The 101,757-nt window shown below is 38.7% G+C and overlaps 1 protein-coding gene across 3 annotated transcripts; it reads right to left on the reverse strand.

The window, feature by feature from the left end:
* Positions 1-711: 711 nt before the first annotated feature.
* LOC124154482 (solute carrier organic anion transporter family member 5A1) lies at positions 712-100,071 on the reverse strand. 3 transcript variants are annotated; one of them, XM_046528249.1, is made up of 15 exons: positions 99,682-100,071; positions 38,560-38,782; positions 35,089-35,257; positions 31,682-31,898; positions 30,748-30,918; positions 25,065-25,271; positions 20,218-20,325; positions 19,189-19,617; positions 18,510-18,674; positions 16,822-17,020; positions 14,513-14,691; positions 7,530-7,794; positions 6,875-7,063; positions 6,300-6,448; positions 712-4,857 (listed from the first exon to the last, which is right to left on the reverse strand). In XM_046528249.1, the coding sequence occupies exons 2-15, from the start codon at positions 38,751-38,753 to the stop codon at positions 4,691-4,693; spliced, it is 2,808 nt and encodes a 935-aa protein (XP_046384205.1). In that variant the 5' UTR covers positions 38,754-38,782; positions 99,682-100,071; the 3' UTR covers positions 712-4,690. The 3 variants fall into 3 exon arrangements, with proteins under 3 accessions (XP_046384205.1, XP_046384206.1, XP_046384207.1); XM_046528250.1 differs by lacking the exons at positions 38,560-38,782; positions 99,682-100,071 and adding an exon at positions 35,356-35,581; XM_046528251.1 differs by lacking the exons at positions 38,560-38,782; positions 99,682-100,071 and adding an exon at positions 35,336-35,581.
* Positions 100,072-101,757: the final 1,686 nt, after the last annotated feature.

Here is a 101,757-nt window from a genome sequence, read left to right on the forward strand (position 1 = left end):
ATATATCATTTAGCAATGAAATCCTACTTTGTTTGAAAAATAAAAGAGTTGCAACAAATGTAAATGATGTAAAATGCATATTAATTTTTTTATTACGCTCAATTGGAGCTCCTTAAACCTAAGAAATCATAAAAAATCATTGTTCCAAACACAGCATTCTACATTACAGATGACAAAGAGGGTCACTGCACCCTCAACGAACGGTTCTTTCCTCCAAAGAATTTTCACACAAAGTGGGCTAGGATAAGGGTGCTGGTAGCTACAGAGGAATTTTCGTCCTCAAGACATAAAATGAACTCTTTTTCCATCGAGGAAATGATTTTTGAAATAACAGCACCACTAAGTAGTAAACTGGAAAAGTTCAACGGGCGAAATATTACGGCTTCAGGCAAACAAAGTCAATAAAATTGAAATACGTGATATTACATCCATGGCATTCTTCAGAAAGATTAACAGGGTGTAATATTTCATCCATGGCACCCAAAGTGTTAATATTTAGCATTTTATTGTGTCACTTTCAGTAGCATTCACTTCCATTGTCATTTAATGTTTCACAATTGACCTTCATTGGTCAGCAAAGGACATTTCTCATCATCTATGTCCCATGGTGTCTCTGCAGTGTCAGAAACTTCTCATCTGTAACTCAACTTCACATTCACTACCATAATGTTAATTTTAAGAAAAAAAAAATGTAAATATAAAAGCGACCACTATTTTAGGAAAAGTCTTTTTTATTGATATCATGTCAAGTAACAATCCTAATGCATTTTACAAATATTCTGTGCATTGCAATTCATATCACTTAAAACTTTGCATTTGTACATGCCAACAATATTTTGTACAAATATTGATAAGAAGGAATTCATAAAGGCATATTAAATTTTACACAAGCATGAATTTCATTTATACATAAAATACAACTAAGAATTCTTCACGAATGACTAACTAACAATAATTTCAGTGATGTAACTAGCATTCTTAGGCAGGAGGGCAAATGTGGAAAACGGAGCTCGCAATGTCATATGGCCACGGGTGAAAAGCCATGGGAACCACGTCACCATGACATTGTAGCACTTACAGTGATGTAGTGAGGCTGCTTGGAATTCTGTACTGGAGGTATTTCCTACACCTTCCTCAGAGAATTTTGCATTGCTGCAACTTTAAAATAGACGTTAACTCACCCCTCTGAAGCATGCACTATGGGGCTATAACTCTCTGATTATGTTTACATCCTCACTACAATCCTGTTTCAAGGTGTACTTTGCACCGACAGTTACAACACTGACTATGGTACATGAGATCATTTAATTTTTAATCAGCAGATCAGAAGCACTTAAAATAAAGCTAGAATGACAGTTTCAATTATTTTCAAATCATGTGTATTGTAGCCAATGTAGTTACAAAGAGGGCTGATAGTGCCAGTTTTAACAGTGTTGAGTAATATCCACAAATGTTGTAAAATAATTTCAATTTATACATTAACTGTCCTAAGTAGATATGTCAACTATGTTAGTTCTATTAATTCAATTTTTATTCCTGGGCTTGATCAGTCTTTCCTTTGTCAAAATTGACTAGAAGAGGATTCAGTTTTACCTGGATTTTACATTTACCTCAAAATTAAGTCAAGGGCCAATTGTTTAAGGCAGCTTATTTTTATTTAATGGCTGGAACTTGTCATTTCATTGCATCAAATTGTAAAATTAAAAAAAACCAGTTAATAGGTCCAAATGTTTAAGTTGTCCACGTTTTCTCTTGAAAAAATATTCATGCCTTCAACGAATATCAATGTCAATTCTGATACATGGGGATTACTGCTCGTACATTTAGGTTGCCTATTTAGAACAATAGAAGTTACGGAAACTAATCCAAGATATTTTACTTCTTCAAATATGAGAACTCTAGAAAATTTTGAGTACACTTTATTCTAATACAAGAGTACAGAAATTTCTTTTTTCTTAAAATATATATCTATTGTATGAATAATTAATGTCATCTGATTATTATTGCATAATTCATTTAACTGTCAGGTGCTGCATTCTATTGCATCATTTTACCTTAATTAACATCGACACTCTACAAAATAACGTATGTGCAAAAGATATGACTAATATATGCATCTTCGAAAAATCACAATTTATGATATTGACTAAACCACACGTAGTCCTTTAGCCTTGTCGTTCCACTCAACTCATTCCTTTCATATGTTCCATTAAATAATTAAAAATGAAGAAACAACCATAACTCGAAAAGGAGCACAATTGCTTCTGTAGCTAGTGAACGAACTCCACAATTTTCTAATTTCTGAATTGATCTTTATTGCATAAATTTTTGATGGTATAGTCTCTTAACAAAGCTCACAGAGGTCATCTGTGGTACTATGGAGTCACTCAACCCTATTGTGCTCTAGTGTAAATTTTAATTTCTACTCAATGACCGAATACTCATATATGTACTAATAAGGGGATTATGAATTGTGTAAAATTTAGCATTGGAAAAACCAAATAAAAATTAATTATTCATCTATAGAAAACGTAAACTAAAATTACTTGGAATAAAAATTATTTGAATGTCTCAATAAAAAATAATGGCTCAAGGAAAGTATATTTTAAAAAAACTGAAAATTATTTGCCTACATATTCCATGGTTGAGAAAATTAAAGTTATCTTAATACTGCACTTGGTCCCTCTATCATCAATGTAGATCAATACACACTACCCAAGAATTACATCTCTTTCACCATCAATTATTTTACATTAACATCCAACTGCTTAAACTTCAACGGAATATCATAATGATTGTTTTTTCTCAATGCTTGATATAAAACTCTTGAAAACTAATCAAAAATTTAAATAAAATTAATTGGTTGTAAGTTCTCTGGTTATCAATTAATTAGTATTTTTTCTCTGAAGAGTTTATCCATTCATTGGAATATATAGAATTCTCAAATATTTTACAATTTTTTGTGTGTTTATTCATTTACGAGGAAAAATAAAAGTAATTCTTTGCTGTATAACAACAGGCTAATAAGTTAGCCAATAATTCTTCAGTAACGTATTAAAAATATATCCTTAATTTTATGATCACTTCCCCATCTTATCACTTCTGGAGTTTGAAAATGCTTGTGTTGTTGTGCTGCCATCAAAGCATTTGTGACAAGCAACCATATAAAGTGAGCTGACTGGTTGCCACAAAATACATAATTGCAATCTGTGGACTCCCTTCAACACTTGTGTGTGCAAGTACAGCATGTGCTTTCTGATTATAATGCATACTTAAATTTTAGGAATTCATGACACAAAATCAGATTTCATACAAGTATAATACTGTGATTCATGAAGTTATCTTTCCGCAATAACTCCATCTCGTACGTACAAATCAAATATTAAATCAAAATCATTCCTTGACAAAATTATAACAAATAAAAGGTAGCTAATGGGCACATTTACCTCATTTATCACTTCACTTGGTAACTTCTGATTAAAAAGAGAACAATATTCTCTAGCATTATTAAAAATATGTATGTTATGAAAGACAAATGGTGTACGCAAGTGCATCAGTGTGTAGAAACACACAAGGTTCTTATGCACATCATCAGGACAGCTTTGCCAAGTGTCCTTATTACAATGGTTGAGAAAATGAGACTGGGCAATCGCCAAGTTAAGCTTTGACTTTCAGGCTTTTTGAATGACAATTTGAATATGAAATTATACAGTGTGAATTATTATTCTTAGGCCAGGTCTCAAGTTATTCTAAGGGGCAAGAAAAATCCAGAGGGTTGCAAAAGTGAGATCAGCTGCTATTTAAGCCAATTGTACAAATTTTATAAATACAAAGACAGGTTCTAAATTTTACACTTAAGTCAGTCTAATGATCATTACTACAAATTTCTTCTATTATTCAGCCACTATAGTCATCTGTCCATTAAATTTCAACTGAAAAAGGAGGGAGAATCATCCTTTCAAAACCAATTTTAATAATGCAGCTATAAATATTTACAAAATCAATCTGGAAAGTACATCTTGCTAGTAATGACTTCCCCTAGATTTCAAGATATGCATCCTCAACAAAAACCGGTCAGCACCAATCTTTTCCAGCACCAGTTATAATGCACTAAGAATAGTGTTTTGTGTGATAACGATCAGTAAATTAACAAATACCGGGCAAACATACAAAAAATTTACCCTTTTCCTTCACTGTAGATTATCTAGTAAATTCTACATGATAAATTCTGAATAATTGTATTTACCACAGGCAAGGATGGAGTGGTAATTAACACTTCCTGAGTTCGTTCATGATTAGGAGGAACAGTAACACCATGGGAAATGGACCAACCATAGTTCATCATTACTGCTAGATTTCAATTCCAGCAGGGCACTATTCAATCACACTGTTTCACCAAATAATCCTTGAATTTGGCAACTAAAAACTATTTCACAGCTTTTAATGCAATACATTTTTCCCGACAATGCAATTGCAAGGGTGTAAACCTAAAACCAAATTATATTTGGTCATTTACAAACCCAAATATGAAATCGTCTGTGTTGTGCAGGGACTGCATTGAAGGCATTTGATCCAATCACAAAATTGGAAAGTAGGATTTATCCATGGAAGCAACTTTGATCGTGGACGTGTTTGGAAGGGCACAGGCTGAGTGGTAGTCTCCTGAGAGAGAGCCAAATCTGCCCGCAACTCAAGCGTTAGCATCCAGTGGCTCCAATTCGGCACCATCCTCCCTGCCCTCATTCCCTTCTTGTATCTCGGCAATATTTTCAGGAGGAGAAGTCAGTGATGAGGCAGGGAGACAAGGATCCAAGCTTCCAATGCGTAGAGGCAGTGTTGGCACATGTTCTTCAAATACTGAAAATTGATATAGAGAGTAGTGACATTTTACTACGTACTTGGCAAGTTTCTTTGGCTGGGCTTATGCATCTCTCTTGTATGACTTTGATTTGTTTCAAATGAGTTCTGTGAGATGAAAAGAGTAATTCTTCAGATGCCTTTGTCAACCCTTGCTTACTCTCATGCAAGCACGGGCAAGTAGTGGCATGACTAAAACCTGTTGAATACTACCGATTTTAACGTTACAACAAGTGGAACAATGCACAAACATAAAAATGCTCACTGGTCAAGCTGAAGCTCATAAGAGGGCAGTCTGAGCAATATTTTGTTTTTGGCTATTCCTCACTCACTGGTTTTGCTCCCATTAATAACGCATATTGTTATGACAAGTTTCACAATACCTATCTTCTATCACCCCCATCAATGCTGACTGCATGACTCATGTGATCTTATTGTAGAGTGAGAGCATATGACAGCGGTCGGTCATGGTTGTGGAAATGCCTGCTCTAAGTGAGGATGAGATATTAGTGGAATAAGAAAGGTGGATGGAACTGTTTACCATGAAAATTTTGGCGTATATGTTGCCATTTTTTATTAATTGTGGTTTGAAGCTGAAGTTTTAATTCCTAATGTATATAAGGCCACAATAGTATTGATTGTTGGAATTCAGTCATGGATATATTTGTAATACTTCCAACTCTCTAAATGATCCATGTGTAATCATTCCTCCAAATTGAGTAAACTGAAAGAAAACACTGAAGTGAGTTACATGCACCTGTGCGCTCAATTCAGTTCTGAAAAGCAGCTTAGAAAAGCCCAGAGCATTGCTGCACTCAACAATTGAAGATACACCAATCTCATCTTAAACCTATGTATTTATTAGCTAATTGAAAGAATTCAAAGATTCAATCAACTTTATTACTGATTGGGTGTACATATTTGAACCACCATTACTATTAGTAGAAATATTGAAGGTTTGATTATAAATAATACTGATTGACCTATCACCAGTTTTCTTGGTACCACTTGAATTGTGCATGAAAGAGGATGAACATATCAATAATTTTTGGAAGCTAGAACTTAAACTACATGCAGTTTTACAACCTTTAACCTTTCACTACCTACTAGCCATTCCAAATTTCTGGATTGATTTACTTTTTTTCAATTCAGATGAAAATATATACCAGGAGATCATGTTAACAAAGGTACTCTATTCATAATTATTGCGCTCAATTTAAATCATTCACAGACCATCGGCACTTACAAAACTCAATAGTTTTTCAATTATAATAAATGATTTCATTATGGAGATGAGTGGCAGGTAAATAGTTTTATCATCTTCAGGCATTCTTCATTGAACTTGAAAACTAATTTTCCGTACTTTTAGAAGGCTTCCTGGCCTTAAAAGATATTATTTTACTAATCAAGCAATGGGCCATGAAAGCCAAATGTAGACTTACTTTTATCCAGACTTATTATTGATCCCACCAATTCTCCAACAGTGATAACTCCAGTTTCCTCCAAGTGCCTGCGCCTTCGTACCAACCACCAATCAATAAGGAACAAAGCCAAAGCCAATAGTTTTATGCCGGCACATATCCCAACGTATCTGGAGAGGAAAAGAACCATTATACTTATGGATGGATGATAGTGGTAATTCTTTTGGGGGTTCACCACTTTTTTGTGGGACTTAGAAGGCATACAAGTCTTCCTTATCAAAAGGGGATTTGGAATCCCAGAGAAAAATAAATAAATATGAAACTAGGGTTTACATAATCCTCACTTTTGTGGATTTTGTCATTATGTGGATTGGTAATGTAAGTTTTACATGACCTTTTGCATGCACACATTTCAATAAATGATACTAAATTTAAGTATGGAGGATTGTACATGATAAATATCATCAGGAAAAAATGACAAATACTTTTTTCAACAAAGCAACCAAATTTTCAGATTTAAGAAAAACTTCCACTTTATGTGTTTCTCATTACTAGCATATTTATAGACAAAATGGAAACAGATTTCATAAAATTACCTGAATCGGAACTGCTCAATGTCATAGAGGAGACATCGCCCTCCTTTCTCACCACATGTACTCTTCCATAGAATGCATGTGGAATCAATCAAATTGCCAAAGAGAATGGGGGCAGGGATGTATCCAAAAAGACGAAAGATTACAAACTGCATCCCCAAAGCAAAAGATCTTTCTTCTTCACTCACAGATCTGGAATGGCAGGAGAATGAATTATGTAGTTTAACTGAAAGATGATTTAGTATTTTTTTAAAGTGTCAAAGGCTGCAACACAGACGGTGCATATTTATCCCCAAGTCTCAACCTATGAAAACATTTACGTATTCTCGACAATGTCCACTTAATTACTGCAGCAGGACAGATTGGTTAAACTGTTGAAAATAGAAAATGGATGCCAATACAACTACAAAGACACCTCAACTTTACATCTTTGTAGACACCAGAGATTGATTACATTGGTTTCCACTCTCTTTTAAAGTCAATCGGTTGGAATAAGTGATCAGATAATTTTTCGTGAGTTGTTTACTTAAGTTCAACAGAGTGAGCTATACTTGTAGCCACGATGCAGCATGAAATTAATTAGTTTAATCCTTTTTTATGTGTGGATGTATTTTAATATTTGATCGATGTCAAGAGGAAAACGGGTAGAAGTATTTACCTCAGTACAATCATGAGAAGAGGCATCTGTGTGATGGCAACGATGAATGTCATGAAAAAAAGAAGGATGAGGAATGGGAATATGGTCCGACAGGGTGAGTTGCATGGCCCTGCTGTGGCAACAGGAACAACTGTAACCTCCGCAAATTCACCCGCGGTGGCTCTTGCACTGCCAACATTCAAAGGATTCCCAATTTCTCCAACCATACCAATTCCTGCTGCAGTGGATGCACTAGCAACAATGCTAGAGAAATTACCATGGATACCTGCGAATGTAATTAGCATTGAATTATCGAAGATTAAAGTGACAAAAGATTGTATGCCATTCTAGCAAAAGTAGATTGCTGTATAGACTTAAGTACTAAGAAATCTAATATTTCTTGACGACTCCCACATGAATCAAACATTAATTCATGCAGGTTATGCAAGAAAGAATTGAAAGTTTTACAGAGAAAGGAAACTTATTATAGTATGCTTTATTATGCATATCACTGTTGTTATGATAATCATGTTCCTTCCTGGGTATCTATTATGGAACGTTTTTGATAGTGGTATCATACAGTATCGGCTAATAGCCCTGATCCAACCAAATAAAACATCTTTTGTTGTATGATAGCTCTTGTTGAAAAAGTTTCTTAATAGACACCCAAGTTTGTATCTCAATGCCTAGGGTATGGAAGGCTCAAGATATTCTCCCAAGGTTAATTCTGTCTCTGAAGAATACAGTTTTCATTTAGCACCGTTCCTTGTTTCCTGCATTATCCATTTGCTCATCAAATGCTACGTTGCAATATTTCTTTTAAGTTTTAAATGCACCTCCTGTGTTCACTTTCCACCTAATTTTATATCCACCGTGGCGTGTCAAACTAGAGCTTTATAACAAGATAGGATTCATGCGATACTTCCATCTTAGCTTTTGGATGACCTCTCTCCCTCTTGAACTGATATTTTTGGCACCTTCCATTGCTTACTTCATTCACCAAGTGGTGCAATGGAGAGTTGATCTTATATCACCTTTTATCGATTCACTTAGGTATTTTGCTAATTTGATTGGTGCTTGGAGGAGGCAACTGAGAACTCAGGCACCACAGAGGAGGATGTTAGGAGAGGTAGGGTGGAGAGAAAGAAGCTGTTAGCATTAGTCTGCTCTTAGCGATTGGCATGCCATAGGTACTGACAGGTTTTGAACCCAGACCCACAGTGTGGGAAGCCAACACTCAACATAGTATGACCCAACAGTGGGTCACACCCAACTTCCTCTCGGCTCAACAGCAAATTCACTATTCTTCTTCATTTTTATACCATTGCAATTTTGCAAAATGAGAAGTTAGACCCATAAAACTTGGAATTTATAAGGTAGGCAACCTATGAGGTGGGACTGGAAGTTAAGTGTGGCCCACTGGTGGGTCACAGTCTTGCCTGACTGGATGTCACCACATGAAATGGTAAACCATCTACAATCTACCCCACCACTAATTAGAGAATACCCATTGGCCTGCTATTTTGTGTGAAACGCATGCGCTCAGTGTGTTGCACTACTTCACTCAGTGGGGTCACTGCAGAATCGTGTTTGACAACTAAAGTTAAAAAAAATAGGATTGAGCCACTTGGGTTGCACCACTTGGTGGTTCCATCGGAGATTGGCTTAGGTCCAATGTCCAGGTTGTGAAAGCCCATGTATAAGCAGTACCAAGTCTTGGCAGTGGGCCTCTGCCACACTCTTGAGGCACCGTTCTGGGAGGGCCTCACAATGAGGGGTCTCTAGCATAGTCTTTAGCAGCAGTGGGCCCAAATAGAGGCTGCCCCATGTCCCTTCTTGTCCGTTCTGCCCGCTCCCCTAGGCAGAAGTGCAGTGCCACCTCTAGGCCAGAGGATTAACCTAGGAATTACCCACAGGTGATTCACACTGCAGCCTGAACTCAAGAAGAGAGATTCAGCTCTACAGCAAACATTTTAAGCCCCTGAAACCAGCTCAATCCCCATTTACCCCAAAGGAGTCTATCCTTACAAGCTGAACGTGAGCATAAATGCTGGGGTGCATTGATTCATGATGGGATAGATTGATAATGTTGGGATGGGAAGACTCACATTAAAGTGGATTGGATAATCTAGGGAGTAGTTACTGTAGGAAGAAATAAGAATCATGTTGGGGTTTGTTGGTTATTTTACAGACTTCTATGATGTTTTGCCCTTCAATAACTCCTTTTCTCTTAGCCACAAAATACATATTCAGTTTTAGTATTGTGCACCAACTCTGCCTTACAAAAATCCTTACACCAGTCATAAAAATCCTAATTTTGGGACTGCATACGATCCTATGGCAGCACTTTTGGAAAAGTGTGATGACAAATAGTCATATCCTAGAAAATTATTCCACTTGTTCCCATTTTTTTACTTATTTAACTGTAAATTTATTTAATCCCTTAAGTGTCAATCTGCCACTCCTTAATTCTTCAACATTGGTCTTTCTCCAGGTCAAGAAATGAATTGTATACTAAGAACTGCTGAGCTGGAGAAAATTTTTCAAAAATGAAAAATTTTCACAACACTGTTACACGTTTACTTAGCGATAAAATTTACACCATGAACAATATGTATGACAGAATGGACCATTGTCACAAAAATTCTATTTATACCCGACAATCCCCCTACAACCAAAATGGGGGAGGTGTCTACGAGGGGTTTGACATCAAACAATGAGCATAGGACTCCTTTGCTTCAACTACCCACGGTCCTCACCATGAGTTCATCCAGCAGTGGGTCTATTTCACATACATCAGGATTTAATATTTAAAATTCATCTTATAAAATAAAACAAGAATAAAAACTTGGTTCACTCAGCGAATGCACACGACACCAGGTATCACTCCTTTCTCTTATACTATTATTTCCACAAGTTGAGGAGAGGATAATAGTTTCTATCATCTATGAAAATAGGAACTTGTTTCATGCATCCGGGTTACTTCGATAAATACCATGAAGCAGACTGATATTATATATATCCCAGACACATTGTCAGACTACCATTATGGATTGCATTAAGGAATTGCGATGCTTAGACTAAAATCACTTTGTTAATTTCCACAGATATTTCTTTTCACAACCCCCTAGGTTTTGATGGCAAGTCAGTAGTATAAAGAAGTACCTGTGGAACTCAGCAAAGTGATTTTATTCTCAGGCTTTACTATGTTGGCCTACATAGTAAAGCCTGAGAATGTGATACAAATGCATTAAGGTAGCTCAAAGTTAATTACAAGTACGACAAATATTGGGTGCACATGAATGATGCAAGTTGCATTTCAACCTGGTCATAGATGTTCAACCAAACAGTACGGGTAGTTACACACACCACCCCACTTCTGAAAGTGGGCCTCCTACGGTTGAGAATTATCCTCTTGCGAGAATCTAATAATGACAAGTCGAATGAGAGGATGGTTGGTGTTGCTACAGAGGGTATTGAGCGCAGTCAGGCTGCCCTTGCTGCCCTGCATTATCCCAGCCATCGATTCTCGGGAACTTCCTCATGCCTGCTGCATGCGGTGCCATTCACGTTCCCCTTAAACTCAGAAAGAGAGAGAGACCCCGCAGGAGATTTGGTAAATACACTTTCAAGAAACTGCTAGATACCAAACCAACTTAGCAAGAACCCCTCAGTGAGTGTTAAGTGACGTGAAATAAAAAGGTGAGAATTTTCATAAAAGGTTTGACAGCCTCTGTATCATAATTCTGCCAAAATGAATTTTTTTATGAATAGCAATTTATTCTAGAAAACATTTTTTTCATCGTATATGGTGAATTAGGAGGAGATGTCACAAATATTTAAAAAACTAGTTATTATAAAGTCACGGGTATATTAGGCACATAAGTATATTCCTAACATGCATAGAAAAAACAATTTTGCACATCAATCTTTGAATTTACAGAAATGATTTTTTGAAAGAATTACCCACATCACTGACCCTTTGGAGTATTGGTATCAATTACTCATTTAGGCGGAGCATAGTACCAATAGTTAACAAGGTCAATAAAGCTAGGTTATGCTTCTGAATAATCATTAGTGTAATCTTAATTAATGATAATAATAATAAATGTTTTGCCCAAGCCAGATACAGAACTATAAGGCAAAACATTATGTATCCAGCTTTCCAGTGACTTGATAATGCATAACTATTTTTTAAATGTGCAACATCTGTCCAGAATGTGCAAGATGAAGAAAAATTGTGTCATGAAACTTTAAGCCACGATTGCTAATGCTGACAGAAACCAAAATTGCTTGTTCAAAAATGGTGCATTTACTACCTAAATATCATAGTTTACCTAATTTATAATTTTTTTGGTTCCTAATGACATCAGCTATCTAGGGTTAAAATTTTATTACACAATTTTCCTCCACCCTGTATATAGTCAGTCATAAAGGATGAAAAATTATTTTTTATCAATGTAGGCTAGGTCAATTTTTTTCATTTTGGCAAAAAGATAATATGAAAGCAATGTCCTTTTCTTAGTATGAGAATTCAATGAACTAGCACCTTTTATTCAAGGCCACTTTAACACTAGAAGCACGGGCTTGTTCGTGTAGAGTTTAGTGTGGCAGGAATAATTTTGCTCCTCATCATTATTCCAATTTTTTTCGCTCTTTCGCAGATTATTTTGGCTGCTCTATTCATGAATTACTAGATTTAGGCTTTAAGGCTACAATTATTTCAATTTTATGCATATGGTAAGTTATGAGATACCGAAGAGTACTGACATTTTAACTTGTTTCCTTATGTGACTTTTATTCTTTGTGTTGATTAAAATCAAGTTTTTCTTTGGTAAAAAATGGTAGAATAGATAGTAAAACATGTTAATTTTACACAAATAAATAAAGCAGCCCTTATGCTGAGGAAATAAGTTATCTATCAATATTTCCTCTCAATTTTATTAAAGGCAAGAAAAAACTTAGCTTTTCCTAACAAAATACCTAAATTAAGTATTCGCTGGGATATGCTTATCAAAGAATGGAATAATTTAATTTATTTTCAGTAACAAAGTTGCCATACAAAAACTTATCACAAACAGAAACAGGCGTGACCCCTTCAGAGGCTATGGCCCATCTGTCTATCTTCTTGCACTCATGAACACTCTCAACATAGTAATTAAATCAAGCTATAATGGAAATGGGAACCCCATCTAGCTCATTTTCGATGTGAGAGGGGCTGAATTCCTGAGACCCTACGCTATGCCAGAGATTAGAGCCGCAAACCCTAGCTCTGCTGATACCAGCTGATAGCGTGAGATAGAGCATGGCATAATATGAAGGTACAGTTGCAGTCATGACTATCTTTGGCTAAGTTATTAGAATGTGTTATGTGTACCTGATATTGTGCCTTACGAAATGCCCAGCAAAATGCAGGCCTCCGGTTACATCCAGGCCTATATCCACACTCCACTTTGATACAGCATTTTATCATGACTTTTTTTTTCAAACTTTTGGGTGACCCTTGGTTAAACATCCTGCAGATGAAAAGAGCCAGTCTCAAGAGGGGCTCAAAAATGGATATTTCTTTTCACTGGATAACTTTAATTCTGAACCATGCCATTTTGTCCACCTGAGAGGGGTGGATACGGGGATATAATTCCTTATCACAGTGGAGTGGAGTGTGGATATAGGCCTGAATATAACCGGAGGCCTGTCCTAGTTCAAAACTCTCCATTAATAAAGGATACATCAGTGCGTGAGCAGAGGCACCGACTCCATGGGGTCTGAGGGGGCCCGAGCCCCCCCAAAAATTCGTTACAGATGTGAGGAAAAAATGTCTAAGGCTTGTCGATTTTCCTCGGAGTGTCCAGATATCAAGATTCGAGTGATCAGGGTTCTAATGTTGATCATATGACTCTTCTAAAATGCTTAAAAACTTAAATTTATACACTACTTATAAAATTTACCGGGGCAAGGTCCCCGGTTTGGGTCCCCCCAATATTTTTTGTAAGTCGGCACTCTTGTGCGTGAGTTTTCCCTTGCATTTTGCTGAAATGTCACCAAGATGTTAATGGCTCCTTCTCAACAGAATGAAGATCACCATACCACTATTGGTAAAATTGAACTATTATTGCTGCCTGGGAAATCTACCAAGCAGTTTTCTATACCTAATGGCACATTTTCCCTTCTTAATTGATGCACATCTTTTGCTCAACCCTGATGTGATGGATGCTTTTTGCTTCATTGTATGTTTATTTGATTTGAAGATGTCCGTAAAATTATGGTGCGGAGTTCCCTGAAAGGTCTAAATGGTACGTCTATCACAAATGGTACATCATCACAGATAAGAAGAAATAGTAGCTAAACGAGGAGGAAAATTGTTCGTCTATTATCATGAAAATTTAAAAAATGCCACTGCAGATTTAACAGATCAGGGTAAAATATTGAGTAAAAATAGAAAGGGTTCATTTTGACCCCAGCCGCGCTTCTAATGTTAAACCCACCATGCTCCAAGTAAAATTCAAGGCTCATGCTTCACTACTCTTGCATATAATCGTGAAAGCTGACAAAAGATGAGCATGCTCCGTAAAACATAAAATGGATTATTCAATGTGATGAAATTACAGCCTTTTCATTACAAGAATTCTCTACATTGGAGACCACCAGGCTGATAGAGAAAAAGTATTGTGTAAATACTAACTATTATTCAGACTACGAAATAATAATGACAAAGGCGTAACATTTAAATACGACATCACAAATCACTGATGAGGCGGCTAGGCTATTATTTTATCATCCTTATCATGCGGCACCTATGGTAAATTAAACTCGATGACATATTTGCTTTGGTATCACAACTCATTTGAGCAATTATATACATACCACATTTACATATTCTCTTACCTAAAAAATGATGAAACAAGGTTGTCTACTTTTCTCGTCGTTCAGCACAAAGTATAGGAAAGAGTTAAACACCAATTATTCCGAGAGCTATACATTATAACTAGCTATACGTTACTTACAGGCACAGTTGGTGTAATTCGAGCGAGAAGAGAGAGCAGTACAGCCAGCATGGCATGGCGAGAAATAGGTGAGGCCATTGTTGCCACAGACAGGCTCCACATCAGTCATTCGACATTCACATCCAAAGTTGCAAGCTGCAGTTAAGTTGACTTGAAAGGGTTCCAAAGATTTCCCTGAACTACAGAAGAGAAAGCCATGAAGAAATGAGCCACAAGAAAATTTATGCACATTGAAAATTCAAAACAAAAAGAGTAGTTTCAAGAAGTAAGTCATGAACTAGAAATTCCTGTGATTTCAACACAAGTTTAAAACAATGTACAGCAGCAGGAAAAAATTAACACAAAGCTCATTGGTATCTGAAAGCGGGCAGTTCAGCAACTACTTGAAGACGTCCGTCTTCCAAAATTTTGCCCTTGCAATGCTCTCGTACAACCGGGAATTTTAAAATCTATATTCCCCTTATATCAGGGAAATAATCATATCAGTCTCATTATGACAATGCGCAAATGATCCAGCTACAAATTCTTTCCCGTATTCTCCTAAGTATGCTTCGCCCACGACTCATCTAGAATGGACTTAATCTCATTGATCTATGAGCACAGCCAACATATTGGGCATTTAGACTGCCACAGAGCTCAATAGTTCTGGTGGTGTAGTGGGTAAAGTATCATGCAACAAATCAGAGGTTCCACGCATCAAGTCTCTGGGACGGATGATTTGATGCTACGCACACACTGTGGACCGTTTTCTGATCCTAAAACATTTTTAAAAATACCACAAGGTCCAGAGGATGTTGCATTTCTATTGAATTCTAATGCACTTATTTATTGAAAATCAACTCCTATACTGCAAAACCATTTGGGCAGTTGACTGAGGAGTGAATTTCGACCACCTTTTCCATGACTTTCAGATGTCAATGAGCTTTGGGTTTTACTTTTTCAACCACAATTCCCAAAACATTCTAAAAAAGTCCCCAATGTTTTCTTATTTTTACGACAATGGTTATTTATAAGTTTAAGGCACTAGAACTTGATGGTAAAGATATCTGTATAATTTTTCCGATAAAATATTCATATTCAGTGGCCTAACTATGAAGGGGGGATGAGGGGATATATCCTCCCCTAAAGCCTCAGAGACATAAAAAAATTATTCAAAACTATTGTCTAGTTATGACATTAAAGTTAAATTTTATGCGCCTAAATGATATCTAATGTATTTCCAGGCATATCATTTTTCAAAAATTTTCCCACAACTCCTGTTGCCTGGGTGGGGGGGTCCACACCCCAGGCCCCTTCAACCACCCCCTCCCCCCCCCAGAGCATATTCCTAGTTTCGCCACTGTTCAAGTTACATATTATATTTAAAAGGATACAAATATTGGTGAGTACTATATTTCTCTCATAAATGATAGCAGCACAATTATTACTACAGTACACTCCCGATTATCCGGGCTAATGACGGAGAGGGATGGCACGAATAATCGAAAAACACTGATAATCCAAACTTTCACTTAAATGTCTTGTAATGCTCATAATTTACATAAAACAAAAAATATATTATTATTTATACAGTTATTCTGTTATTTAAGAGTACTTCCCAGACTCGTTGAGAGCTTTCTTCGTCAGTTCACGATCTTTTTAGCTGCAATAACATGGTTGTACTTGTATTATTAATGCTCCATGTAAGGCCTGGTTTCGAAAACCACACATCCGTGGCTGCGTGATCACGGATAGAGAAGAGTGGTTTGCACGAATGCTTCAAAACCACTGCTCAACATCGGAAACTACACTGTCAGGCACCACGCGCTATGTACATAGTCGTGTCTCGCACAAGTTTTCCAGGTTGCAACTGCTGCGCAACATGTATCCATGATCAAGGAGCATAGTTGCGCCCTGTGAGGCTTGGAAAACAGGAACACGGTGCTCCCGTGAATGCAGCTAGAGCGTGATTGCTTCCGTTTTTAGAAGGGGATTCTGACGGAAATAATAAGCCCAGTGTATCCTAGTTTTAATGCTGTAAATCTGATGATTTTGCATCCAATTTCTTTTTACAAAGATCGCAGAAAAATTGAGCGAGAGTGAAAATCATGCACAGATAATCCGCAACACCGATATACCGCAGCCAGATAATCGGGAGTCTGCTGTAATATGTAGTAAGGAAACTATTTCTCCATTTATGTACATGTGTGGGATTACGTTAACCAAGGAGCAAAACAACTTTTATGCATTTTATATGAAACATGTCATAGTGAGAAACACTAATAAATATTATACATGTAAAATTGAAAGAGCAAAACCATATGTCGTACCTGTTGAAATAAGGAATGGTGGTTCCTGCCATCTTCACATTGTCACAGCCAAGAAAAAAGAGTAGTGTGTAACACGCAAGGCAAATGGAGTTCGACACCAAAACAAATTGGACAGCACCTTTTGGCCTCAATTCCAGCCTTTTTAGTAAACATCCACCCATGAAAATTCCAATGCAAGCTCCAGGAATCGCAATACTACCTGTGGCATGAAAAAAATACAAAAACATAATAATTTTATAGCTAAAACTCATGGAGCACAGATTTTATTTTTCATACAACAATGAGAAAAAGAAATTTCACATTCCCAGCTATAGGAATGTATGCATCAGTCAAGTTATTTGATTACATTGATTGTATAAATAATTCCTTCGTTGAATGAATTCTTCTAGAGATTACTGTAGGACATATGGATAATCCAATGACAGTGCATTAAGTATCTAATTACAGTCAGTTTTTATCGATAAAGACTCATTGGCCAACTTTAATTCTTCCATATACAAACACTTTTTTGCACTGCACAGTAAACAATGGGGTTCAACTATGGTAGTCACTAATGACACTGCGCACAAGTGCTATTGGCCACTGGTGACTTCCCCAGCTTGTGGCCCAAACTTGGCCGCTCCAGCAGCTAAATGTGCTGGGCCTCAACAAAAATCACGTGAAACGTCTGCAACAGTTTGTGGTTGCAACTAGTGGCCTAGTATGCACACAGCCTCAACTCTTTCTCAGGAATGATTCAGTCAAGCTATTGGAAACACAGACTGCTTCCATCAAAAGACCCTAAGACGAGCATAACATTCTTCGACCCATTTTAACCAGTGTGTAATTTGGGTACAGAGCCAGGGATCAGATGATATCACCAATTTTCCTGGGCACTGCAACTTAGATGATTTTTTTCAGCTTCAATTTTCAGTGAACAACTGGAATGGCAATTATTTGCTTTTGGTGTAACCAATTATTCCATCGATCGTCACTTACTGATTCAAACAGAAGTTTGGAGAGGAGAGGGTAAAGCTCATTCCAGATTTGCCACAGGCATGTGAAATTCACACATCCAGGGTAGGGGGGCAGCTCTTTTGCCTGGGCCACCTCACACTTAGAGGATTAATGTTTGTTGGTGTCCGACCCGGGATCTGTATCTGGTCCCTTTGATCAGCATGATCTAATGAGGCAATGAATTTAACATTCCAGGACACAGGATATCCCTATTGTTGACTCCAAAATTTTATCGGTGCATGGATACATTTTCTCCTAATGTATAATGCTTGCTTTTAGAAAATGTGTCTTAACCAATATTCTTTTCACTGTTTCAAGAAAACAACAATATTTGAAGAGGATTTGGACCAAACTAGGCCCCTACAGAGTCTGGGCCTTCGGAAAATAAAACACAGTTTAAACTACACGTTTGTAAACTAGATTTTTAAATGAAGTTTTTTTCTGGATAAGCCCTCTGGATATGCCTGCATCCACTACTGATCGCAACATCAATTTCTGTAATTCTGAACCAGCTTTAATCTTGACAATAATTCATTTGCTCTCTCATTACTACTGAAAAGCATTTACTAGGAAGAATTTTTGATCCATTATGCAACAAAATCAGTTAAGAAAAATTAAGAAGATACTTCTGCCATACGGCAAAACATGCTAAGAAGATCGTAAAATCTTAAATATTTGATTTGTTCTCTTACCTGTGAAAACACTAGCCTGACTTTTTCCAAGACTGAATTGTGTTTCAAGGTATTTTGGAAGGAAGACAACAAATCCTGAAACAATTATTAATTCCATGCACGCTCCAAGGCATGTAACAACATACACAGGATTGCACACTAAGCGCCACATGGAGCGAGGAATATCTGTAAAAAGAAAATAACATCAGTGGATTTCACGCAATGAAGACAATGAATTAAGCTAGTTCCCTTTCACAATCATTATTTGCATCTTCTCATAAATTAAAACGAGATGAAAAAGCCAATCAGTAAAGTAAGATATTCAGAAATGTGAACCTTTCATCTATGCTCTGCAATTATTGCCTTGTAAAAATGTGAAATTTGGAGTGTTACAACTAGAAATAAATTTGTTTAGAACTTCTTGAAAATATTATTGAGAAAAATTTTCCTTGCTGCATGTATTTCATTTTTATAAGCAGAATTCGGAAATGATTTCTGAAGTGCTAAATTTGCACTTGAAGTCATTAATCAAGAGACAATGGTCATAGTAATCACTCCAGATCAATGCAATTACGTATTACTATTAATGAGGTAATTTCTCCAAAACTTTGATATTGAATACCTCTAGCAAAGGCTTTTATTCTGCAGCAAACGGATGAAAGACACGAAGACACTTCTTCCGAGTTCTCGTCCTTCTCACCTTTAATATCCTTCCCATAACCACTGTCTCCTTTATGAGCAGCAACAACCGGCTCCCTCACTATTGGTCGTGGGGTTCCCATTGAGGGTGCAGCTGATGTCAGGGAGGAAGCCCTGTGTGAGGCCGAGAGGGGTGGAGGGGGTGGAGGAGGGGGGTTGGGGGAGAGTGGGGGAGGGGAGGCAGCCAGGGAGGGGGGCGACGAGGCGTACGTGGCGGGAAACCGATGCGAAGACTGCTGCTGGCTCACGGAGGCCGTGGGGGGAGGGGGCAGGGGTGGTCTTCGTGCCTTCTCCATCAAGCGAATGCGCTCCTTCTCGCGGTGCAGTGTCTTTGGGAAGGCAAAGAATGGCACAGACACAAGCACCAGCAACAAGCCACAAAGGAGAAATCCTCCCCACCACATCCCAACCCACCGGCGATCTCCAGGATCTGTAACAAAGATATTAGGAAAGATGAGGGAGTTGAATAAAAAAAAAAATTATTTTGTGAATCCAACTTCCAAAAGATTACATGAATGCTGATTTTGCACGAAATTGAATTATTTTTAAACAAATTATGTAAAACACATTATTATGGTAAGCCTATTTTAATATAACGAAGATTTCAGAAGAGTCACTTAGGGCTACACTGGCCGTTAAACACAAAATTTCCATAGTTGTTGTGAGCACTGTTGCTCTTAAGGGTTAAACATACTACATACGAAGATTTTCTAAGAATACTATGGTCACAATGGTTATTTCTAAATAAAGAAGGAAAAGCTGTTTCAACTCCCCCAGAAATTGCCGTGACTTTTAACACATTCCATGCGGACCTGATTTTCATTTAAGTCATCATATTCGGCCATTAAAATAAGATAGAAAAATAGAGGGAGGTTTTCACTCCATAACTTCCGTTCAAATACTGCTTATCACAAACGGTGCACACAGTTCGAAAGAGGGAAGCTTGCTCCAATGTCTATAAAACATGCTGAACTATGTTAAACAAAGTGATCAGACTCTTTAATGATTTCTACTGCACCACAAATCTCACCTATTGTGATGGGCTCACTGGAGAAGGAGTCCATATGGAAAGATAGCAAGTATGCACCAAGGAGGAATCCACAAACAGGCCCAAAAGCTGCCATGCTGTACATACAACCTGCCAAATCAAAGAAATAGACAACATTAATTGAATAGATGTGTACATGTCATCATGAAAATTCATTCCGAAATGAAAATAGTATTGGTGTAAGGGAAAGATAAAAGTGAAAAGACACTCCCATTTTAAGCGTTTGATTTTGCGTTCCAGAAAAGGTTGCACCCAGGATCAAAACTAGGGAGGGGGGGGGGGGGAGAAATCCATGGTTGTTCAAGTCATAGGTAAGATTTAAGCATGGAAAAGGTGAATGAAACCAACATTTTAAGGAAACTGTAACAGCTCTTTATTGGTTTTTAAAACTATTTGCTTGAAAAAATATTATATTCCTTAAAGACATTTGCAATTTTTGCTTCTAGGGGGGGGGGTGGGAGGGGGGGCAGCTGCCCCTCGCTGGGTACGCCCATGGTTCCACAATGAACAAAGGTACCTTTTAAGTAACTTCACAGCAGAGAAGGAAAAGGATAACTGATATTTTATTTAAAATTAATATATGCAGTGATACTGCCCTCTATTTAGAGGATTTACAATATTTTCTTATACCCTATGATGAATTTTAGCATTAATACCTCAATATACATGGGCTCATTTTAATCCAGTAGATGACTTGATATTGTATTGTACTAGTTCACCATTTTAGCAAATATGTAACCTAAATAACTACTACAAAAATCATGAACACAATGAATACATAAGTACCGAAGATTGCCTACTTTTCTAGCATTTTGAGGCACTCAATTTAGTCAATTAATCAATGAAAAAATGGGCAAATAACTTGCATATCGAGTATTTGATGCTAATAAAGATTCATCATAACTGACATCTCTTTCCCAAGAAATATGGCCATTCTTGAAAAAATGATAACACTGTAAAAGTGGCAAAATAAGGCCATCAAGTGGCTTAATCTTTTGCCTCTCATGGTAATACACAAAACGCCATTGGCTAGTAATGTTGACACACAGCTTTTAAACCTCTGTGTGCTCAAACTTACTTCTAGGAAAACTGTTCCACAGGGTAATTCTTTAAATTTCCACCATTAGAGAACACAATGAATCTAAGTAAGAATTAGCAAAGATGCATCCACATTCACCTGGCAAGAAAACAATGTACATTAGGGTGGTCACAAAAAATCAAAGTTTGATTTTTTTCACTGTACACAAAGGCAGTTCCTTATATCTTTGGGATGGAGCAAATGGGGGTGAGCAGAGGGTAAGTTCCTAAGCACACACTAAGTTTTTTTAGCACAATGGCAAAGATTTTCACACAACCAAGCACGTGACAAAAGGTATAATATACATCTACATACTACCCCACAAGCAGCCCCAATATGAGTGTCAGGACACCAGCTGTTAACAAGTAAAAAGGAAATGATCAAGCAAAGTTTTGTTTAGCATTTATTGTCCTTTATTGTTTGAGGGAAAAATTAATTCCTATAACTATCTCTTCGGCAATATCTCTCTCTTAATTTTCCATTTCTGCCAGACCTGGAAATAGAGTGGGGTTCTTATATGATGCTCTCCAAGTCACTCTGAAAGATATCTGTTTTTAATTGCTCAAGCATTCTAAACCTAATGCGTAACCTCCTGCATAGCCTCAGAAATTCAGCCCCTCACAGACCTCCCTCCCTCAGATCTTATACGGTCACTCTCATGGATGCAAATTTACACCTAAGTTAAAATTTGCCATGAAAAAAATCATTTGCCTTAACTGGAATTCGAACCTAAATCTCTCAATTGCTGGTCAAATATACTAGCATCATCAACAAACATCAATGCTAAGATTGTTTTGACTCAGCTCTCCACTCAGTTCTCCTATCGGCTAGTATTTGAACACCTAAGTAATACTTCTGCTTTACATCCTTCATCACCTGCTTTATGTACCTTTTTCTTTGCATTGATTTTCAGCCTATCTCTGCCATTCTTTCTTTCCATCCATCCTTCAATGGCATTTTCCTTTATAGCCTCATATCTCATGTTTTGTAAATTTTCAGATTTTTATTGGACATGACAAGTTTTCATGCCAAGGAGTCATTTTCTAGGCTAGGAAATTATGTCTTCAAAACGTGTCGTAAAAAAATCTATGAAAATTTACAAAGTTTGTACACATATGTATCTTCATTCAAATTGTTCTGTCTTCTATCCAAAATTTCAAAAGACTTCTCATCCCTCCTGCTCTTCTAAGAACTTCTGCATTACTCACACAATCAATGCATTTGACCTTCATCGATGATCGACGTTTCAGATTCTTCCAACCCTGATTTCTCTGCTGCTGTCATCGTCCATGCCTCACTACCATGAAGAAGCATGCTCCAAATGTAAGTCCTCATAAATTACTTCCCAATTCAACGCTGCTATTTTCAGCTGTAAGAAGACTCTTTATTTTTGAGGAAGGCCTTCTTCATTTGGCCTATTCTACTGAGTGTTTCCTTCTTGCTTCATCCATTGCTGGTCACTCTGCTACACTAGTAGCAGAACTCCTTCACCTCCTCTAGTTTTTGGTTTCCTAATTTCAACTTGGTCCTTGCCTCTTCTCTTCCACTGCAGACCAATACTTTTTCTTTGCATTGATTTTCAGCTTATGTCTGGTCATTCGGTTTTATGTAGGAAAATTAATGGAGACGGAGCAAACCCTTGTGTAACTCCTTTTCTTATTCTTGGTTCTTTGCAGCTGGATATAGATAGAATCACAGTTCCTTGGTTTTTACATAATTGTGAATAATGCTCCAGTCATTATAAATCACTCCAATTTCTTTGCGGATTGCTAGCATTGAAATTCAATGTATGATATCAAAGGCCTTTTTTTAGTCCACTAAGGTGATGAATGTAGGCTTGTTCTCTTCTCTACAAGCAGCCAAATGCCCTATATGGCTTCCCTTGTGCCCTTGTTTTTCTTAATCCAAATTGGTCTTCATCCCAGAACTTCATTGCTTTCCGTTCCATTATCCGGTAGATGATTAAGCCATTTTCTTTCAAGGAGAATATTAGACTTGGTTTACTATATGTACCTACTTATGGCAAACCTAGATTAAAAAATGCCTTGAAATAGAATGACTAGGCAGTTTAACTGGAAGTATACCTGACCAGCAATCAGGAGATCCAGGTTCTAACCCTTGAGAAGCCAAATGATTCTTTCATGGCATATTTCATCCTAGGTGTAAATCTCCATTGTGTTAACTTCATTGGTCTACCTCTTGTGTTTTCATATCTAAATATTTCCAATTTGTGCCATTATCTTTGATTTATTTTTGCGTGGGATTGAACAAAATCCATGAGGTAGGAATGAATTCCTTTCGCCCCCTCAGGAACGGGCAGGGGGGCCGACCCTCTCTCGTGCCACTGGTGTGGATTTTCCTCACTTGTCTCCAAATGAGAACCCTCATACATTGATTGTTATTGGACCCAAGATAACCCTGATTGACCTTTTTCCTTAGCAAATAATGCACATTTAGCAGTGCCAAGTTTGCTCCAAGTCTCACTCTCGCCCTCCCCATCAGCAGGGCCCACAGACATTGGTGTGTGAGATTGAACAAAAGGTACCCTTCCCCACATGCTTTAAGACTTTTTGCCTCACCAGCAAATATATTTGGAACTGAATATAAAACCTGTGCATGTCATTTATGGACAATTTCAAGAATGTATGCATATTATTTCAAAGAAATCACACAAAGATCTTTGAAAAGTCAAAGAATAGAATTTTTAATATGCTATGTGACTGACAAACTGAATAGGGTAGTTTCCTTCGTCAAAGAAAACGAAAGGCATTTATTGCGATTCGTTACCAACCATTAGTGTATTCATAATATACAAATTATTTGGTTTTATAAATCCCACTTTAGACGAATGGCAATGGTCAATTTTAGCCTCATTTGAAAAAGGCCAGATTGGCACCCATGCGACTCCACTCCATGTGACGTCACAGGGACCTAGTTTCTGTATGAGTAGATAGGAGTTTTACATTGTCTGAGATTAATAATGCATGCATGAGGCACAGAGCTCAGGGAAACATCTCTTAATAATCACCTATTAAAACTGCCTAAGGTCGGAAAGTTTCCTACGCTTGATAAGGTATTAATAATCCTTATTTAAGCCAAGTGCTACCTGCTAGCAGGGTACTCTACTACCAGCTAGCAGCCTCAATCATATCGGCGCTCATAGCCTCGCACCAAGGTGGCCTCACACGGCGGCAGCCAGAACCAGAATGATGTCACACAGGGCTTTTCCCACCATTCATACTTAGCCGTCGTGTTTTCGCGCGCTTGAAAGTTTTTACTTTTCATTTAGTCGCAAAAAATAGATATCGTCATTTAAAAATCTAAAATTGTGAAATACGTACTCCAGGAGTAATAATCTTTCGATTTAGGCAATAAAAAAATAATAGGAAACCACCCTATTACATATACAAAATCCCAGCCACTTCCAGAAGAGATGGGGAGCTAAACATTAACAGGAGCATGGGGGACTGAAAATCATCCAGAGGAAAATTGCAAAAACCCAGCTTTGCTGCCTCCTTCTACCAAAAAAAAAATTCAAATTGGCCAAAATACCAGTGTTTCCATGCATACCCATGGTTGATGGTCTTAGATGTCACTATTGTTAGTTCCTCACCATTGTTGCTTTCCCCACTGAAGGAAGGATCAACGTTTCATTCGGTACACCTCTTATTTCTGATTATCTCCACAATCCCAAGTTTACTACATATACACAGATATGTATTCATAATAAAATATGTATGTGATGACTTACCAATATAAAGAGAGGCTGATTCAGGTCGGACATGATCATCAATGTAAGTAGTTCCCAAGGTAAAAAGTGGTGAGCCTCCACAGCCAAGCAGGAGCTGTGCAACAAGGAAGAGTATCACAGGACCAGCTGTAGATGGAGATCCTTGAATGCAATTATCTCCTCTGGAATGGAGATTGTTGGGTGGTGCTAATGGAGGAGATGAAAGCCCTGGAAAAAAATCACAGTCAAAGTTTAAAACTCCAAAAGAATGCTTGATTCAAATTCTTCACATGTTTGAAAGGACATTTTAAAAACAATGAAAGGAATTGAAATTGATAGTGCCAGGTGAAACTTGATTGAAAATGCTTAAACCTGCTTCAAATGATAATTTTTTCTGTTCATCAGAGAGATAGCCCCAGGGATGGCTTTTCATGGGATCAAAAGAAGTGATCACTCAACTCATCATTATCTGAATCACACGGTCATTCCACCAACCCTTTTTCCATCACTCAGTCTGTTGCTTTCCTTACTTACGGCAGTTGTTCAATTAAATGGAAAACGTGACGTCACAATCACTGATAGTGGCCATGCCCAGTGAGAAATGGGTGGTGGAACCCACGTGGAGATGTAACGTGGATACCACATGTTTTTGGTCGTGGAATCAACGTGGAACCCACGTGGAAATTTGGTGGAAAAATTAAAACAGCAGTAGGTGCTGTCCTAAAACCATTAAAACCTCAACCACTCTATATCTAAACCTTCTATATATGTGTCTACGATTTTTCATGTGCTCTCATGGCTGCCTTTCCACGAATTATATAAAAATAGAATGTGCGATACATTTTCACATAACTAGCGTGGTTTCAGGATGATAAATGACGCATTGTCACCAGAGAGTTAAGTTCCACAAATTAGAAATTCTGTTTAACATTTAATGCTAATCACCACAAATCCACTTGAAATCAACGTGGATTCCACGTGGGTCCAACCACTCAATATCCACCACCACCAAATATCCACCACTCAACGTGGATTCCACCACCCATTTCTCACTGGGTGCATTCTGATTGGCTGATAGACAGTTTCCAGCGATGGTTTCAGATCATCATCATCATCATCACTGGTCAACAATCCTAGGATTGGTTTGACGCAGCTCTCCACTCAGTTCTCCTATCAGCAAATCTCTCCACACCTACGCATGTCTTAGATTTTACATCCCTCTTCACCTGTTCCATATATTTTGTTCGAGGTCTTCCTTTTCCATTCTTGCCTTCCACTTGTCCCTCGACGATTGTCTTCATCAGGCCATCATGTCTCAAGATGTGGCCTATAAGGTTGTTCTGTCTTCTTATTAAGCAGCGGAAAAATGGATGTGCCGAGGGATAAAAAAGGGATGAGACTTCCATTCCTCGAGCCATTGCCGAAAATGATCGATCGTATTGTTGGGTTGTAAGTGAAAGGGGTAAGGAAGTAAGTAGATTGTGTGATTATTTTTCCCTTAGAAAATTTTTCAATGTCATTATTTCTTGGAAATTAAATTAAGCATTATTTCTAATGACATTTTTGTATACTACAAGGGGTTACAGGCACTGCGTGAAGCATGACTAACATTATTTCAATTTCTTAATTTTTTCTGGGGGTGAGGGGCAAGAGCATTCTGGGGGGTGGCACGGCCCCCCTCGAACATCCTTATCCACGCCCATGCGAACTGCCTATAGACCAGAGGAAAGAGAATTTAAACTCTCCACCCTGTTGATCTGCAGTGTGCCCATTTTAAGCAGCCATCTTGGCACTGATGTAAAGTGGGTGGCATATATTCAGGATACAACTGATCCTTACCATTTTTACTTTCAAACAGTGAAATCTCTCGTTGAAACTTCATAGCCTTTGTTGTCCATACTCTAGTCATAATACACCATTTCCTTATAATTCTGCATTAGTGAGTAGGGGTCTATCGCTGAAATGCTGTCATTGCCAGGGCCGGCCCTAGTAGGTGCCGGGCTAGGGGCGAACCTTCAGTGCAGGGCCCTTCACTTAGCCTGGAGTCACTAACTCCCCTTGCCACACTACGCCTTCAACTACCTAGCCGCGCCCGCTCTCACTCATGTCAAGTTCTCTCACTCGTTGTTATCACTCACACGACACAGTACTGTACTGACAAACGCAATTGCACAATAAAAATTACTGCATTATTATTCCTTTTTCATAATATTATTTTTTGTCTAGTACCTACGGACTTAACAATACAGTAATAGTTGAAATTGCGTTTTCAAAAGTATCGTATATTTTAATTTTTTTTCACGAACGCGGGGCGGTTGCCCCGCCCTAAGGCCGACCCTGGTCATTGTGCAGGGTATTCTGACTTGCCCCCATCATCGCTTGCACTTGTAATTTGTATGACCCATTTTTTGCCGAGATGGTATCACAAAATGGGTATAAATTGAGGGTGAGATCAATCCTCTGTGTTCTTGAGGGAATGCAACGATATAGATGGAGATCAAAGAAAGTGAAGTTGGATGAAACGACAAGGAAAAGCCACTGTTCACAGCCAAGCTACGTGGACAGCATTCAAGGTAATGATGAACTTGACTGCACACTGAAAAGGGCAAAAAATTGTTTTCTGCTGCTGACACATTGGTTGCTGAATACCTTTTATAGCAGATGCATTTAAGAACATTTGTATTGTACAAAATTCATTATGCATCAGATAAATACTTGCTACTTAACCCCTCAAGCGCGGCAGGCATTTAATTAAATCCCATCTCAGCGGCCGGATGAGATTTAAAAATCTTCGCCTTTTTGGTATACTATCATTCAATAATTTATATCTTTCATAATATACGATCAGTATCGTTGAAAATTTTTGTAAACTTGCGTATTATAATGCGCTACTATATAATAATTTTTCGAGCGATTGGAAAAAATATTTATTGTTTTATGTATCCCTTTTTATGAACTAATGAATAAATTTTCAATTTTGAAAGATTTTTATTTGGTTTCGAATAAGCTACGAGATCTCTAACATTCCATTCATTTAATAAATACAATTACATGATGTAATTTAGTTATTTGGGGTTGAAAATTTCATAACAGATTGGATACTTTCGATAGGATTACCCGTTTCGCCTACTTGAAAATTTACCACTCCGCCCACTTCTCCGACTTTGTTCCACTATTACCGTATCATTTCATATAGGTAATCACATGCTAATGTTTCAAACGTCAATATCCAAATATTCAAATGATTTACCTTAGAAAATCTGCTCTGACATGATTTGAAGCAATCCAAACATAATCCCACTGCACATTTTTCACAACAGTACACGCGAACTCTTCATTTCCCATGTTACGCACAAACTGCACACCTCCTTTGAGACTTTGATTTCTTCCCAGCTGCAGGAATTGTCTTTAGGAAATCAATACTTGTGAGTCTTGGTACTAAATTGTGTAATGAGTGACGGCCAAGTCCAAACAGTTCGTATGACGTTGGATATTTCAAAAATATTATCTCGCCCAATGGCACGCGAAATGATAAGTCAAATTTTTATACGTGTTTTTCCTGTGAACAACATATGAATTTAGGACTGCCTCATTCAATAGTCTCCTAAATGACTTCATACATCACTTGTAATGGCGTTTTCTTTCCATTACGTACGAATGCAATAACAGGTCCTTGAAATTCACCCCACCAATGATTTTACTATAGCCTAACACACAAACAGACTTCCGAGTCTCTTTTTTGCCTTACAATACTATTCCCATTTCGTAGGATCCCCAATTATAAAATAATACCACACACAGGAAGTACACCCGATGAGAATTTCAGCACACTGCCTGAACGAACACCACACAGCATGAATGACTATGGTGGACTGAAGCTCGTGGTTTAGAAGCTCCCTCAAGAGACGAGAAAATATCTCGAAGGAGCCCTGGTATACGCTGACTGTTTAGATGGAATCTTATCTTCGTTGATTACTGTCCAGAAAAAAAATAAAAAAAATAAATGCAGAGCGAAGCACATGGCCCCTTCGCTTAGGACACTTAGGACTAACGAGGCGGACCAAACACATTTGGGCCTCGAGGTGACGACAAACAAGGAGAAGACGGAGAGATGGCATTGAGCTTAGAAGATACCGTATCTCAAGCTAAAGTAGCTGACCCTTCTAGACATCTCTCAAGCAGAATGGGCGGAAGTTTTCATGATAGAACAGATGAAAGAAGGCGATGAGTTTTTGGACCGAAGTCGTCAAGGCGCTGGTTTAAAACGGAATTTTATCGAAGCATTTTTAAAAAATCTTGAAGGCATAAAACCGCTATGAATATTTTATTGGAAAGGAAAAACATTTCTTCAAAAGATAGAGTGATTAGTTTTAATTTAACATACAATATCTGGCGGAGAAAAAATATTATAAACAGTAGGTCAGGAAGCGTACAGGGTACGCATGACGGCGGCATACGAAATTTAAAGGGCGCGTACTGGGTACGCATGACGGCGTTGAGGGGTTAAATATCTTCCTCTCATCTTCTTTGAAAATATCTCTATCTTTGGATCTTTAACTTTTAGACTAAGATGGAGCTGTTTTGGTGCCTATCTTCCCTGGTAGCCTACATACATGAATGATTCAAAAAGACTACCAGACACTGACTTTGCACAGTAAATGTGAACATTCTAAGGTGAAAAAAACTTTTTCTCACAATATCTCTAAGTATACAAAAACAAAAGTTCTAAGACAGCAGGTAGTAATTTAAATGTTGAGAATGTCCATTAGAATCTTTTTGGACAACTTCCCCTTTTTCTTAGCTGTTTTTGGTTTTACTAGGGATACATTACATGGATTTTATGTACTGGCCAAAGCTTTGGTCACCTACAAATAAGGTACTCTAAGCATTAGATGGCCCTGAGAGATGATCTGGCCCTCTTACCCTCAGTGAGTGAAACTGACATACCTGTGGCTTATTTTGAGGTGAGCTCTACCCTCATGTATCCAAAACAAACCTTAGGGCTGAAACACTGAGTGAGTGAGGGACTTGGTGCAGTGGACATGTAGGCTATATGTAAACAAGGCAATATAAGGTCATCTAAAATGACCACCAACTTTGGAAAATGATAATGGTATAAAAAGTATTTGCACTTAAAGAGTCATGGGCATACCTAGCGAGCGGCAGAGGGGGGTCAGCTTCCCCCCCTAGAGGCAAAAATCGCATATGTATTGAAGCAAAAGCAGTACTGAATTGAAACGAAAGAATTCAACAAATTTTCTTTAAACCCACAAAAAATGATATGTATTATGTAGTATAAGATATGTAACTAATATATAACTATTTTTTCAAGAAATAATCTCATGATTCTCATGGCTTGCCCACCCCCCAGACAATGGCTTGCCCCCCACCCTAGACCATGACTTGCCCCCCCAAGTCATGATCCTGGGTACGCCCTTGCTTTGAGTATTCTTACTATGATAACGAATCTAAATAATTATCCAAAATGCTACTTCCAGAAGCAATACCCAGGTTTAGAGAGGCCAACACATGGGTCACTTATCCATTATTCACCTGAGGAACAAAGGGCCATGATTTCACCATTCATTGGAGAGTACAGAGGTGAAGGTAATTGTGGTCCATCTTATGGGCTAATCAATTTGAATGTGTGACATGACTGAATGAAAATGCCAATGATTTAGAAGAAAATAGGTATTGTTCTAACCTGAACCCAGACGTCCAAGACCCATGTCTTGCTCTCTAACAGAGGCAACTATCCTGCAGATGTTGTCGGACGTGGCGTTGGCACCCAAAGCAGGGTCATCACCTGAGTGAGGCTCCGCTACAAAATGGGGCACCATGAAGACCATGGACCCAATTCCCATTATCACAGAACCTGTAAAGCATTGAGTTGACAGGGTTATTAAATTAAAAAAAAATTTAATCCTTGCGGGGATGAAAGAAAATTGTCCACAAATTCCCTTTATAGTGTTAGCACTCAAAAATACAATATTGATAGGAAAAAGTCCATTACAAGCCAAAAATGTGAATTTAACCATCTATAACAAACATTATGGACATACACAGCCCACCTGAATTCATTAGTCTTAGGAAAGTAACTATGTCAATTTGTGTGCATAGATGAAACGAATTACTGATTAATAAAGAACACAATACACAAGCCAGAACTGTTATGTTGCGTGACACCTGATAAATAATTGCATTGAAAAATACATAATTTAAGAGATGACTGTAGTTAATTCATTAAGCTGCGTAAGAATAGCAAACAAAATCTGCAATATATGATTCACTGATGATATAATCAACTCTTTTCAGCACATTAAGAATTTTTAGTTGGAACTATACAATCTCAAATCATTATGATATATGTACGTGAAAAAATATCGTATTCTGGTTGCTATATTAATTCAGCAGAATTCAAGCACAATTGACTGAAAATATACTAAATAAAAATGCTCAAATCAAGGATTCGGTCTGGCATTTACATGGACCCAAAGGTGGAGCCAAAGGGTAGGCCATTGGAAGTTAAAGCCTCACATTATACACAAAGAAATGGCTTTAGAAAAATTTACTCTCTTGATGGTTTCAAACCACTCCCCAAACAGTTTCTGAAATTACCCTTGTATGAGTCAACTTACCCACTGCAATCCAAACGGGGATATGCCGGCGAGATCCGAGGTAGGATACAAATATGACAGTAATGACATTCCCAATTTCATAAGAAGAAGCAACCAAGCCAGAGAGTGAGGATGGGATCTCAAATCTTTTCTCAATGGTAGTAATTACAGAATTTATGTAGCCAGAAGATAGGGCTTGCTGAAGAGTAACTAGGAAAGAGAGCAATAGCACAAAGACCTGAAAGAGTAAAAAGGGAAAAAAATTAATGTACTTGCTTTAAATAGGTAATTTCTTTAACTCTATTGTCAATAAGTTATTCAGAAGGTGAGTGTGAATGAGTAAATATGTAGAATATAAATTTAACAGACCAAGTATTAATATATTCACACAAACAATACAGTAATTACATGATATTGGTATATTTGCAGTTTAATCATTCAGTGCTTGATCTTATTTTCATTTATACTTCTCCCAAATACCGATCAAGCATTTTGGTAACAATTAAAATAATTTTCACTATAATTTTATTGATAAATTAACACAATAGGGTAGTTTCCTTCATCGAAATGAAAGTCATTGATTGCGATTCGTTACCCACCATTACTGTATTCATAATACACCAATTATTTCGTTTTAGAAATACCGGTTTAGACAAATGGCAATGGTCCATTTTTATCCCCATTTGAAAAGGGCCAGATTGGCGCCCATGCGATGCCACTCCACGTGATAACACAGGGACCTAGTTTCTATACGAGAAGATAGGAGTTATACGTCGTCTGAGGTTACCAATGCATGCATGAGGTGCAGAGCTCAGGGAAACATGCCTTAATAATCACTTATTAAAACTGGCTAATGTCGGAAAGTTTTCTTCATTTGATAAGGTATTAATAATCCTTATTTAAGCCAAGCGCTACCAGCCAGCAGGGTACTCAGCTACCCGCTAGCAGCCTGCGTCGTATCAGCGCTCAACTCGCCTCAAGGTCACCTCACAAGGCGGCAGCGGGAACCAGAAATACGTCACACGGAGAGATTTCCCGACATTCATACTTATGCGTCGCGTTTTTGCACGCTAGAAAATTTTCACTTTTCATTTAATCGCGAAAAATAGATATCGTCATTTAAAAATCTAAAAGCGTGAAATACGTACTCCAGGAGTAATAATCTTTCGATTTAGGCAATAAAAAAATTAAAGGAAACCACCCTATAATCAAATTCTTATGATCTATAATCCCACATTTTTCTTTCCTGAGTCAAATAGCATAGAAGCAGACATCGCTACATTGAAAGTAACACAGAGCAAAAGAAACTCTCAAGAAACTCTCTCATCATCGGCATAAAATAATTCTCAATTCCTCACATTATTAAGAGTTATACCTCAAAACTTCATTCAATTCTCAAACTCTCTACACTCGCCACAGATTCTTCTGCTATGAGTTAATAAAAGAGGGCATAAAGCACTAAGTACTCTGCTAAGGACCAGAGATTTCCAGGTTGAAGTAAATATACGAAAATGCTTAAGTCATCTATGACCAAATTCCTTACAGTGAGATTTCCAACACACCAGAATTTTATGACAAATTGCAGGTGGCCCAGGGAATGGACACCTCTTGCGTGGAAAATTTTGTCCCTGGTTATATCAATTAACATCAACTTTTCATCAGCAAAAGCCAAAAGGTATCAGCCATAGTTGCCTGAAGTCATGCTACAGTCAGTTTTACACAGATGCACTCAAGATGTTATCAACTGATGTCAGAATGAATTCAGGTAGCCATTGGTTGACATCAATAGCAAACTGCAGACGTCAGCCTGAATCATGCTGACTTGAAAAATTTCCCTACAGGGCAGAATGTGCAATATTCTCTCACTAATAGCTCACTATCAGTTGAAATCCAAACTCACACATGCACGGGCATTGCCGCCATAGGGGACGCGTCCCCCCCAATATTTGAAAAGTCAGTTTTGTCCCCCCCCTGAATTGTATAAAAAATTTAATATTACCCCATTTGTACCGCCCAAAGTGTTGATGCTGACGACGGCAATGCACACATGAAACCTCACAAAAGATCCCTTCCTAGGACAGAGGTTCCCCAGGGCTGGGTGGTTTTCTGATTAACTGGCACAACAGTTCGATTTTATTTGAAAACCAGCAGGATTGAGTTATAAAAGCCAGTGCCACAGGGAAGCTGATTTTTAACATCAATGATTGTTTGCTGGGTGAATGCAATGAGTGGTGATAGCAAAATAAATATCTGTAGTAATTTTTTGATGTCGTCTGTCATTAGCAATGTGAAATTAAACAATGACCATGTGGCAGTTTAGGATTCTGCATATCAACTCAATGATTTCAATTTTTTGACACTTAAAAAAATTCAATTTACAGGCACAAACATAATATACAGTACATAAAAACCACAATTAAAACATAAACTGATCTTGCAAACATTCTCCATCTATCTCAGTTTTTAAAAAACTTTATAAAGTATTCCCTTTATGGAAAAGGACATGATACAAGATGAGTAAAATTTTTGGTTGAAAAATCAAAGGTTAAAAAATATTTCAAAATAACAGATAAAAAAGGGTAAAAATCGCTTTAGTTCAAAATGCTGGTTAAGTAGAAAAAAGGCGATTCAATCCACTGCCATCGCTAACAGTTTTTTATAACCAAGAACCAGCTCAGATTTACCTGCACCACCCAGCCCTAATGTCCCTTCAGTTTGCCTTTCCGCTAGCTATCCTCATAATTCAGGTAACCCTTAATCTCCCACCTTTTTCCAATCTCAAAAAATTCCAGCTCGAATCCATGTTCAAGAGCTTGTGCTTCCCCAAAAGAAAAATATTTCCATTAATATTTGCATGAATGAGAACTTGACACATAATTGGGACACATTGCTACAGATGTGCACAATTTAACTATGACTTGTAGCTATAAATTTTTGCAACAGTCCTTACTGATAGTATACAGTGTTTATTTTTTGATAAATAACACCACCTGAGGAAATAGCTTTCAATAAAAACTAGGGAATCTTCTGATTGAACTGGTGGCATAATATATAAATACAATAGTATATCATAATTCCCTAATATCTGAGAAAATCTTATGCAATATTTGCCATGAAATTTTCTCACATAAATGGATTTGGATTGTGTTTTTTTTTAAGAAGACATACATGACATAACATATTTCCCCGGTATTTCCCACAAAAAATCAATTATCCAGGTGACCAAAAAAAATACAAACAGAAAATAATCAAATTCAATAAATAATTTTAAAAAAACTTCATTTGAACCCTTAGAAATGGATCTAAGTCGCCATGCAGAAAATGTTCAAATTGAAGGTCGTAAGGTCACTATTTTATGTATATTACCTTCAAGAAATGCTCACAATATTTTTCATTTATGTTTTTTTATTATAAAAAGAGTAGTTTACCTTAATTCCAGCAAACCTTTGAAGGCAAGGGGGTCTGCACCTGAGAATTCCACAGTCACCAGGCAAGTTATCATCCCGGACTACAACTACCATGAGAGCAGCAGATGGAGGAGTGTGAGATGGGGGCGGTAACGGAGGCATTGAGGCTGCCAAAGATGCCTTTTCACTCCTGTAGGGAAGAAATAAACCAATTGATCACCCAAACACGTTGAACAGATTAAGCAAAAACCGTAATTACTACGCCTACCAGCATAAAGATTTAAATACCCGCTTATGCGATCATGGTCTCCCGTTAATAACACCAATTCCGATACGAATAAAGTTGATCTCACCGATAAGGTCAACTAGTGAGGAATCGGTCGTCAGTGGTAAATTTTTCATTTTTAGAAAGGATAAATGCTTCAAATAGTGAATTATTCACCTAAAATTTATCGAGAGAAAATATTAAGCAATTAAAATAAATAGACGCGGGAAAGTTCAAAAACACAATTAAAAACATTATTTTAGCCGTGAGAGAAAACAAAACAAACGTTGTCATTGACAACTGAAATGAGATGCAAACACGGGGAAGCTGAATGAAGAGTAGGCACAGGATGCAGGATCCCATGCCACTCACAGCAAAGCACGCTTATTCGTAGTAACATGTCCGAACTACGCTTTCGATTCAACGCGTTGGGTCCGCAACAATTTCGGTCCTCCGGCTTTGGCCTCGATTTCATGAATTCGTGAGCCCCCCCTTAATTTGCAAACCCACACGCATTAATAATAATGCAGAAAAGTCGTCGAAAAAAAGTTGGAAAGGCTTCCACTATGCCGCGTAATCCGCTGCTCACGGTGTTTGATGGAATGGATTATAAGGCATAAATTGACACGCGAAAATAAAAAAGTTCTTACGAAAGAACATGAAGTGACTGAAGAGGACCTAGAGAGATATTCTCCGGTGTGGTACTCATAAGTCAGGTCTCAATAAAATGGATGCGATGGCGTTTAAACGACTTTAGGTACACTTCGAAAAGACAGAAATCGATGCACTTACTCCGAGGGTAACTACATGAAATATCAACAGAATTCACATTAAATGTGATGTTAATTAATAGTAATGAGGACAAGATTCGCCGCCAACATACACTGGGAAAGCATTAGATGTTAATTTCATGAATGATAACATTTTGGAAACGCCCCTGTAGCCCTCTTCAAATCGGAGGTGCCTTCTTCCCGAATTCGTCGTCGTACAAGAAAAATAATGCGGGAGAGAACCCGAAAGAGCATCATCTTGCAATGGGGAGAACTGATTCACCCGAGTGGAGATTTGAAGGGAGAAGCATAATTGCTATACGAGAGAGAGGGGATTATCCCCAAGAGTCATACATGGAGAAATGCCTTCTGCTTTTCGCGAAGGTTGGACGTTATTTTTTATAAATAATTATACATGTACTTAACTTTCATTGATTTAGAAAATTTGTCTGTTTTTTATGAAAACCTTCACCAGGAAAGGGACAAAAGCCATTAAAATGCATAATTATGAAAGAAAAGTTATTACAGCAATTTCATTAACAGGAGGAGAGAAAAAAATTGTGAAGCCCTGATGATAGCTGTAATAAAAACTAAAAAGTGGATAAAGATATGCAGTTTGTTTATTAATTTATGTAAAAAATTAAAGAAAATAAACCTAGAGAAATATAGCACACTGAAAATACCAGTCATTTCAAAATAATAAAAATAATAATATTAATAATGAGAGCAACTTTGTTTTTCCGCGTAGAATAATCACAAAACTTCGTTTGTATTACAATAACCATTAGGACAGGGGAAAAAATCGGGACTGTGAAGCGTTAGTAATGTATCTATATGGAAAAACAAAGTTATCAATTAATGATCGTTCGACGGCCGTGTAGCAGTTGAGTGAAATAATTCTCTAAGGCCGTACTCTTCAGTGGGCAAGGAAAGTTATTAGGTAGGGAAAGGCAAAGATGCGACTGAAATGCGTAGAGAAAAACGATCTAATAAATGTGGAAAGAAAAAGAAATTTGATGAAAGAGGACAAAATCATGCACTCACTCATCATTAAGATTTGCTCTGAAGAACATATTTCCTCGGAGGTCTGCGATACACACGCGATCAGGTTTTCGAAGATTTCTCTTACGCCAAGGACCACACTCTCAAATTAATATACAAGAAATGAACGAGAAAATTCACACACTCCTCGCGGATTTGCTCGGAAGAACAAGTTTCCGCGGAAATCTCAGGCACCCACGCACACAGGTATGCGAAGATTTCTCTTACGCCAGTGACCACATTCAACGAAGAATTTTAAAGTGATAAGTAAATTCCAACTGGAAGAGGTGAATGAATTTTGTCAATTGAGAAGCAGAATAACTAGCGACGGAAGAAGCAATAAAGAAATTATTGTTGGAATATCCCAAGCGAAGATAGCAATCCACCAAAAGAAAGATCTACTTACGGCGGGAAACCTAAGCATAGAAGTAGAGAAAAAAATTATCAGAACTTGAATTTGGCGTATGCTTATTTACAGGAAGGAGGCATGAAATATGACAGCAGCAGATAAATAACAGGATGAGATTTTCAACATTGTTGCAGCAGAGGAATAATGAGGATCAAATGGATCGACCGAGTAAGTGATGAGGCAGTCCTAAGAAGAGTAGGGGGAAGAGAAGCCTGAAAAAAACCTTGATGAAAGGGCGAAAAACTTAATCGTCTACATCTAAGGACACGAAAGCCTGATGAAGACAATCTTCGAGGGACAAATAGATGGCAATAACGGAAAAGGAAGATCTCGGATGAAATATATGGAACAGGTACAGAAGGATGCGGAGGAGAAGAAATACGTATGTTTGCAAAGATTACCTGACAGTAGAATTGAGTAGAGGGCTGTATCAATTCCAATCTTAGGATTGTTGCGGTTAACCAGTGATGATGGTGACGAAGTAAATTCCAGAAAGTTACGCTCGAGACCATTTGCGGATATAGTCAAAGGAAAAGATATTTTTTCTTTCTCATTACCTCAATTTTTGACGTTGATTAATGCCTTGGAATGTAGGTCTTAAAGAAATAAGCAGAGATAATGATTTCTACATGCATAATTAATAACGAGGATCAAATTGATCGATCGAGTAAGTGATAAGGAAGTCCTAAGACGAGTAGGAGAAAAGAGAAGCCTCGTGAAAATCTCGATGAGAAGGCGGAAAAATTTCATCGGCCATATCTTGAATCATGATGTCGGGGGACACATGAATGGCGAGAAATTAATTTGCAATTGAATTCTTTTTCTTCTTTTTATTACTGCTAAAAAAATTACAATAACCTTTCTTACCTTTACGTACAGAACAAACCGAATAAATGAAAAATAAACCGAAACGTTAGCCATAAGTTTTTAATTTGATTCTCAAAGGCCTGCACTCCAAGACAGCGTCTAATCAGCGTAAGTAATAATGAGCAGGGGGATGGACTGACCTGTCGGATGGATTGCGGCTGTGTCCGGGGCGTCCGATCTCTCCGCAGGAGGATGAATGCGCCATCGCGGCCGCAGCCTCCGCGGCCTCGCCCTCGCCGTAGAGCCCAGTCATGGCGTACATGGACTCCTGCCGCCGGTGTCCCTTGGACACGGCCGTCGACGACCCCCCGCCCCCCGCCATTGAGAGCGACATGCTGGCCACCCACCAATCACATCACTCACCTGAAAAAGATAAAGACGGAGCCATTTAGACATACTCAGAGGAGGGGCATGAGGAACGCAAACACCGATCTAACCCTTTCACACAGTGGCGTAACCATGGGAGGGGAGGGGAGGGGTGAGGCGATGGATCCCCCCCCCTTAAACCCTCAGACAAATAAAAAAATTATTTAAAAGTATTGCCTAGTTTTCACGTGTAATGACAGCATCTGCTTATAGTTAAATTTGAAGCGCCGAAATGAAATAAAATGTATTTCCAGGCATATCGTTTTTAAAAAATTTACGGAACCCCTGCTGCCTAAGGGGGGGGGGGGTCGCCACCCCAGGCCATCCCATCCCCCCCCTAAAGCACATGCCTAGTTACACCACTGCTTTCACATATAGATAAGTAAACTTTGACTGAACCATACAGTTAGGGGAGGATAGGAAGAAACTAGATAATTAAACAGAATCGAGAAGACTAAATAAGAGTGTGAAGATAAATCACCACAGGCACAGAATAAAAAAAATATTCTCGTGTGTCAAAGAATGATTGAATAAAAGGAAGATATCGGATATCGGAAAAGGAGCGATTGTTGCGAAAAATCCAATTTCCTGAACTTTCTAGCGATAAAACACTCCACTACAAGTTAGGGATAATGAATCAAGGATGACATTTCTAGCATAAACATGCTGACGGAATAGAAGCTAGAAGTCAATGCCATAATTAAGCCTTGATCCCGAGAGTCCTTAAGTCGTTATCTGCGCGACAAAAAGTTGATTGAGATTCCCGCTGCGCTCCGATGGATTTCAACAGCGGCCGAATCCCTCAAAAGTGTTTCTCCGTGTTTTCCGTCATTCCCAGGGGCATAATCGCCTCAAATAATAGTACGACGAAGCGCGTGAAAATGGCCTCAGCAACTTGGCAACTTCAACGCCAAAACTTCGAAAAAAATGAAACTTCTTTAGAATACATTTTTTTTCAAAGAATTGAGACACTGAGGGCAATGAATTTATGATAAATTTTTATTACTAGGATCTTTATTTCTCCTGGTAGAAACGGGTGGTTTTCACAGCAGAAAAAATCTACAATTTTACGACACTGTTTGTAAAACTACGCTTCGGGGGAGCCTTTCCCCAGGTGGCGGTTGCCTCCAAGATAGGGGTGATGTGAGGTAAAGAAAACCTCGAAAAAGATAACCAGGCTCACCAGATTGGGGTAAAAAAAATTCTAAAAGACCAAAATAAAAGTCTCGGTAGGGTGAGATTTATGATAAGCGACACAGGAAAGGCAAAAGCGTGTGCTTTGAAAACACTGAGTAGTCATATATACCACATTTACATGTGAGCCGCGTTCCATTGTTTCAAAAAGGTAATTTGAAAACAGAATGAAACACGAACTGCGCTAATATTTAGGAAGTTCATCATCTTGTAACCACATCCTAGCGGAATCGAATCAAACAAATTACTAGGTTAGTGGTAGTTTTCTGGGGCCAAGAAATGGTCAGGTATACTGGACGGAAGGGCGAACCTTTTTCGAACCCTTTCTCGGGCTCTCAGCTATAATCCGGGTCCTCGCGGTCCTCGCCGTCACAGTATGAGGTAACCGCTGCCGATATGACCTTTCGTAGTACATTTTTTACTTTACTAATGCCAGTACTTGGAGGTAAACAATTACACCTATCATACTCATTGCCGTTGAGCGATTAAATGCGTCTTTTGATCGAGGTTCTACGATGAGAAATAAGGATTTTACGAAAAGTGATCAAATTGACGCCCATTGCCTCCCCTGACTTGGCAACGCCGAAATTTTGTGAGTGGAGGGGGGAACGCGAAAAGCTCCTTTTTCTCCCCCACCCCAATTTTTAGCTTGTCCACGTGTTTCAAGAATTCTGTTGACGAGGTTCCTCAAAGGTGTTTGGCAGGGTGTGAGCTTTCGCTGACCTTCACTTCTTCATTTAATCTTCTGTATCTACATAACTCCATGCGAGTCAAGGGTGTCTGGCACGGGGTGTCCAATCACCAAGATCACCACAAGCGCATGGAAAAAGAAAAGCCTGTAATCGCCATCTACATAATACCTCTAGGGTGTTTGGCAGAAGGTGACAAATCACCAACATGCAGCATGCAACAGGACCGCCACATGCACACCGCACGGTCATAGAAATATTAGTGTTTGGCAGGGTGTGAGTTTTCACCGACCTGCACTACTTTATTTATTCTTCTACATCTGCATAACTCCATGCGAGCAGCCTCTCGGGTCTTTGGCAGGGGGTGTCCAACCACCAGCATGCAGCAAGTAAAAGAATCCCCACCAGCGCGCTCCCCAATGGAGCAATGGATAAATGAAAGCATATAATCTACATCATTTTTATACGTGCACATTCATTCGTAGTTAAAGTAGATTTATATCATTGAAGCTATTATCGAGGCTCTTCTATGGCCTAGGGAGACAACAGAATGAAGCCAATATCTACCGCTACATATTACTCTGCAGGCCTCCTACAGAGGTGTTTGGCAGGGGATGATCAATCACCAGCATCCAGTAAGCAAGAGTCTACCTTCTGGCTACCTTCGTCGGAAAATAAACTGCCCTTGGATTAACATATCAGGTTTAATCTAGTTGCCAGTCAACGGTCAGACAAAGATTCCTTTCGAGTTGTTCTAAGAGGTTAGTTACACTAAGGACCTGGCAGCTCCTCTCTCTACGCGTTCTAACTTCTATGCTTAAAGCCTATTTCATGAGGATGACAACATTGGTCGTTATTGATCACCCCCTGCCAAACAGCCTAGTGGTGACTCGCGGGGTATCAAATACATGAAGATGTATTCCGAATGGGGTCTAACTAAAGTATAAACTAACTAAAAATGGGGGACTACGATTAGTTACGATTATCTTGATCTGTCATTTCCCGAATATGTTTACTCCACCATACATCATTATTGAGTCTAACTCCTTCATCTTTTGGAGTCTACAGTCTCAAATTTTGTACCTTGAATGAAATATCTTCGTTGCGGGTACGTTATTTTCAAGAATTCACCATTGCGCAATTTTTCAATTTTAACTTTAACTAGCACGCATCGTAACATGCTTGGACTGCTGTCAGTTTGTTCGTTAATTCACCCCTATCTTCAGTGCAACGGATTTCCGTGACTTTTACTCGACAGATTGATTTTATACTTTGCTTTTATATGAAAAACTAAATTAAAATTCATAAAAAGTGAACTGTTGCCATCTATTCTCCTGCGAAAAAATGAAATTTGTGGAAACTTCCCGTTTTTTCCGGACAGACCTTTAATATTTACTCCACTCCTCCAGAATTATGGATGCCATCTGGATCATTTCTCTTACTTATGAAGTACGGTTTTAGTTATGACTTACGGTCATAGAAATATTAGTGTGGCAGGGTGTGAGTTTTCACCGACATGCACTACTTTATTTACTTACGTAATATTTATCTTGCGGACGCCAACATACTACGGAAGATCAGTTCATATAAATAAAATAAGAGAGATAGATTGTAGAACAGACAGATTCCGAATGTCATATTTTCCACGATCAATTAGAGATTATAACGGCAGCAATAGAACTCGTAGATAGATTGCATGACTTGTAGTGTAGCCTACTAACCTATGTAAAACTTAATGCATGTTTCTTAATTCAATTATTTTTTCTAGCAGCATATAGTAGTAGGTTAGTAGTTACATAGGTTAGTAGGCTACACTACAAGTCATGCAATCTATCTACGAGTTCTATTGCTGCCGTTATAATCTCTAATTGATCGTGGAAAATATGACATTCGGAATCTGTCTGTTCTACAATCTATCTCTCTTATTTTATTTATATGAACTGATCTTCCGTAGTATGTTGGCGTCCGCAAGATAAATATTACGTAAGTAAATAAAGTAGTGCATGTCGGTGAAAACTCACACCCTGCCACACTAATATTTCTATGACCGTAAGTCATAACTAAAACCGTACTTCATAAGTAAGAGAAATGATCCAGATGGCATCCATAATTCTGGAGGAGTGGAGTAAATATTAAAGGTCTGTCCGGAAAAAAACGGGAAGTTTCCACAAATTTCATTTTTTCGCAGGAGAATAGATGGCAACAGTTCACTTTTTATGAATTTTAATTTAGTTTTTCATATAAAAGCAAAGTATAAAATCAATCTGTCGAGTAAAAGTCACGGAAATCCGTTGCACTGAAGATAGGGGTGAATTAACGAACAAACTGACAGCAGTCCAAGCATGTTACGATGCGTGCTAGTTAAAGTTAAAATTGAAAAATTGCGCAATGGTGAATTCTTGAAAATAACGTACCCGCAACGAAGATATTTCATTCAAGGTACAAAATTTGAGACTGTAGACTCCAAAAGATGAAGGAGTTAGACTCAATAATGATGTATGGTGGAGTAAACATATTCGGGAAATGACAGATCAAGATAATCGTAACTAATCGTAGTCCCCCATTTTTAGTTAGTTTATACTTTAGTTAGACCCCATTCGGAATACATCTTCATGTATTTGATACCCCGCGAGTCACCACTAGGCTGTTTGGCAGGGGGTGATCAATAACGACCAATGTTGTCATCCTCATGAAATAGGCTTTAAGCATAGAAGTTAGAACGCGTAGAGAGAGGAGCTGCCAGGTCCTTAGTGTAACTAACCTCTTAGAACAACTCGAAAGGAATCTTTGTCTGACCGTTGACTGGCAACTAGATTAAACCTGATATGTTAATCCAAGGGCAGTTTATTTTCCGACGAAGGTAGCCAGAAGGTAGACTCTTGCTTACTGGATGCTGGTGATTGATCATCCCCTGCCAAACACCTCTGTAGGAGGCCTGCAGAGTAATATGTAGCGGTAGATATTGGCTTCATTCTGTTGTCTCCCTAGGCCATAGAAGAGCCTCGATAATAGCTTCAATGATATAAATCTACTTTAACTACGAATGAATGTGCACGTATAAAAATGATGTAGATTATATGCTTTCATTTATCCATTGCTCCATTGGGGAGCGCGCTGGTGGGGATTCTTTTACTTGCTGCATGCTGGTGGTTGGACACCCCCTGCCAAAGACCCGAGAGGCTGCTCGCATGGAGTTATGCAGATGTAGAAGAATAAATAAAGTAGTGCAGGTCGGTGAAAACTCACACCCTGCCAAACACTAATATTTCTATGACCGTGCGGTGTGCATGTGGCGGTCCTGTTGCATGCTGCATGTTGGTGATTTGTCACCTTCTGCCAAACACCCTAGAGGTATTATGTAGATGGCGATTACAGGCTTTTCTTTTTCCATGCGCTTGTGGTGATCTTGGTGATTGGACACCCCGTGCCAGACACCCTTGACTCGCATGGAGTTATGTAGATACAGAAGATTAAATGAAGAAGTGAAGGTCAGCGAAAGCTCACACCCTGCCAAACACCTTTGAGGAACCTCGTCAACAGAATTCTTGAAACACGTGGACAAGCTAAAAATTGGGGTGGGGGAGAAAAAGGAGCTTTTCGCGTTCCCCCCTCCACTCACAAAATTTCGGCGTTGCCAAGTCAGGGGAGGCAATGGGCGTCAATTTGATCACTTTTCGTAAAATCCTTATTTCTCATCGTAGAACCTCGATCAAAAGACGCATTTAATCGCTCAACGGCAATGAGTATGATAGGTGTAATTGTTTACCTCCAAGTACTGGCATTAGTAAAGTAAAAAATGTACTACGAAAGGTCATATCGGCAGCGGTTACCTCATACTGTGACGGCGAGGACCGCGAGGACCCGGATTATAGCTGAGAGCCCGAGAAAGGGTTCGAAAAAGGTTCGCCCTTCCGTCCAGTATACCTGACCATTTCTTGGCCCCAGAAAACTACCACTAACCAATTACTATTTTGTGGGAGTATAAGGCATGTTCAAAAACTTACAGTTGATGAGTATAAAGGAAAAATTGTGAATAGATGGGTGTAAAGGATAAATTTTTCGAAGCTTACTCGAGTAAATACGATTAGATTTTTCTACCAGTGGCGTAACTATGGGGGAATGAGGGGATAGATCCCCCCCAAATGCCTCGGAAAAATAAAAAAAAACATTTAAAACTATTGCCTAGTTTTGACATATAATAACTGCACCTGCTTAAAGTTCAATTTTAAACGCCAAAATGATGTAAAATGTATTTCCAGGCATATCGTTTTTCAAAAAATTTCCCGGAACCCCTATTGCCTGGGGGGTCGCCACTCCAGATCATCCCATCCCTCCAAACCATATACCTAGTTACGCCACTGCTTGCTACGGTGGAATTACTCGCGGTTTTAACCTCTTTTTATAAAAAAGAATGAAGACATGAACTCGAAGATTCTGCATATGATAGTTAATAAATTTGAGGACTTGATCCACGGAACTATTACTTCCGTTAGTTCTCTTCACTCGGAATACGAGGGTTGTCCGCTTAATAAGGATCCCAAGAAGGTGCCTCCGCGTCGAACGCTGTTGCGCGAGATCAGACGACACTGGCACGCATATTGGTCCTCCCTCTCCCAATAATCCTTGTCCTCTCGCGAATTGACTGTGGCTTGCCAGCCGCCGTTAAGGCCGCTATACACGGTGAATGATCATGCTGAATGATCACCTGATCATTCACAGGATCAGGCGAGCAAAATAGAACATGTTCTAATTTTCACTGAATGATCATGCGCAAGAAGGTTCATTCGCGAATTGTTCCGTCATACACGGTGAATGATCATGCGCATGATCATGCTGAATGATCATGCGCATGAAATCATTCGCCGAGTATAGCGGCCTTTAAGGCCGTTTACACGGGGCACGGAATTGCGCAGGTTAGAGCTGCATCAATTTCTAAAATGGCGTGGAATTGCGCGAATGCATGAACGAAATTAGAACAGGGGCTATTTTGCCGTCTCGCATCCACGCATTCTCGCATGCGTTCTAGCAATTCACCACTTTGCACGACGCAATTTTGATTGCGCCTTCGCGCGTACGTCAGAGTGCGCAATTCCGTGTACCGTATAAAACGGCCTTTAAAGATATAGCTACCTCTTACTTCCCCCGCCAGGTGCGAATAACGCGCTGAGGTTCGTTTTAAGCAGGTATGCATACGTTCCCAACTGTGTGAAGTATTCGGAGCTAAATGTAAGGGCGTACCTACTCCTCGTACGCAAATCGTCCGAATAATCTAAAGACGGACATGGAGAATTTAAAGATGGACGAGGAGTAGTTGGCATGTCTTCTTGCCTTTGCATGAATGTCGACGTATAATTTGTTGGTATGCGTGACATTTTTATGACCGTGTTGTGTTAATGTGGGAATCCTCTGGCATGGTGCAAGTTGGTGATTGATCACCCCATGCCAAACACCGCAAAGGAGGTTCACAGGGTATTACGTAGATTTTCATGATGATCAGCTTTCTGAATGGCCGACTATTTCGGACGAAACATTTGCGAAATTAGAATAAAAAATGCCGGAAGAAGGAAGCCTGACCATGGCGGAAGATTTCCACGATGCAAAAAACACGGCACACAGAATGCAAAAATGCATTATTATCAACGACGATTACGTAGAAAATTAGGAAAAAGTCCCAGATTTCCCATATATATTATTAAATGCCCATGAACTTGTTTTGCGTACTGAAAAAAACATTGGTTAAGTAATTTCAAGGACAACCCTTGCATTAAACTATAATATCGTTTGACTCAATAGAATTTTTTCCCAGCAGTAGCTTGGTTCTTGGCGCCACAATTTTCTCCGCTCGTTCCTTCTTTGTAAGGTCAAGGAGCGCCTTGATCTCGTCTGATACGAGAGCCTCGTCGCTTGCGTCATCATCCAACCCGCTCCCTTTTCCCATGGTAACTTCAACGCGAGCATTTCAGGACGACCGTCGAAATCGTTAGTGCTTGTAGTGTCGTTGAACTTTGCATAATTTTTTTCGCCTCTTTTTGTTGTCGACGATTATAACACCATCAAATTTCAAAGCATATCTCCAGAAAATTAATTGATTGTGCTGCGAAAACACTCAGTGGTCAAACATTCACATTTACAAGTTATTCGCGTAGGTAATTAGCAATAACTTCTTTGATACAATTCCAATAGGATGTGTTTACATTACGAACTTCCGAAATATAGATGTAGTTCGTACTTACATCTGTTTTTACACTATCTTTTTCAAATAAAGGAACGCAACTCACCAGTAAATACAGTGTACTTGACAACTCAGCGTTTTCGAAGCACAAGCAATGAAATTTCTGGAGATATGGTTTTTAACAGACGAGGTAGTGATTGGGATGGTCAGGGAAGTAAACTGTGAGGTAGCAAACGAGAGAAGAGCTCATGAAGAGAACAGAAAAAGGGTAAGAGTTTGTGGCATCAAAATTTCATATTTTATTTCTGATTACACAAACTAAACCATCACATTAAACATTCTTTGCTTATAAGAATAATCTCTGTACGAAAATAAACTACCGAACGAGGTTAAACTCAACTACGCATTAAAAAAGTCTTTAAAAATACGAAATTTTCATAACGAAATCATCTATTCCATGGCCGCTGGCGAGGAATTTACGTATCATTTTGAAATATATGGATAACTTTGTTTCTCCTCATATATTTATTAAAAAACTATTTAGGTTTCCACGAGGATCGTCAGCATCAGCTTTGTTAAGGATCATTATTTTTAAATTAATTATACATTACATACCTTACCGTCAGAATCTTTCTACCGGCTTTCACTTACAAATACATCGTAAAATACAACAGACATAAAACCCAAATAATGATTTAATAGAGATTTTTTAAAACAAGGACCTGCTGATATTTCGATGAATCGATTAGAAAAAAATGAACACATTTATGTGCACTCACAGTCATCGAAGTCTAATTACAGCTGCGCCAGTCTTCATTGATGGAAGGAGATATTTTCGCGTCAAATTATGCGAAGGTAAATAAAGATACGGATTTACTTTCGGAACTACTTCTATAACAGTGGCAATATTTGTTTTTGCGTGAATGTGCACGTACTTTTTTGTTATTATGCATAACTTTCTTTATGACCGAGTGGTATGCATGTGGGGATACTCTTGCACGTTCTTCCTGTTTTATTGCATTCTGGTGATTGGTCCCCCCCTGCCACTTACCACTGATGTGGCTCTCAGTGAATTATTTTGGATCTAGACGTGATTCTACCCCAGTGCACCATTTGGTTGAGGAGAGGGCAAAAAGAGGCAGTTCTTTTCAAGATTGCTCGAAAATTTTAGTTGCAGCGCGGTTAAATCATCCAGAGAGTCACTCACCGGGATGAGTTACTATCTCCATATCTCTGAACCGGAGAAGATAAGGAGAGAACATATGGGAAAGGCAGAGCGAGCGCACTAAGGCACTGATAGGAGGCCGTGAGTCATGAGAAAAGCACCTTCAGGCGCTGAGACCTCATCCGAGACAAGGTGCGCCCAGGATTTTCGGGAGGGGAGACGCAATCGGGGAAATTGTCCCGTTAATATGCCCACACGGCAGTGAGTCAACAATGTGTTGTCTAAACGGGAGAGGTCTTCGGGATGAGGCTTGAGAGTGGTAAACAATACATATCCACAATATCACGCAATAGGCGTGTGGCGGAGGGTGTAAGAACACCAGCCGTTTACAAATAAAAAGGAAATGCACGTATTAAGTTCCGCCAAACATTTATTAGTCTTTACTTAATTGTTCGGGGGAAAATCGAATTCCCATACCTATCCGTCCGACAAAATTTCTCTCATATTTTATCGTTTCTGTCGGAACTGGAAATAAAGGGGGGTTCTAATATGATCTTCTCCGTGTCCCTATGAAATATGTCTACTCCCAACCTCTCAATCATTTTAAGCCAAGAGCGTAGTATTCGAGTCTCTGGCGGCTCCCAGCCTAATTCGTTTATAATATTTTCAACGATTTCGTACGCCCGCAGCAGTTTTTAACGAATCGCGCAAATTACCTTGGTATTTTATTAAGTTCAAGGATTAAGTCTTTCAGATCGGAATCTGAACCGGATCCCATACGCTCGCTGTATATTCAAGGTGTGGCCGAATGTGTGTGAAATAGCATTCTTTTACTCTTTAAATCTCTTTTAGTTTTTCATCCAAAATCTTTTCGCTATAATACATGCGCATAATATCCTGCAAGACACCTCTAGGGCGTTTGGCAGTGGGTGACCAATCACCTGAACCAGTGGAAACGTAGCTTTAAGCTGCAATCCTGAATTTTGCAGAGAACAAACAGAGAGCGATGATGGGCAATGATTTACCGTGTTATTTACTAAATGGAAAGCATACTTATTCATTTTTAAAGATATTCTCTTATGTGTACAAGTTAACCTTCTTAAAAGCGTCTTGTTTCGCGAAAATAGCGTCAACGATACGTCGATTAATTTTGATATTAAGATATTTTATTTTTTTATCACCGATTTATTGACACAGCAACCAGAGTATTGGAGAGAGTGAGAGAGAAAACACCATTGTAGGACTGATTGAAAAAGAGAGAAATATGAATATATGTCATAGTGAGAGTAAGTAAAAAAATATTCAAATATGATGCACATAGGTTTTATATCTGTTACGTCGGTCCTTGGGCCAAGGGAGGGTGTTTTTCTTCCCTTTAGTTCGAATGAAAACGTTTTTAAAAATTAATTTGTTAATTTATTGCGATGTTCTCGTATCATTTACGACTATTCATAGCTATTTCTTTGGGGATCGTTGAAATTGCTCGTTGAATATCGTCCTCTCCACTGAGATTTAAAAAAAAACGATTACGCAAAATAGGGAATAGCCGAAATGGCGTCAATTTGACTCCTATGTGAATTTCAACGAACGCTACGGCGGAGTGACGTTGAAATTCCACGCCCACGTTCCGCGAAAAATTCGCTCTGGTCCTCTTCCGTCCTCCCAACCACGCACGCGACGCACAGTGGTCCGGATCGCGAAAAAGTTGGACAAAAATCAGATTTTCGTTGGATGTCTTTAAAAATAGCTCCCTACATGTTTTTTGGTGAGCTATTTTCATTCCTGCAGTTATTTTTACGAAAAAACTATTATTTTATGCGATATCGTGGAACTTTAACTTATTAACTGGCTAATTGTAACACTGACTGCATAGATATGATAAAATATGAAAATAAATGATAATTAGTTGTAAAGAATGATTTAATGATCTTTCAAATTAGTCAATAAACAAAAAAAACGGCGAAAAGTAGGGTTTTTGGTGCATTGACTTACGTGAAAGAGGTGCGATTTTCAGATTTCGTGAGATTCTTCTGTATGGACTAAAAAGTATTTACTAAAGGAGTGTCAAAATAGTATTTAAGTGACTCTTTTATTCTCATAAAAGCATGGTTAATTCCTCATAAATTCACAATTATGTATTATAATTGTTCAGCATCAGATTCTTCTGAATCCCACCCATCCTTCTTTTCTCATTCACTCGAAGAATTTTGAGACTCTTGCAAGACCAAGAGATCACGAACCTCCTGCGGAAGATCTTTAAGGCCCCGGCATTTGTTTAGTTCAGTTCCTAATGTGCTAATAAAAGGATCCGATATTAGTATCAGTCTCCGGAAAATATCCTCATTAGTGTGAAGCCGAGATATTTTTCTCGCGTGATGCTCGCGATATTTTCTAATGTCTTTATTGCGAGATTCCTGGGCCTCCTCCGACAGTTCTCCAATAGGAAGAAGAGCCGACTCGATGGCATCTGCACCATGTATTAACACTTTGTACTGTGGATGGCATGTAAAACCAACCATAATGTCTCACAAAATTTTCCGCTGTATCCATACAGAACTTTTTAAATTTTACTGAATCAATCAAACATCCGCAAGACAAAGACCTTAAGATTGTTGAGAATTGAAAGATTAACTCTTCCTCTACTCCTGAAAATTAATTAACCATGTTATTTCACGTGAAAAGTGCTGCATAAAGCAATAATAAAAAGAAGTTATATTGCAACAATGAAAAGAAAGCATTAAAAAATATTGACCCTCACCAGTAATTTCAGCCGATAGGCGAGAATTTTTGAAAAAGCGCATAGCTGAGTTTCCATCACTGGATGTACCATATTTTGGCTTCGGCACATCAACTAAAAGGCCCATTCTCTTTTTAAATTCGTAGTTACCTATTAAAAAATAAGGCTACTAGAACAATATCCCACGGGACCCCATATCACCATTAGAATACAATGAAAATACGAACCTGAAGTGCTTTGAAGGTTGCGAAATACAACATCAGAGAAATCAACAATTTTGTCCAACCAAGTGCAATTCCTCTTCAAAAAAGAAGAGTTAGATCGCGAACTAGCTCGCCATCGTCTCTCGTTGGAATAAAAAAATTTCATGTTTAAAAAAGTATTAAGCTCTAGTTTTGCCTCCTCGTCTCCGTGTAATCTGAAACAACTCTCTAGATATGCATTCAAATTCCTTTTTCGACCATCCATGGTTTTCTCTTTTTTCTCCAGCATTTTTTCGTGCAGTTTACGCCGCGTGAATGCCCATGACATTGTTGACAGTCAAACAATAAAAAACACAGGTTTGCAAAAAGCTACACAACAGTCTTCTTTCTAAAAAGTTTAAATATCAAATAGAAGGGAAAATATGAAAAATTAGAGCGGTGCCTCGAATCAGACCAATTAAAAAAAAAACGGTACATATATGCTCCATAATCCTTATTTATGTGGTTGTCAGGAAATAATAAATCACTTAATCACAATTTTTTTAGTTATCACAGCACTATAACTTGTTTGCGAGATCACTGTAAATCACAAAACTGTAGCCAAAATAGGACTTCGCAATTAGTGATGGGTATGTGTTCACATCGACAGAAAAGTTGAAACTGAAGGGTACCAAAATGTTTCGACCGAAATTTGGATGGGGTTAAAAAGAGGAGTAATCTTTACCAATGGAAATGTGGGTATTCCCCTGGATAACTTGTTGGGGTAGGGTTGGACCCTGTAAAGAAAATGTGAAATGTTTGGATTTTGAGCGAAAATGCTTACTAGCGGCGGACCTGCAATAAAATCCGTCCAAAAGGAAGCGGGTGGAGGGTAAAGACCTCATCTATTAACACGTGCAGCTTCACTTGCAAGCTAGACTGCCCCTAGAAAGCAATAAACTCAAGTTGGGTGGTGCGCCAAGTGGCAAAATAGCAAAATGACAAAAGATGGCAAAATGTCCCGACTAAAGACCCCTTCCCACTTCCCTGAGGTCCGACACGTGTTCGGGTAACGGGTCTCTTGCCCGTTCGGATTGAAAGAAAGGGAAGGCGGTTGTGAGTTTTCCCGGTAGCAGTGCATGTAGCCTATCGTATTTACTTCAATGTATTACCAAATCGCGATTGAAGTCGTTCTGAGAAGCGATCGACGAAAATATTTTATCTCCTCTCCCAGCGTCCCAACTGCGCTTAACCTAATTCAAATTGTTCCGAAATTATACTATTGGTCCACACACAGATAAAGTTTGGATGATTACAAAGTATAAAATAGGTTTTAAAATGCTAAAACTCTTATTTTTTGTGATTTTGGCTCATGAAACATTGGGAGACACATTTTACCATGTGCCTTCACTGCGCTGATGCTAGCTAGATGACTCTCACGTCTACCGCGGCTAGGAACATAAATCGTTGTTATTCGCTGACTCGCACAGATTTGCAGCTGATTTCTTTACTAATATTTTTATAATACTGTACTTTATTGTCACCAATAGCCGAATTCGCGCAAATCGACGTCACTTTTTTTATAACTCAACATTTATGCGAATTTTTCCGAAAAAAATTACTCCCCTTCAAATAATTCTACAGCAATCATCAACATCTCTACAAGGTTGAAATATATATTTTATGACAGTGAAATGTCTACATTACTACAGTGCAAAGTTAGTTTACGAATATAATTGGCGGCGTAAAGCCAAAAATAAATCTAACTTGCGTAATTTTCGAAAAAAACGGAAAAATCAAGTTTCCATTAGAAATAGTGCTACTTGGACGCAATATATCTTAGCAAGCAATTTTTTTTATAAAAAAATAAGATTGATAGGTGATACCCCAGACATATTACTACATAACTTCTATAGTCTAAGTGAGTTTCAAGAAAGTCGAAAAAATGATTTTTGTCCACCTTTTTCCGGATCCGGACCACTGTGCGACGTTTCATTATGCATTCCGGCTTTTTTTCCTCGCCAGCGTGCCCTTTATGAATCGGTGAAATGTGAACGAGACTTGATTTTTCCGAGTCCGTCCTTTCCTCTCACTCTAGCTTTGCTCAGTGGACATATTTTCACCATTGTCAAGTGTCGATTTTCTTCGATTGCCGACTGCTTGAAATTTTTTCGATGACGACTGTCGATTTTCATGAATGATAAATATTTTTGGAACTTGGAGCGTCACGGAATGGTGGCTTTCATTCCATTATATTCCATCGAGGGGGGTTATTTTCATTTACATCTAAGTATTCAGCAGTACGTTTTATATACTCCCAACATTGACAAAAAGTTTATCGATCAGAGGTTAGCAAGGTTTCGAGAAACCACACTGAAAGAATAAAGACAAGCTGGCAGTCATCGCCAATCGATCGATAATCGATATACAGATGAGAAATTTGAAGACGGCAATAATTGATAAGAGAAAATAATTGATAAATAATGCTGGACTTTCCCCAATCTTCATTCTTCTTTTCCCCGAATCGAAGGATAGACTCGCCTAAATTTGCAGATTGCCCTTCTTCCTCGTATATTTGTCCCAACTGCTTAGCTTGGTAATAGAAAAATATTTCAACCTTACTCGATACCTGGAATACACATTTAAATTCACACCACTACTATATACTATTAGCCAAAACCATCGATAGTGCTTGACATTGAATTGCCGCCATCATTCAATAAAAGGTGATGATGTCGTAAGCAATTGACACATCCGATTGAAAAGGAAGAATTTTCGTCAAGACACATGCTTCGCCATTAGCAACGCCTGGAAGCCCAAGTTAAAAGGCATTGAAAAACCAAAAGAGTACAGTCAACACCGCATTAGCAACTGCTGACCAATCACGTGCCACCTGACGCTACCGTCACATACCGTTATCTCTGTTGCTATGAAATAAAATAGCTTTTTAATAATCTGTACAGTCAAACTTAGATTGCGTAATCTTCATCAAGTTTTCAGGGACGGAATATTGTGTAGACGTTAAAATTTGTTACCCACTCTTATTTCCATGGTTACCTCAAATTACATTTATTGTGAGTAATTTTTTCCGTTCATTTACAACCAATTTTTGGGATCTTCGATGGGGAAATTTATTTAGAAAACCTCAGCCTTAACAATGGCATATTTGGAAATTAGGATCTTTCTGCCGATCAGGGACAAGAGTGGTAACTTTTGTCATCACATTTAAACGCGCGGTGGAATGCAGCACATCTAGAGACCGACCGGAGAATCCTCTAGTGTAATATTCGTGGCTATGGTTTCCCTTCCAATCATCAGGCTTCCGTGGTTTCGTATTTAATATTTGCTGCTGAAGGACCGCCATATGTTCATCAAGAGTCGATCATATTAGTTACGAGTCATTGCATGCGACTCAATCAACCATATAATATAATTTATCAGGGCTTGGCTAACAGGTGTAGGTAAATTTTTAAGATCGTATTATTTATAATGGCAATGCAATACTATGAACCAATTTTTCCCTTGCACGGAATGGTGGAAAAAGGAGTTTTGTGCTAAGCGTTTATTAAAGCGCTTTTCTGCCTTTGATTGAGTTACCCTTCATCTAAAAATATCCCAAAGTTAATGGGATGGGATTGTCGAATCGAAGTGATTTGAATTTTAGCATCCGTTGGGTTATTTGAGAGGCTTCCAAATCCAAATATATTTAGGGTGACATTCGCGGTGATCGTATCAAATTGCCCATGCAGTAAATGTCAGATCACCATTCTATCCCATTATATTTTCGTTTTTCTTTAACGGAAAACAGAAATAATTTGATTTTCACTTTGAAAGGCATTCCATGTTATCTATGTTTTTTTACTAAGTCTCAAAGTTACAGGAACTCAAGTTTCGGCTCAAATTGCTTCACTTGGTAATGAATTTCCTCCAATGAAGCCCATCGAACGGATTATTCCGCGAATTTCAAACACCGCAGTCGCAGTAAACGGAGTATTTCATTCATGGGTGTCCGAAATGCATTATTGGGCGCTGACAAAGATTTTGGAAAAGGACCGATGAAGCAGAATGGTTTAGGATTACAAATGATAGCATGCGCAGTAAAAAAAATTGAACACATCGCTGCCAATGCAACTAGCTCACAACACCCCTCCAGGAAACCTAAATTGCTGACGTTACTCTCTCTGACGCTGAAAAAGAAATTTACGGCGGAGTAAATTTTTTGGAGTCTTTTCCTAACATCTTCCGGCATATTTTGATCAAAAAAGGCTTGAAAAGTCACAAAAGTCTATAAAATGTAGATATTATTCCACTGTTAGTGAAAAAAAGAAGGTGATATTTCGTGCTTCCGAACTTCATTTACTGTCGCTGCTTCATGGGGGACAGCGATACTTAGTAACCTGATGGTGAAATAGGGTAGAACCAAAAATAGTCATCTATCACTTGCTCACTCTGACATTTATAAAAAATGTATACTCGGTACTTTTCTGGGAAGAAAAAACATTTATTACACAAGCAATACGTATTTGCGCTTCGTACGTTTCCCAACCACTACAGAGATTTCATTCAGAGCTGATGGAGTGCAACAAAATTACGGAAGGCCTCATTCAAGGAAACTACAATTGCGGAGGCCTCAGTCCCTCCATTAATTCCCGATGTAAGCTCTAATGAAGTTCCACCTATCATCTACGAAAGGACTTCATAGTTAGGGGAAAAACGAATTTCCACATCTATTCGCTCGAAAAAATATCCCTCTTAATTTATCGTTTTTGCCGGACCTAGATATATAGTGGGTTTCTAATATGATGATCTCCGTGTCGCTCTGAAAAATATCTATTCTCATTTGTTCACGCAAATTAAATACCGAGTTCTATTAGTATTGAATAGACCTAATGATTATTCATCCCAAAAATATGTGTTCTACTTTAAGTACTATGCATTTTTGTTCTCTTCCATTATTTTATAAAAATAATCTAGGTAATCTAGGTAAGATTTTGAGTTAAGACAGGTATTATTCACAAAAAAATGATTAAAAACAGGTTTACTAGCGAAGCCATTACGGTGAAGATTATAACCACCGTTGAGATGATTCAGAAAAATCAAATTGTATAGAAACCAATGATAAAAGTCATGGTAGAGTTTTCTGAGGTAAATTGTAACATAAATGACGAAACGAAAAAGCCAGTGAACATCCCCAACTAAGCTGATACACAGAGCGGACAGAGGCGATAGGGGCTACAGAAAAAGTCCAATTATTTTTTCTTTCTGAAGAAACTCCGCACGGACGAAAATTCACGCCACAACCTAAGAAGGACGATAAGACTTCCCAAGACCGGCTGTAGCTAGAATACTAATGGAGTCGCAATACGTGACCCCGGTTGAGTGAGACTTAAAAAATGTGGAGCATTAAAAATCAGGTGGAAGCCTTGAGATTACCAGTTCGCCTTGTAGCAAGAGAAAACAAGCAAAGCGGACGAGAGGGTAAAGTCAAATTTGGGGCGAAAATATAAATTGAGAAAAATGAGAATAATTTACACTCTATTTGGATTTTTTTTAGGAGAAGAAAAGCTTAGCGAAAATGGTGACTTTGTGGTAAAACTTTTCCGGTAAGAAGGATTCGAGAATATGGGTCAAAGTTCCCTTGTGCCAAAAAAGGACCTTAAAAGCCAAGGCAGTGGCCAGAAAAGAATTCGGGGGGGGGGGGGGGGGGGGCAAGAGAGAAGGGGGACGAATACATGGAGCGGCATTCGATTCCTTCTCACACGTCCGACTGATTGTGTGCGAATCGTTGAGCAAGCATCTTCCAGCAGAGGGAGCGTTAAAAGCAACCACGCCACACCAGTAATGCTTCGTTCAGATTACGATTGTTCCAGCAATCGTTGGAACTATCGTGCACTCGCACAACGATTGTTAAAATCTGTGCTGCCCTCTAGTGCTGACATCTATAGTGAACGAGAAATTGACCGTTAGCAAGGCTGTTGAGGTATGCAGGGTCAAGATATTACTTTGTTCTACGTGTATTTAACGAATAATTTTTCTTTTGCCCATACTCTTCTTTGCTTGGACAAATTCATGAAAAAATAGAGCGAAGAGAGCTTCACGAACTTTTCGTCTTTCTCTTGTCGCTTCCTCTTCCTGTCTCCCATCGCCTAACCATCGTAAAGTGGCAACGTTCGGAACTACGTCAACTATTGTCCGGACATGCATTGACACGGCTAGTTCGGCCAACTATCGTTAGGACGATCGCTCAGACAATCGTAATCCGGACGAAGCTTAACTGGTAGTAGAGAAGAGCGAAACGATTAATATCAAGTACCGATTAAAACCAATGCCAGTTAATTTCAGTATCTGTTACTGAGTAGAGGGTACTTTTTACAAGTTATTTCTATCGCTATATCCATTCTGAGGTAGGGTACTGTCAGTCATCGCGAGAAATTAATTCTCGGTAGTTCAGTTTTTAAGCATTTTAGGCACAGTCTCTTAGAAAGCTTTAGGACAATGGTTTTGGCGCCACTTCTACTTATCAAGAAAATTAATTTTTCCCAGATCCTTTTGTTGTCCTTGTTTACGTATCGAATGTATTTCGTCTGTGCGTTAAGATGTATACACTCTATAGAAGGAGTTACTTTATCATTGCACATTTATTATTCTGTCTCAATTCATGTTGTTTAAAATGATTACTTTGAAAGCAATAACTTCGTACTTGCCCCGTTTTTCACTCTTGGTTCCTATCTTGCGTATTATAAGCCATAAATTGCAAGGACCCGCGATGGGCTAGTGGAGAACGTGTGCTATTGATAATGCCCGAGAGTCTGAGGGATAGGTTCCCCGTCGCGGATATCTAACGAATGATTTTTTCAGCTCGTTTATTCGTTTTGTAACAAATTTAAGGGTTTCTAATAATTGAAAATTCGCCACAACTGCTTTACATACTTTTATGAACGGGAATGTGTCATTGAAAAGTTAGCCGTTGCGCAAGAATTGACGTATTCTATTGATGAATGGCTATATTTTAAAGGTTAAGGATTTTCAAGAGGGGGTAACCCGACTGCAAATAGCGGACGAAAAGCCGGCGTTGGAGTACCTACAGTGTAAATAATGTAAGGAGTGACTCATTTCATTCAGGCCACCGTAATTCCTGAAAATTCAAGACTTATAATTTATAAAATACAAACCAACAGTGAAAATCGGGGTAAAATAAGTAAGAAGAAAATGCTCACGAAATAATCATGAAAGCCAAAAAAAGCGAAGCAGAGGGATAAAATTGCAATAATAAAGCAGCTTCTTCCATTATATACACATCCACGAAAGAACCAAGAGTCACCAAGAACAACAAAACGAGTAAGGGAAACTAACTTTCCGTGAGAAGCGGGAATGGTGCCAAAAACGTTGTCCTAAAACTTTTGATAGTGACTGTACATCTGTAAAGACGAGTGCAGACACATTTGTAGCGATTACAAGTACTTTGACACAAGGTTGGCATCGAGATATATTCGCATTACGACGTCAGAGGAACAAACAGTCGCGGAAGTGGTGTTATCTTTAGCGTAAAAGCGAGACGGCCACGGACGTGGGAGCATGAACGGGCGGGAGGCGATGCTCATTTTTTTTCTTCAATGGACGCGAGGAAGTACCTGCCTATTGGTGATGATGATGATGAGGCGGTCTAAATGGGAGAGGTGGTAGCGTGACGTGAATCTCGCTTGGAGTCGCATCGAGTGCTAATGAAGACTGACACCTGAAGAGGGAGGAAGATTGACTTAGAGGGCTTCATTCACTCGCGGGAACGGACGAAAGGAGGAACGTGGTTCAAGAAGAGACACGTTTGCCGATTTAATCAATCGTAGGGATTCTGCTCGAGCACTGAGTGAGTGTCCTGCGCCATGCCCGGTACTACTAGTAGGGCGAGGCAGTGTGAGCGCGTACCTACCCCGTGCGGCGGATTTCAGGGGGGAGGCAAAATTTGAAGTTTTTTAGTTCATGAAAGAATTTTTTAAAGTTACTTAAAATTTCTGAATAAACTATTTAACAATAATTATTATTTTATAAACTATCAAACAATAATATTAATATAACACCTTAATAGAAAACAAAGGTGTATAATTTCAACGATTGCATCTAAAAAAATAGCTTACGGATGTAATATATTTTAGCAGTGGGGGTAGGGGGAGGGATTGAGGGGGGGGGCGGTAAACTAATCATTGCCCCCCTAAAAAACTCCAGAGGCCAGATGATAGTCGAATGACATTCTATTCGTCTTATATACCACAAATACCCTTAGAAGAGTAATTTTCATAGCAACACCAAAAATGGGAGAAGTGACGGTAATCACCGTCACTTCTCTCGTCCTTTTACCCCTTATTACTTAATTACCGTCACTTCTCCCGTTCTTCTGTATTAACACAACCATGGGAGTAAAAAAAATTGAAAAAAAAAGTTGAAATATATCGATAAATTACTCCTTTGAGAGAAATACTCACTACGATGTAAGCTTCGCGTTGATACGTTTCGGGAACATTTTATATACGTCAATTTCGATAATTAAATACATCGTTTGGATGGGGTCTTCCATACATTGTCATATTTGCAACCTGCGTGCTCATAGACTCACTTTGAGAGGTCTTACGGCAGTACTATACATAATTTATTTTTATCCGCCTCAAATTTAATTATAGAATAGGTTTTTTTTATAATGACTGTCAATATAATGGCTGTCTCAAATAGCATGTAACATGAAAATAATGCATCATAGTATTCACGAAAATGAAGACAAATTTTACTGCATAGGTACTAAGAGAAATATAATCAATACTGGAAATTCCATACAGATCGTTTAAAATCATGGGGAAAAATAACGTTTAACATGAACAGCATACACCGTGTATCTCTTTAGAACAGATACATACATTACTCTGGGATTCATTGAAGCCAACGTTTATGGCACATAATTTAAAGAGATGATAGGAGCTTTTATCTTCACGGAAAAAGCACTTGTTCGTGCTCAAACGTGATAAAAATTACTCGCATAAAAGAAGAATAATTCATAAAAAAAGGGCTATCAGCACTAAAGATAAGGCTCCCATTTCAAGAAATGATGAAATGAGAACTTGATACCGAGGAACACTGAATGTATTCTAACGATTTACACCCTCTGTGATAGCAGAAAAAAATCACAAGGGAGTTAATAGGATACTTTAATGTGCTGGTATCCGGAGATAGGAGAACAGTGAATAAATATTGCCGAGAGCAATTTATCTCTTTTTAATGACTAGATCGAAATTTTGAACAGCCCGACGAAAACAAATACAATATCAATTAAATTTATAGGATGATGTAACGGAACGACATTTTGTCACGCTATGAGGAGCAGATTAATGGTCGAAAGAATAGCTTAAAATTAATCCGATATACACAATGGGCATGAAAGCAATGCCTTCGCTGGCAAAGACCTCCTTGGCTTCACACGAATTCACGATCATTTAACCATTTAAAGACCGAACTAACTCACCAAATGATTTTTATCATTTCTTTGCATTTCCAATTTATTTTACAGCTAATTAAGAGATATTACGAAAGAAAACCCGGACAAAAATTTTAAATGCGTTCCCAAATGGGAACACGCCAAAAAATTTTGCAATTGCTTGAAAAAAATACACTTGACCAAAAAACTAAGTTTAACAGTGTAATACCTATATTCTGATATTTTGAATAAATGATCATTTGTTACTAAAGAGTGAGTTTAGGGAAAAATATCGAATAAAACGCTTACTCACTACAGAGGTGATGAAAAGAACCAATTTTGAAAAGGCATATAATTAATAAAAACACAAGTCATGCGATTCCCTTTGAAAAATACTTCCAATATTCATTTACATAACAAAAGCTATGAAAGTAATTACAGATACGAAATATAATTTTCATGAATTTTTGTAAAATTGTTCCCAAATGGGCACTTAGGATTGTAAACGGTTAAGACAACAATCGCACGATAATTTTTTTTCCTGTCCCATCCGCGTGATCGCTCCAATGATAGCGGAAAAATGACCGTTTCACGCAATCATTTTTCGCGATGGCTCCAAGGATGGCAATCCAGTCCCTTTTTTTTCCCTCGGCACGTCCCTTTTTCCATCGCTGAAACTATCTCCGACAGCCTCTGTCAAACAATCTGTATGCACGGTCGCTAACAACGATTGAAACGCCACGATTGGCTTTTAACTGAATCACAGTTGTAAACACAAAAAATGAAGGAATGAGCGATGGAAAAAGGGACGATGGAAATGACATTACGTGATTCTGAAAATGATGGGTCGAGAGATCACTCCTTTGGTCCCTGAAAACCTATCCCTCGATATTGCTATCACTCTGAGGGACGGAAAAATGACCGTGTGATTCATGCTTTAGCACTAACGTCTCATCACTCAAATGCGTTAGCCTTTTTCTTCATCTGAGCCACTCTGAAATGATGGTGGAGTCAGCTTACGGAACGTCTAAATTGTCTTAAAATATGCTTAACACGATTCAAGAATCGAAAAAATGATTGTTACTATTCGTGAAAAATTGAAAATATAGCGTTTTCTCCTCGTTGGAATATGTCAATTTAACGAGGTGAGGACACCATAAAGCTGGAACAGCTTTTTTTTAACCACAAACTGCAGAAGAATTCTACGCATTTCATGTGAAGACTTCGGATTAATCAGATTATTCACATCACTTTTTCAGTAAATTAATAAAAATTTATTATTAGATGCGAACATCGATGACACGAAAAATTAATTTTTGATGCAATAACTATTGAACAGAGAAACATGGATTTAGATATATGCCCATCAGATTCCAGAGATCAGATTGACAGTAATAGATTGACGCCTTGCATTTTTAAAAACAATATTCGACTCCTACGCCTGAATGGAAAAAAATTAAAAATAGATATCAATAATCTTCAAATGAAATCCATAGTGTTTTCTTCATTTCTGCCCATTTCATCCAATTGATGCCACATCGCGTCGCTTATAAACGAATTAGCGCTGAACGAATTAGGAGGTGGGTGCATACAATAACGGGAATTTTTAATTTCGCGAGTTTGAAGAGTCCGACAGTAATTTTTTTATTTTGTTGGTATCCATACCCTAAGTATATTATAAAATTTTCAGCTGTATTCATTGTTTACTTTTTCTGTGTTATGAACTCTGCGATTTTCGATCGTTAAAAGAAATGGATCAAATAATAATTACAAAGCAAATAATTATCAGCAAATAAAGCGTGACAAAGATATTTTTAAACGAAAAAAAGTTGAAGATTTAACGAAGTTAGTACGAAATGGAAAATGAGTCTATTATTAGTAAAAAAAAAAAAAAAGAATTTACGAGTGGCATAAGCGTTTCCAATGTGACTGTGAAGACGTTGGAGATGACGAACGCCACAGCACATCAAAAATCGATGAAAACGTGGAAAAAGTAACAGAAATCGTTATCAACATCAAAACTAATGAATATCGATTGGGAGCTATTTTGAAGGCAACAACATATTATGTAAATAAATATTGCCGAGAGCAATTTTTCTCATTGGAATAACTGCATCGAAATTTCGCACTTTCCACAGAAAAGAAGCATTAATTCTATCGATGTAATAGGATGGAATTGTGTCCCACTATGAGGCACTGATTATTTTTTAAGATATATCCTATAATTGGCCCACAATGGATATCAATTTAAGCCCAACGCTGACTATAAGCTTCTTGACACCCCACGGCATTCCATGGACAATTACCACAAAAGTCCTTCAGAAAAATAAAAAATCACATTAACACGATGCAGTAAGACTGAAAGGTCACTTAAGTCATATTGAAAGAGCAGGTTAAATGTCACAATCACTTAGAAATTGGCGAGAAGTTCAAAATGCAAGAGTTTGGCACAGACGGTGGAGCTGTGGGTGTGCATATAAATAAAGCAGCGATAAAAAATTACTAAAAAAACTAAAATTAATTAAAATAACCATGAGATTATAAAAATAAATTTAGATCTAATAAAAAAGATTTCGATGGCGATGAATTATCAAATTATTCACCTAAGAAGTCTTACGCCCGATTCGTCGGAAAAAAATCGACACATTTCCCGATTTACATGATATCGACATTTGAATTCCAATAATGAAAGGGAGTAATTAAAACCAGAAGATTTTTCCAAATGCATACAGCAAACAAATAATTGGCAATTTCAAACTGAAAATAAATCATAAGGCAATAAATCGTATCACTTATGTTCACACCACTGGTAATCTGATGAGATGATAAATTGCCGAGTACCTATTTATAAAAAAATAAATGAGACATACTTTCAGATAAGCGATCAGAGAAGGTGCACATATTTTAGCAGATAAAAATAATTTCTCATCTCAAAGAGTTTTCCGAAACCACGATGGCGAAGAAGGCGAATAAAACATTTTCCGCCTGAAATGTTTGTGCTCCAACAACAAATATAATAATTGATTTAATTCAAGGATGACAAGAGTTTGAACGGGATGTCATTGTATCAACTCCGCAAGAAGCAAGATGTCAAAGTCACGCCATTTTAGCCATAAAGTATCGGCAATTTTCAGTATATTTGATTAGGATATTTTAATTATTTTGTTAATTTAGCTCAAATCAAAAGAATATGCCCTGAAGAAAAAGTTCCCTATCGATCGTAATTCACACGGTGAATGGCTTATTAAATGTGATTTTTCATCTAATTGTAGTCATACCAAGACAAATATTCCCTCGTTACAATGGAGTGATTAATTTAAAAAATATGCAATCTTATAATTTCATTTCAGTAGCCATCAAAACATTCCACATAAAGCAATTTGAAAATAACATATCTGAAGTAAACTAGAAGTTCCAAAGCTCAATTTTATTCTTCGATGAATGACCTCAAATTCATCGCGGGTACAAGGACTTAGGGATGTATCGCTCGATCAAATTACAAACGCTTCTCTGATGCGCAACGGATGCCACAACATTAATTTCCTCGGCGCCAAACTAAATTGGATTGCCAAGCGATTTCCGCAGGATGAAGGAAAAATTTCCCAAATTTACCAGCCCATTTGATAGAGCGTGTGTGATCGCTCGGCGGAAGCGTAGTATTCCTTTACCGAATGCTTGGGCGAAGGGACGATTCCACCGACTCAATATATTAATATCTCCCTTCCGATGCGTCAGAGTCAATATCGCGCGGCAAGCAGATAATGAATGTTTCTGCAGATATCCCTAACACACAACACCGTTTCGACGAAGACAACACATCATCTCCCCGGGCAACCGTTCCCCAAAATGTGGTATTCCAATGACGTATAAGTACAATGCACCAACCTGAATAACGAAAAAAAGCATCAACGAAGAAGGCGAAATTGTGAATTTTCCCACAATCAACGTTTTCCCGCGCTTGAGCGTGAGACCTCTACAATATCTACTCTGACTCTAGTGAGGCCTCAATAGGAGTACCTATGCTGCTGGCGTGTGGAATCCTTGTGAAGTAGGACTTATACCTGAAATCAACGGATTCAATCAATCGTAAACGAAGTAAAAACAGCACAAGATGTGATAAGATGTGCCTTTTTGACAAAGTTCTATCGATAGGGATCAGGGAGTTATCATTACGTTCGGCAGAGAAAGGCAAATAAATAATAAAAAAATATTAACGATGAAGACAAGAGTAATTCCAGAATGACATTAAATACGTGATAAGAAATGGCTATCAACTGCCTCCCCAGATATCGAGAAAAATCTTGAAAAAAGACTTCATTTAAAAACATCCTTTTTTCAGAAGCGATGATTCGATTCAATGTGATTAAATCAATTTCATTTAAAATACATATCGATGACTAAGTTTTAACAACACGTATCGCAGATTCGACCGGTTTGAGACAGGTATCTTAAACAAAGTGTAATAACATTAAAAAAATAAAATACAAGCATAAAACGACACTCTGTTTGCAAATTAATGCTTCTTTTTCAGTTTTATGAATTTTTGGTTTGTCATTTCAGTGTACAAGTAAAGAAAATTAATTGTTTTTTTGCTCCCCTGAAAAGTTGCTATTTTTGAGATACGTTTTGCTAGAGCTAAGCCATCGATATGTGTGCTTGGGTAAGCATTAATATTATTTTAAACGGAATGTTACCCAATAATTACCAGAAAACGGTAGAAAGTTTAGTCCAGTCCTGATATATTCTTAAGGCAGAGTTCGAGATACGTAAACAATTTCATATTTTCGCACGGCTGCTTATTTTATATTTTATGGGCCAATTCCCTCCCATTTAAAGCATCAATGCAAGGCGCGCGGTATCCAAGGGAACAAACCAGATAAACAACCAGATAAATGGTAAATAAAAACATTCCGATCGATCAGTTCCTTCAAACGCACTTACCAAGCTTTAAAACTTTTTATAAGACAATTTTCAGGGTATCCCCATACGGGTACACACAAAAATAGGTCTAATAATTTCAAACTTATGAAGATCGACATTCGCATTCTCCGGTCTCAACTCTGAACAGCCACGGAGGCTTCGAATGCACTCAATGTGACCACAAAACTCAAAGCTTCAACAGGACAGACTGGAGCCTCCTCTTACGTAAGTTTCCTTGACAAGAGCAAATGGAAATGGATTCTTCAGCCGTGCGACTACAACTCGGATGGGAATCTCCATATGACTATGTACTGAAAACTAGACTAAACCCATTACGTAAATTCAAGAACAATTTATTTTCCGACAAAGTTAGCCATATCTTGCGAACGCTAACCTCCTACGGCAGATCATAGTGGCGTAACAATGGGGGGGGGGGGGGGAGGACGAGGGGATAGATCCCCCTCTCCCCCAAAGGCTCGAACAAATAAAAAAAGTATTTAAACCTGTAGTTTAGTTTTGAAATATAATAACTGCATCTGCTTAAAGTTAAATATTAAGGGACAAAATTATGTAAAATGTATTTCCAGACACGTCGTTTTTCAAAAATTTACCTGGTACCCCTGTTGTGAGGGTCGCAATCACAGGCCAACCCATCCCCCCCCCCCCCCCCCCCCAAAGCATATGCCTAGTTACGCCACAGGTAGATCAGATCGTAAAAATAAGAGAGTTAGGCCGTAGAGCAGATAGATTCAGTGTTCGGTTTTTTTACACGATCGATAAGAGACTATTACAGCAGCGTTCGGACTTTGAAGTAGGTAGGTTGACTTGTAGTGCAGCCCACTAACTCACGTATTCCAAAGTGCATGATTCTAAATTTTCCAAGTATTCGCGATAGCAAGTTTTGTACGTTCTACCTTAATAGGCAGATTAACTTCATAAGTAGTTGGCAAGTTTTGCCTTAGTATGAATTTGGACGTATAATTTGTTAGCATGTATAACATTTTTATCACCGTGAGGTGTGCATGTGAGAATCCTCTTACATGATGTTGATCAATCACCCCCTGCCAAACACCCTAGAGGTGGCTAACAAGGTATTAAGTAGATGTAGGTGAATGGGTATTCGTCGTGTGCACACACGGAACAAGCGGACGTCAACGGGGGATGTTTGTCCGGCAACGTCTAATTCTAGGGTAGACGCTAATGTGTTTAGTAGGGTAGGGACGTGGGCGTGATTCAGATCCTGGAATTCCGCGGCGGCCATCGGCATTTGCATAGGTAGCGACCCTTAACAGACGGAAAAGGGGCATGTGTCGATATTTTGTGTTGGTGTTCGGCCATGTTGGGCGGTGACGTCACGGCGAATGATTGCGTCATCGGGCATCGACCACGCGGGTGGAGGGAGGGTTGGGGGAGTGGGAGGGTAGGGGAGCGAAGGTATGGATGGAGGGGAAAGCCCATGCCGTGTCCCATGGCAACACAAATAAGCGAGGGACTTGACGACGCTAGCGTCGATCTCCGGCGCATACGTAAACATCGGGCCGATCTGTTTCTCGTTAGTGGTGCATCACGGGAATGTTTTCCCTCCGAGGGATGCCATGGCAACCCAACGCTCTTCGCGGGCGATAGGTCGATTACTAGGGCACGATCTCACATATGACGGTATTCACCAAACCATTAATAAAGCGACATGTATAAAAAACAAATCAAAGTCGATGCAAAACTAATGTTGATCTTGGAATGAAGAGAACGTCGACTGAAAAAAGATTTAAAGATTAGTCAACAAAAGTACAAGATAGATGATGTCGATTTAGGTATTTGAGTTAACATCGTGATGTACCTCATGCTTATTAAGTAGAGCTGTCAGCAATTTCTCGAAAGAGTAAAATACTGGGTCTTTTTACATTCAGCTATGGCATGATTACGATCTTGGAAAGAAGCGATAAAGGTAAAGACAAGCATTCATTAGATATTACAGTGCCTCAAAAATAAGCAATACATATAAGTGTAATCAATTAATCTCTCTCTAAAAGTCGTTATAGTTGAAAATTTTATTAATTTTGCCTATTTGTATCCCCACACGGACATACACAAAACAATAATTACGACTGTTAACCGTTATTTATTTATGTGCAGATATGACCTATCAAGTTCATCATACTTTTCAATGCTGTTCCTCTTAATTGCAACTATTGGCAAATAATGGATCTCTCTACACGAATCGCCGCGCTGAGCGTAAATATAACCCAATTGAATTAATGCTAATACAAATGAAATATCCTCTCATCGTTTGAGCGTATGTGACGGAGAAATATGTCCTGCTATAAGGTAATAAAATATTAGACGCAAAAAGCGGCAATGTACCTCACGAAATGGACAGAAATAGAATCGTCGTGGAGAATATTGGGTCTGCATACCTATTGTCTGACTCGCGCTTTTCTTGTTGTTTATGTAGCCTAAAGTACATCTACATCTACATCTACAAATTACCCTGCGAGCCACCTCTAGGGTGTTTGGCAGGGGGTGATCAATCACCAGCATGCAGCATGCATTTGGACTCCCACATGCACACCACACCGTCCAAGAAACGTCCCGTATAATAACAAACTATACTACTATATGCTGTTAGAAATAGAATATAGAATAGAAATTCAGAAACATGCAGTAAGTTTTACATAGGTTAGTAGGCTACACTACAAGTCATGCAATCTATTTACGCGTTCTATTGCTGCCGTTATAATCTCTTATTGATCGTGGAAAAAATGACATTCGGAATCTGTCTGTTCTGCAATCTATCTCTCTTATTTTATTTATATGATCTGATCTTCCGTAGTACGTTGGCGTCCGCAAGATATGGTTAACTTCGTCAGAAAAGACACTGCTCTTGAATTTATCTAAAAGGTTTAGTCTATTTTTCAATCTACGGTCCGACAGAGATTCCCATCCGAGTTTATCTAAGAGGTCAGTTACACTAACAAGACTATCGTAACGACCTTTCACATACCTGGCAGCTCTTCTTTGCACGCGTTCTAACTCTGTTATTAAGCCTTTTTCATGAGGGTCCCAAACACTGGCAGCGTATTCCAAATGTGGTCTAACGAGGGAAAAGTAGCTAATTTCTCTCACTTTGTCGTCGCACTTTCCTAATATTCTTTTGACAAAACCCATTTTACGATTAGCTTCACCGGTTATTTCTCGAATATGTTTATTCCACGATAGATCATTATTGAGTCTAACCCCTAGATATTTCACAGATTCAACTGCCTTTAACTGCGCGCCCCGAATGACATAGTTACGCTGTAGGGAGTTATTCTTCTTCCAGAAATTCATTACGACGCATTTTTCCAAATTTAATTCTAACTGCCAAGCATCGCACCAAGCTTGGATAGCAGCAAGGTCATTCGTTAGTTCATCTATATCTTTGCTGGAACGAATTTCTCTGTAAACTACAGCGTCGTCTGCAAATAATCGTAACTTACTCTGCACTACTTCGCCAATGTCGTTTATATAAAGAAGGAATAGGAGTGGGCCAATGACACTACCCTGAGGAACGCCAGAAGTCACTCTAACCTCATTGGAGACTGCACCGTCTAATACTACTCTTTGGACGCGGTCGCTCAAAAATTCTCTAATCCAGGAAATGACATCTTCGTCTAGACCATAAGATTTCAGTTTTAATATTAACTTTCCGTGGGGTACTTTATCAAATGCCTTTTTGAAATCAAGAAAAATCGCGTCTACTGGAATGTTGTCTTCCCCGGAGACTAAAATATCGTGGGCGAAAAGCGCTAACTGAGTTTCGCACGATCTGCTTTTCCTGAATCCATGTTGATTTCCCATTAATAAGTTTTGCGCGTCTAGGTGTTTCATTACCGAGCTGACTACGATGTGTTCAATGACTTTGCAAGAGATGGACGTTAAAGATATCGGCCTGTAATTAGATGGCTGTTCCTTGTCTCCACTTTTAAATATAGGCGTTACATTAGCGATTTTCCAGTCATTAGGTACTTCGTGTTGCTTGATGGATTTACTGAATATTAACTGCAAGTAGGGGGCAAGTTCTGAGGCTAGTTCTTTATATACACGAGAAGGGATTTCGTCTGGACCAGGTGATTTATTTGGACTAAGCGATTTCAATATATTTTCTATTCCGAGCGTACTAATGTCAATAGCTGGCATCTTATGAATACAGGGATTGTCATCGGTCCCGGGTGAGTTTTCGGAAGGCTCCGTGAACACGCTCTTAAAGTAGGAATTTAATAAATTGGCTTTATCGTAACTTCTTGTCAACACATCTCCATTGTCGTTTCTCAGCGAACATACGGTAGATCGTTTACCTTGAACTTCCCTAACATATGACCAAAATGCTTTTGGGTTATCCTGTAACTGCTCTACTAGTGTTTTTCTTTTAAAATTCGTGAACGCATTCCTGAACGCTTCCTTCGTGGCGGCTTTAGTCATCCTATATTTTTTAATTATTAGCTCGCGTTCATTAGCGGATAAATCCGTGCTGACTTTTTTCATTTTAGCATGACACGCTCTCTGTCGCCTCAATGATTTTCTCACTTCCGCGTCGTACCATCTCGGTTCGCTGCCTTCTTTTACTATTTTACTGGGGATGTAGCTATTTATTCCCGAAGTTACGAGCGAAAGAAAAGCTTTCCAAGTATTCACTACATTTAACTTTAATACTGATTCTTGAAACTCGGGGAAAGCATTTTTCATATGACTCTTAAACCCATCAAAATTAGCTCTTTTAAAAATGAAAACTTTACGCTCTTTTTTAAAGTTTACAGCGGTATTCAGAGAAAACTTTGCAGTTACTACCCTATGGTCACTTATTCCTTCGACAGTGCCAACGTTTATTACCTGATGTGGTATATTTGTCGCTAATAAATCAAGAATATTTTCTCCTCTGTTCGGTGCGGATGCTATTTGAAACAATGAATTAGATGTGAAGGTGTGTAATAAAGCCTCGCAGATCACTTTATCCCTCCCACCAGGAATGAAGCTATAAGTCTCCCAATCTATAGAAGGTACGTTGAAATCTCCACCCACAATCAAGTTTCTTTCAGGATACTTGGATGCTACGCTGTTTATTTGATTTTGAAAATCCAACATTGACGTTATATCTGAGTTAGGTGGTCTGTAATACGAACATAATAAAATAGTTTTGAATTTTGGACATTTAATTAAACACCACACAGATTCAACGCTGGTCTCAGTTACGGTTATCGCTTGGCTGACGATTGAATTCTTTACAGCTATAAAAACTCCGCCCCCAACTCGATTAATTCTATCTTTCCGATAAACAGTGAACGATTTTGGGAAGATCTCATTGTCTGAATCATCATCTGTTAGCCAACTTTCTGTTCCAAAAATGACGTTACACTTCGTACTATGAATTAAATGGTGGAATTCGGGAATCTTATTTCTTAAACTACGGCAATTAACCACAGCCACGATTAAAACTTCGGAAGTAGTAATATTGCGATTCGGGAATAATTCTGATTTTCTTTTGTCGAATAGACTATTCACAGGCTCTATACCGCTGATAAATGGAAATGCATGTCTTATTGACACACTATCAAAATGACTTGAGCCTTGACTGCCTTTGAACGTGTTGCTCGACTGACGCTTCTCGTGCTTAAATGTAATACCTGAAACGCTGATTTTTCTCTCTACTTCTCTATTCTCATTTCTGGAAGAATCTTTGTCTGTGAAAAGTTTTGAACTTACCCCTTTATTTTTCAACCCACTAATATATCTACACTCTGCCCTACTCTCTACTCTAAAAAAGACCTACAGTGCTCAAATATGCTACTCGCTACACGACTAGCCGACTCGGCCGTGTAATGGACTCCCGAACGGTTCAGAGGGATCCTACACGATCGGATTGTCGGCCTAAGGTCCACGAAGGAGGCTCCGATGTCCGTGCAGAAACGACGCAGCCTCTGGTTTATGCCTTCCACTCGGCTCCAAACTAGAGAACCACGATCGATCCTCGGGACAAGACTACAAATCGAAAGCTCAATGCCGACTCCAATGGTCCCACCCACCCGCTTCACTTCGGAATTCAGATCCCGGAGGGAATCTAGAATTTCCTCAGATCCACGGAAGGTGGCATCATTGACGCCGACATGAGCCACGACCCGCAGTCTGGAGCACTTCGTGCCCCGTACCGCCGCACCAACCGCCTGCGTCACCTGAGGAACACCGCCACCAGGGATGCACCATGACGTTACACGGTCGCTTACACCCTCGCGGTCTGCCCTCTCCCGTAACGGGACCATCACACGACGGACATTGCTACTCCCTAACACTATGATCCCCCCCTTCCCACTCTGACGCCCCTTCCTAGGTGCCGGTTTCGGGGTAGGAGTAGGCACGTCAGGCACCTCGGAGTTTCCATCCGACAGCAACTGGTACCTGTTCGAGACGGGGACGGGATTTGCCTCAGCATCCCCCAAACCCCGTCTTAGAGTGACACTACCACCGTCCCTCCGAGACACGACCCTCCAAAACTCAGATTTACGGGGTGACGTGACCCCGTCATCGAGAGATGGACCTCGAGGAAGGCTCTCGATCGACCAGCCGCTATTTGCAATCGGGCGAACCCGTGCAGCCCCTGTGGCACGGCGACCTTTCGAAGAACCACCCCTCGGACCATTCCCCTCAGCGGTATCAGCCACCCTTTCAAACTGGGCCCGAAGTTCCCGCACCATCGTCTCCAACGCGGTAATGCGGTCTCCGAGAGCCTCGCATTCACCGGCGTTTTCAACTCCGGCAACGGGTGACCTATTCGAAGGCATCCTATCACTATCGCAACTTTGGATTTCAGAAAAGCTTACCTGACGGGAGATACGCTTAATAGATATTTGAGAGAGTAAAACAAACCGATAAACTTACTAGCTTGTCTCTTTTTAATAGATATTTACGCTTAATAGATATTTGAGAGAGAGTAAAACAAACCGATAAACTAACTAACTTGTCTCTTTTTAAACGTAAATAAGGGAATGTAGTTACCTGGATATGGATTAAGTCGATTAATGGGTTTAAAACTAGAAAACTATATAGTTCCAAAGAAGACTAATTAACGAAATTAAGATATAACTTAACGTGGGACAAATAGATTAACGATAATAATCAACAAGAGAGCAAAGACGAAACTAACTAGCTAAAATATAAATTCCCCGCAATATGATCCCCACGAAAGAGCAAAGCTATAAAAAGGGTGATAGACTAACAAAAATGTATAAATAAGGGTAAATAAGTAATAAAAGTACTAACAACAATATATAAATACGCGTAAATAGACTTTAAATAAATAAGTATAAATAGACTTTGGATAAATAAGTAAAAAAGAGTATATGAGTCCTTGAGATAAAAGTGTGATCAGTTGCAATGCGTTTGGTGAAAGTATATCCTAACACATGAAAAACGCTAACAAGGCAAAAATATCAAAACCGCACTCGAAAATGCAATGGAAAATAACTGAAGAAGAAAAAGGTCAACCTCCTACCCTCTAAATAGTCACTCGAGTTAACCGAAAGTGGAAGAAACGGATTAGCAAAAGGGATTGGTAGCAGGGGGGGAGGTGTGCCTAGCTCTTCAAGGACGCAGGTGTTGTTTTGAGAGGGCTAGGAGTGAAGGGGTGAGTCAATGACTAACAACAAGAGGGACGGAAGAAACTACCTGTGTTTCAAGGGGAGATATGTGCTAAAATGACCACTACTGGAGAACGGAACGAGAGTTTTCAAGATCACAATGAGAGTGCTGCGCTACGAAAATTACAATAAAAATCCTAACAGTCAAAATAGACCTCAAAGCAACGGTAAAACAAATAATATATGAAGAGCTTTATAACTGAAAAAAATATATTAAAACAATATGTATATATATCGTTAGCCTATAATAAGAATTAAGAGTTAGGATTACACACCTGATGTAAAAGAAAGAGGGCAACTATCACAAAATTACTTAAATAATATTAAGACACTATTCCGATAGAAAAATTAAATCTAAAGCAGCCAAATATATATTCTACTTAACGACCGTAACACCAGATTAGTAAAGACGCAGCGACACAAATAAAGATAACGTGCAAATAACTATGCAATAAATAATACTAAAGGGAAGAGAAAAATTTGAGATATACGTAAGTTTTCTACTTATCACTACTAGCAGATACTCGATAATCACACGTCGCAGGAACCGGGATCAAACAAAATCAGGATATTCACTCACTCGCACACACCACACACAAAACCCACACCAACTAACAATTAATATTGCACCCCTATATTAAAACTAAGACTAATTTAAATATCCTACGCTAATAAACAAATAAGCTACGACAATATATGTCACTGCACTATTATGCACAAGCAGCAAGACCCAAGCAAGCAGCAGCAAGCGCAGGTAGCAAGAGCAGGTAGTCAGGTGGCCCTGGGGAGCGCGCAAGGGATGCGTCCGTTCCGGTCAGGAGCTGGAGGCAGAATGAAGTAATTACAAAGGAGACGATTTGAACACACTTTATTGGATAAGCTAAACAATGTTTAATGTCTTCTATTAACATTGGAAATATGCTTCGTTTAATTTTTTTTTCTTTTTATTTTCATGGCGCACTCAAATTGTACGTCAAATAAAGTTTGTTTGTTTTTTTTATGTTAAAATATTCTGATGTAGAATGAAATATCCTTACATCACACGAGCAATGAATGTAAAAATCTGTTGGTGCCCTAAAAACAGGACTTTCGCCTAGTAGTTACCAAATTTGTTTGTAAATATCGCATGAACTTACTTTTTTTGAAGAATATTCATGATTATTTATATTATTATTTTTACAATTTTAATGAATAGCAGTAAACTAAAATGAAAATAAGAGTCTCACAAAGGATCTTAGGCGGCGGTATTTCGTGATCGGCTGTGAGATAATATGGCCAATATTTGCCGAAAATAAGTAACTTCTTATCTTATACACACATTTAGTATGCCAATGCTAAGTCGGATGTTTACGGTATCGCTGCTTGACTTTAAAAGGCATTTAAATGCACACTAGGATATGATAGGTCTGTACCCTCAGGACATAATAATCCTTGAATGAATGATCGCCTATTTTATTTTGAAAAATCTCCCGGATACAATCGGCCTCCTTTCATGGCATATCATGGCTGCCGACTTTGTCTGAAAACGGAAGTGAGATGTTTGTTCCCACTGATAAACGCAACCATAAAAGAACAGAGAGCGGCATTTCTCGAGAATTGGGAAGTCTTTTATGCATCGTACCTTTTTTTTGCCTATAGCCTAAAAAGAGTGCTCGCGACTAAAAACTTTGCCAAAAGGGAAAAAGGCATTGCCCTGGAAACGTCCACGTTTCATTGTAGCGGCGGCGCAGAGGGTAGGTAATGCCTATGGGCCAGAATCCCACGCTGACAATGACGAGCAGATCGATATATCTGAGCCAGTTGCAGCATCGAAACAAGAAGGAAGTGGGATTGCTGCGGAGGAATGAGCTAGTAAAACAAGAAATGGTTTCAACGTAAACACAAAAAAAATCCAATGAAAATCACTCTCTGCTAGAGAGAGTTCAACGTCCCATCCGACAATATCAAGTACTCTAGTAGAGACACTGCAGCCAGATATCTACAGGGACTGCCCACTAAAAAACCACAATCATCATCGAAAAAAAAACTTAAAATAAATTATTTTAAAAAACTCAGCAGCACTCGAATCGACAATTTTAGAGTCGATTAAATTAACTGATTATCAACATCCAGTCTATTTACCCAATAAATCATTAATATCATTGGCACTGCACCAAGAGTATGCAAGTAAACTGCGTTAACAGCACTTTTGCACAGGCTAATACCCTAACAACGTGATACCTTGATAACATAATATTAGTCTTGATACCATGAGAACATAATATTAGAGCCCCACTATTTTTCCAGGTCCGACAGAAGCGATTGATCAAGAGAGATATTTAGCCGAACAGATAGATATGGGAATTCGTTTTTCCCCCGAACCACAAAGGACTTAAATAAATGCTAGTCGTTATTTCGCATTTCCTTCTTATGTGCAAATGGCTTGTGTCCTAACTCCCCCTGCCACACGCCTTTTAGGCGGCTTGCGGGGTAGTATGTAGATGTAGATACCTTTCAGTATGGACGTCCTATTAAACTTATTCATCGGTTTTCCAGCCATTAATTTGCAACTCAATCCAAATGACCCAAAGGATAAAATAAATGGGTTCAAAAAACCAATAGTGCATTAGTAGATGCGTGACCTCAATATACAAAAAATGTATAAACGGGTACACTCTGCATAGACCCAGCCGGAAATGAAGATAAATAGTCGAGATCCAGGGCAGCTAAAAATGTTAGTTTTGGCAATTCATGTTTAGTGCTGATAAAAGTCAAGTTCTCAGAGAGATTAAATGGATTCGACCAGCAAGCAACTACTGCGGGATACACTCTTTGAAACATAAATAAAATTGTTAATCAAAGAGATGGACGAAGTTAAACACTGCCGACAAAAATGGAACGGTGCATAGCAGCCAACTTCAATGCACTCTTCCAAATCATAAAAGGGCGTGACTATTTTGAAAAATATTCTTTCAACGTTAAGAGTAAACATAAAACTTTTAAAAAATTGGCAACAGAAAAATAATCTGGCTGCAGCAAAGACAAACACTAAAAGGTTTTCAAGGAATTAAGAATGATGCGATGAATGCACACGACCTTGCATTCCGAGACTTGACGGAGTCTCAGCCATTCCGGATAAAAATCAAAGCAATCCTGAATCACTTTACATCTATATGTAGATAGGGACGTCAATAATAAAAACTTGGCAATAAACAATAATTTCAGGGTTGTAAAAGCACGATAAACATTTCAGCGGTAGGTATCTCATCATTTCCGTATTAATAATTTTTATAACAACTTAATGATTATAATTAAAATTGGAAAAATTTTAATCTATATAGAGATTACAATGGATATCGATCAAGATAATTTCAGAATCTCAGCGACTCACATCACCAGTATCAACTTCACCTGAATTCCATAGTCCCCAGGCGTGATAATTATTACCAGAATTTTGTTCCGCCATAAAATAACTCATAATGATAATAATTCTTCTCATGTTTTTGAACAAATTGCTTTCCACCTCCCATGCAGAACAACAAGAGAAAATCCATGTGAATCCAACCAGAGAACCTACAGTGAATTTTGGAATGCACCCGGTGGCTGCTGCTTGTGTGATGTTCTCATGGGGCCATGTCTTCCTAGTAGCAATATGGCCAAATATTGTTTAAGAACAATGTACAGAACACAGGTTCTAATTTGTTTTTGTAAATAGAGAAATTAAGCAACTTGACTTCAGTGGCAGGAAGTGAGAGCTCTACATGCGATTCGTAGATATTACTTGAAAACAGTTGCTCGTTTATAATAATTGTTACTCTGTTAAAAATTAGCTGATTATATCCCTTTTTGAGGGAAAAAGTCCTTCAGAGTCTGGGCTTCGTTGTTTTTATCATTTTCATTAAACTCTTTAAGGTTTTAATCTGGTCTGTCTAGTGATAATCCATCTGATTAATTTGTCACCTCCTCATTTTCATTGGTGTGATGCTGCGTGGTTCTGGCATCATATGGGATATTCGCAAATCGCAGTAATACGACGCATACTATTTAATTGATTTTAATTTCCCAGTCGGAGTTAATGGAGATTGCTATGATATGTTAGTAAAACGTAATGAATGCCGGAAGTTTCCTCTTCCACCACCTCAGCACCTCTTCCAAAATTACGCACCTTTCTCACCCACAAACAGGATCCATAGGGATTTTATAACCTTGCTCCTAAATATTATGAATACACTAATGGTGGGTAACGAACCGCAATCAATGCCTTTTGTTTTCTTTGATGAAGGAAACTACCCTATTAGGAGAACCTCACATAAAAAAAACATTGGGAAAAATGTTGTATTATCGGAATCTCATCTACATCTACATCTACAAATTACCCTGCGAGCCACCTCTAGAGTGTTTGGCAGGGGGTGATCAATCACCAGCATGCAGCATGCATTTGGACTCCAACATGCACACCACACCGTCCAAGAAACGTCCCGTATAATAACAAACTATACTACTATATGCTGTTAGAAATAGAATATAGAATAGAAATTCAGAAACATGCAGTAAGTTTTACATAGGTTAGTAGGCTACACTACAAGTCATGCAATCTATTTACGCGTTCTATTGCTGCCGTTATAATCTCTTATTGATCGTGGAAAAAATGACATTCGGAATCTGTCTGTTCTGCAATCTATCTCTCTTATTTTATTTATATGATCTGATCTTCCGTAGTACGTTGGCGTCCGCAAGATATGGTTAACTTCGTCAGAAAAGACACTGCTCTTGAATTTATCTAAAAGGTTTAGTCTATTTTTCAATCTACGGTCCGACAGAGATTCCCATCCGAGTTTATGTAAGAGGTCAGTTACACTAACAAGACTATCGTAACGACCTTTCACATACCTGGCAGCTCTTCTTTGCACGCGTTCTAACTCTGTTATTAAGCCTTTTTCATGAGGGTCCCAAACACTGGCAGCGTATTCCAAATGTGGTCTAACGAGGGAAAAGTAGCTAATTTCTCTCACTTTGTCGTCGCACTTTCCTAATATTCTTTTAACAAAACCCATTTTACGATTAGCTTGACCGGTTATTTCTCGAATATGTTTATTCCACGATAGATCATTATCGAGTCTAACCCCTAGATATTTCACAGATTCAACTGCCTTTAACTGCGTGCCCCGAATGACATAGTTACGCTGTAGGGAGTTATTCTTCTTCCAGAAATTCATTACGACGCATTTTTCCAAATTTAATTCTAACTGCCAAGCATCGCACCAAGCTTGGATAGCAGCAAGGTCATTCGTTAGTTCATCTATATCTTTGCTGGAACGAATTTCTCTGTAAACTACAGCGTCGTCTGCAAATAATCGTAACTTACTCCGCACTACTTCGCCAATGTCTCTTCTTTGTTCATGCGACACTTGAGTGGGAAGACCTACAAGCCTCAATGTGCCTGGCATGGAAATATTGAGAGCAAAAATTGTACACTACCGGTGATAAAGAATCTCAGTAAAGAAGAGAGAGACTTCTAAAAACGCCGTGATACCTTCACAGGGTGTTGAACCTGGCTTCACACACACACCCACACACACAGACGTCCTCCATTTCATTCGCATCGGCGCAGTCTGTTTTCGTTTTTCGCTCGCAAAGATAATTCGGGAAGGATAGTTGGCAGGGAGAGGTATGTACGCAGTCTGCTTACTCCCCCGTCCCCACATGTACCTATGTACACATGTACATTGTAGGTACATCAACCTCCCTCCTCCCTTTTCTCAAGCTCGTAACAACCAAACCGCGGTCCCTGCCGGCTAATCTGAGAATTAGGCAAATGTCCTTCATACACCCAGACGGGTCATAACGCTGAACTCATCGCCATGAATCCGGATGTAGCACATATTTGTTGATTCCTCCCAAATTTAACTTGACGAGAGCATCCACGTACAATGAAACAGTGTCAGATTTTGAGAGTAGTAATGAACGCCAACCAGGTATTCTGGCACAACCAAAAAGTCATAAGAAATTCATGACCGAGATTTGTCTTCCCCCGTAATTAGTATCGAAAATATATACCGGCATCCATTAACACACCCAATAAACGCAAAAATGCTCGCCTACATTATTGCACTGGTATCGATGAGTCAGAAAATTTATTTAAGAGTGGAAAAAATAAAATCAAATCACTATACGATCCTGTGAAGTCTCAATGATTAAATGATTGTCAGCTAGCGCGCGGCCACAGGCGTGCAGAAAGCGTCACAGACTCAAAAGTGGCCCAGAATGAGAAGCAGATAACTAGCAAATAAGTGTCACAATGCGAGACATAGAAATTGACGCGAGTAAGTGCGAGTGCTCAAAATTGCCTTCATCATACCCCATATGCTGATGGCAAAATGTCAGTTGAAATCGATTTTTAATCGAAATAAAAAGCTCGACTTTTCAACAAAATCGAAATTTGAACTAAAAGATCTATTAATGGAAAACATTTCTACAATTCTTAAAAAAAATGTGTTCATTATTCATTCCAAATACACTTTTGGAATGGAACCAAGCGGCTTCATTAAAAATTTTAAGAAAGAACAACTGATTGAGATGCTTTCTTGATGATCTAGGGCATGCCTTTGCAATTTTGCCGGCTTCAGAGCACTAACTAATACAGAAAAAACTTAAAGGGGGGGAGGGGCACAAAAGATATTTTGAGCTACCTATACTTTTATCGTAATGAAAAACAATCATGTTACATGCAAAGTTTAAGATAGTTTACTGACTGATTTAACTGATTATACGCATAAACAAGACGATGCTACCTTATGATATAAAAAAGTTACTATTGCGGTTCTCCAATGTTCGGATATACGGTCAGCACTGCAAGGGGGGTGGGCGACCCTGCGACCCCCAAATGTATCCGCCACTGCCTCAGAGAGAAATCTTTCACAAGGTACGGATAACGATATAATAGCCCGGTGGTGACACCGCTGAGATCAAATGAAATGGTCAAGAGTTTGGATCGAAAATCGAAGATCGTTACTCGATCTCTATTCCTCAATCTTTGAATATTAAAACTCGCTTAAAATCGAGATTTGATAGACAATCGATTTAAATCGATTTTTTCCACCTCTAGCCTCATAGCCATTCACGCTTTGATTGGTAATTTTCTCATGTTTTTCTAAAACCTCAATTTTCCCTTTACCACACGTTAATAACAAATTCGTTCTTTGACCGAGGTACGCCTATTAAGGCAGCTTTCGAGGTAGTAAGTAGGTGTACTACCAACATAGAGAGCAAAAGGTACTCGGGGATTATAGTGTTGATGAAAAATCGTGAGTTGATGGGCGGGTCCTGGAAGGTCGTCGGGAGACCCCATATGAACGCCATGAATGGATGGCTTCAAATACCGGAAACATAAAATGGGACGATGGCACAATGAGCCGGTTGCAATCGGGAGAATGGACCAGGGCGCCCAGAGGATGGCCCAGCCGTTATGCAGCGTACACAATAGGAAGAGCGTGGCTTCGAATATCTGTATCCATTGCTGAGGTTGATCCAAACCACGAGACATTTTCACGATACAGTGGCATGGAGAGGCACCGAGAAAAATACGAAGTAAGTATGTGTAATCCTCACGGGTTGCTTTCTCTACGTAAGATGTTAGCGAGGGAGGAAAGAAACCGAAAATTTTCACAATGCAACCATTTTGTTACATTATCATAGAATAAGATAAGGCTCTGTGATATTATATACCACATGAGACCGCTGAGTCAGGGGCGCAGCTAAGAATGAAGGCTAGGGGGGGTTTCATGCACAACTAATATTTACAGGTGTGGTGGTATGCATACCTGCCAAGGTAAGCGGGAGTTGCGGAGGCCATCACGATTATATAAGTAATACTAATCCAATTAAGTAAAATGTATTAAACTTAAAATTTTCTCTGAGCTCTGGGGGGGTTGGTTTATCCCCCAAACCCACCCCTCCTCGCTGTGCCACTGCGTGGAGTAGCTTAGCAGCGGTGACCCGCTATGCATGCGCTCGTAACATCATCAACTTTGGTACGAAATGGTAAAGGCCATCGATATTTCGCCTGAAATAGCTCGATAAGAAGGAGATTAATTTTGGTGAACGAGTGCATTGCTGCCTAACGATAAGATATTGTTATGGATCATCTGACAACTGAAGGTCTTCTTTTATCGGTCAACGGAATTGTGTTTTTTTACGGATGGAGATAATCCCGCCCAGATTGTAAGCTGAATCACCAGGTAATAATCACCAATAATTCCAAACTATTGACCAAAATAAGGAAAGCAATTCGAATCTGCCAGTCGGGTCCACAGTGCGGAAGCTTCTACAGTGATTTCAGAGGAGTTCTATCAATCAGGGTCATGGGTGCAAAGAGACAATCGGTAATAAGTGTGGGAAACGATGAAAAAAACATTGCGATTACGTCCGGTCGCAGATTAAGTTTCCCAAAGCCATTGACCCCTATACCATTCTAAACCTTTCGCCATTGAAGATTGAATTGGTACTTTACACCCCCGTGGTGTTTTACTCTGCGCTTTGTAGGTTTTGATAGACACACATATATAATTGATCATATAAAGATAATTAATAGATACTTAAACATGAATTGATACATGTGAGCTTCTGTGGGTAGGGACCATCATGACAAGACTGGCATTTGTCACAATCGTGCATAGTACGCAATCAAAAATATGTCGGGTTCATGGATTAGCATATATGTATGCGTCATGGACTGAAATCGCAATTAGATTGATATAGACGCCCAGAGTGGCATCAATGAAAATGTGGTGCTACCGAAGAATGATGAAGATAAAATGGATCAACCGTATAAGTAATAGGGAAGAGCTAAGAAGTGTGGGAGAAAAGAGAGGCCCTCTAAAAACCTAAAGCGGAATGCAGGAAAACCTATTTGGCCACATTCTGAGACATGATAGCCCGATGAAAACAATCGTTGAAGGACATGTGGAAAAGAAAAAGGACAAGGGATGGCCCCGAATGAGTTACATAGGACAGGTTATACAGGATTTAAAAGAAAAGTAATAATTCACTATGAAAAGGCTTGCGAATGAAAGAGAGGTATAGAGAGTTGCGACAAACCAATGTTAGGACAATAACATTCATAAAAACTGTTTTGTTAAACCAATTTTTTTATGGTATGACTAGTTTCGACGCAACGTCGTCGTCATCAGATACCCAGGGAAATATTGGTGGAATAAATTAAAGTTTTTTTTCCATTTTATTATTAATTTGAACTTCCACAAAGTTGCGCCTTAGACGACAGAGACAATCTTAGGATTGTTGAGGTATGACGATGAGCCGCACCGATAGGGAAACGAGGATCTAAGGCAGGAAAACTGTTCGAACCCGTCCTAAATCACAAGATAATTTTTTCCGTCCCTCAGAGTCTAGCGATTGGTTACGAGGGACCAACGGAGTGATCCCTCTATCGATCATTTTCTGAATCGTATGGTCATTCCACCATACGATTCAGAAAACCCTTTTTCCATCGCTTAATCGTCACATTCGTAATTAAATTAATTACATTCAATTAAAATCCAGACGTGGCATTTCAACCGCTGATAACGGCCGTGCGCTCTGATAGGCTGGAAGACAGTACCAACGATTTTTTCAGCGACGGAAAAAGGGATGGGATTCCAATTCCGTGGAGCCATCGCGGGTAGTGATTGCGTGATACGGTCATTTTTCCGCTGCCATTTGAGAGATCGCTGGAGATATCACTCCAATAATAACGGGAGCTCTACGCGCTAAAAACCATTCTAAAGGAGCTGGGAGGTTAGCTTTCTCTTGACTGATATAAATGAAGGTGACCATAAATATTACATACCCCGCCTATGTCAAGGAGTGTCACTCAAAATTGTGATAACTTTAAATAATTTTTTTAGGATCCCACTCGTAATCACAATAATACATATTTTGGATTACAGAATACTATTATGTCTACTACTACTATTATGCCGAAACTAATCGTACCATAAAAAAGTTGGCCATAAAAGAATAAAACGCAGGTTTTTTTCATTTTATTATCCTTAGATTGATGGTATGGGTTTGACGTAGCTCTCCATTCCGCTCTCCTATCCACAAGTCTTCACAGTGACATATGTCTTCTCTTTTACAACTTTAATAATAATAATATGTCCGAGGAAACTCATTCGGGGCCGTCCCTTGCCCTTCTTTCCTTCCACCTGTAATTTGGATTAAACCTTTTGGATACTAAAAAAACGTGTCGAAGTTTTGAGTTTTAAATTTTTTTAAAGAATTTTATATCAAGCTCGCATTTAGCTAAAACTCATTTCTTACTAATGAGAGAAAATTAAAAGAAGAGACACCAAAATAAATAAATTTTCTGCATTGGTCTTGTTATTGTCCACATTACAGGCTGTAACCGCGAAAGTATATAATTTTGACAAAATTTTGCGTCGTCACTTTTCCAATCTCGTGATTGACCGGAGTAATGCCTTAAGCGTAAAAAAGTGTTCAATAAAACTGGTGATTTCAGGCTCAACTTTGAGAAACCATTCCGTTAGGTCAATTTTAGAATAAACTATATCAATAATATTAGTCGACCTAATGAAGTTTAACTGAGTTCATTTTCCATTAAGTGTTCAGCAGATAGTGTGTCCCTCAAGTAGATGTTGTCCAAGTCTTCCTTGTTGAGCTGCTCCGCTGACACCGCGAAAATTGAAAGCGACAAATTAGTTCGAGGCTATCGCGCCTCCGTGGGTTTAGCGCGAATGAGCCTTCCGCTGGCGATGAGAAGCAATGTAGTTAGCGCTTGCTCAACTGTTTGCAGAGCGTGCTGTGATCCCATCGCTAAGGCCTTCCACCATGAATGCGAAGTGACTGATTTACGCGAAATTATTCATCGCTGCTATTGGTTGCACGCCTCGTGGCATCTTCTCCACCCGAGTATGTGCATCTACATCTACATACATACTGCCCGCAAGCCGCCTTATAGGTGTGTGGCGGGGAGTGTTAGCACACCAGCCGTTAAAAAATATAAAGGAAATATTCTAACGAAGTTCCGCCTAGCATTCATTAAACTCCTTTATTGTTAGGTGGAAAAACGATTTCCCATACCCTTAGGCAAAATATCTCTCTTAATATATCGTAACTCTCGGACCGTAATCTTGTTCATTGTAAAATTGGTTTACTAATAGGTAATGTTAGACTATTTCGTTTAGCTCAAAACCATAAAGAATTTTAAGACTAAATTTCGGACAAAAAATAAATAAATTAGCGCGTCCTTAATAATGTCAGCTGATAAAGTATTTACTGTTTGAAATATTACGAAAGGTACCAATACATAAATTGACAAGTAATAATTGAAAAATAAGAAGACGACTAGTAATGAGGGCGGGATTTATATCCAGGTGGTGGTCTTGTAAATGGATATTTTCTGAGGTGTTTTCCACTGTAGGGGTACATATCACACTTGAGAGCTGCACTCCCTCGGTCGATTAGGTGTATCCTCATAGCGAGATTTACCAATATTCAATAACAAAAGTTGCAAAGGTCTTTATGACTAAGCCAAATGTTTTTAGTTTAAGCGAATAAATGATCATTACGTCTTTTAATAGACATTGGATCCCTTCACCAAGACTTTCTCCCTCTTCTTACACTCGAAAGGTGTTTACAATTGGTATTCACCCCTTATTGCAACCCACATGGATTTACCTCACCCCACTACATTCATAAGTTGATTCATCATATCGGAGTATGATTGAGGTGTGAGAAATATAACACATTGTTATTTACGAATATTAAACAAGATATATAACTAGATATGGCCTATAAGACTGTGTCCGTCTTCTTGTCTAAACCTTGACGAGAAGACGGAACAACCTTGTAGGCCGTATCTTCAGACGTGATGGCCAGATGAAGACAATCGTCGAGGGACAAGTAGATGGCAAGAACGGAAAAGGAAGACCTCGAATGAAAAAGATGGAACAGGTAAAGAAGGATGCGAAAGAGAAGAAATACGTAGGTGTGAAAAGATTAGCTGATCGGAGAATTAAGTGGAGAGCTGCGTCAAACCAATCTTAGGGTTGCTGACCTATGATGATGAAGAAAAAAATTATTCGCCCAGGTATTTACAATCTTAAAGATGGCCGAGAGAAGCTGACCATTTTTTTATGAACATATTAAGTTTTGTATAATACAGCGGTTGCCAGTGTGGTGGTTGTTGCTTAGGTTTTCAAAACAATACAAGTATATAGTGTTCCATACCTAACAAATGCAACGCGGAAGTCATCGTCTTAATAACCTATACAATGATAATGTATATTTTTACTCCACAGCCGAGAGAATTCTTTTAGCGCAAATAATTCGGATCTTTACACAGCCTCAAAGGTGCAGGCACCTCGTTGAAGTAAGCTGTATGCAATATCAATGAGAAGCATTGTGGATTTTTGATTTACCAAGTTTTCTTCTGCGCATGCTGCTATTCTGCCGCATTCTGTTCCAGAGATGAGGATAGGAAAATGTATTTTGCGCATAAAAATCGTTTCGTGATAGCCGCAGTTGTTTAACGAAGACAAATCGTTCGGCCGCACGATTCTTCCGATCGATAAATGCCGAATGCGGTTCTTCCTGTCCGAATACACAAGAAGTTAGATTGATAGTCTGTCCCAGCCTTCCAAGTTAGTACAAAAAAATAACGTGGGATCCGCTGATATTTATTTAACGCCGAAAATGGTTCCAAAAATACACGTCAGGGTTTACGTTCCAATGAATACAATTCCCCTACCAATGTTTCATAAAACTGATTGTTATTTAAAAAGAGCATAAGGATAAGTCACAAAATGCTACTTACAATTATACAAAAATGGGTATGCGATGCAGACGAAGATATCGCATCGTAACTAATATGAATCCAAGGGAGTGGGTCAGCTAACACTTACATTTCATTTTCTTCCAATTACACTAGAGACATAATGAAATGTTAAAACCTTTACAATTCCACATTAATTCACAAAATTCATGTGACTACTTATTCTGAGTCTTCGATGCAAATGTACTCCATGATGACCGTGCTATGTCGAAACTAGGACGTACAGAATTAAATTTGTGTGTAATTATAAAGTATTTTACATTTCACCATGTTAAGTCGATTCCATGAAGTCATGCCCGAGACAACGAATTATACACGAAATACACCGATTAATATTCGATTCCTTATTGATGTTTCCGTTCATAGATCGGATCGCAGTGCTGCCAAGCATAACGTTCTGTTAGAGCATGGCTGATAAAAATTGAAGTCCTCAGGCACAAAAAAGAGCTATAGGATTCAAATTTATAGATTGTTAAAAAACGGCAGCCACTCTAGCCTAGATATGAAAAGAATATTCTCAAGATATGACTCTACAGTAATTAAGTGTGGAGTGAGTTAAGTATTGTATAGCTAGAGCTAGAATACCAGAACAGTACGAATTATTTTAATAGCAAAAAATGCTTATCATCCCTTATGCTGAAATAAACTAATAATTATTAAAAAAAAAAATAAGCTTCTCGAATGACAGTGATGCAAAAATAAACTCGAATATGTTAAATGAGATAACATCATAGAATATTCTCCGTTACACTATCTACGAGAGGAGTATTCTTTTTAGCAATTCATGAAAATGGTTCAAATATGGTGATTGTTTTGAGACTGTAGTCGCTGTGAAATCTCGATAAAAAAGGCGGAAGACACACTAGCACCACGTGTCTGGGTCTACTCGAATACTCTCACTGAATCCCCTCAATTAGCTCACGCAAAAATTCATCCCAGTGCTTTTCTGGTCTTTTCCGGACTATAATGCCCTGAATGGACAAACAAACCCGACGCGTGGGCGGAAAACAGTAAAAAGAGCAGCCAACGAGAGGGAAAGAATTTGGTCTTTGACCCCGGAAGCGAAAACTGCTCCAATACGCCCGACACGACCGATCATAATGCTTATATATCAACGCCCTAACAAGGTGAAACTGAAAATTTTCAGACACAATGGATCGCAAATTTCGCAATAACAGGTCGGTTGGCGCGAGCATCGTCGCATTTCTTCGATGGCAACAATCTCACAATCCCATTATCTTTCTCATCACGCTACACGGAGAAATTGATAAATGGATTCCTGATTCAAAAGCTTCACGGTAAAAATTACACCAGATCTTGTCCCGAAAGAACTTTAATCACAGGTCAACAATCCTTCGATAGTTATGACGCAGCTCTCCCCTCTGGATTCTCCTGTCAGCCAATCTTTTCACGCCTACGAATTTATTCTCCCTCACATCCTTCTTCACCTGCTCCATTTCTTAGCACTTCCTCATTACTTACACGGTCGATCCATTTCATCCTCATCATTATTCTGTAGCGTCACATTTCGAATGCATCCGCCATTGATTTCTCTGCTGCTGTCATAAATCATGCCTCACTTCCATAAATAAGCACGCTCCAAATGTAAGTTCTGGTCAATTGCTTCCTTCCTTCTATGCTTAAATTTCCCTCCGTAAATAGATCTTTTTTTTTAGCGGGAAACTCTCTTCGCCTGGACTATTCTACGTAAAATATTTTTCTTGATTCTTGCATTGCTAGTTCTTCTGCTTAGCAAATAACAGAGTTATTACACCTGCGAAATTCACTAACTCTTTCCTAACCTTGTGGTATTCCATTATAAGATTTTTTGGACAATTCACTTTTACTTACACCACTACTTTTTTACTTAACTCGACCCGGGTTTCGATGAATAATCATCGTATCGGGCGTAAATTATTATGTATTTATGAATTCTTCTCGGGTTCTCAACCAGGTTAATTGTTTCGCATAAGCCGACATTTCGAGAGACGACATGTCTTGACATGACTTGGAATTGAAATTGAGTGTGGAATTGTACTTTCAAAGAGTAACACGGCCTTGAAGATGGGAGACAAGTCGTCTCTCGAAACGTCGGCTTATATGAAAGAATTAACCTGGCTGATCAGATAGAGAACCCGAGAAGAATTCATCAGTAGTATTCACCGGAAGAAATTAAAATCGTTTATTATGAATTTATCTTATTATTGTAACCTAACTGAGGAAGAGATGAATTTTAAATCGGATGCCAGAATAAGGAAAAGGGATATTCGTTTATCAGAGTGCTGTCCTGACTTTCAATATATAAATAAACGAATATCTTTACCCATCCCTTTCCCCTATTCTGTCGTCCGTTTTAAAATTCATCTCTTCTTCCGTTAGGTAACTAGGTAACAAATATAAGATAAATAGATCATAAATTACGCCTGAAGATGATGATAACTTATCGAAACCCGGGTCGCGTTATATAAAAAAGTAGTGATATAGTTAAAAGTGTATCGTCCAAGAAATCTTATTTTTACACATCTCCGAATTTTTGTTTCTCTATTTTAATACAGGTCTTGACTTTTTCTTTATAGTCCTTATATCTTAGTATTCTTTGAACTCAATGTCAGCTGAAGTCCACTAATTATTCTACTCATATTTTCCACACTGAAAGAGCTGTATGAGTAAAGGGAGATTTTAAATAGCCTGGCTATGGAGAAATATTCTTGAATACACCTACCTCATAAGTTCGCTGCACTATTTCATTTGATTCGGAGATACTTGGGTACCTCATTGAGATCCAGAAAAAATTGATCACTGTGAAAAATTAAATATTCCCCAATATTCAAAGAAACTCCCATAGAATGATGTCTCAAAATTATCGCAAGCTATTCTCACTCGCCAAGTTTACCTTAAACAAAAAACATATATTATTTGGAAAAGGAAAAACATGGACCAATGATGGAACGATATGATCAACATGTACGATAAATTACATTACCATAATAATAGCTCACTACCATTCTCCTGTCAGAAAATTTGAGATCAAATACAAAATTTTTCGACATTATAATATCCGTATCTTTCTTAAAAGCATAAAAGAGGCATATTGATAGAAACAATTGCAATTTTCCACGACAAATGCAAGTATTTCTTTCAACATGAAAAAATTCCTCTCCTTCACGCTTAGTTCTTATGATTTTATCCTTAAAAAAAAATCCTTATAAATAAGTGGCGCCGTGCGGTCATGAGTTGGTTCAAGAGGAATACACGATGCATGGAGGTCGGATATTGAGTAAATGTAACTGAGTTACAAGCAAAGAGCATATCATTAACACTTAACTTTTAACTAATACAGTTTAAAAATTGCAACTTTAATTTGTAATTCAGTCATTAAATTCTGAAAGTAATCGTTACTTTTATTTACTATCGGTTTACCGTCACTTTTGCCGTGTAGTACTAATTATTTATTTAGGCCCTATAGGCATGAATATCTACACCTGAATATTCACTGTGGATAAGGTTGATGTAGCCCGAACTTCCTTTCTATTAACGCGCATGAAATTCAAATTTTCACTTTTGATTACTAAAAGTTAACGATTATTCAAATGTAACAATTATTCTCGTGAACTTCGGAGTATATTAAAATTAAATATTACTTTAAAAAAATTATCGATTGCGAGCATAAAATTACCAAAGATGCAGTTGTTAACATTCAATTACTTCTACTTCGTTACTAGTTATATCCATTGGCGATCATCACCAGTCAAGAACTCATGCTGCCAAATCACCCGCTTTCAAATGAGCATCATATCATCACGTGACAGGATGAAATGAGTGTGAAGCAACAAAGCCAAACAACGGTCAAAGATTTCCTGTGCACAAACCGGAAGTTCTCCCGATAACGTTCATAGAAAGTCCGTGATCATTTTGTAAAATAAATGTTTATGTTAGATACGGCTACGTTACTCTCCGAAACTTTTATCTCGTAGTTAAACTTATTATACAAATTCAAATACAATTTATGTAAAAGTGTCCCAGTAGAGAGAGAGGTATGATTCTGTCACAAGAATCAGGGTACACGCGTTTACAAAGATACAGTTTAGACACGAATAGTTAAATTAAAATGTAGTTATTGACGGAATTAGCTCTGGTGAAGTATCAGGTGTCCCACAAGGAAGCCCCCATGAGCCTCCCTTTAGTTCATAAAATGTATACATAAACGACTACAGTTCCCGAATTGGCAGTAAAATACGTTTATTTGCTGACGACGCGTCGCGACGCTGCCATTTATCGCGAAGCTAGTGATCACTATGCATTTGAAGTTCTATCATCGGATTTAAACAACGTTCATGTGTGGAGCCAAGAGTGGGGACTAGAACTTAATCTGGGCAAATGCATGGCGGTAGACTTCTTGCGGATGTCGTCCAACTATCGCCATACCTATGCTGTGGATGGTGTCACCATAAGGGCCACGGATGAAGTGAAGTATCTAGGAGTCTAGAGGAGGAGAACTTCTGACTTATCGAAGGGAACACACAAAAGAAATATTTGTGGCAGAGCCCTGAAGAAATTGGGATTCGTCAAGAGATAATTTGCTGAACGCACAGGTATGGGAACTCGTTTTTCCCCCGAACGACAAAGGACTTTCATAAATGCCAAGCGGAACTGCGTTGAAGCATTTCCTAATTTCCTCCCTTATGCTGCCTAACGAATTGGTACAAGATTGTGTCTTGCCCATAGCCTGAGACAGGGGCGCAGGTAGGAATTAAGGCTGGGGGGGGGGGTTTAGGTGCAACCAATACCGGTGTGTGTTGGGGTATGGTATACCCACCAGGATAAGCGGTAGGTGCGAGATTAATCAATTGCGGAATTTTAAGATAAATGGTTCAAAATGGTGAGTTTTACTGTTTTCTGAGGGATGTTTTATCAATCCTTACACTATTCTATTAGTAATATCAATCAAATTAAGTAAAATGGATGAAACTTAAAAATCTCTCTGAGCTCTGGGGGTGGGGGGTTTGTCCCCCAAAACCCCCCACCTCGCTGCGCCACTGGTCTGAGTTTGGGGTTCCCAAATGGTGGTGCATTGGGGCACGGCTTTAGCCTAAAAATTAGGGTGGACTAGAGGGCATCTGTCATTCTTCTGCAGAACTAGCCTCAAACTGCGGCACATATTGCGTTGAATTTGAGTTATTTCTTCGCCGCATCGATGCCTTTTCCGGAGTTAATTTCTCAATTACACATTATATATTCACGTTATTTTCCATTCAGAGGTTTCTTCTTCCACGATTCGCAGATAGAACTAACAAAACACGGTTGCTAAGGGCATGGAAAAATGACTATCACACTGCGCCTATTATGAAACAAAATTCCATGCAATTTTTCCGTTGGTTTGATCAAATTCCACGCTATTTTTTTATTTTTTGAACATCGACTTCGACGCCTAGGTACTGAAATCTCACGCCAAGTGTTCCCTACGTTCAATTCATTGCTAATTATTTCCAACAACCGGAATTAAGTCCTCTACTTGATTTTCATAGCCGTTAATTCATTTATAATGTGTTTGACTACTTACTGCCGCGAAAAAGAGTACAAAAGCAGTCATTCTTCTCTACACAACACTTCTTGAATTATGCAATTCGGCTTGACAATACATTTCCTTTATGGCCCTGTATACACTATTCTTTGGCAAATTTCACCCCTCTTGCGAGGCCCTCAAGCACTGCAGTTGAGTACGAACTTTGAGCTCTGCCTCAATCCGAGGGTTCTGACATTTGAATGTCAGTCTGAGTTTGCAGATCCTTACGGCAAGACCCTCACGATATACATTGATAAGAGTTTTTACATTCTGTTCTCAGCGATATGGAGTCAACACTAAAGGAAAAAAATATGGTTGCCAAAATATTATCTTTTTAATTTTAAGAACTTATCGTTATTCTATAATTTTATTAGAATTAATTTATATTCCCCAATACAGGGAAAAATTACATAAATAAACCTGCCTAAGATACGGTTACTGAAAATCTCAGATAGCTTGACTTTTGACTAGGGAAAAAAATAATCTGTTAAGTATCAGTTTGTTTTGACTATACTCATAGCAATTCTTCACATGAATTGTAAAATAATAGACAACAAGGTCAACCAAAGAGTGCAGTATGAGTATGATTGGATTTATTCCATTCAATCTATCATATTCCATTTATTCTATTTTGTTGAGTCGTTATCATGAGGATTTATTTTCCAAGAAGAAGAGAGATGTCTCTTTATTTGAAGAACAATATGAAAATTCACGCTTTATTCAAAAGGAAAAAAATTGAAATTTTCACACGAAAAAAATACGTAAAATTAAGAAAATTAATTCAATGGGTACCAAACGTTTTCTTTAAAAACATCCCCAAGACACGGATCAAAAAATAGCCCCTGGAGCGACTTTTTGGTATAGTGATCAGCCACGTTTTGTGCCAAAATTTTCGGTATCCAAACGCTAAACTTACCATTATATTATAATGTTCTATCAACTAATTCTTTTGCCCTCTCCAAATTGTTTCTGAGGAAATGATAATTATTTACATAAGAACAATGCCAAAGTTTCGATGAATTTAAAAAACAATAATCAGTGTATTCTCCATATTTTAATGATAAAAAATAACCACTATGACACATATGCTGGTTGAAAGTAAAAAACAGATATTTTTGAAAAATGAAAATCGAATTTAAAAAAATAGATTTTCGTTTATTTAGAACAATTTCAGTAATTCAATGTTGATAACAACACAGTAACTCAATTATTATCATTAAAAGCTTAGAGTAAGCTCTGATGAAGGTGAATAAAGTCACCGCAAGGTTGAAAATATAATGGATAAAAATAAATTACTTTGACAGTATTCCAGATAGAACACAATATAGCTAACATATCCTTTAAATATCTTCATTTTCCAATAAAAAACGTTAAAAGCACATCTTCCGGCAAAAGGGTGAAGCATATTTTCCCCGGTTACTATGGACACGGGTTCCCAAAGAATAAATCAATGTGGGCGTCTTATTTTTGGATTCCATTTATCTATTCAGCATGGCCGCGACCAGAATTGATTGGCCTTCCTCTGGATATCTGATAGATTTGCTCGAGAAGTTAGCGAACTACTAAAAATCCATAGACATGCGGAGTAAAAATATTTACGTCGCCCAGCCAAATGACGTTTCTCCCCGCAGACAAAACGAGAATTTAGAATTTCCCGAATCTGACATTCCAAAATCCGCATTCCATTTCATTAGTCTCTTGGGCATTTTCCCATCACACGACACTGGGCCGATTGGATGCAAACTATATTTATATACAACACAAGGCCGCAAATTTGGTATCCCACGAATAAATCAGCGAGACATTATACTCTGAATATTTTTCTCTCCTGTAGTCGTATTAATGTATTGCATCTAAAAAAAGGAATTAAAGCACCGTGCCAATCTGGAAGACAGCAAATACAGGCATTGCCGCAACGAGGTTGCAGATAAACCAATTTCTCTCCGGCTGCCAAAAATATCCGCAAGGATCTATGTTGTTCGCAAAATTCATGATCTGAATGAGTTTATTGGCAGATCGTTATATGAATCCAACATTATAAATGTATATTGTGCCAAACACGCTTTTAGTCCATTCGATCGCTTGTTTCAATCGTTTTATTCAGCCATTAGAAAAGGCAGCGAAGAAAAAGCATACATCGAACCGAAAAATGTTGTAAAATATTAAACTCATTGGGAAACGGTAAAAAAATTAAAAACATTTCACATAAATTATCACGCGTAATATTCTAAAGATGGAAATTTTAAGAAAAAGGACTTGAGTAATTCGTATACAATCATTTTTCAAAGACTTTTAGAAGTTTTGTAGTCTAAGTTTTGGTTTTAAAGGCCCATGGCGAGTAATATCTCGCTGAAAATCTTTTGGCTCAAACGCTGTTCACCATTCGGAGAAAGATCTATTTACCTTGGCGCATATTAAGCGAGGACTAGAATCGTGAGTGGCTTGGAGTAGCATCAATACTTTGCGGACCTAGAATGAGGCCAAAGCCGTACAAAAATGCAGCTTCCCACGAAATTTGGCTCACTTACAAAGACGCGTAATAGACCTGAATTTGTCGAGGTACGCACCATTTCTACGAACGTTTTTAAGAGGACCAACCTAACACATTTACCCCTGACAAACGAACATGATAAGCATATCAGGAAGTAAGAGTTCAAATTCCACGGCTTAACAGATAGTTTTGAACTCAATATGTTCAGTTGAAGGTTGAAGGACAGGAGAATATCGCCTATGGGATTGAGGAAAATGTCTCTAACGCATTATGAGATAAAACGTTAATAACAAATTAACGCGATCACTGCCGAGGACTAGACCATGAGCATATACGCTTATGAATTGTAAATTAGAAATAGATAATCGTAAATGCGAGGCATGATGGAAAAAAGTAAACTTTATTGAAAATAATGCATGAAAAGTATATAAAACGAATTTCATGTCTAAAATTTTAATGCCACAGTGAACAATTGGTTCAAAATAACGTCAGAAAGCGTTTTCTACTAATGTTCATCAGAAAGTCAATGAAACAAAAAGGATACCATAATAAACATAAAATCAAACAAAAAAGATTTAAAAAACAAAAGAAACAGCATAGACTGAAAGAAAGCAGAAGACGGAAAAAATGTAAAAGAAAACGTCTTAACTATCGACGTTTATTCAAGGAAATATTTCAGATTGAAAATTGACCAGGCATGTTTTCCTTAGCTCATACACTTTAAAAAGAATTTCGGAAATTAAAAATCATAAGCAATGTAATTGCGATTTATTTTGGCCGGATGGATACAATAATGCATTAAGTCAACGGGCATTTTATAAATATTATTACTCGATCAATACGATGAAAATCATTGGAAATTATAATGACAATGATTCATGTACTATTTTCCCAAATAATTTTTCAGGGTGTGTTCTAAACTACAATGCATGGAGATGATAGACAATCCTATTGGCGTTAATTAGTAAAAATATGAATTAGTCTTCAAGACTGTGTATCGCTATTCATTTTTCAATTCAACTATAAGAGGAAAAGAGTAACAATTAACTACGTTGTCTCGGGCGTGACTCCGTGGAATTTTATCAACATTTAAAAATAGTAAGAATAACTTGTTTTCCCGCATAGATTTATTAAAAAACTTCTCGACGTTATGGATTTCCATGAGGACCGTCAATCATCAACATCACATTCCAAAAATCCTGAGGTTTGACGCAATTTTCCCCTCAATTCTAATCCAATCAGCAAACCTTTACACATCTAATAATTTAATCTTTTTCACACTCTTCTTTACCTGTTCCATATAATTCAATCGAGATCTCCCTTTTCCGTTCTTGTCTTGTCCCTCAACGGTTGTCTTCAACAAGCAATCATGTCTCAATATGTGGCCTCTAAGGTTGCTCCGTTTTGCTATCAATGTTTCCATAAGACTTATCTCCTTCTCTTCTCAGGACTTCCTCATTACTTACTAGGTCGATCCATTTGATCATCATCATTCTTCTATAGCACCGAATTTCAAAGGCCTAAGCCATTGATTTATTCGCAAGCTGCCACTGTCCGTGCCTCACTTCCTTGTAGGAGCATACTCCAAATGTAAGAAGTTTTAGGACCTTCAAAGCAGGGGCGCAGCGAGGGGGGGGGGCTTTGGGGAGTAAACCCCCCCCCCAGAGCTCACAGAAGTTTTAAGTTAAATCTATTTTACTTAATTGGATTAATATTGCTTAGAGAATAGTGTGCGGATTAATAAAATATCCCTCAGAAGGTCGTAAAAATCATCATTTTGAAACATTTATCTTAATTTTTTTCCGGCGGAAGTCCTCCGCACCTCCCTCTTACCCTGGCGGGTATGCAATACCACAAGCACCCCAGTATTAGTCGCGCCTGAATCCCCCCCTAGCCTTAATTCCTAGCTGCGCCCCTGCTTCAAAGGTATTGAAATTGATTTGAGACGTTGTTAGCAGCTACGATTTCTTTTCTTGAGTTTATTTCTCAATTCCATTTGATACCCACGCTTTTTTTCATTCGGAAGAGTCTTCATAGACAATTCACGACGAGGGGAGTGCAAAGAGAAAGCCCATTTCCATTCCTTAGAAGGCTGATTGCTGTTGCCACTTCGGTCGCATTTTAATCGGGTTTCAAAAGTATCCGTGGCGCAATGATGAGTGCAATGCGATCCACTTTTTCCCCATATTTTGAAGTAACCATAATGTTTGTAATGGCGTGGAATAGCATTGATATTTTATGAATTTGATGGATCACATCATCATGTATATAAATTTCGGTTAATACCTCTAATTATACCATATTTCCCCGTGAAATTCGGATCACTTTTGTCCGTCAGCGACGCGAGTGGCGACTTTTGTAAACCCATTTCAACGCGCGGTGGGTGACAACACATTTAGAGGCCGACTTGAGGATCCCTTTTCTAGTATTTGCGATTCACTGTTAGAACAAAAAAACGCGGTAGCAAAGCGCACGTAAATGAGAGAATACTATGCTACGTATTCCAAAGTTTCACCCTAATTTGCCCGCTTATTCCAAATCGGCCCTACCTCACATTAATTTCCCAGGTAATATTCACCATGTATAACTGATAACTTCAGGCTTTACTTTGTGAAACCTCTCCATATTGGAAATGAAGGAATAAAACTTTGTAAGGTTCACTATGATATTAATATGGGCACGACCCGGGTTTCGTAATGGTTAGATGTAACTACGTTACGAAACCCGGGTCGTGCCCATATTAAAATAATAGTGAACCTTACAAAGTTTAATTCCTTTATTTCTAATATTCACCAGGTAATATCCGCTACAATTTTTATTCCATGAACGCCACCATTGATGAAAGGGCACTGGAATAACAGCCTAACGTAAGTGCTCTGTAGGGATAAGTCATTGTTATTATTTCCAACGAATCGTATTTAAATGCAACTCCTTCCTTCCCAATTCTACCTCCCTCATGTCTGAGTGACTGTAAATAGGATTTGGGCAGTCCACTTGATTTATTTGAGTGATATTGGATTTGCAGCCTTGTCTATAGATAAATATTGTTAGCACCCAATGGGCCCGGTATCGTGTAGGGGAAAATGAGACTCAAGAGACGGAATGGAATGGAACGCGGATTTTGGCATGTCGCATAATGCTGAAAATTCTCAATTCTAAAATGACAGCATCACTGATGATGAGCCACGAGTCGGACCTCGAAACGTCGGCAGAAACTGAGTTTTTAACCCGGTGGGGATACCGAGAAAAGTTTCCCAAAATAATTCTCCGGGAGGGCATCAAATCTTATTTTATTATATTAGTCTCCCATTATCCTACGTACCTGAAGAGGATGATCATCGTCGAAACACAGATCGTAGTGAAGTTTTGAAGCGGATTTATGTATAAAAACAAAGTTGTACTTATTATTATAAAATATGACTAATTTATAAGCGTGAATTTGTAAGTTAGAATTTCCAGACTGAGCGCAGTGCTAAGGAATTTATCTAAGACCTGCGAAAAAGTGAGCATCTAGTCAACATTTTTGAGACGTTAAAGTAGTAAATCAAATCATTTATCTCAGTCATGCTGCCAGCTGCTCGTTTCAATACGACACCGAACACGCAGTCTTTCTTCGATGGACACATACACATGCATTGCGGCAGTTCGGAGGGGAAAAAAGCACAACCAAAGCTCTCCTCCTCTTCCGCAATTTCCACTCCGTATTTTTCCGAGTCAACAAACACGTAAAAAGCAAAGCAGTGTTTACGAACGATCGCGCGGTGTCTTCCCGAGGTTGATACGTATTAGATGGGGCTGAAAGCTTCCTCTGCGGAAGTAGTCAGAGGAAATTCTCAACTCCCCACACACTAAACAGAAACACTAGAGAAAAAAACTAGCAAATAAAATCAGGGGAATAGGTTCACGGAACGACAAATCAGATGACCGTCAACGAAACATATGTTTCGAAGCGCAGCGGAATTGACACGCAATGATGGTCGCGTGACGGAAAAACACTGCCAATGAACGCCTCTCACGCAATGGAGGCAAATGTCGTAGACATATTATTAGACAAATCGTTCTAAGTCGACCATGTGGTCGGGTGGTAACATAAAGGACTAGAATTAATACATATAGCCTAAAATATAAAATCGTAAACATTAAAGTACACAAAGGACCTGAGCAATCAATTTTTTTTCCAGCCTCGTCATATAAAATGCGAATAGGAAGTAAATTTTTAGCTGGTTTGAGAGTTGCTTCGGAGGCTCTTTTATAAATTTACGATCCTTCCTCGCCAAATAGCTACGCCCTTCTAATTTATTATATAGGTCCCCGCACGAACGATCACCAATGTATGCATCATGGATACCCTAATTCGTACCTCTCTCCTCCTTAACTCTAATGATTTCCAGCCCAAAATTTTAAACGTCACTGAAAAATTTCCCTTCCTTTGACTTTTTTCCCTTGAAAAAACTTGCAGCCAATCGCAGAACTATAGTCAGCTGTTTGAACTCCCTTATCTGATGAGGATCCCCAATAGACGCATTGAAAACTGACTGAAACTGAAAACATGACTGAAAATTTTTATCTGGAAAGTGCAAAATGTTTCACTTCATATCTCACAAGCGTGGGACTTAGAAGTAAGGGTTCGTAATATGCTATTTAAAGAGCGTGTTTTTTTTTATCGGAGTGTGACATGGGCTTTGAGAGCAGCGTAAACTAAGGCAGGTCTAAGAAACGTAAGTATAGTTGTAAGCATAAAACACATGGTTGGGGAAAAAAGAAGGAACATTCTGATCGATCCCAGTGACTCCGAAAACTTTCGCCGAAAGAAAGAAAAAAAGAGGTTCAGAGAATCCTTGCACGCGCACGCGGAAAATCAGTCCTTTCGTTTTGAAAATCGATCGATCGGGGAGCGCACAGCTGATCCATTCATGGTGGACCCAACTCCTCGAGAGATTGGCTCTCTCTTTCAAAAAATGCACACAAAACAATACAATACAAGCAACAAGGTGAGAGAGCAAGGTCCATGTTCCATGACACTTCGAAACCATCGACCCACGGACATCAAGAGCTAATTTTATTTATTTCAGGACTTAGAGAACGTCAAAAAGTGCTACTCAAAAAGTTTTTTTCGAAGTCGCGACGTCACACTAACGAATATTTCGACGCTGGTGAAGTCCTTAATATGGCTACTGGATCCCTCCCTATTCAGTAAATAACCAAAACAATCGACATGCGAAAGAAAACTAAAACAATTTTGACGCCCGACTCCGACAACAACGAATACCGATTGCGGATGGAGACTTTCTCAGGGCTGTTTTTCTTTGCTCATATTTTGAGTGATAATTTACGGAGTGGATAGACGCTACTAAATACTTCTTCTAGGACGACTCATTGTATGTTTTTATTTTTCCATCGATTCAACCTTTCGCGGATTTGCTACATGAGTTACCGTAGGCAAGTTGGCTAGCGTTTACATGAATGTGCTCGTATTTTTTGCTTTTATACATAATATATTTATGACCATCTTGTGGTGTGCATGTTGGTATTGTCTCGCGCGCTAGTGACTGATCACCCCCCACCAAAATCCCTGTGCAGGTGGCTCGCAGGGTATTATGTTGTGCATATAAATGCATTGTGAAAATTAGCCATTTATGAAAGAGTGTGACAATTTAACTTTGAAGAGCGATAAGTAAGTATATACACTTAGAACTCTAAAGTCGGAGAAGATTGCTATCAAAGTAGGGGGGATTTTTGAGGAGTTGAAAAGTCGAGGCTCACGGAAAATAATACATTCTCCAGCTTGTAAAGTCCGTCTCTGAATACGGGCCCACGATGGAACCTTACTTACCTCGAAACCTGCCGTTTTCAAGCCGTCCACCTCGCGGAACTCTTAGTAAGACAACCACGATGCGTATCCGTCGAGGCAATCACAAGGCCAGTCGGCTTCAGAGTCCGTCAAAATAGCACCCGTAAGAAGAAGATAAAACGACGATCACAAAACAGTGTTGATGGCGTCTCCAGCTGGTTAGGAGGGCACAGAGAGAGTCCGACAAGTGCCCGCACCACCGCGCTGCGTGGACGCCAGCAATCCTTCGGATGGCGAGGGAGGGACTTCCATGACGACCAGCGCGCTTCGGTGGGACCCACCGCCTTCCTTATCCCCGAGGAGCCGATGTCGGTGGTGCGTGGCAGCGTCCCGTCGACTTCCACTTGCACTACTGAGCCACTGCTGCCTCTCGCGAACCGCACACGCAGACTGTGAGGGGAGGGGATATCACCCCCTCTCCACCACCGCACCGCGAAGAGAGGAGGTGGTGGTCTCGCCGCTGCTGCTGGCGGCAGTCTCGGCAGGCACGTCAAAAGCGTCGGATTGAGGAACGGGGATCGGCGGGAGACGTAGCTGCGGTGTTTGGGGGGGGGGGGGGGCTCAGAGGGGGTAAATGAAGAGGAAAGAGGTGGGGGGGGGGGGGGTTGACGACGACTATGATGCGCTCTCGAAGGCAATCCGTATCTCACTGCATGCCGGTGGAAAAGCGCTCTTCCGGCGACGTCACTTGCGTGTTTACTACGGATCGGGAAGCTCATCAGTTTACACACGTAGTGAGAATAAAGACGATGTCGAATGAGAAAATCGAAACTTGAATCTTGTACGTGGTTAAAGGGCTCCATATAATTAATAACAGACACTTTGTTACTTCCAAAATACTTTTTTTACTTACTTACTAACTTTAAAAAATATGCTGTGGAAGTAATAAAGTGTCCGCTATTGATAAGATGTCGAATAAGATTGAATCAGAAAATTCATTCCACTCCGTAAATCCACTTCACTCAGATATCCTTTTTACACAAAATTTCCACGTACCCTTGTTAATCTGGTTTGGCATTTCACCTGCAGTGAATATTGTCGTTGTATATTTTTCTATTGTAAATGCATATTTTTCTACCGTAATGTTTATTAACCTTTATATTTGTATGCATGAAATGACGCTAACGAGGGGCTTGGTAGAAGAGACGATATTTTAGTCCCAACCTCGCCCGAATAAAGACATCTATCTATCTACCTATAAAGGTGTTGTCAAGGTTATCGAAACACACTTGGTATAAATTAAAAAGATTCAGACGTGATACAGTGGAAGTTCGACAGATTAAAATAAAATTTAATTTCACCTTTCCACAATTATTTTAATGCGAAAGACGCGTTTCGGCCAACCGAGTCATCATCTGATGCAAGACATCACATTACATGAGAGCATCGCATTTATACATTAGAGGAAGAAGTAGGGGAGGATTTGAAAAGTATAAGGATGGGGTGGAAAACAGAAGTACAGAGGGGATAAAACAAGAAAAAAGATTAACAAGGAGATACGGAAAACAAAGGGGTAAAAGGAGGACTTCAGTAATAGCTGTAGAAGAACGCCACCGGGTAAAAACCATGGAAACGGGAAGGCCAAGGGAGGGAGAAGAAAGAGAAGAGAGAGAGAGAATGGTCAGGGAGTAGAAAAGGCACGAATGTCATGAGAGATGGGGTGACGGGAGTAGATAGCGATGCAAGGAGGAGGCGGGGTAAGGAAGAGACGTCGTATTTAGTGTTTTTCTATGCAATGAGTACTGTAGCCCATGATCATTCAATTCATAACGAAACACAATTTATGTGTTCACACTCAATTTCACGTTTAGCGACCCGGGTTGCGGTAGCTCCGTGCCGTTTCTAAGTACGCTATCCTATAGCGGTTTGGCATATGTAGGTGAAAATATCGAGGGAATGTAAATGAAAGATTAAATTATAAGATGTTCTAAGATGTTAAATAATGAAGATGGACGACTTCCACAAAGTATATCCTGAGACGACTTCTTGCATTCATAATCAGTTTGATTCAAGCCTCCTATAACTCCTTGGAATATCTATATCTGTATTTATATAATG

The sequence above is a fragment of the Ischnura elegans genome, chromosome 2 (assembly GCF_921293095.1).
Source record: "Ischnura elegans chromosome 2, ioIscEleg1.1, whole genome shotgun sequence".
Lineage (NCBI taxonomy): Eukaryota > Metazoa > Arthropoda > Insecta > Odonata > Coenagrionidae > Ischnura > Ischnura elegans.

Bases quoted from the DNA above. Each gene is read 5' to 3' on its own strand.
- LOC124154482 (XM_046528249.1), bottom strand. From the start codon at position 38,753: ATGTCGCTCTCAATGGCGGGGGGCGGGGGGTCGTCGACGGCCGTGTCC. The intron at 18,675-19,188 runs GTGAGAAGGACG...TTCTTTTTACAG, and splicing joins TTATGGGAAGGATATTAAAG to ATATTCCTCGCTCCATGTGG. The intron at 7,795-14,512 runs GTAAGTAACGTA...TTACATTCGCAG, and splicing joins GAATTACACCAACTGTGCCT to GTATCCATGGTAATTTCTCT.